This window comes from Sarcophilus harrisii, chromosome 5 (genome assembly GCF_902635505.1).
Source record: "Sarcophilus harrisii chromosome 5, mSarHar1.11, whole genome shotgun sequence".
In the NCBI taxonomy this organism is placed as follows: Eukaryota; Metazoa; Chordata; class Mammalia; order Dasyuromorphia; family Dasyuridae; genus Sarcophilus; species Sarcophilus harrisii.
This window is the reverse complement of record NC_045430.1, coordinates 87,344,101-87,488,279: the sequence shown is the minus strand read 5'-3', so window position 1 is coordinate 87,488,279 and position 144,179 is coordinate 87,344,101. Positions and strand designations below refer to the sequence as shown.

The 144,179-nt window shown below is 38.6% G+C and overlaps 2 protein-coding genes across 12 annotated transcripts; one reads left to right on the top strand and one right to left on the bottom strand.

The window, feature by feature from the left end:
- Positions 1–20,303: 20,303 nt before the first annotated feature.
- Positions 20,304–38,425, bottom strand: GTSF1 (gametocyte specific factor 1). Of its 9 annotated transcripts, none has more exons than XM_012551561.3 (9): positions 38,344–38,425; positions 34,778–34,900; positions 31,099–31,199; positions 28,906–29,032; positions 28,339–28,422; positions 27,818–27,881; positions 26,650–26,744; positions 25,105–25,142; positions 20,304–23,551 (listed from the first exon to the last, which is right to left on the bottom strand). In XM_012551561.3, exons 2-8 carry the CDS (start codon positions 34,791–34,793, stop codon positions 25,126–25,128), a joined length of 504 nt encoding a protein of 167 aa, XP_012407015.1. In that variant the 5' UTR covers positions 34,794–34,900; positions 38,344–38,425; the 3' UTR covers positions 20,304–23,551; positions 25,105–25,125. The 9 variants fall into 9 exon arrangements, with proteins under 9 accessions (XP_012407015.1, XP_031793579.1, XP_031793578.1 ...); XM_031937719.1 differs by having other exon boundaries at positions 34,778–34,880; positions 38,344–38,362; XM_031937718.1 differs by lacking the exon at positions 38,344–38,425 and adding an exon at positions 37,063–37,153.
- Positions 38,426–78,423: 39,998 nt separating this feature from the next.
- Positions 78,424–138,392, top strand: NCKAP1L (NCK associated protein 1 like). 3 transcript variants are annotated; one of them, XM_023505389.2, is made up of 33 exons: positions 78,424–78,441; positions 80,038–80,112; positions 84,330–84,567; positions 85,645–85,755; positions 91,245–91,337; positions 93,894–93,950; positions 94,772–94,914; positions 97,976–98,066; positions 98,163–98,300; positions 99,548–99,596; positions 99,707–99,863; positions 101,137–101,193; positions 101,782–101,878; positions 102,211–102,320; positions 102,870–103,002; positions 103,612–103,693; positions 103,863–103,921; positions 105,713–105,858; positions 108,263–108,395; positions 108,831–108,950; positions 113,297–113,442; positions 115,144–115,275; positions 116,118–116,336; positions 118,037–118,167; positions 122,002–122,099; positions 122,252–122,345; positions 122,597–122,679; positions 123,347–123,427; positions 127,321–127,414; positions 128,247–128,363; positions 128,654–128,763; positions 131,665–131,754; positions 136,456–138,392. In XM_023505389.2, exons 3-33 carry the CDS (start codon positions 84,466–84,468, stop codon positions 136,585–136,587), a joined length of 3,405 nt encoding a protein of 1,134 aa, XP_023361157.1. In that variant the 5' UTR covers positions 78,424–78,441; positions 80,038–80,112; positions 84,330–84,465; the 3' UTR covers positions 136,588–138,392. The 3 variants fall into 3 exon arrangements, with proteins under 3 accessions (XP_023361157.1, XP_003772372.1, XP_023361156.1); XM_003772324.4 differs by lacking the exon at positions 78,424–78,441 and adding an exon at positions 79,701–79,814 and having other exon boundaries at positions 84,346–84,567; XM_023505388.2 differs by lacking the exon at positions 78,424–78,441 and adding an exon at positions 79,701–79,814.
- Positions 138,393–144,179: the final 5,787 nt, after the last annotated feature.

Below are 144,179 nucleotides of genomic sequence, written 5' to 3'. Positions count from 1 at the left end.
TGGAACTACTGGATCTGAGTATAGGTAAAGCAATAGAGTCCTTCCTCAGTGCTACTAAAGAAACCTTCTTGTGACCAGCTGCTGGACCTCCCTACTTTCTGTGAGCTGAGATGTCTGGAAGCTGCCATCCCCATCACTGCTGCTGCTACTGTTGCCACCACTGCAGATTCAGTGATTCCCAAGGTCTGCACCTGGTTTGCTGATTTCCCAAGATCCTCTCACCCTAGTGAGACAAACCTTTCCTGCCAATCTTTCCAGTTGATCGCCGCCAATGCTGTGGCTGATTCAGAAGCACCAAGGTCTGCTCTTGATTTGCTGAGGTTGCTGGGACTGTGTTGCTTTCCCACTTTGGTGCAACAGATCTTTCCTGCTGACCTTCTAAATTGTCTTCACCTGGAAAATTATTTCACTTTCTTTTTGTGGGTTCTGACTCTCTAAAATTTGTTTAGAGTCATTATTTAAAGGTATTTGGAGGGGTTTAGGAGAAGAACTTGGGAAAGTCCCTGCCTTTACGTGGTCATCTTGGCTCCATGATAATCTCTTAATAAATGATGTATTTATCTATCTGTTATTGGTCCTATCCATCTATATATCCTCTCTCTGCCTCTTTTTATCACTCTCTGTCTCACTTTTTCTGTCTCTATCTCTGTCTGTGTCTCTCTGTCTTTTTCTTTCTCCCTTCCCTCCCAAATCTATCTATCTGAGGGTAATAAGATTTTGAGATAGAAAGTGTCTTAGTCATAGAGATGATCAAATCCAACTCCATCTTCTTAAAGATATCCTAAAGGGGAAATGTCTCACCCAGTTACAAAACTGTGAAGTTGCATATCAGAATTCAGATCTTCCCGACTCCAAGTCAGTTTTTCTTTGCTTTAGCTTAATTCACTGAGCATTGATGGTATATTACATTTTCTCTTTTGGTACCTAATTCCCTACTAGAATGCAAACTCTGTGAGTATGGAGATTGCATTTTATTTACATTTTCCTATATATGGATAAATACTTAATAAATAATTGTAGCATGAAAAAATGGTTAAAGGAAAATGGAGTTTTCACAAAAATCTTTTGGTTTAAGGACTTTCCTTCCAACAATTAAGTGGAGTAGATCGAAAATGTAGAACCCATTTTGCTGATAAAGAAAAAGAGTAGTTGCTTGACCCAAGATAAAACTACCAGTGCTTCAGTAGAGATACTCTAATGCTCAAAAGCAGGATGTTCCCCTAACTAGTTGAAAGAATCAGGGAACTCTTTCCAGCATGAACCTTTTGCTTCTCTAAGCAGGCTAGTTAGTAGTAAATTGAATCCATGGAATACAAATCTAAAGTTCTCCCCTTTCTTCTCTCCCCACTCTCCTCCTTACCCCCCTGAAGTGCTCCACACATAGTAAGGATTTCATAAACATTTGTCGAATTGAATGTTGGGTTTGGAGTCAGATGACCTGAGTTTTAATTCCTGTTATGCTACATTGGGCAGATTAAAGTTTCTGTACCTCAGTTTCCTCAACTGTAAAAGTAGTAGATTGGACTAAATGGTCTCTAAAGTTTCTTTTCTAAATGATCCTATGAATTAAATTAAAGATTCAGTTCAGATCCTTCCTATCTTATCCAAGAAGCCTTTTCAGTGGTTGCCCTCACAGTCTCGAACTTAATCACATACTATTTATATTTCATTGATGTCATTTTATGGTTATTCATCTCACCTCCCTTAGTAAATTGATGAAGTCCTTGAGGATAGGGATCATATTTTCTTCTGGGGGTCCATGAACCTCTTTGTTGGTTAACTGAAATTAGGTGTTCTTATTTATTTTTTAATTCACTGAGAAGGCTCTGAATTTCCCTCTCTTTGATTGAAAGGCCCTCTCTTGGCCTTTCTAAAATATCTGCAAAAAGGGAAAGTTGCAGAAGATCATAGTGATACTCTATCAGGGATACCACTTATAGCAATGGGAGAAATAATGGCAAAAGAGGAAAATCTGTTCCCTATATTTCTAGAGGAGGACTTAAGCCTCAAGTGGAATTAAGGCTGAAGTGGGGAGCAAGGGACAGTCTTATGTCTTAAGTAAACTGAGATCTCTGTCCCTTTTTCTTTCGATAGTATGGTTTAATGGAATTAATCCTAGACTTAGAGTCAAAGACTGGAATTTAAATCCAGAATCTCTCCCCACTCGGTTATGTAATCATTATCTTGGAATTTCTTTCTTAAGGACCATGCCTTAAACCCAAATCACCTGACATTCTCATTGATTGGCCAATAATACATACCAGACCAAGACTCATTTGGTCATTGTTTGGGACCAGACTGACTCAGAGTGACTGTAAATAGCAATGGTTTCTGTTTTGGCCAGAAACCCAGAGTCTTCCTTTCCCAGATTGACCTATCTGTCTAGCTGTCTATCTATCTATCTGTCTCTGTCAATCCATCTATTTGACTAGGGGAGAGAGGCCATTCTTTGCCTCAATTGTTACCCAGCCTTAGGCACTGAATAGATGTGACCTCAGTCAAACTGAGAACTGCTGAAAACCTTAGCTTAACAAGGCCGAGGTCTCCCATTTCATCCAGGGCCATTTCCAGTTCTCTATATCTGTCCACTGGACCCAGATGGCTCTGAGGGGCAAGTAAGGCAGGTGACCTTGCAAAGCCCTCCTTCACTTAAATGCAATTTCCTTGCATAGCAAGGTATCCCTTGCCTAACTTCAGGGTGCCCTTAGGAGAATGAAGGACAAACAACATGTAATTGTGTAAGTCACAAGCTTGAAGAGCCTCTGCTAAGTGGTATAATGAATGGATAGGTCACAGGACTGGGAATCAGGAAGAATTATCTTCCTGACTTCAAATCTGCTTCTAGACCCCCAGAGGATCACTTCTTCCTGTTAACCTCAGTTTTCTCATCTGCAAAATGAGCTATAAAAGGCAATGATAAAGCAGTGCTAAGAAAACTCCAGATAGGATCGAAAAGAGTCAGACTGGAATAGGATTCACATTTGTACTGGTTTCCAATTCAAAATTTTGCTAAAGGGCCTGCCCTCAAGGAGTTTATAATCAAAGAGGTTGGACACAGGTGACTAAGCAGGGCAGGGGATGATGAGGGAGGAGGAGGGCTCCAATCAAAGTGCTTTAAGAAATTTGGGGTGGGGAAAGACCGAGGGAGATTTCAGAGAAGTTGAACCCAATGAGGCTCTGAAAAAAGGGAGACTTCCAGTGGTGTAAATGTTGAATTTTTAAGAGGAGGATGGGAGAGCAATAGGGTTAACAAGGAAAGTGGTTTTAACAATTAACAATGGAAAACTCAAGTTTCTTAGTGCAGCTCACAATTAACCAGGAGAAAGGGAATGTACTACGAGGTGTGAGTATGCCATTTACTGGCAAGCTAAATTCATAGAGGAGTTTAGCACCCTAAGAGTTAGTTAGGTATAAGGAGAGGCATAGGGGGAGGGGAGAAAGAGACCAGGAAGCCCCCAAAAGGGGTTCAGCAAAAATGGACAGATTTATAGGGGAAAATTAATCTCAGGGATTTGACATCACAATTTGTCTTTCAATTGGGCACATCGAGGTGAGGCTACCCACACCTCCACAGAGGGAGGGACTATAAGGTTAAAGTGATTCCCATCAGTGTCCTTCCCTCCTTGCCTCAGGGAGGAATTTTATCAGTACTTTAGGCTTTTTCTGCCAATTCCAGTGACCCAGGACCTCATCAATTTCTTTCTTTTTTCTTTTCTTCTTCTTCTTCTTTTTTTTTTTTTAAATTATAGCTTTTTATTGATAAAATATATGCGTGGGTAATTTTTTCAACATTGACCCTTGCAATCACTTCTGTCCCAATTTTTCCCTTCCTTCCCTCCACCCCCTCCCCTAGATGGTAGGCAATTTCATATATGTTAAATATGTTAAAGTATGTGTTAAATACAATATATGTGTACATATTTATACAGTTCTCTTGTTGCACAAGAAAAATTGGATTTAGAAAAGTAAAAATAACCTGGGAAGAAAAACAAAAATGCAAACAAACAACAACAAAAAGAGTGCAAATGCTATATTGTGGTCCGCACTCATTTCCCAGAGTTCTTTCTCTGGGTGTAGCTGGTTCTGTTCATCATTGATCAATTGGAATTGAATTGGATCCTCTCATTGTCAAAGATAGCCACTTTCATCAGAATTGATAATTATATAGTCTTGTTGTTGCTGTGTATAATGATCTCCTGGTTCTGCTCATTTCACTCAGCATCAGTTCATATAAGTCTCTCCATGACTCTCTGTATTCATCCTGATGGTCATTTCTTATAGAACAATAATATTCCATAACATTCATATACCACAATTTACCCAACCATTCTTCAATTGATGGACATTCATTCATTTTCCAGTTTCTAGCCACTATGAAAAGGGCTGCCACAAACATTTTTGCACATGTGGGTCCCTTTCCCTTCTTTAAGATCCCTTCGGGATATAAGCCCAGTAGTAACACTGCAGGATCAAATGATATACACAGTTTGATAACTTTTTGAGCATAGTTCCAAATTGCTCTCCAGAATGATTGGATCCATTCACAGCTCCACCAACAATGCATCAGTGTCCCAGTTTTCCCACATCCCGTGCAACATTCCGCATTATGTTTTCCTGTCTCAGAGTTGTCTTAATTTGCATTTCTCTGATCAATGATGATTTGGAACACCTTTTCATATGAGTAGAAATACTTTCAATTTCTTTATCGTGAAATTTGTCTGTTCATATCCTTTGACCATTTATCAATTGGAGAATGGTTTGATTTCTTATAAATTAGAGTCAATTCTCTATTTATTTTGGAAATGAGGCCTTTATCAGAACCTTTAATTGTAAAAATGTTTTTCCAGTTTATTGCTTCCCTTCTAATGACCTCATCAATTTCTATCACCAAACTTGAAGTCCCCTTCTCATACTGTGGGTTTCTTCCCGTGTACCACAGAATCTTACTTGGGCAAAGCAAAGCTTCTTAAATTTTGGGTCACTACCCCATATCGGGTCATGTAACTGAATGGGGGGGCATGAAATCATAATTTATCATCAGTAAATGTATATAAAAAGTCTAAACATACTCAGGATGGCATAAAAATTTCTCAGGTGAAAAAAGGTTGCAAGTAGAAAAACTTTAAGAAACCCTGAGCTAGAAGATGTGAAATAAATTTGGAATGGAAAATATTAGGAACCTTGAGGGAAGGGCTGGAATGCCATCCTTCAGAGGAGAAAGTTAAGATCAATCAATAAACATTAAGGGTCTAGTATCTGCCAGTCAGTCACTGTACTAAGAATTGGGGCGATGAAAAAAGAGTCAAAAGACAATTCCTTATTATTTTTCTATAAGAAACAATCAACAGAAAAGAAAAAAAAAGACATTTTAAAAAAATGTTAAAAAAAGAAACAATCAGCAGAATGATTTTAGAAAGGCCTGGAGAGACTTACATGAACTTATGCTAAGTGAAATGAGCAAAACCAGGAGATCATTATACACTTCAACAACGATACTGTATGAGGATCAATTCTGATGGACGAGGTCCTCTTCAACAATGAGATGATAGAGGCCTGTTCCAATGATCTTGTGATGAAAAGAGCCATCTACACCCAGAGAGAGTTGTGGGAATTGAGTGTGGACCATAACATAACATTTTCACTCTTTTTGTTGTTGTTTGCTTGCATTTTATTTTCTTTCTCATTTTTTCACTTTTTGATCTAATTTTTCTTGTACAGCAAGATAATTTTATAAATAGGTATGCATATATTGGATTTAACATATATTTTAACATGTTTAACATATATTGGATTACTTGCCATCTAAAGGAAGGGGTGGGGAAAGAAGGGGAAAATTTGGAACACAAGGCTTTGCAAGGGTCAACATTGAAAAATTATCCATGCCTATGTTTTGAAAATAAAAAGCTTTAATTGAAAAAAAAAAAAGACAATTCCTGCCCTCAAGGAGTTTACAATCTAACAGATATAGAATACACCAGCGAATGCCACCCTTTTGGACACAGCTTTTCTAGCCTCCTTAACATCTAGGACTCATAGAGTAGGACCTTTTTGTTTTGTTTCTATGGTGGCTATCTCATTGAATATGCAGGATGTGGTTGGCCCAGTGGTAGGATGGAGGAAATGGGGGTAGTGCCTGGGAATTCAGGACTTTGACATCTTCCACAATCTCTGCCTCCACCCCTAGTCCATGACTCCTCTGTCCCTGTGGAGGTGGGAGAAGAAGGGGCCTCGGCCCCCAAAACTATGACACAATGGAAGACTTGAGTCACATGGTGGGTGTCAGCAGCAGCAGCACTTTTATAGTTTTTTAGTGGCCTCCAACTGTGCCCAATCTCCTCCTGTGTTACCACCTCTAGCAATCTTGGGACGAAGTACATCCTCTTCATTCTTTGGGTTTCTCAGGAAAGTGTCAGGAGCTAGGCTGACACAGTTCCTCTCTTGCAAGGGAAGAAAGCCGTTACCTTTGTTTCATTTTACAAAATAAGGAAACTGGGGGCCCAAGCTAATTGTTCATCTTGGGAAAGATCACTTGGGCAGGCAGTATAGCCATACTTAAGCCAAAGTCTGCTGATTCTAAGTTGCTCACTTTTTCATATTGCCAACACTCATTCATCCTTGATTGCTTCTCTCCTTGCTTCATTTTCCCCTCTTGTTTCCAGGGAAAACTAATTCCATTTCCCCACAGATTAGGGAGAGCTGTCAGAGGTTTTGGGCTCCATCCAGCTCACAGTGGGAAAAGCTATTGGGCATGGTGCCAAAGGATGCCCTCTAGCTTGGCATTCTGACCGCACCTAAGGCTGGTGGTCTTGGCACAATACCCACTGCCAGGCAGGATGCCTGCCCATTACTTGGAGGCTTGATGCCCAAAGATGCCAGACAGCTGACTGTGGAAAATGGTTCTGCATGTCTTGGATGCCTCAGCACCTGCTGCTCCTGCTTTGGGTTAAATTCAGGGTTGGGAAAGAGTCAGGGATAGATAGGGTGTGTGTGACCCAATTTGGAGTCTTCCATGGAACTGAGATGTTAGTATTTCCATGTTGGGAGTAGGACTCCATGCCAGCTGGCAAACATCCCGATGGCATAGGGTTCTTGGAATTTGGTCCTAGGAAGGAATACTTTTCCTCACCCTTTTCAAGTGTGTTTCTTTTTGATACCAGTGGGAAATGGGGAGCAAATGCTGGATTTGCACTCAGAGAATCTGGAACTAAATCTCAACTCTGCTGCTTATCGAGTGACTGTGGGCTAGTCACTTCCCCTCTGTAGGACTTTTGTTCTTACATCTGCATAGTGGGATTGGACTACATCTTTTTAAAGTCCTTCTTTTTTTTCAGCTCTAAGTCCCAGGACTGGCTCACTAGTCTGAGCCCCGGTTTCCAGGTAAAACCTGATAACTGGGAGGAGTACCTGCATGTCTAAGGCTCATGTTAAAGTTTTGTATGTAAAAGAAGAGGATAATAACCTCAACCACAAGAAAGACCAACTGTTTACTCTCCAACATGTTTTTTGGACCTCTCAGAGCCCCTTACCCAGTACAGAGCTGCCTTGGATGCTCACTGCTTGCTGGATGCAAGTTCTCCTTGCACCCAGTGAGGTACCAGTGCTGTCTTGAGATTTCATTGCCATCTGCTGGACACTGTGGGGATCTACAACATTTCTCCAGCTTTTCTGTGAGAATTACTAACATAATCAAGTCCCCGTAGAAGGACTGTCTGCTCTCATCCTGATTTGTACTTGCACCTGGAGAAAACTTGAATTTCACCCTTTGGGGGGCTAGACTCTGAAATTTAACTTGGGATGCTAGAGAGCTGGGTTATATACCCTTTTTCTCCTGCAAGATTTCTTTAAAAATATTTTTGACATAATTTGTTTTTATATAATAGCTAATAGTAATAATGGTTTATATAGTGTTTACTATATCCCAGACAATTTGCTAAGTGCTCTACAATGAAGTAGATACTATTATCATTTCCATTTTACAGATGAGGAAATAGAGGTTAAGTGGCTTGCCCAGGATGACACAGATGAGACTGGATTTGAAGTTAGGTCTTTCTGACTCCAGGCTCTATATCTACTCAATGCACTGCATCATCCAGCTTTTCCCTTCATATCACTTCCACTTCTCAATAGATCTCTCCTTCTGCCCTTCTTAGAGAGCTAGGAGGAAGAAAAAATTTCAGCAAAACTAACTCCACATCAATCACTTCTGACTCTATAGGATGTGTTCCACACCTATAATTATCAATCTTTACAAAAAAGGGAGGAACATAGTCATAATTTCACAGCATCTAGTTTGGGTTTTTGTTCTTCTACATACATTGTTGTATATGGAGCATATTGTTTTTCTGGTTTCTGATTGGTTTATTTCTTATAAATTTCTAGTCCTCTTTGTACTTTTCTTTGAGTACAATACTCCATTACATTCTCCTAACACAATTAGTATAATCATTCAATAACTGGCAAGTAACTATCTTATTTCCAGTTCATTGATATTAGAAGAGCTGCTCTAAACATTTTGATGTATATGGTACCTTTGCATTTATCATTATATCCTTGCAGTATGTATCTATTGGTGGGGAACCTCTGGATTGAAGGCTAAACCATTAAATGTCTTAGTATGTTAGCTAGCTTTTAAAAAATGCTTCATTAATGTTTAATTTTTATCTTCACAACAACCCTGGGAGGTAAATATTATTATTATTATTACATTTCAGATTAGGAAACCGAGGCAGAGTTGAAATGACTTGTTTGGGGTCATTTTGCTATTAAGTGTCTGAGGCGGCATTTGAACTCCTGTCTTTCTGACTCTAGGGCCAGCACACTATCTACTGTATCACTGCAGCCTTTCATCAGTAATAGAGCTGGACAGAAACCTTAGTGATTATCTAGTCCTATCCCTTATTTAAAATGCAACTAGGGCTCAGAGAAGTTAAATAATTAAAGCCCACATTTCTTTCCTTCAGTTTCCTCACCAGCAGGATAGAAGAAGCCAACCTCCTTGTCTACCCGGCTTACTGGGAAACAGCAGAAGGAACAAAAACAGCAACAATAAACTGATGTTAGTCATGAGAGGGCAGACAAATGGGCTTACACTTAGGGCCTAGTTCAAAGGGGTTCTGAGTTTCTCAACTATTGAGCAGTGGCTGAAGTGGCTGATTATCAAATTGTTAACACTTTACAGTGTCCCTGAGGGTCTAAGTATAAGATAGAGAGTTGAGGTTGTCCCTAATCTCATGTCCACTTAATGTTCTTTGATAACCAATTTTTCACTCTTTCCATCTATCCCATCATCACTGAAGATGCTACAGGAGGTGCTGCTCCCTACTAATGGATATCTGGAGCCTATTAATTTCAGACTCAGACCAGGAATTGTTTTTTTTTTCTTCTTTTTTTTTTAACCATATTTTTTTTTTCTTTCTTTCTTTCTTTTTTTTTTTTTTTTAAATTTAATAGCCTTTTATTTACAGGTTATATGCATGGGTAACTTTACAGCATTAACAATTGCCAAACCTCTTGTTCCAATTTTTCACCTCTTACCCCCCACCCCCTCCCCTAGATGGCAGGATACCAGTAGATGTTAAATACATTAAAATATAAATTAGATACACAATAAGTATACATGACCAAAACGTTATTTTGCTGTACAAAAAGAATCAGACTCTGAAATATTGTACAATTAGCTTGTGAAGGAATCCAAAATGCATGTGGCATAAATATAGGGATTAGAATTCAATGTAATGGTTTTAGTCATCTCAGAGTTCTTTCTCTGGGCATAGCTGGTTCAGTTCATTACTGCTCCATTGGAAATGATTTGGTTGATCTCGTTGCTGAGGATGGCCAGGTCCATCAGAACTGGTCGTCATACAGGAAAAAATAATGATGATTGTTGGAGGGGATGTGGGAAAACTGGGACATTGATTCATTGTTGGTGGAGTTGTGAACGAATCCAACCATTTTGGAGAGTAGTTTGGAACTATGCTCAAAAAGTTATCAAACTGTGCATACCCTTTGATCCAGCAGTGTTACTACTGGGATTATATCCCAAAGAGATTATAAAGAAGGGAAAGGGACCTGTATGTGCACGAATGTTTGTGGCAGCCCTTTTTGTAGTGGCTAGAAACTGGAAACTGAATGGATGTCCATCAGTTGGAGAATGGCTGAATAAATTGTGGTATATGAAAATTATGGAATATTACTGTTCTGTAAGAAATGACCAACAGGATGATTTCAGAAAGGCCTGGAGAGACTTACACGAACTGATGCTGAGTGAAATGAGCAGGACCAGGAGATCATTATATACTTCAACAACAATACTAGATGATGACCAGTTCTGATGGATCAGGCCATCCTCAGCAACGAGATCAACCAAATCATTTCTAATGGAGCAGTAATGAACTGAACTAGCTATACCCAGAAAAAGAACTCTGGGAGATGACTAAAAACCATTACATTGAATTCCCAATCCCTATATTTATGCACATCTGCATTTTTGATTTCCTTCACAAGCTAATTGTACAATAATTCAGAGTCTGATTCTTTTTGTACAGCAAAATAACAATTTGGTCATGTATACTTATTGTGTATCTAAGTTATATTTTAATATATTTAACATCTACTGGTCATCCTGCCATTTAGGAGGGGGGGGTAAGAGGTGAAAAATTGGAACAAGAGATTTGGCAATTGTTAATGCTGTAAAGTTACCCATGTATATATCTTGTAAATAAAAGGCTATTAAAAATATATGTTAAATCTAATATGCATAAACATCTTTATACAAAAAAAAAAAAAAGAACTGGTCGTCATATAGTATTGTTGTTGAAATATATAATGATCTCCTGGTCCTGCTCATTTCACTCAGCATCAGTTCGTTTAAGTCTCTCCAGGCCTTTCTGAAATCATCCTGTTGGTCATTTCTTACAGAACAGTAATATTCTATAATATTCATATACCACAATTTATTCAGCCATTCTCCAACTGATGGACATCCGTTCAGTTCAGGAATTATTTCTTGGAGAAATGGGGATAGAGTGTATTTAAAAATCAAAACTCTAAAACCAACCTGTTTATATATTATTACCAACCTGATTGAGATATATATCACCAGAAAAACAAATAACCTTGCAAAGTCAGAAGCCTTTTTTCCTTCAGTCCATATAATAATCCAAGCTGAGTAAATAGAGATTATATCTTTCTTTTTGATCTCTGTACTTCCTCAAGGACCCCCTTAAAAAAGAAAGATCGCTATTGAGAATGCTCCATGAAAAATTCTATAAAAAATGGAAACTAGACTTCAAATATATATACATACATATGTAAATGTGTTATGAGGAACAGCAACAGGTAAAATAACTTGCCAAAGGTCATGAAGGTAATCAGTGACAGCCTGAACTGAAATGCTCCTTCTAACACATCAAGCTGCTCATCCTCTGTTGCTGTGTGTGACCTCTGTGTTTTATGTTCCTATTTTATATCTCTGCTAGTGAGCACCTGGGTCATATATAACAAGCGTTGTAAACTCGATACCTTGTAAACTCCCAAACCTATTGTTTTTTTTTTTCAATTACCAAAAATTACCTTTCTTTCTCTTTCTCTCTCTCTCACACACACACCCACCTTTTGTTTTCAATTGGGAACAAAAGGAAAACAAAAGCTTGTTCCTGATATGTTTGGTCAAGCAAAACAAAATTTCATATTGGCCATTTCCAAATTACTTATTTAATCTTATTTTACATTTATAAGTCTTTCACTTTTCAGGAGATAAATAACATGTTTTATCATTAGTCCTCTGGAATTGTGGTTGGTCTTTGTAATGATCAGAGTCCTAAATTCTTTCAAAGTTGTTTAACTTAAAGTATTATTGTCTTTGTAAAAATTGTTCTCATTATGTTTAATTCACTGTGTATCAGTTCATAGAAGTCTTCCAAAGTTCTTCTGAAACCATCCCTTTCATCGAAATGATGAAAGCACAATAGTATTCTATTATATTCATATACCATAATTTTTCAGCCATTCCCCAATTTATGAGAACCCACTCAGATTCCTATTCTTTGCCATTGCAAAAAGACCTATAAGTGTTTTTGTATATTCTCAATCTGATTTGCTTAGGATTAACTCCTTGATTTATCTGCCTTTTAATGAGATCCTTCTTATCCCTTCTCTTTTTTCTTCCTATTTCCCTGATAAGTAAAATGTATTATTCTACCCAACTCCGTATATGTATATTTTTTTCTCCTCTGACAAATTCAGATGACAATAAGGTTCAAATGTTAATAGTTTTCCCCACCTCTTCCTTATTTGTATAAATTTCTACTTGTGCATCATAGTTAATTTTACTACCTCTCCCCGCTCTTTACCTCCTCAACGTATCTCTTTTTTCACTTTTCTTTTAAGATAATTATAGAACCACCCCCCAGCTTTCTGTCCAAAAGGACTCCCTCGATGATGACAGGATTCAGAGAGGACATGTGTATCATCTCCTCATATAGGGATGTTAGCAGTTTATCATAATGATTATTCGTTCATATTTATCTTTTCATGTTTATCTGGACACATGTTTGCATTTCAAAGTTTCTCTATGGTTCTAGTCTTTTCTTTAGGACTGCTTAGGAGGCCTCTATTTTATTAAAGATCCACTTTCCCCCCTGTAGGATTATCTGTAGTTTTGCTAGATAAATTATTCTTCATTATAAACTTTTATCCTTTAGGTAGCTTGGTAGATAGGTGGTACAATGCATAGGGCTCAGACCTGGCCTCAAACACTGTCTGATCCTGGGCAAATCACTTAGTCTTTGCTTCAGTTTTCTCAGTTGTAAAATGGGGCTAACAATAGCATCTATTTCTCAATGTTGTTGTGAGGACAAAAAGAGAGATTTGTAAAGTACTAAGCACAATTCCTGGCACATGATAATGGTATTTTAAATGCCTGTTAATAAATGCTTGTTTCCTTCCTTTTTTTGCCTTCTGAAATATTATATTCTAAGATTTTTGCGCTTTTATAGTGGTTGCTGCTAAATTATGTGTGTTTTTTTACTGTAGAGTTTCGGTACTTGCATTTTTTTTCTTTCAAGATGCTTCCAATATCTTTTTCTTTGGCCTGGAAACTCTGGATTTTGTCTTTAATGTTTTAGGATAACGTTTTAGGATTTCTTTCAGGAGGTGACTATTGGATTCTTTCTGTTTCAGTTTTGCCCTTTGATTCTAAGAAGTCAAGGCAGTTTTTTGATTTCTTGAAATACCCTAAGTCCTTCCTTTTTTTTTTTTTTTTTTTGGTTATGGCTTTCTGGTAGTTCACTGATTCTTAAATTTTCTCTCTTTAATTTGCTTTTTAAGTCAGTTGTTTTGCTATAAGATACTTGGTATTTTTTTTTTTTTTTTTAGTCTTTTAACTATATATTTCCTACTTTCTCATGAAGTCATTAGCTTCTACTTGGTCCATTCTAATTTTTAGGAAATTTGTTTTGGCAGGTCTTTGTGTTCTTCTTATTTCAAGTTACTAATTCTCTTTTCAATTCTTTTGATAAGCTTTCATTTCTTTTCCATTTTCTCTTTGGCACTTTCATCTCGCTTAGAAAAACATTTAAAATTTATTTCTAAAATTGTTTCAACTCTTTTCAGGAATTTTAATTGAGCTCATTCACAAACTGTGCTTTTCTCTTGAGGTGTTGCTCATAAATGTTTTGGAGTCATTTTCTTCTGGCTTTGTGTCTTGAGCATTCTTGTCACAGCTCTTTATAGTGGGATTCTTTTTTGTTTGCTTATTCTTCCAAATTATTTTCTGATTTTGACTTTATGTTAGGCTCAGGCTCTGTGTATTTCTGAAGGGAATGTCTGAGATAGTTATATTGCCACTCTTGGGGACATTATTATGTGGGGACCTGCAAGTGCATTTCAATGCCAAAATGGTCTGATCCAGGGCAAGTATGATTTCTGATTCCCTGTCTTTGCTCTGCAAATTCCTGACTTGAGTTTGAGCCTGAGCAATAAGACTGTGGGTTCTTCACATATGAATTTCAGGCAGCTGGAAAGCTCATTTCATTCAGTGACAGCTGAAGGCTTTCCTTTGGTCTGGGATTCCTACCCTGGTTGTTCTACTGCAAGCTTCAAACTGGATTGGAGACTCCACTGAACTATATAACTGCTGCTTGCTTTTCAATTTGATGTTCCTCAACCTAGAGGAGTTCATGACCACTCCTTATCCAGGGATACTATCTTTGGGCTCAGGTCTCCTCCTCAGATTGCCCTAAATATTGGTCAGTGACTTAAGAATTGAGTATTGATCAACAGTTTTCATTTGGAACCTGTTTCTGTACAAGATGGCAGAAATCAGTATGGGTCAGAAATCTTTTTCCTTAGTCACATTCTCAGTTTTCTTTCAGCCACTGGGCCCTAGACTTACTTGTTCCTAGCTAGAACCTGTTTCTGGTGTCCACAGACTTCTCTGTCTTCCTATGTTGACCTTAGAAGGAAAAATGGATCACCATGATTTCCTTAAATCTCCTGATCAGGATTTTGGTGTCTTCTAGATATTTTGAGAGTTATTTTTGGGGTGGAAGAGGGGAGCTTCCTGTACTTCCTACTACGTTGAAATTTGGCTTCTATTTGTAATATGGCTTCTAATGCTTCCACTTGACAGAAATTGCTCTAAGACTCCAAAGTTATCTATGATCCTCTTAATTGCTATATCTGATGGCCCTTCTTAACCTTGTTGATCACTTTCTTCCTCCTGGATACCTTCTTTGTTGGCTTTGATGACACTATTTTATTTTTCAAAATACATGCAAAGATAGTTTTTAACATTCATCTTGGCAAAACCTTGTCTTCCAAATTTTTCTCCCTCCCTCTCCCTTCCCCTTCCCAGACAGTAAGCAATTCAATATAGGTTAAACATGTGCAATTCTTCTAAATATATTTCCCCATTTATCATGCTACACAAGAAAAAAAAAAGCAAAAAAGGTGAAAATACTATTTAGTCTCCATAGTTCTCTATCTGAATGGCTCTTTCCATCACAAGTCTATTGGAATTGCCTCAAATCACTTCATTGTTGAAAAGAGCCAAGTTCATCATAGTTGATCATCACATAATCTTGTTGTTGTGTAGAGTGTTCTCTTGGTTCTAAACTTAGCATCAGTTCATATAAGTCTTTCCAGGCTTTTCTGAAATCAGCTTGTTCAGCATTTATTATAGAATAGTAATAATCCATTACATTCATATACCATAACTTATTCAGCCATTCCCCAACTGATGGGCATCTTAGTAAGTTTCTAGTTCCTTGTTAAACAAAAAGAGGCTACTTCAAACATTTTTGCACAAATCATATGTTTCTAACAGGATTTGTTTCCCAAGGCTGTTCTGGACCCTTTTTTGTCTTCTTACCTCCCAGGGGTCATCTCTCTGCATATACTTATATCCAGCCCTAATTTCTTTCCTGAACTCCAGTACTCAAATCAGCTGTTTGCTAAACACTCATAGGTGTATCAAAGTGAATATTAAAAGAACTTTTGTCCCAAACATTCCTTTTCCCAAACTTCCCTATTTCTGTTGAAATTATCTTTTCAATCATCCCTCATTCCCCATGTCAAATCTTGTCACTTGCTTACTGTTTGTCATAGTTTCTTGATCTTAGCTTTCCACATTCTACTTGTGCTCCTTTGCATAGGCTATCTGAAATGTATAGGATGAGCTTCTCCCTTTTGCCTCTTAGAATCCTTAGCTTGAACTCAGGTCTTTCTGACTTCAGGCCTGGTGCTTTATTTTGCCATCTAGCTGCCCCAATCCTTAGATTCTTTAACACTCAAGTACTACCTCTTATAGTAATCCTTTCTGGATACCTCTGGTTGTTAGTGCTGTCTCCATTCTCAAATTATCTTGTACTTAATTTATATATGGAAGTGTTATATCCAGTAGAATATAAGTTCATTAGGGAAAGGGGCTTTTTTTGTCTTTGTGTTCCCAGTACCCTTGCAATACTACATGCTTAATAAATTTTTGTGGAATTGATTTTATTTCCAATTGATATTGAGAAGATTGACTTTGAATGTATGGGACATTGTGACAGTGTCAAATATTTTTGGGAAATATATCCCTGTCTTACGACTGACTTGATGTTTGTAATCATGCATAGGATGCATATCAGTTGTCGGAGAGCAGCTTTTCAGGGTTTTGCTGTCAAGTCAAATGTTTTTTAAATTGACAAGCATGCAGTGGAAATCTATGGTCTCTGTCTTTCAGCTGCATATAATGGCAAATTTGATGAGCTGTGGAATATCCCATACAGAAGCTTGCCTGGCTTTTAAAACCCTTTAGAACTTGGCTCTTTCCTACCTTTCCAGTCTTCTTACACCTTACTCTATCCACATACTCTGAATTCCTCTGATATGACTAGCCTTGCTGTTCCTTACCCAAGATAATCTAATTCCCAACTCCAAGCATTTTTACTGATTGTTCTTCATGCCTAAAACACTCATCTCTTTGTCCTGGTTTCTTTTCAATCTCAAGTCTCAACTTCTGCAAGAAGCCTTTACCAGTCTTACTGCCTTCACTCTGGAACTACCTCCAATTTATCCAATTTATATCGTTTGTATATAGTTTGCATGCTGTCTGCCTCATTAGGTGATGAGCTCTGAGGGTGGGGACAGTTTCTCTGCTTTTTCTGTCAAGAGAGTTTAACCATCCCTTTAGCTTCATTACTTAGCAGTGCCCCAAAGTTTAGCAAATGCTAATTGATCGTTCCCTTCTAATTTCATCAAGAATGCCCTCAACGAATAGCCTCACAAAATTTCTGTACATATGGTAAAGTAGGCAAAGGAATAGTTGATATTTTCCGTGACCTTTTTCTGTTAATAAAGTCTGGGTTCATTTCTCCTCTCCATGACTTTGATGTTCTCTTTCATGCTCCTTGAGGTCCTTCATATGTTCCCATTTGGAGATAATATTGGGCTAATGAGAGTTTCTTTCTAGCCATTAAGTTGTTTGGATTTACAAAGCCACTTAATATTATCCATAATCATTTAAGAGTTTGACCTAATTCTTCACAGAGGAAAAGCCAACTGGATGAAGACTGTCTTTTGTTCAGAGTTATGCAAAAGGATAGACAAGCCATCATGCTCATCAATAGTATATTTTGGATGGACATGCCAAATAAAAAGAAACCAAAATTGAACAGAATGATGAAAAGCAGGCTAGACAGCTTCAGGAAGATTTCACAATTAATTTAACAATCCTAAAAATATCAATACCACAATTCTTCCAGTGATGACATAATCAGCTGATCATGGGAATATATCATCTTCAAAGGATATGGTACCCACCTAAAGGGCAATGAAGTGTGGTATATGGTGAGCATGAGTAAATGAATTAGAAGTGGAGTAAATGATATCAAGACAGGAAAATAAAGTAGGATTTTGCATGGCCAAGTTGAAGGCAATTTATAGACAGCTCACATATTCCATTGATATCCATACAATATATCAAGTAAATTGTCTCCAGCAAATTGGGTGGATTCACTGTGGAAGACATGATTAAGATTTTGTAACCTGCAACATTGGGATAAATACTCACTTTTGTGAGATCAGAGATTCACTAGCAAGGACTTCGTTAGTTTTAGATTGTACAAAGCATGTTATACACATGTAGACATTTAAGGAACTTATGGATTAAAAAGAAGTTGTAGTGGAAAAAATACCCTCCATATCCCAGTGTAAAAATGTTCTATGTATATTGTTTATCTGAAAATCCTTGGCTGAGACAGCTTCAATCTCACCTCAACCCAACAGGCTCAGAGAGGCAGCCCCAGAACTGACCTTGCAGTGAGGAGGCTTTTAAAGGAGGCTGTTAAATGGTTTTCTTGCCAACCAGAAACACCTCTGTGTGAAGACTCAGCAAGATATACAGTTTGACACATAGACCCTGGTGATTCTACAGTCTACTCTGGGAAGAGGAAGACGACAAGGATTTTCCTTTGCCTCTTGAAGTTCACAATATTGGCAGGAGGGTGGGAGGAAGAGGCAGACAGAGATAAGGGAAGAGGCAAAAGACAAATTTGTAAAGAGGGTTTAAATATGAAAAAGAACATTAACTGGGAAGATATGTGGAGCCTGAAGCCCAACTAAATTCTTTAGAGGCAATACCAGTGGCTTGATGTCTGTAATTCATAGAGGAGGGAAATTTAAAACAAAACCAAGACATTAAAAAAAAAAAACCCTAACTGGCAAAACAATCTCTGAATAATTGGAAATGGAATACTGAAAAGCAGTTTTCACTGAAACAAGAGAATGGATGAGCAATTGGGAGAAAAAAAAATTAAGCCAAAAACATAATGAGTCTTCAAAATAACCCAAAAGAGACTATGTAGGAACCCTTTAATCCCTGATTTAGCTAACACAACCAAAAACTCCCTTTAAATATATCTTCTGTAAATAACCAGGTCTTTGAGTTCCAGAGGAACCCTTTCAGCCCTCAGAATTAGTGAAGAGTCTTTGAACTTTTTCCTTTCTAGTGATAAAGCAGAAACTATGTCTCTGGGAAATGAGGGAATTCACAGGGGCTGTTCTAAACATTTCAAAAACTGAATTTGATTCTCCCTAGGGAGGGAAAAATCCTCAATTTGCTAGGATATTCTCTCCTACTGTCTGCTTCTCTCACCTCACCTGGAAAGTCTCAAAGAATATTTTAAAGCCAAGCACAATAATAGTGAAACTATAGCATGATCAAGAGAAAACAGCAGGTTTGAAATATGGGCTCACAAATGCTATCTTCAACAGAATAATCACTCTCCACTTTTGAAAAAGGCAATTGACCTCAATCTGCTTATAAAAAGAAACAACTGAAAATGCTATCTTCTAAAACCAGTCAATGTTTTGGACACAAATTTTTTTTTAAATATTTTTTTTATTTATAAAACATGCAGTTAATTTTTTCAACACTGACCCTTACAAAACCTTGTTCCAAAATTTCCCCTCATTCCCTCTACTTCCTCCTCTAGATGGCAGGTAGTTGGACACAAATTTTATAATTAGATTATCCAGGTCCAAGGTTTCTCATCTACATTTACAGATATCAGACAAGATATTTGAAATGACTATAGGTCATCTGAGGCATGTTTGTATTGTCTTCCAACTTTCCATCACCATACTTAAAAAATTAATTCCCTAATATGGAAGATGATGCCTTGAGATCATGTGACTGAACTAGATAGCACCTCAGATGAAATGTTTTCAGTGCCTCTTAAATTTTCCTAAAAGATAAACTGGTCTAAATTAGAATTCATTACCTTCTCTCTCCCCTCCCCCCAAGATACACCATTCTCATCTCTTCCTAACATTCCTAATTAGGACACCACAATTGTTCCAGTCACCCAGATTTATATCATTTGCATCCTCGGACCATCACTTTGTTCACAACTAATGGATTGTCAAGTTTTGTCAAATGCACTTATAAATCTCACGGTCACATCCTCTTTTCTCTATTTTGCAACCATCATCGTTGTTCAAGTCTTTAGCACTTGGACTGTTCCAATAGCTTTAAATTAGCTTACCAGCCTCCATTTTAATCCTTTAAAATCCATCCTTCAGAGCTGTTAAATTGACATGCCTTTACCAAGAAACTCTAAAGGCTGAATCTGAAAATCCTGAAACCAGAATAAAATACAAATTTTCCTGATATCTGGCTCCAGCTTACTTTTCTAGGTTTATTGCCTTTCATCTAACCCTTGCATGCCCAATATTCTGGCCAAATTGGCCTACCCACTGTCCTGACATTATCTTGCTATACCTTTGCATAAATTGCCTTGTTTAGAATGCTTCTACATCTGTACATCACAAAAGTTCTAGTGCCACATTCTGACTTTACTTTTGATGTTCCCTCTTGTTACTTTGTTCTTTGCAAACATACTTTTCCCCCTTAGAATACCTTGAACGCAGGAGCTATTTTTTCTCAAGACAAATTCTTATTGTAAGCAGTTGGGGGAAATTTCTCCCTGGAGCTTTCAACAGGATCTCCAGAATGTACCTTTCCCCTAAAGTTCTATTCTAGTGAGCTAACATCATAGCTCCCCTTTCTCCTCTTTATTCCCTCATTTGGAATTTTCTTGATAAAGAGACTGAAGCGATTTTTGTCATTTCATTCTGCATTAGAGCTGTTTTACCAAGCAATCAGAGGTTAAATGACTTGCCTAGGGATACAGAGCTAGGAAGTATATCTGAGGCTGGCCAATGCTCTACCAACTGAACTACTGGCTTGCCTTCCCCTTTTCTACCTGCCCCCTCTCTCCATGATAAACCTCAAATCCAAGTGAGAGCAAACAACTGAAACAGATTGAAAGGTACTTTATTTCAATGCAAGTACACAAAAATTAAGATTCATGGTCTGAGTTCAAATAAGTGTTTTTCATGCATATTGAGCTTTAGTTTTTCCACGGAAAACGTGGGAACTCAACAATTCAAGTCTTTCCTTCCAGGTCTTCCCCAAACTCTTCACATTGTTTTAGATTCATAGAAAGCAGTTCAACAAGGTAAACACAAATGCAAATCTGCTGACCATATGGCTGCTTTCCTGGGTTACAGCTTGGCTTAAGGTGTTTCTTCCTAGATGCAAACAAGTCTCAGATTTCACAGTTGAGTCTCACCCAGACATGAAGTTGTAAGAGTCAGTAAGCTGGACCAAGCTGTAGGCCTGGACTGAGGGGACAGTTTTTAATTCTGAGGTCTTCATTCACCTGGTCTAGGACAAGCCAGCTCATGTCTGTTAAGATGAAGCTGATGATTAAAGTCCCTTGAACTATTAATTTGCTTCTGAAGGTGTCAAGATTGACATATACTATGGGTATATTCTGAAACACTGAAGCACCATGAAGACAGGACTCAAAAGAATGAAACAGTATCTTTCTCAGTATTTAAACCTGTTTTTTATCTTCCTCTATTATCTGAACAATACACACAATAAATTTCCTTCCCCCGAATTTGCCAATATATTAAAGATATGTTAGAATGTTATACAAAATGCCTTGCATTCTTCAAGCTGCCCCTTTACAGATAAATGCCTTGAATTCTTTAAGCTGCCCCTTTACAGATAGCCATCATAAGCACAATTTTATCTAATTGTTTTTTTGTTCAACTTGGAACTTGAATTTTGAAAAGTGCAACTCAAATGTTCCAATAATGCCAACAGACACATACATATATGCTTTTTTTTTTTTTTTTTTTTTTTACATCGAGACTAACACAAGCAGCTACTGTACTCCTGCATCACTGAAATGGTGCTGCAGTACATTATTTTAAATTAAATCCAAACAAATGCTCTCCTTGTTTTATTCAGGCAGAGCTACCCGGAGAACTAAGCAGCACTTATCACCTACATTTGTTTATTCCTAGTGAGAACATTTGCAAATCACCATGGTACTTCCAGCACCCCTGCAGGGAGAGGCAATCTTACCAAAAAACAAAATCCTCTTCAGAGCCTAAGCCCAGAATAAAGCTAGAATATAGGGCTCAGGCTTCTCTGGGCTATGAACATTTGAACCATGTTTATAGCCCAAAGTTTAATGGAGCCCTTAACTAGCAGCATGAACTAGAATGGGAAACAAGTATTTATCTTTCATTCGTATTCCAAGGACAATGCTCTCAATAAAGGAACTCCAATAGCTATGTTCACAGTGGTTTTTCCTTCAAATTCCTGATTGATGAAGTCTAGTAAGTCAAGTAATGCAACTTTTTTTTTTTTTAACCCTTTCTTGGGAATCTTCAAACTTATTTGCAACAAATTTGATACTGGTCACTAAATCTCTGAAACATCCCACAACCTTATGTAAGCTCCTGAACTAGCCCAACAGGCTATTTTAACAGTTTATTGAAGAAACTAGACTTTAGATAGCCTATTCCTCAGTGCTAACAATCAACACTGGCAGGTAATCTGGTGAGTGCTATTCACACTCCTAAGGGTCAAGCTACTGGTAATTAGTCTCAAGAGGGGAAGCATGAAACAAAAGGTATTCTGGGAGTGAGGTGGGCAAATACATCCTCTCAAAAACAAAGAGTTTTTTCATTTGTCCTTTTTGAATAATAGATACTAGAGTGAGAACTTGCCCTGGGAATGCCTAAAGATCCAAAGTAGTTGTTTCCCACCCTCTGTATAAGGAGATGAATTACATGTAGTGAAACTATCACCTGCTTTCCCCAACTTGAGCAGCAGTTATGGGTATAACAGTATGCTGTCAAACACCAATTTATAGCATTAAATTCCTATTCAGCCCCCCTTCTCACTCCCACGGCACCAGAACCAAATTAAGCTGTTATGTAGTGCTGATTGACCCTAAAATAGGAGAAGGAAGGAAGAGGGTAAGGGAGAAGGGAATAATGGGAGCATGATTTTCTTCCCAATGAAATGTTGTCCTCCCCAGAAATAACTATTTCCCCACTCAACCAATAGAATTGAAAATGAAAACGCTCTGTCTTCAAGACTGATTCTGGATTATGTTGTTAGACCAATAACCTTGTCTCATTGTTGTAGCTGGTTCCACAATACCTGCCCTCCCAGCAGCCCAACTTCTTAGCTGTTATTGACAAAGATGGTTAGAAGCAGATAATTTTCAGTTTCATTTGTTATAGAATGCTCAGGGTTCTTATCGATGTAGATTCCCAAAGTCTCTTTGCTAGACAATGCTTGGATAAGGTTATCAAAGAAAAACTCAGCCTTGGAGATTATGAAGTCTCCACATTAAGTTTGAACTGCCAACAAGGTGCTGGGTTTGTTATTCTCAGACTGGGACATTAAGTACTGAGATATACCCTTAGGGAAGTCAACAAGAACCTTCATACATTTAAGCTTTGGAGGGTTTTGAAATTAAGTCAATTTCACATAGAGACGGTAAGCCCATCTCCCCCAATACTTCCCCTCCATCCACCTCAATATTCACTTGCTAATACATACCTTGTCTGACAGCTAGTACAATTTCCCTTATCAACTGGGGAGAAGTAGAAGCAGCAGAAAAAAAAAAAAAAAAAACATATACTTTGGGAACAGTAAGATATCCTAAGGGAGAGCTACCAAAAAAAACCCCACTCAAAGAAAATGGAAGCGTTTTTCTAGATGAGTCCTATCCATATTTCAAGGATTTTATGGATTGGTGGACCATAACTGGCCAATTATATGAGTTGCTGAAAACATACTGAGTCTGTACTAGATTAAGCTTTAAGTGGCACTACTGTTTCTATAGTCCAAGTTTTCTGCCCACTAGGATTAGTTTAGGTAAATAGCTTCAAATTATTGTACCCTACCATCAGTAAAAAAAGAGGGTTTTTGCTTTTAGGGCTGCTGACACACTGTTTTCAGGGCAGCTACTGGGCCAGCCTTAATACATCTGTAGTTTATTTGGAAAAGCTCTTCTGAGGAGGCACTGCAGAAAGGGCTCAAGTTAGGGAAGGGGAGAAGAGGAGAAAAAAAGGGGACTGGTCAATCAGAGCCACAGACAGTTTATCTTTCCAAAATAAGATTAGGAAGAGAAATGAAGAACCCACTGGTAGTAAGTAGCAGGAGGCAAAAGTGTCTTCTTGGGTCTGTCATCTGCAATTAAACAGAAAATGAAGAGCTCTTAGTTCTTATCAATGATAACATTGCCAGTTATTATCCTACAAAGGGCTTATGAAGCTAGGGAAATTAAGACTGACCCTTGTCAACTAAGGTAGCTGCTTTCTGTTATTTAGCCATTCTGACCCTCAGTTCCTTCAGGGCCAGTATAATGCTAGCATACTAGAGCACCCTCTGAAAATATTAGCATTTACTCTGTCTTATCTCCCAGATATGCTAGGAGACAGAAAAGAAACCCTCCTGAAATTCTTTGAGTCAACTTTTTTTTTTCTTCTAATTAACTGCAACCCACTCACTATTAGGACCCCTTCATTCTGTTAGATGAAGGAAATTTGTGGCTGCTTCTGATAAGAACCCTTTCCCTAGACAAATACTTCCTTTGTCTATCTTAAGAATAACACAGAACAGTGATTTTTCAGTTGGGGAAGAATGAATTTCTCAAGGAGAGAAGCATTAGTCTTTAAGTACTGAAGCTTTTCCTCGTTTCTCTCAGAGTCACTTTGACCAACATGTTGCCACGTGCATAGTCACTACATATCCTGTGAAATATGTCAATGTGTGAAACTCCAGGTCAACAATTCAACCAGCCTCCTCAATTTGTGCTTTCCTGACACTCGCCAGGGATATTGTGTACCATTCTCTCCTTTTAGAGTCAAAAAGCATTTCAAGATTTCCATTTTCTCTATTTTAGATATACTGGGTAATGTGGAGTCAGACCCCATCAAATCATCAAACAGGACAGCAACAAATTGAGAAGTGTGAATTCTCACATTTAAGGGGTTTTAAGCTTTAAAAAGATTATATAGTTTCTGGAGTACAAGATCTAAAAAGCTAATAAACTTTGGCACAAAATGATTATCTTCTTGGATCCATCATTTTCCAGAGAGAGATTAGCAGAAGTTTAGATTTAAGCCAACTTCATTTCCCTGGAATATTGTTGGCTGGGCATATAAGTTTCAAGGTAAGGCTGAAAGCATTCAAATTGGTTCTATTGTGGGGTGATCTTGAGAGAAGTCTTCATTCATGAAAAGGTCAATATTTTGAATTCTTTCTAGGAGTTTTGAGGTCCTGTTAAATCAAATGCTCAGACAACAGCAACAGTATGAGGGATTTGGAGACCAATAACATCTAAGACTTATTTTTTAAAGTATGAGTTTTTTTCCTTTTTTTTGATGAGCATTAAACTGAAAGAATTGTAGGATCATGAGATACAGTTGTCTGATTAATGTCAGTCCATTAGAGAGACGTGATATGTCTAAAATGCAACTTTGATAAAAATGAAAAAACAGGCAATGTGTACTAATGTTAAGGAAAACAACTTGGTATGTTAACAGAATTCCAATTTAACCAGTAAATGCCTATTCATTAGCGTGTAAAGTCATAACTGAGGCTATATACTTAGAAACACACACACACAGTGCCTTAATTTGGCACTATCATCAGAGAGAAAATTGGACCTAAATTGCTTTATGTCCAGTTAAATCCTGCTATCATCTGATGAGATAGTGAAATAAAATTGAAACACTTACTTGATGAGATAAGATTTTCAGTTACTGTGCATTTCCATCTATGAAGTAGAAATATTTCAAAATAAATACATCAATCCAATGAAAACATAATCCCCTCTCCCCAACAAAGTATGAACCTCTACTGTGATATGTGAATTCTTACTGCATTAAAAGACTGAAAATCAGTGAGAAAATGACCAAAAAAAAATCCTCAATTCAAGTCTCAAAGGCAATTAATCTGGCAACCTCATGTTCAATGATCACAGGTCTCTGACCAAATGAAAATTTAAGAGACAGCTAAATACTCCAAAATTAGTTGAACTACTAGGCAAAGATAGTTGATACCAAAGACATTTGAATTCAGAAGTTCTCTAGGTTCTAATGTAGACATTAAAATAGAAATCAAAGGCTTACGGTATCCTGGGAATTTGATATATTAGCCATAGTTCTGGAGTTAAGAATAAATAAGAATAATTAAGAGTGAGAGTGTGTGTATTTCAACATGAATTGATAGGGCAAATTAGGAAAAAAAGCCAATGAGTTTAAGAATTGTAAGATCTATTTTTGAATCCTAAACTCTTATTTATTTACAACTTTTTTTAATGCTTTGGCCAAATCAATAAATTTCTCTGGCTCTTGTTTTTTCATGTAATATGTGAGCACTGGACAGCTAGTCATGTCACTTTTCTGATTAACCATTAACCTTCAGTAATTTGCTATTTATGTCAAATTAAGTTTAAATTCTTTAGTGTGGAACAAGATCTTTTCATATATAATTTGATCCCAAATCAATTTCTAGTTCTAGGTCTATTCCCTCCTAAACTATTTTCTCTCCATTTCAACATTCTTGATACTGTAACTAAGATAGAGGGCTCTCTCTTAATAGGTTCCATCATCTAGCCTTTGCACAAATCATTCCCTATGCCTGGATCTTTCTCCCACATTCCACTTCTAATTTTTATCTTCTGAAATCCTACCTCTATCCTTCAAGACTCAGTAGTTCCATGAAACCACCTCTGACTTCCCCCAGAAAATGATTTCTCCCTCTTCTGGATTTTTATATTATCTCTGCATCTTATACGATAACTTACCATATTCTACCTAGTATAAGTTATTTTCACATCAAGTCCTAATTTTCAAACTGCCTCATTTGCCAATGTATTAGGAACATTTCTATTACATCCATCTTACATGCCTCATGACCTATAGCTAGTCATCAATGTCTTCCAAATTACATTAGGTGAAATTATTCTAATTAGAATCAATTTTAGCCACAGCATTGCTCCAATTCTTTTATCATCTCGATCTCAACTGTGTACCCTCCCTCTGGGAGGTTTCTCCAGTCTTAAACTTTAGTTGTAGACCCTAGAACTGGGTTATTTACTTCAAAATGTGTCTGATTAGAAATTAGCATAATGAATAGATAATCAAAGCATTCCTCCAATGCACAGAATTCACAGAAGGAAATCTGGGTAACAAACAGCAGAATCAATCCCTGAATAATCAAGGCTGACTCTATGCACACCATGGAGTGTGACATACTCTGTTTAGCTCTATCCCACTTACTGCTTTTCCATGGTAGTACATATGGCAGAGACTTGGGAACCCGCATGCCTGAAGCCAGGTTACTCTTATGTTCCACAACTACATTGTTCGCAGGGCTGCAAAAAGAAAAAGGACCTTGATTGTCTTGGTACACTGGGGTCACATGAGCACTAACTTTCAGTTTTACAAACATGAGAACATACAGGCCAATCAGAATGTGCTTCTAAAACCTAAGGGGAAAACAACAACCCACACAGATTTGAAACATGAAAATATTTCCATCAAACAGGCCGCCTTGCAGTCAGAATCCTTTCTCTGAATGGGGCTCTGTGTTCTGTACTAGCATTCAGGAAGATCTAGTTGTTTTCACTATCCAATATGTTAACTGAAATTGAGATAAACAGGGATGCCATCTAATGTTTGAATTTATGACAGGTCCATCAAAATCACTAACCATAAAAGACAAAAGAAAAAAGGCCAAAATGACTAAGTCCAAGGTAATGAACCTCATAAAATTAAAATGGAATAAAAGCTGTCCTAATGGAATTTTTTATTTTAAGTCTATATGATTTTTACCTTCATGAACTTACAAAACAGTGTATATAAGATATAGTTACTATTGACTTTGGAGGCTAGGATTCAGAAATCCCAAAATAGATCATTTGGAAAAAGAGAAAAGCATAAAATAGGAAATTTAACATTCAGAGGACACTATCCACTCATTTTCCAATCCCAGGTTATTCCTTGGATTTGCTACATTATGAATTGCAAGAACAGAATTAAAATATATCTTACTGCTTTTAAGTGAGAAATAAAACTAGTGAATAGATGCATTTTCTTCTCTTCCCTTTAGGAATTTTAAAATCTCCCTTCCTTGAAAGCCTACTATTTAAAAAAACAAGATTTTAATCTGTCACTGAAGAAAAAAACTATCAAACTAGAAAACTGTACTTTAAAAACACATCTATAACATATATTAAGAAAGACTAAAGCCAATAGAACCATGTGGCACCCCATGTTACATAATAGTACATAAGTCCAGACATTAAGAACAGGCCAGGCTGCAATTTAAAGTATGGAAGTCACCAAGGCATATTCCAGAAACAGCCTGATACTGAAAAAGTGACTTGTAAACAACAGAACATTCAGCATGAAGGAGGAACATCAAGAGTCACGCCATTTTCATTACCTGTTATTGCCACTGCAGTTAGCAGTACCCCAGACGAAGGTAGTGCTGGACTGTTCCCACAAATCTGCCAAAGGAAGCAAAACACAGCTTGACACACTTATTTAGGAAAGGCACCAGTGTAAGCCAGCATGCAGAAGCTGTGAAATGAGGAATCAAGTGCCTGAGTTTAAAGAAGGGAGTAAAATTGATCAAATGTCCTGACTAAGTGACAGTGTGGTAGGAATTTAATTGAAAGATATAAACGCACACAGCATAAATAATAATAAATGTGTCTATTTACAACTAAACACAGATGGCACAACACAATTTATGGAAAAAACAGATGTGTTCTTTTCCACTAAGAGATGGGTTGCTCCACGTGTCTACCACGTAATACAACAGCACTCATTTTGAGGCCCAATAAAAATTATCAGGAGTCTTAAACAATATGGCATGTTCTTAAAAGAGGAAAATCTTCATTCTTTCTTCATCAGTCTGACTATGGAGGCTATGAACAGAAAAAAAGAGTAGAGGTATCTCACCTTTATCCCAGTCTTCATCACAAGGAGGGCACTGCCATGTGTTCACAGTCAGAGCCTCGCATCTGTAGTTCCTGGACTGGCTGACTGAAATACAAATTCCCACATGAGCATAGGGCACTGCCAAATTATATTGCTTCAAGGAATTAGCAGGCAGGGCAGCCAAATGCTTCTTTGTTTTTGAAAGAAGGAAAAGTCTAAAATCTAAACAAAGGGACCTTTATCTCTTCCCTGATACTGTGACACGGTTGAGCTAGGGTGGGGATGGGTGGCTATGGAGGGAGCAAAAACAAAAGTATAGTATAATATTTATGGCATTTTTATTTTTAAGATAAATTGTTAGGGAAAATAGATTGTTCAGAAGAGAAAGGAGCCTGACAAATACAGCATGACAGACTATTTCTGCTAGAAGATAAAGTCCTATAAACAAAAAGTAATGACCTTTTGGAATACAGATTGACCAAAAAAAAAAAAAAAAAAAAAAAAAAAAAATCACACTAATAATGCCATATATCTGTTTTCTAGGTGCTAAGTTCTCAATCTCAAAGCACCTTTGCTGTAGATCCTTACCAACATCCTGTTCAATGCAGCTTTTGTCATCGCAACTTGAGATGTGGTGACTGATTTCAGCCCGGGGAACTTGGTGGCGAGCATTGAAAGGACATGTAGCCAATTTGTTTGCAACATCAGGGTGGTTCTACAGAAGCAAAGTCAAGAAACCCATCAGTTCCTATGTCTTCTAAGGAGGATTTGACTTAGCTTTGTTCTATAGATGTTTTATAAATTTTTTTCTTAGTCAGTGGCTTTAAATAGGGTAAAATTCTTTAGTAGAAAACCACAACAGCAATTACTTACCACTCATAGACATTATGGATTTTATCTAATTAATCCTCCTAACAACACCCCCTTTCCCCAATTTGTTTAATTATACTCACTGTAGACAGAGCTTCAGCTCTCTAAAAAGGAGGGTGAAGTGGCTTACCAACAAAAAGATAAGTCAACACAGAACTGAGTATTTAAATGGAATTCCCAATCCTATGTTTAATTCTCAAAGTCATATACTTTCCAAGGGAGGGGGATTTAATCTGAAATAGAATACAAATCTCTGAATATTTGACTGCCGATCTGTAAGATCAACAGCTAGTAAAAACAAAACAAAACAAAAACAAATACAAATACTCACAGCCTAGGCTTCAGTAAAGGTAGACAGGGGAACGCTAGAAAAGCAGCCCAGAAGGAGCTCCTCTAGGTACAGCAAAGGTCATTTAGGTTTAACACAATAAAGCCTTCATTTAAAAAGTCATGAGTCCTGGGATGAAGGTCTGAATAATCTGACCCTTACTGCAGCTCTTTCACTTAGGAAGATTTATCAAAAGATAACTGGTGACCTGTTCTTGAAATAAAGTGTAGAGATGGAGTCATTCTGCCCAAATCCTATCATCAAAGACAAATGGGGAGCAAAGAAATTCACTTTGCAAACACAGGCTTCAAAGAGCAAGAAATGGGAAGAGGAAAGCATTAAGGAGGGGTTGTGGGGAAAAGGGAAGGGGAAACAAAGGCAGAGGATGAAATTATAGACATGGGAATCCTCAATCTAAAAGAGCTACTTCTAGGTGGTCAAGACTTTTGATGGAGAGGCAAGCATGACTGTGGCTTTTGGATATCATCTATTATCTTCCCACTATCAAAAGTGTCTGAAAGGGTGAGGAAAGCTGCCATTTGAAGACAAACAATTCATGGAACAACCTAGAGATCCTGTTCTAGAGACTAAGAGGGAAGAAGACATTCATTAATTAATCACATGTATGCTTTCAGAGAGGGTGCAATGCTCTAAGCAAAGCAGAATTAAATTAACCCAAAGGAAAACTCAAGATGTGCAAAATTAGAGAAGCCACCCCAAATATTCAAATGTCAGAGTTGTAGCAAAGCATTTTGAGCTGGTTATCTGTCTGATCAGCCAGTCAGACACACTAACTCAATTCTAACACAGTGATATCATTTTGCTCCCCCTTTGAGAAAGAAAGACATCAATCAACCAACAAAATTATTAAGTATCTATTATGAACTTAGTGAAACTGGGTTTTTGCTTTCCGAAAGTCAGGGTTGTTTTTATTAAACTTACTGCTGAGTAACCTGGATTAACATGAACATTATTTCCAAAGCATATCTTCAAGCCAAAGCTATACCTTTTGCCTCAGATACTTGCATTTCAGCAACAATGATAGTGTCTTTGGTAATATACCAATAGTGACGTTAATCCTAGCTATGTTTATATAAGAAAGCAAGCTTGATAAATTCTGAAGATGCTTACTACTTAAGTTTAGTGAAGCAGTTATTTTTAGAGTATTTTCCTGAGGCTGACCTGTAAGGAAATTTCAGAATTTTGATATCTAAAACTGAAATAAAGTTGTAAATCTTTCAAGAAAAAAAATATGAAAATATTCTAATAGCATTTGATTCTTACATTCCAAACTATGAATAAATCAAATTCATAAAGCAGGAAAGGTTTTTTTTTCTATTGCTTGAAAAGACTGGTCTTCTGCCTACAAAATGTTAGAAACACTACTTCTCTAGACTTGCTCTAAACAAACAAAACCCATCTGATATACCAAAAGGGAAACAAAGTCCCACTACAAATGTTGTGACAAGGTAAAGAGCAAGATTCATTGAGCAATTCAGGCTGAGATAATGTGACATTTACTTTTTTAAAATGGGGTAGGTTATGAGAACATTAGAGAACAAATGATAAAAACAATAACCTACCTTTCTGCATTTGATCAGATGATAAGGGAACCTGCAAGCCCTGATCTGATGGTTTTTATCATATGGGCATTGTATCAGCTTCTCTGGATCCAAAGAATCAACTATAAAAGAGAAAAACATAAACACAAATGCAATACGTGTGTGTGTGTGTGTGTGTCAACTGTAGCCCACTGAAGCAGATTACATTTTCAAAGGATCAGTAAGTTTTAATAATTGCAAGAAATTTCTATTTTTCATAATTTGTGATATAAAACTATCTAATAAGACAATTAAGGTAACAAAAACTAACTATATTTGAAATTTGAATTACAGCTCAAAGTAGACAGAAAGAACTGTCATAGAATCTTAATGAACCTAGCAGAAATATATACACTCTGGATTATTAATTTGTCTTTGATTTTGTGCACAACTGCAGATGCTATTAGTTTGTAGGCTATAAAAGCAAACAATTAAATGAAACCTTTTTTCTTTTTTTGATAAATATGAATGCTGGGTTCATTCCTATAGCACTTACGCTAGCAACATACATGTGCTTAATAAAAATTAGTATGAAGATATTTCTTTAGGTCTGTTTTTCTATAGGTTATTCTCATACAGAGTTCCTAATAATTAGCTACTTAAGTTTGTTCATTCAAAAAAAAAATTAAGTGGATAATTTATTTTGTGGAAGGCACAAAGATGAATGCAACTTATTCCCTGCTGCTCTTAAGGCATTCAGAACTCAGTAATCGTATAATCTAATTTTAACTTAAGTTAAAACAGAACCTAAATCAGAAAGACATCTTCATTTTTTAATGTTTTAGAATATATCTAAGATGAAAATTACTTAATCTGTCTTAACACAGAGGGACTGTATTAATTTTTCAAGATTCAAAGAATCAAACTAAAATCAGCTTAATAAAAGATAGTGAAAGATACAAAATCTTAACTTCAAGTTATAAGTGATATGAGGGATTAGACTTATTTTGTTGGCTCCCAGAGGACAGAACCAGGAGTAATCAGTAGAAGTTGCCAAGAAGAAAATTTAGGATTGCTGTCAAAAAGAAATTTCCTAACAATTCTAAAGTAGAATGTGCTGCCTCGAGGGCTAGTGGGTCCCCAATATATAAGTTAAAGAGTTTGGGATCTGAAAGGTATGAGTTGGATTTGATGAACTCTGAGGTCCCAGTCTAATTCTCAAATTCTGTGACACTCTGAAGATATCCAGATTGTGTCCCACACTTGGAAAACAAGTTAAAAGGTTAAATTTATTCTTAGTGAATAATGACCTAACATAGCATGTCCTTACCACTACTGAAAAGTCTGTTAACAGTGAAATAAGATAAACCATTCAGAATGAAAGGAAATTTTATAAGCTTAGGGGACAGCTATGAAAATCAGGAGTCAGTAGAGAATTGAAGCCGACAGTTTCACTGGAAGAGTGGTAAACATGGAATAAATTGCTAACCATGATCATGATGTAAATGAGCCAGAGAGGATATTTGAAGGACAGAGAAAGCAGAAAGAAATGAAAGTCTTAGAGGACAGGTTTATTATGCCTACCAACCTTTTCTTGATCAGCAGTCTCCTTATAGTCTAATGTTCCAGGACATCAAGGGACAGTTTACAAATGTAAATTTTGATTAGCTTCCCTTCATTTGCTCTGTTCCATAAGTAGCAAATGTTAGACCATATCACTAGATGACAGAATGGATGTTATTTTGTGATTCATATCCATAGAGCTGCATACGTCAGAGCTGACAGAATGACGGTTTTCTACTACTATGTTTTGCTTCTCGTAGCTTAAGTCATCTCCAGTTTGCTCTGCCTGGCCCTTTGGGCAAAAGACTAAATTTGGACATCCTAGCAAAGTAACCTCTGCTGTGAAACTTTGCTCAGACACACTGGCTTTGATGTTTCTCAGATTTGGGCAATGTGCCAAAGTGAATGGTGAAGAAATAGAACATGAAGGAGACTTCAAAGACAAATAGGTTATTAGTCATGTAACCCCCAAACATACCTGTGAGATTAAGGAATTTAATTCTGTCATTTGCTAAAATGTCCATCTCTCACAACACTATCTCCCATTTCTTTTGTTCAGACTATGTCCCCTATAAAATAGGGGGACATTGCAATAATGCAATTCTTTCTCACACCCCCTCAAAAGAATCCCCCATGTCCTTCAAAGCTTAGCTAAAATATCACCTTTTATGTGAAACTTTTCTTAATCCCTCTCTCTCTTTTAATGCCTCCTACCCATTATCTCATCTTTTTGTACTTATTTTGTACATAGTACATAGGAGTAAAAACTCCCTAGAAGGCAAGGATTTTTTTTTGGTCTTTGCATCGCAAAGCCTAGGGCAGTGCTCATCACTTAGCAAAAATTCAATAAATGTTTACTGATTGAAAATGGGAAAAATACATATCCTCTGAAGCATCATTACACTAGAAAATAACCAGTAGTTGGCCGCTAAGAAAAAGTAATAAAGACAGTGCCTAGAAGAGCTCATAGTTAAGATTGCTTTAAAAAAAAACAAAACCCAAAATAACAAAAAAACAACCCAGAAGAAACAAGAATGAACAGAAATCTCTTTTTGAAATGTAAATAAACGTTTAAAAAGGTGTTTGTGGATCCTTAAGAACAACTATTTTAGACAATAAGATCAATTTCTATTTCATTTTTAACTTTATTAACTTAACATCTCTGTTCCTTATTTTAATATGTAACTTTTACTGCTACATCTGGAGGCAGAAAAACTGGAACTGCCTTCATTAAGAGTAATTCATCAATTAGATGGGGATTCTGAGTAAGTATGTACAATTCACTTCTCTAACTTGAGTGACATTAAAACACAATATGTTTAAACAGTAAAAAAAAGATTCTAGTTAACTACTGTGCAACTAGGTCAGTAGTCGAGTAGTCGCTCAAACAAATGATTACCTGCCAGCTGCAAATGAACTTAGGAATCTACAAATTAACATTATTTATTAAGTATTCTATTTTTGTTTTGCTAAAAATTTTCCAATTACATTTTAATGTGTGTTTAACACTTCCAGAACTAGCCAATCTTTATGGTTCTTACAAGTTCTAAAATGCTTTCATTCTAGAAACCAGATTCCCCTTGGTTTCCTAGAGGCTCCAGGACCACTGAATTATAAGAATTCTATTCAAAAATTCTATAATCTCAAAGGGTCATTGTACTTCAGCCTCAGTTAACTATATATATATATATATATATATATATATATATATATATATATATATATGTGTGTGTGTGTGTGTGTGTGTATATATATATATATATATGTGTGTGTGTGTGTGTGTGTGTATGTGTATGTGTATATATATATATATATATATATATATATATATATATATGTAAATAGAAGGGGACAGAATTTATTTTACTCATGTCCTCACTGGGAAAACAAAATTCTTCTGTTTCTTGGAAATTCTTTTGACTTCAACTATCCCTTGTGGGTCAATTCCAAAACGTTTTATTTCAAATGTGAATACTTTTAAAAATCAGTGTCATTAATAGAAATTTTACTCAACCTCTCTTGTGAAATACCACCTCAACCCAAGCACGTCTGAGAAACATCAGAAATAAACTGAAGTTTTGGTTGGTCAGAAAGAATAAATTATAAGGTCTTTGCTTTCTATGAGCATGCAAAAATCTATTTATCAGTAAGAACATACCATAATTGTCTTCCATGTCTGCAGTGAAAAGGAGGCAGACCCAAGTGCTCTCTCAAAGTTGTGATTCAGGGAACCAGAAATGGCATCCACCAAAAGGCTCCAACTCAAAGAAACGGAGTCAAACTGGAATTAAAATCAGAGTAAACTTGGGCACAAGCAAAACTACAAAAACCCCTCATCAAATTCCTTGATTTTTTTGTTAAACAAAGAACTTAAATAACCCTCCTGATTCACATTCACTGTAATAAGCAGATTCTCAGACCTTCCAACACTTAAGGAAAATGGAAGATGACAACCAATTCAAATTGTATTCAGGTGATAAACTGGCAGGCTTATTTTAACTTATTACAACTACCTGTCACTCTTTATACCATCTCTTCAAGTTTTGAAATGCTGTTAAATGTTACAGAAGCAATAGGAAAAAAAAAAGTATGTTATTTAACATCTGATTATAAAACATAGGAATAGAAAAACCTTTTTTAAACTTCCTGCTCAACTTCACAAAAAGGGAGAAGGGGGGGGGGTGAGGAAAGAAAAAAAGTGCTCCTTTCTAGCAGTTGAGACCAAAGACACCGGTGCCCAGTAGCCGATTCTCAGTCAGCCCCCGACTCCATCCAGAGGGAGAATGTCTTCCTTAAATATGGCAGGGGCAGTCCGCAAGCTGAGTACTTTCAGCAAACTGCCCTTTCACCCACACTCTAAGAGAGCTACCCGCCACCCTCCATACGCCCCTCCCCACCCAGCAAAATGCAGAGCTTAACGGTGGTGATTTAAGATCCTCCAGGTTAACAATCATTCTCTTTTTGCTCAACAGGAATACTTCTGGGCAAGATGACTCGAGAGGGTTGTCCATTTCCTAGATGATATCACCAGATGTGAGACGGTTTGTAACAGATACCTCAGAGGGGCAGAAATTGAAGTATGATTGGTGCCTGAATCCTCTTCCATCTGAAGAGATCTCTCATTAGTGGGTATTGTGATGAAATGAACTTATTGTTATGGGGGGAGGGGGAAGAGAATGACTTCTAAGTCTTAAACCAGCACTCCTACCCAAGTGCTGGCTTAGATTAACAGCTCTTGTTCTCTAGGGAACTGTCTCCCCAGGGCCCCCCTCCCCCCATTCTATGACATAACAGTCTTGGAACACCAGGTTGGAAAACACAAATGACCCACTGGAACTCTAGAAGCATAACCGTTCTAGAGCTGATTGGTTAATTACGCTCATGCCCCTCCAACTAAGAAATTCGGGTCTTTCCCCAGGAGGGGGCCTTTATTCACGTGGAGCTAACTTTAAACCATTCTTTTAAAACTCAGTTAAAGGATGGCGGGAGGGCTCCTCAAAGTGGGTGAGGGTTTGGGGACGCACATAATAAAAAAAAGCCAAAAAAGGAGTAGGAGGACTCTTTGGTGCCCGCATTTTGATTGAGAAAAAACTGAAAGAAGGAAAAAATAAGTCCAACGACTAATACAGTGTCTCCTACGTCCACCCTACCCCCATCCCGGGGTCGCCCGCGGCCAACCTGACTTTAGAAAAGTTAGCTGTAAAAGAGCGAATGTAATAAAAAAAATAAATAAAATTAATTTTAAAAAATTACCTCCCAATTCCAAACCTTCCTTTGGCAACAGGGTGAATAACCTTTCTTTCCCCTCCCCCAGTTTTTAAGCGCCGGTCCTCCCCCTCCTCCCCCCACCCCCCACCTTTTCTTCGTCCCTTAACCACCCTCTTCCGCAAGGGGGAGCTGATATAGCTGGTAGAGAGGTCAAGACTATGGGGAAAAACGGGAGAAAGGCCGAAGCTGCCCGGCAGGAGGCGGCGGACTAGCGCCACACGAGCCCAAGGCCCGGCAGCCGCGGAGCCCCATGGGACTTCTTCCCTTTAAAGAAAAAAAGGCCCGGGAAGAGTGGTGTGCCCGTTGGGGACGGGAGGACCGAGGGAGGATGCCGAGGAGGCTGGGAGAGCCGAGACGGGCGAGGGCAGCGGCGGGAGGACAGCCCGGGCTGAGCGCGCAGCCGCCGTCGCCTCCACTGGTAGTGGAGATGTCGAGAAAAGGGCGGGAGAGATGGATAGAGAGGAGCGCCAGAACGAGCCACATGGAGGGAGGGTTTGGAAAAGGGAACCGGGGCTGGGCGGGGCCAGGGCCACTCGAGAGGAGCGCCCCCGTGAGCGGAGATGGGGAGTTCCTGTCAAGGGAAAGGGAGCTGAACGGGAGCCCGCTCCTGGCGCATGTCCGGACCCTACCTCAGAGCCCAGCCGCACTGCCAGCTCCCAGTTGTGGTAGCCGTACCTCAGCTCCCAGGCAACGCCCACTTCCTGCCCTTGGCGTTAGGGCGTAGCCCACTTCCGGTGGCGAGCTGGCTTTTTTCCCCGCCCCCCCCTTTCCCTGCAACTAAGTGAGGGTGAGAGCGAGGCTCTTCGCCCCCTCCCCCACTCCTCCACGCCCAGCCCGAGAACCCGAACGAGGCTCCATTGTTAGCGTTCTCATTTGTGCTGGAACGCTTTAGTGAAGTGGGGGGAGGGGCCGTTGCCAACAGGTGAGAAGAAGGGAGGGAAGAAAAAAGGAGAAAAAGGAAATGAGGCGAGAAAGGGGAAGAGGAAAAAGGAGAGGAATGAAGAGAAGAAAAGGAAGGGAAAGGGAGAAAAAAGAGACAAGGGGCAAAAGGAAAGGAAAGGAAAAACAGAAAAGAGAAGAGATTGGAAAGGAAGAGGAAAAAAGAGGAAGATAAACCAGAGGAGGAAAAGAAAGACTATTAGAGGAAGACAAAGGTGGCAGGAAGGGGAGACGAAGGCTATTCGCCGGGAGTAGTAGTCAGCGTCCCTACCCTCCCTTGGGTGTCAGGGCTTGCAGGGAGTCTTCTTGGGATGGTGCAGAGCAAGGGGAGGGGGCTGGAAGGCGAAGGAGGGGGCTCGGAGCTGCTGCTGGTGGTGGTTGTTTCTCCAGGGCCCCGAGAACCAGACGGGACCTTCCTTCCGTGTGGCTTTGAGGACCAGAGTTAAGGGGGCTTCTTTTGTTACGTGTTTTGAACACTAGTGATATTTAATAAAGCCAAAGATTGCTATGTTGGGGGGGGGTGAGGTTTTTGTTTTTGTTTTTCAGCTATAACATTCAGAATCCTGAAAGCTGGCAAAAGACCTCGGAGATTATCTAGTTTAACCTAAATGACATTATTTAATAATAAAAAAAAAAGTAACCCTAGCATTTACCTGAAGACCAAAAGTGAATGAATGCATTACTTCCTGAGGCATTTCCTAAAATTTCTGGACAATTTTGATTTTTAGGATTTTTTTTTAACTTCACTTTTTCCTCTGGGCTATTTTGAACAGTCAACAGTAGAGAAGTCTCTGCCATTGCTTTGATATAAATAGTAGTTTCAATTTATTTCAGTTAAGCCTTTATTAAGCGGCTATGTGTTGTTTAGAGCACTATGCTAAATTATGAAGGATTTAACAGTTTAGGGAAGGCAAAGTTCCTTAAATTTTACAACCTGGTAGGGGAATTTATATATAAATATATCTGCAAACTACATTCTGTGTAAAGGGCTTCCAAAAATCCCCTGCAAACACTTACGATCTTCAGCCTCTTCTTCCTAATCTTTCTTGTTCTGTTGGGTCTGATGTTGTGTCCTAGATCCTGTCCGGCTATCAATAAACATTAAGGGCCAATTATGTGCTAGGCACTACCACACAAAGACAAAGAGACTAAAGTTTTCACCCTCAAATGGGGGTGGGAGTAGGGGTGAGTAAAGGGATAATAATGAGTACAGGCCAGAAAAAAAAAAAAAAAAAGGATTAAAAGAGATGAGATGGGGGCAGCATTAATACTTGGGGAAATTAAGAAAAAATTCTTAGTGCTGGGGTTTGAGCTGGTTCTTAAAGGGAACTAAAGGTTTTTCTGTTTTTGGAAGTCTTTGTTGTTATCTAAAATTCCCCAGGTCTTTTCTTTTCTTCTTTTTAATCCAAACCCTTGTTTAGCTAGTTCATTTCTCTTGTCCTATATTTTGCCCTGTGCAGCTGATGTTTTCAACTTCTTTGCCAGACTTGTCCTTTTAAAATTTCATCCTATTAGTTTCTTTGCTCTAGTGCCTCAAAATATTTTAAAATCCTTATATTTTGTCATCTCATCTTAACAGAATTGATGTATTCAATCTTTGTGTCCATCCAAATCATTGATAAAATATTGACATTGAATAATGATTGAATAGAGGTCACTTTGCATGAGGGGGGCTTACATAGTACCCACTTGACTTTGGGCTCTATTTTTCACTCTCTGGACTTCACCTCCTCAACAGCCTTGATTTTTTTTTTTTCTACTTTTCAAAGTCTCCCCTTTAATGTCTTACTCAGTTATATTAGAATACAGCTATAAAAATATGTAGATTTTTTTTAAAGTTCATGAACTAAGGCCTTGTTCATTATGGGCCTTTTAATATTTCACAAATATCAAGGCAGGATTTAAATTCTCTTATTTCTTATCCCTGGCTCTTGATTCAAGATAGGCCTACTGCTTTTTTCTGACCACATTCCTCCTTGATGACGTTTTTATGTTACTTCTAGTGAATGAGTGACAGTTGGTAATATGTTATAGCTCAGTAGTATCAAATTCAAATAAGAAAATGGGGAGGGGGGGCCTACTAACATAAGGAAGGACTTCTGTATCTGCTTGTTGACTTAGTTTAAGAATATAATCTATTTTGTATTTTTATTTATTTTGTTAAATAATTCCTAATCACATTATTTGGGAAATTTGGAAGAACTTGACCTCTGTTTTGGGTTGTTACATAACTTATTTATACCTGCCATACATTTCTTTCCATTATCTTTTAGGTCACTTGAAATTTTAAGCCTTCTGTGATTATTCTTTCATGATTCAGAGCCACAGAGCATCAGTGGGAGAATATTAGAGTTAAAAAGATGGAAATTTATGTCAGGGAACTTCCTGATATTGAAAGTGCAGGCCAATTTACTCCTGTTTAGTTCTGGGCTAAGCTCACTGGTTGTTTTGGTACTATTTGTTCATGATGTTTGCTGCTAATGCACTAATTAATGGATTCCCTGCTTATCTGCATGTTATAGCCTGAGTGACAGGCATTCTTTATCTTTCACTAACTGTATTCTACATATATTTATTCATTATTTACTTATGTATGAACATATTGTCTCCAGTAAAATGTAAGCTTGTCAACAGCAGGGATTATTTCATTTTTTTGTCTTTTAATTTCTGCCTCTAGCACATAGTAAGCACTTTATTTCTCCTTCCTCCCTCCCTCCCTCCCTTCCTTCCTCCCTTTTTTTTTTTTTTTTTTGGCTGAGGTAAAGGGGGTTAAGTGACTTGCTCGGGGACACACAGCTAGGAAGTGTTAAGTGTCTGAGATTAGATTTGAACTCAGGTCCTCCTGACTTTAGGGCTGGTGCTCTATCCACTGAGTTACCTATCCATTTTATGACCTAAAATGCACAGTATGCATTTTATAAATGCATATTGACCGATTTATTGATGCAAATGATTTTTCATGTGTAGGCTGTTAGAATAATTTCTTTTGAGTAGCTACAGACCTCTCTGGCTAGGCCTTATGGTATTCTGAGGCTTGGTGAAATCCATGCAATTTCATCTAAAATGGGAACATCTGGAGAACACCAAATGGAAGGAATGTTTCTTCTTTTTAGGTTCCATGTGAGAAACTTACAAAGGCTATGGACACCTGTCAAGAATCCCATTTGATATTAATAATTAGAAACGGAGTATTGTCAATGTGGTTGAATGACGAGCATTTTAAACCACTCCAAAATAACAGAATATGGTACAGTGACTCAGAATGGGATATCATCTGAAAGGCCCTGACTCCATGTGGGCAGATCTTTTTTATGCCCTTGTATTAGAAAGCCTATATTAGTAGGACTTGAAGATACCAGGGAGCTATTTTAACACAGGCTTGAGCCTTAGCCCCCTGGACTAATCAAGTCTTAGGAAAAGCTTCTGTCCTCTTTAGTGAGGGGAGAAGATAGATGAGTATTTATAGCATTTGTTGATCCTATCACATTATTCTTATGTATGTGAAAAATACATATGTATATGTATATGTTTATATGTGTATTTTCTTTCCTTCCACATTGCCACAGTTTTTGAGTTAACATAAGAAAGAAAAAAGCATTTTTGATCCTCTTTTGAAAGAGCGATGCAAAGCTATTCTTCCATTATTCGACAATTTGAAGCACAATTGCCTAGGAAAAATCTGTGTTCAAATCAATTGACAACCATTTTAAATACCTATGTATCTTCAGTTGCATATAGCTTTCACCTTCGAAATTAGCTGAAGAAGTTTCCCTAATTATAACTTCGTCTCATACTTACATCACACTCAACAAATTATTCTCAAAGATCTCAAAATATATGATTACAAACACAGGCAATACATCACAGATTTTCATCCCTACCAATTATAAACCTTGAACTCTTCCCTATGTTTCTAACATATCAGAAATGGTATTCTTTCATCCACATGGGAAGCTTTTTGGAAGAGCTCCCAACCTGGATATCCTTTTCATATTTCCATTTATTTATAAAAAATATCCTTTAATCTCTTGGACATGTGTCTGGTGAGGATTTTTCTTTTTTCCTCTTCCAGGGTGGACATTTGTTGACCACATTTGAGGAGATTTTTGTCACCAAATGTGGGAATTTTAATGAGGAAGAAGAACCAATCATTTCCTCATCTTAAAACTCTTCAAACTAACACAAATAGCCCTCATTCCAATAGTTGTCTCAATTTAATAATTGGTAAGGAAATGAGATTAGCCTGACCAGACTTCTTATCAATGAATTTGTATACTTCATTGTTATTATCCCCTCTCATTTACAATTATTCCTTTTAAATAATTTTCTAGCTTTTTTGGGGGGAGGGCGAGAAATGGGATATCAGGCTTATTTATAATTTAAATAATTCACTTCCCTTTTAAAAATAGGGATGTTTCTCTGTTTCTAGTCATTTGTTACTATTTCCCCACATTTCCTTAATGATTGATGACAGTAGTTAATCATTATACTACGAATTTCTTTTAGTATTTTGAGATTATGTTCCTGTGGGCCTGGAGAATTGAGCTCATTGAGGATAGCTAGACCTCATAATATTTTTACTTAGAGTTTCAATTCCTGTATGAATTGCAGGTGTGCCAAGAAGAGTAGACTGACCAATAGATACTTATTTCTTTCTACTTCCTTTCCATTCTGGAAAGTAGTTGAGCTGAAAATTCCTAGGCCTTGCCTACCTCCTCCCATGGAAGCAGGTTCAAGATACGTCCTTCCATTTGCTCTCCTACTCGCCTATATATCCTTATCTATCTCACCTCACTGGAGATTTAATCAGACAGCAGATCTTTTGTTATTTTTTGGAATTTATATTAGTTGAAAAATTAACAAAATAATTCCTCAGAGCCCAAAGTTAAGAAAATTCCTAACACTGTGTCAGAGATTTAGTTCATTGCCCTCGCTTAAATTTTATCTCTTTCCAGTTAGCTGATGGCCTTCTCCATTCTTTTTTGGCCATAGATTAAATTAGTGTATAGACATTTAGTAAAAAACTTTGTGACCAATTATGGTTTGCTTTTTTGTTTTTAATATGAAGCAAAAATTAAGATAAAGAGAACAGCTTAAAAAGAAACAAGAAATGAGCATATAATAGTACCTATTATTAGACAAGCACAGGAAAGGAAAAGTTAACAAAGAATATACCATTTGGGTACTTCCTTCAGTTCTTAAAAGATATAATTACAACTGGCAGCGGTCAGTATTGGTTCATTGTTTCAAGATTCCTATGAGGTTCTGATGTTTCACTGTCATTTTCCCCCTCTTAGCTCTTCTCTCAGCCTCTTTCTCTGAGATTGCCCATGACCCCTCATCACTGTTTCTCTCCAGCTCAGCTGATTAATTCCCTGGTGTTGGTGGGGAGCTGGGAACACCTTTCCATTTGTTCTTGCTGCTCAGTTTGTACAATTCCTAGGCATGTCTTAAGCTTGAATTCCAACATTGTGTTAGTCTAAGTCTCACTCAGGGCTGGCAGGAAATTCTTAGCACTACAGATTTCAGAATGCCAGTCAATTGCCAGTGCAATTCCTATTGTACCTTGTTAATGACTCCCCCTCCCATCATTCCCCCTCAAAACTTAATTTTCCTTAGTAGAAAAAACAGAAACAAAATTGTTCAGAAGTCCTATATTCTGTCTACACTCTGTTGTCACTCCACCCTCTCTTAAGTGTGCTTTTCTTTTCCTTGATTCTTGTCATTTAAAATAAAATTTGGTATAATTTATTTTAATAAATTCAGCTCCCTATCTTCAACCCTTCCCCATTGGGAAGGAGAGTAATATAACAATAATGTTAAGTCATTCAAAACACATTTCCATATTATAACGTGGTATAATGTATTATCTTGTTTCTAACATAACATAGGTACTGACATTAGCAGAAACAACAAAATCTTTGTTTATTTGGCATTTTTGGGGTAAATTTTGCCTTATTCTAGATTTTTAGCTTTCCTGATATTGTCACATAGGTTCATGCCATACTTGGCACTTATTCTCAGTTACCCATTCCTACTTTTGTATTTTAAAATATTTCCCCTCCTCATCTGAGTTGGAAAACATCCCTATGCAGTATCCCACATTTTTTGAAATTGAAATAATTTGTGTTTACATGATCATAATTTTGCTCTTGATATATTTCCATCATTCTTCTTGAATTCCTCTTTTTAGAATCCTTAGGAGGCCATTCAGCATACCAGAAGTTAATCCAAGACACTCGAAATCTCCATTAGAGACAAGAAAAAAAGTTAGGTGCTACATCAGCTTTTATCTCTTATTGTTATTCTAAAATATTCTAGAAGTTATTTATTTATATCTGTTCAGTCTTCTGGAGGTATAATCACTGTTGTTTTAATTCTCTTTCCCTTTAGACAGTTTTAGTTTACTCCATAGGATCATACTGGGGCCTCTTTTGCTAATTTCTTCAATCTTTGTTTTTCTGCAAAGTTTTTCCTATGAAAAACCTTCCTTTCCTCTTTTTTCTTTCCTTTCTTTCCTGACTCATTAAGTCATCCTGCCAAAAGCTCCTTTTTCTCCTATTTTCTTTCACCTGCTGAATTCTTAACCACTGTTTAAATTAAAACTGAATTCAAATTCCACTTCCTTCATAAAGCCATTTTCCTGTTTGGTGATGACTTTACTCCTTAGGCCTTCTCTGGAAATTTTGTTCTGAAGCTTAATTAATGTACTTAAATGTCTGATGCTGTCTATTTTTTGACAAGAGCATCCTCATGACCTTTTGAACTCACACAGTCGTGAGATTTCAGTTATTTTATCTAGAACAGAAAAAGAACAAAGGAAAAAGTCAGAGACTTAAGCCAATTCCTTGGGGGCCATATGGGCAGAGGACAAGAAAACTTTCATGATCTCTTCCTGGGAACTGTGGGGGAGGGAGGAGTAAGAGAGAGAAAGTAGTCAAATTTTATGGGTCCTCTCAAAGACCTTGATAATGATGACTCTATAACCAATCAAAAAATGGTCCTTCCAATTATGTGCTTAGTTAAACTGAATCAAATACAGAATATCCACATATCTTCCACAGTCTCTCCAAAGAACTTTCTTCAAATATCATAATTCTCAGAGCAATAAACTTCCCAGGTTCTCCCTGTGGGGAAATTGCATCTGCCGAACAAGCTGGAAGGGTCTGCTCATGCAACAAATACTTATTACATATTATTTCTTTTTTTTTCTCTTTACTAATACATATAATTTATTTAAATAAGCTTCCATTTTTAAATTTAAAATTTGTATTAACTTTTTCTAGGAATTACATATTATTTCTTTTTGATTCTTGTTCCCCTACTAGAGTAAACTCCAAGGGGCTAGGAACTGTCTATATGAAAACTTTCTTTCCTAGGCACTAATACCATGCTTTATACTAACGCAATACGTTTTTCTTAAATTATACTGAAATACCGGAGGGCATCTAAATATCTTACTTTACACTTTCTAAACATCTACTCTAAACATCCCAAATTCCTTTAGTTAAATGACATTATTTCTAGCCCTGTCATCCTCTTGGGTTGCCTTCAAAATATTCCAGGTTATCACTGTCCTTCCTAAAACATGATGTTCAGAACTGTCTATAATATTCCAGCTGGTCTGGTGAGAGCTGAGTACAGTAGGATCCAGAAGGACATCTCTCATTTTAGGCACCGGGCTTCTATTAATGTATACTTAGGTCACATTTTTTTTTTGGCTCTTATGTCATACTGTTGACTCATAGAAAACTTGCAGCCTACTGGAAAATCTCCCTAGGTATTTTTCACATAAACTTTTGTCTAGCCATACTTGCTCCAGAGAGAATTTGGATTGGATAACCTTTTTGATCTCTTCTAATTCTAAGATTCTATAATAATGATGAGGCTAGACCAGATGATCACTAACGTTATTTCTGACTCTAAAATTCCATGAATCTCTCTGTAAGTCTTTGTAAACTATTCTGAATATGAGACGTATAAGAAGACGTATAAGAGACTTATAAGATAAGGAAAAAATGAATGGATATTTTAAAGAAAAAAAATCACATGACCTGAATTGGGGAAAAAAATAGAAAGAAAAAAATCACAAGCTTATCTTTCTTACCGTAGCACTATTCAGCACTATTTTATTTTATTTATTTTTGCTGAGACAGCGGGGGATAAGTGACTTGCCTAGGGTCACATAGCTTCAGCACTATTTTAGCCAAACTACTCACTTTAGGTATTTCCTCTACCTAGGATATTCTCCTTTAATTTCTGTACTTATCAGTCCAAACTATATCCATTCTTCAAAAATGTTAGCTTTCACCATGTTAGCATCTAACATGATCATGGAGTTTCCAAGTTAGAAGGGTATTTACAGGTCATAGAGTCTCAACCATATCTGAGTAAGAATTCTTTTCAACATAGTAAGTGGCCTTTGCTTAAAGATGTTCAGTATACAGATAATAGGGGCTCAATATGTGGTCGAGTGGATTAATGAAAAAATAAATTAATAGAAATTTGTATAATGCAAAGGGAAGAAGATGATTAGGACTTTGGGTTAATATAAACACATCTCAGCAGATTTCACACAGGAAATTCCCTAAGCCCGGCCAAGCCAATTTAACAGGGTAGGGCCTGGATAAAGGTTAAATGAAAAAGATGTATATTCCTGTAGTTAAGGTGCTACACAAAGGAACCAAGCAATACAAAGTTGACTATATGTCAACACTATCTAGTATTTTAAGTGAGAGATGCTTTAGGTTTGCAACCAAGTTTTTCAGTTAACAGATCATATTTAGGTATGTCAAATTACTTTAATATTAACTTCAAATAAAAACTTAAATGCTTGACTTTTGGGGGAGGAAAAAAGGAGCCTATGAGTCCTAAGTATTATATGTATATGACCATCTTTATCAGTATAAATAACAAACTTTGGTTTTGATCCCATAGTTCAACTGTAATATTGAAGAGTACCTCTGAGACACTGAAATGGAGGTCTGAATGTTGTATCAATGGCAGAAACCCAAATGATGCCTTATAAAAATGCTATTTCCTAAACTTGTATAGCTTAGCATGGGTAGGCTGGTGTCTGTTGTCAGAGAAGAGGCTTTTAACATGTTTCTTGGAAGATAATTGCTAAAATTGAAAATTCCATGATAGCTTTATATTGTTTTGTTGATTAGTTGTGTCTGATTCTTTGTGTTCCCATTTGGATTATTCTTGATAGAAATACTACAGTTTGACTGTAGTTTGATATTTTCTTCTCCAATTCATTTTATAGATGAGGAAACTGGGGCAAATAGGGTTAAGTGACTTGCCCAGGGTCACATAGCTAGTAAATGTTTGAAGTCAGATTTGAATTCAGGTCCTTCAAACTCAAGGGCCAGGATTCTATCCATTGTACCACTGTACCACTGCCCTCATAGTAGTTTTAAGCCAAACCATTAAAAAAATTATAGCTGTATCTTTTTTCTTTTTTTTTCCTTTTAAAATATTTTTAGGAGATATTTTAAAACAATTGTTTTTCCAAAATCCCCTCCCCCCAAAACTAAAACCAATTCTTATGAAACCCTAAGCTGCTTAGTTTATCACTGCTTCAACTGTGCAGAATTGTTAGGGCCAGTATGATTTGTCCCCAGATGCTGAAGATTTTTCAGGCTTTAAATTGCAGTAATCTTTGTGAAATTGTTGATGCTGTTACTTTGTGACCCATAAGTACTATTCATTCAGATTCCTGCAGTTTGAAATTTTTGAAGAAAGAATAGCTAAGGAAAAAAAGGAAAACAATGCAGCCAGGCTTGACTGAATTCAGTAATGTCTCATCAGGGTGACAGAATCCTCAGCTGATAAAGCAGTTCCATTTAGCCCCAGTGAACATCATGCCATACCAGCTTTTAGAGAAAAAAATGGGCCTGTCTTTCAGCGGAGATTTTTAAATAACAGTTCTCAAAGTATCTATTCTTATATTCTTTTTTTTTTTCATTCCTTTTCCAACCCAGAAAGTTCAATACTTGGTTTATTTGAGATTCCTGCTGTGCTGACTTTCAGTAGATATTCTAACTAGGCTGAATATATTTTAAAAGGGAGGAGGAAAAAGAATGGTCAGATATGTTATACAAAGATCCTTCTTAGAGTCAGCTAAATTAGTGGGACTATCACCTTAAATCTAAACCTGAATATGATTCATGTTGGTTACTTTTTTGGACAATATGAGAATTTATGGCCATCTCCAAAAGTGGACTCTCTACCTGCTAGTATACTTCACTGATTATTTCATGCAATTTCTGTATGTCAGTGGATCTAATGCTTTCAGTGAGCCACAAAATCCTGTTTTGGGTTTTCTAAAAAGCCCCAGATTTGGCAGGCTTTCCAGGGTTTAATTTATGACTTGAACTGGTATAGAGAGCTGTTTGGAATCTATAGATGCCAGCTTGTGTTTGATTCTGTGTTGTCACTTGCACATTCAAATTTTTGTTTTTAAACCTCTTTTGTCTTTTTCTTTTTTAGTCTTACCATATGCTTTCACTCCAAAGAGGTTCAAATAGACCTTCCAGATGAAAGACAGCTGAAGGTAGTCCAGGCCTGCCAAGATCAGAAATCCCTGCTCCAGAGATGCTGGGGGACTAGAGATAAAGAGAAGGGCAGATAGGGCAAGGAAAGAAAATCTTGCCGTTTAAACACACAAACCAAAGAACCCCTGGTGTGATAAGCAGTCTACATCTATGACATCTGTATTCAATTCACAGTTAGTATTTCACCTCCAAGCAAGAGGAGACAGACAGGCTATAACTTAAAGCATGTCTGGGCTGACATGCAAATGAAGCTAGCGTCAGGACCATGTTCCTGACATTAGAGAAGCCTTTATGACATTTGTTTTACCATAATGAAAATTTTTGTGTTCTAAATTTTTGTGTGTTCTGTATCTTAGGTATGATATGATAATGACTCACAGGAGGGAAAAAAATGTTTTTTACTCAGTCTACTCAGTCTAGTCATTCCCTGCAGGACAATGAGAAAGATGGGAAAAGTAGAGTTAGGTATTCAGGTCAGGAGGAAAACTGGAAAGAGCCAAGGGGAGAGTTTAAAGTAGAGGAGTGTTTCATTGTTTAAAAAAGATGAGGATTTGGTAAGGGAATCTCTTGGGGCATGAGATACAGAAAAATCTATTCCTAAAGTTAGATTTTAAAGTTATTGTGTGGGCTTTTGTGGCCTTTTTTGAACATAGTCAATCCTTTATTCTCCTTACTGCCTATCATAGTTACAGATAGACTCAAGACTTGACAGAATGTGTTTTTCTGCATCAATGTGTCATGTCACTGTGAATAAAATCGAACTATGATCCCAAGACCAAAGCTGACAATGAGTCTTCACTCTCCCTCTCTGATGATCGAATCAATGGCACAAATTATCAGCCATAAGTTGTTTGGCTGGGCTATTTCCACCAACCTGTCATAATACCTGAAATCATACTAGCACATGCTTTTGATCTTACATGTCTCCCTTTTATATTAACAATAATACTTCACAAGCCCACACTGTTACATGTCTTTTATCAGCCAATAGGAGAACATTTTAATTCAAAGCAAAGGACATTTAAACAGAATATGTGAGCAAAAAGATTTCTTCTGTATATAGAGAAGCATACTGTCTTATAAATAATCCTACTATCAGTATGGGGTAGAGGGAGCAGAAGGAATATACATTGTCAACCAAACAGAACCGACTTCTAATCTATGGATGTCTAGAACTGAACAGAGCAAACTAAAGACAGTTTAATTTCAAAGTGAGGGAAATGGCTTGAAAGCAAAGATACATGTGCTAGGGCCCCCCCTGTAGTTGGGGGACTCACTTTAATGTGACCAAATCTCAGTACTATGCCAATGAGCTGTAACCCTGACAATGAGGGATAACAGCAACAGTATGACGTTTGATTCATCGCTGGGCTTCATGACCAGAACAAGGATAAGGCAGCTCAGAGAACACCTGGTCAAAGGAATATTTATGTGATTTTTTTTGCCAGAGGGTGAGTGCAGAGGATTATGGGTATGCCAAGTTCAGGGCACATCCTGCTTCCAGGTTCTTTGCCCTGGAAAACAGGCTATCTCCTGCCATCTTGATATCTCCCCCTTTTGGCCAAAGGGAGGGAATCTGAAAGAACCCTTATCCTTTTGGCCAATAAAAGAGAGACAGGTATAAGACAAGATGTCCTGGAAGTGAGTTGGATCAGGATGAAATGTTGCCTGGGGGTCAGTTCCTTCAGGGGACCTACTGGAGAAGTGTGATCCAGATATCTTTGCTAACCATTGCTTGCTTACAAGCAGAAAAGAGAGAAGGACAAGAAGATAGAGAGAGAAAATGTTGCCACATACTTGAATCAAAGCCTTGGTGTTTGGGCACCTAAAAAGGAAGAGGAAAAAACATTGGAACAGTATACTCAGCCCTCTTCTGAAAGCTTGGGATAGCTGTCTTATCTGGATGTTAGCTGCTTCTGGGGCCATACCAGATGAACCTCGAGGTTGCTGGAGGATCCCACGGCTCTTTTCAGATCATCCAGGAATTTATACCCACAAGTTTTGGCAGCTGTGGGGATAGTTAGAAGGATCTGATAGGGAACTTTAAAAGATATATAGATTGACAATTGCAAGAAAATTCCTATATCAGTCTTTGGATTTGAGTTTCTGGTCAGTGTAACATAATAGGTCCTTGGTAAAAATCTCTAAAGAGTGCATAGAAATAGCCCCGTTCCCCAGAAATAGGTAGAGCTGGGTTCAAACAATGCCATAAAGTTTTTCTCTCAATTCCCATAATTGCATAAGCCAGGTACAACTCAAACTATTTAGAGGGCTCACAATGGATGAATTTTGAGAAAGGAGATTTACATGTTACCAAGATAACTAAGAAAACTTAGATATAGACATTTTGAAACAAAAAACAGTATACTTATTCTCAGGACAGCTCTAAAAGGGACGGTTTCTCTGGATTCAGATCTAGAGGTTCCTAGATAAGTCTGCTAATAATATTTAAATTTGGTTTTCAATTTTGAAACTTCAGAGAATTTCAATTCATATACCATTTGTTGTTTCTCTTATTACCTAAATCCTCTACTTGATATAAGAATTAAAAAAAAAATTTAGGAGAGTCCAACTTCAAGATGAACTCTTCTGCTTTTTTAAATTATCAGAGAGATACTTTTAATATATTTCACTGTGTTTACCATAATCAAAGCAACTTATGTGTAAAATCAAATTTTGAGAACTTGTTACCAAAACATGCTCAATTTGAATTTCCATGATAGAAAAATTTTAGAAACCAATCATAGACATCTGTGCACAGTTCTTAGAGAAAATAGTTAATTTGGTTGCTTTTCTCAAACTTTACCATTCCATTTAATTAGAAAACTTTCACATTATATCTTTGTCTTATTACTTTAATTAGTTCTCCCATGAGAGGATATCATCTCTATATTATAATTTGTCCACAGATATAGGTAAAAATTCTGAGAAGTTAATACTTGCATCCTATTATAGTAACTCATAGATGTTTCAGTATCAGTTATTTGATAGAATTAGTATTTTACTTATAAAACTTGATTATAGAAATTTGCTATAAAAGGAAAAAGAGGAACATAGTTATAATAATGTCATGTATCATAACAAAGAGAAAAATTTTCTTAGCTTTTTTTGATTTACAGGTATGATTCATATCTGACAGCCAAATCATAAAGTCATAGAATGTTAAAAGAAAGGCTCAGCATTAACCAAGTGGGAATCTTCCTTTTTTATAAAGGAAACAATGGGAAAATAGAGTCAGGAGGATCCTGCCTAAGCCATGCAAAGGTTATCCCCAAAACTTTTCCCAGGTGCAGCAGATTTTCTACTACTGGCTTCATGACAATTCACACAACTATATCAAAGCTCAAAACAGTAACAGTCCCAAGAATTTTTTTTACCTTAAATAGTAAACTTTCACTAGCCACAACTTAGGGCTTGAATATCTTTCATGATGTTTTCCTAACAGTTAATATTTCATTTATCCTTTATTTAAAAATTAAAACTACCCAAATCTGGGGCTTCAGATATACATCAAATATGTGATAGTTGATGTATCATTGATATATTGAAACTACATCTTTAAACCACACAATGCATTTTCATAATAGCCAAGATTTTCAAATGAAAATTTTCTATAATAAAATTATTATCTTCACAGTTATCTGCTTTATAACAAAATATGTCATTAAATATTTAAGTTTTCATATATTTATTTTTTATTGCATCCTTAAGCCCATATGTAACAGTATCTAGATTAAATAGTTATTTTATCTAACAGCATTTCCATTATAATGGTCTCTCAAATCTCACGATCTAAGAAAATTTACAAATATATTAATAGCATAAACATTATTATTTAAAACATGAAACAAAATTTCAAATGACATAAATTCCATTTCCAAATTATCACATATAATCTTATTAATTTTGGCATTTTAAATATATTTTGAAGTTATCTGGTATGGAACAGTTACATTCAATTAAAGAAATATTAATAATATAGTACTTAGCATATGCCAGTCATTGTGATAAGCATTTTGAAATTACATTATTTTGATCCTCACAACAATCCTGGGAGTGGGTACCCTTATTATTTTTTTCTTTACTAATCAGGAAACTAGAACAGAGATAAGAAACTTACACAGCTAATAAATTTCTGTAGTTAGAATGTAATTCAAATTTTTCTACATTTTTCCATCATTCTTTTCCACATTGTATTTGGGAATCTGATCAGAGATTAGAAGGATGAACAGAATAACAGCGAGAGGTCTGAACTGGGGTGGTCACAGTAAATCTTTGGTTTGAACAAACTTTTCCCTTTTCATAATTAAAAAAGGGTTAACGAGGTGGCTATAAGATAAAAAATTTTTGTACCCTGGAATTACTTCCGAACTAGCTGCTTTCCTTCATTACAGGGGTCCTCAAACTACGGCCCATGGCCAGATGGTCACCCAGGGCTATGAAGTTTATTTAAAAGCCCACAAAACAAAGTGTTTTTACTATAGTCCAGCCCTTCAACAGTCTGAGGGACAGTGAACTGGCCCTCTATTTAAAAAGTTTGAGGACCCCTGCAAATGAGTTTACTAATCTTGCCATTTACTTTTAATCCTTATTTTCCCTTAAAACACATTTTACAGAATGGCATTTCCAAAATTATTAAGATATTTTGGAAGGGAGTTCCTAGAATTACCCCAAAATCTCAGGAGTTCTCTGAAATCTTAAAATTATTAATCTTCAAACTCCTTTGATTATCTGACTTTATTTCTGTTATTCCAACATAGCCAAAGCTGAAATGACAGGAAAAAAATGTGTCTTGCAGATTTTTTTTCTTCTTTTTCTTTTTCCTTATGACCTTATCTGTTGAGGAAAGCCTAAAGTGAGAGTCAGTTGTACCTGCTGGGACAATTGCTTCAAGTATGAAAGTTCATTTAATCTTCCCTAGTGTTCTAAACTCTTTGGCTACAGCTCTAGAAGTTTTTTCTGGTTGGCTGCATTTTAAATCTTTCAAGGTAACAATCTAGCTTACAATACAAACATTTTACAAAGTTAGAAGCATAGTCACACACAATGAATTCTAATGAAGTGCACAATTACAATATAGGTTTTTAACAGAGGTACATATTTACTAAATCATGTAATTTCAACTTTACAGAGGCATGCAATTTAAAACATTTTTATGTGTTTTTTTTTGAACTTTAAAACTCGAGTTCCAGATTCTCTTCACACATACCCCTTGTGAAATTACGCAAAACATTTACATAAAAGTCATATTGTGAAAGAAAACATAGATTTCCCACCCCCCTCCCCTCCAAAATTAGTTTTTTAAAAGTATACTTCAATCTGTATTCAGACATAATTCTTTCTCTGGGTATGAGTAAAATTTTTTAGCATAAGTCCTTTAGAGTAGTTATAGATCATTGTATTGCTGAGAATTATCAAAGCCATTCACAGCTAATCATTTCACAACTTTGTATTATTTTGTATTCAATACATTTCACTTTGAATGAGCTCATGGAGGACTTTCCAGGTTTTTCTGAGAGCATCCTACTTATCATTTCTTATAGAACAATAGTATTTCATCATAATCATATACCACAATTTATTCAGCCATTCATCAATTGATAGTCATCCCCTCAATTTTCAGTTCTTTGCCCTGAGAAAAGAGTTGCTATAAATAATTTTGTACAGATAGGTCCTTTTCTTTTTTTAAAAAAAATCTCTTGTGATTCATGACTGATAGTGATATATGTTAGGTCAAAGGGTATACATGCTTTTTATAGCTCTTTGGGCATGGATCATATCTTCTGATCACTTATCAATTGGGACATGGCTCTTTTTTTTTTTTTTTTTTTTTTTTTTTATAAATTTGATTCAGTTCCCTATACATTTGAGAAATGAGGTCTTCATCAGCAAAACTTGCTTTAAAATTCTTTTCACAACTACTATTGCTAACTATTTTTTTTTCTGTTTATTATATTTTCTTTCTCCTTTCACCCTGTCCCTCCTCAAAAGAGTTTTGCTTCTGACCACCCCTTTCCCCAATATGCCCTCTCTTCTATCACCCTCCCCTCCCCTTCCCTCCCCTCTTCTCTTCTCTTCTCTTCTCTTCTCTTCTCTTCTCTTCTCTTCTCTTCTCTTCTCTTCTCTTCTCTTCTCTTCTCTTCTCTTCTCTTCTCTTCTTTCTTTTCTATTTCCCTGCAGGGTAACATAGATCTCTATACCCATAATGAGTGTGTATGTTAGTTCCTCTTTGAGACAATTCTGATGAGGGTAAGGTTTTCTCATTTCCCCTCCCTTCCCACTTGTCCCCTCCTCTGTAAAAGCTTTTTCTTGCCTCTTTTATGGCAAATAATTTATGCTGTTCCACCTCTCTCTTTCCTTTTCTCCTAGTACATTTCTCTCACCCTTTAATTTAATTTTTTGATATTATCCCTTTATATTCAATTCACACCTGTGCTCTATCTATATATATTACTTCTAATTAGCCAAATAATGAGAAAGTTCTTTGTAGTTATGAAGAGGGGACCCAAAAACTCTAAAAATCCTTAAAGGAGAAAATCTTCAACTCTGTCTCAGTGAGGGACCCTGCCCCAAGGGACAAACAGTTTCATCCTTGTTATCTAGGTGGGGTCGGCTCAGTCCTGAATTCAATTCAAATTCCAGCTCAATCTGAAACCCAATGATGAACCAATTTGGGACTCCACCCACGAGTTCCCTTCAGTTAAAGCTCCCATTATAAAAGAGCCAAACTAAAACCCTCTCTTTGCAGAGGTTCCAAACATGCCAGCTATGCCATGCTTGGGGTGCCAAGGAGCCTCTGTCCATTGGAATATTCTTTCCAGTGTCATCCTCTCTTTATTCTCACCTATTTCCCTAACTAGACTTTATGCCTCTGTCAGGATTTCTAATCTTACTTCCAATACCCATAATAAACCCTTTTATCAATCTAGGTTTTCGGGTCTGTAAATTCCTTTACAGAGAATCTCTCTACGCCACCAGATGGGAGTCCCCAAAACTCCCTACCTTGTGCTGAATCCCAAAAGGTTGCAGGGAGCCAAACCTCTCCATTTGGTTCCCTGAACCCTGAACCTGCCACTAGACTTCATCATTTAACTCCCTGACCACCAAAAACCCTAATCTCATTTTGGTTCCCTAACCAGTTACAAGTATTATCCTCCCAAGTAGGAATAAAAACAGATTAACCTTATTAAGTCCCTTATGATTTCCCTTATTACCCTCTTATGCTTCTCCTGAGTCTGATTTTGAAAGTCAAATTTTCTATTCAGCTCTGGCCTTTTCATCACAAATACAATCAAGTTCTTTATTTCATTAAAATTTCACTTTTCTGCCTGAAAGATTATATTCAGTTTTTTTGGATAGGTGGTTCTTGGTTGTAGTCTTACCTCTACTGGTCTCCAGAATATCCTATTCCAAGCCCTCCAATCCTTAAATTTCTGTAGAAGCTGCTAAATCTTCTGTAATCCTGACTGTGGCTCCACTTTGTTTCTTTTTTTATGCTTATGATATATTTTCCTTCATCTGGGAGTTCTGAAATTTAGCTATAATATTTCTGGGAATTTTCATTTTGGGATCTTTTTTAGAAGGTGATTGGTGGATTCTATTTTACTCTCTGGTTCTAGAATATGAGGACAGTTTTTCTTGATAATTTCTTGAAAGGGGATGTGCAGAGTTTTTTTGATCATGATTTTCATTCGGGCCAATACTTTAAAATTTTTTCTCTCCTGGAACGATTTTCCAGGTAAGTTGTTTGTGAGATATTTCACATTGTTTTCCAATTTTTTTGTGTGGTTTTGTTTTATTGTTTTTCAATTTCTCATAAAGTTATTTTCCATTTGGTCAAATCTAATTTTTAAGGAATACTTTTCTTTTTAAAAAGCTTTTAAAAATTGAACCACATACAAAATAAAACAAAATAAAAAAAGAAGACAGAAAAGGAAAATTCAAAACAAAACAAGACATTGTCATGAACCCAGCAGAACATCAGGGAAGATTCAAAATATAAAACAATAAATTTCCATTCCAAGAAAGCATAATAGAGAGAAATTATATTCATAAGTGTCCATCTTTCCTTTGCTTCCTTGTAAGTTATTTTGTTCTCTGCTATGCACTTTTTACTTCATTTTTCCCCTTCCTCCCCATCCCCTCAAGCAGGCTACAGTTAAGCACAGATATATTTATCTATCTATACACACACACACACACACACACACACTCACTCATATATTCACCCATAGCTACGTACACACTTATATACATGTGTGAGGGATGTAGAAGACCCTTATCCAAAATGACTACTCAGAGATCACTCAGTAGAAGGCAGAAAAGTTGTTTATTGAAAACCTCCTGAGGATGAGCCATCCCATCACGAGATAAGAAAGAGAAAGCTCGGTAGGAGGGCTAAAGAAGTAGTAAAGATACATGGCTTTTATACAAGAAATTACATCACAAATAAGAGAGCATTGAGAAGGGGAGGGAGAGGCATCTAATTGGTTGTTGCTATTTAGGGAGGTTGGAATAGAAGGTTTCTGTTTCCCAGAAATCTCCTGATTTCAGGGAAACAGAAAGTCAGGCCTTCAGGCTTAATCAACAGATAGTGGTCCAGCTAATAGACTAAATATTGATAAATGTCGAATACCAATAAATGTCATCAGCTCAGGTTAAGTAAATATGTTTCTAACTGGCCAAGGCTCAAGTAAACATGAGCCTGCACATATTATACAGGTCATAGGGGAAACAAGGAATCTGTTATCAGGACTCAGCCAGAGAAAAGAATTCTCAAGGTAAAGCAAGGATTGGTGCTTACCTCTTTTCTGGTTACTAAAGAAAAGACTTTTGAATGAAATATCTAAGTAGATTTTAGGAAATTTCACAAACTAAAGTACTGGTTAATTTTAAAATAACTTTAAATTGGTGTCTGTGTGTTAAGAAAATTTAGGATTGGAAATAAGAAACTGCAGATATTGGAAGGGAGGAATAAAAATAAAGTAAGAGAGGTAAATAGTTGAATATAGGAGCGTTCTGACCTGTTGGACCTGTGGAAAAACTAGGCATACTTCTAAAAAGAAAATTTTCTAGAAGAAAGAAAAATCATTATTAGTAAGTAGTAACGCTCCTGTGTTCAACTATTTACCTCTCTTACTTTATTTTTATTCCTCCCTTCCAATATCTGCAGTTTCTTATTTCCAATCCTAAATTTTCCAATCTTAACACACAGACACCAATTTAAAGTTATTTTAAAATTAACCAGTACTTTAGTTTGTGAAATTTCCTAAAATCTACTTAGATATTTCATTCAAAAGTCTTTTCTTTAGTAACCAGAAAAGAGGTAAGCACCAAATCCTTGCTTTACCATGAGAATTCTTTTCTCTGGCTGAGTCCTGATAACAGACTCCTTGTTTACAGGAGTGATAGCCACTGTTCTTCTATTTTCTCAAAACTTTCCAAACTTTCAATCTATGTTTTTATTTTTTCCTCTTCTTTCCCCCTTCCTGCAAAGCCACTGCCAGAGACAGAGGAGAGAAAGAGAAAAAAAAAGATTTGCTTTTCTTGAGAAGCCCAAAACTAGTTCCCAAATTTTAAGACCAATACATTCTGAGCCACTCTGGAAGAATTATTACTCTGAATGATTTCCAGCTCCTAACAATTCAGTCTGATATTTTTCTAAGCCTGTAACACAGAGGCTGAATTCTTATCTCTTACGAGCTTTCTAACTTTTAACACAGAACAAAGGCAATGCAAAGCAGACATATACACAGACATTCACAAAACTCCATTTTCACCTTTTACATACAGATTTAAGTCTGATATACCCAAATAGTCCTGGGATATACATCCTCCCAGTTTTCTTCCCTTTTATATCTGGGAAGTTCATTCCAGTCTTGAATTCCCTAGCTAACGTCCTGATACAAATTTTTGGACTGCTTCTATACCACCCTGGACCTGATCCAGGTGTTGGCGCAGGCCCTATGTTACCCTCACGCCCCCACAGCCACCCGAGAGCTTCCTTAGGAAAAGTCCTTTATCGTTGGGGTCAACAGCAGTCCACACCAAAAATAAAGAGGGCTAATCCCTCAGGGTCTTCCTTGACCCAACCAATAAACCCCCAGACTTCCCAAGAGCTTTACCTCAAAAACATATGCTTTTCAGGCTGCAAATGCTGGCCATCAGGACTCTACTTCCTTCAATCTTCAATTCTGCGTTCCACTGAGTATCCCTGCCTCGGGTTGTTGTCTAAGAGGGGAGGGAGGCTGCCCATCCAGAGCCAGAGACATGGAGAAAACTACTCCGTGGGCGCCTGTCCCTGTTTGGGGTGCACATAGCCGTCTCCCCCAAAGACCCCATCCCGGACGAGCCCCCAACTGTGAGGGATGTAGAAGACCCTTACCCAAAATGACTACTCAGAGATCACTCAGTAGAAGGCAGATGAGTGATCTCTGAGTAGTCATTTTGGGTAAGGGTCTTCTACATCCCTCACACATGTATCTACATATTCATATACATTATATACCCACATATACTCAGACACACATGTATATACACATCTATATATAAATATGCATCTAAAACTATTAATATGGCTGACATGTGTAGATTTCTATCTTGATTGAATCTTAAAGTTTGACTTTGTCTAAGATCAATGATTACTAGCCCTACTAATTTTTTTCTAATAAATTCTACTCCTGATCCTTGTTGTGGTCTTTGTGTATGTCTCTTATTTCCTATTGAAGCAGGAGGAAAACTGTTCCCTTTACTGAAGCTTTGTTCCCTTTAAGATTATCACTCTGAGATTGTATCCTCTTTTCTGATCTCAGAGAACAGGATCTCCCAGGCTCCAAGGAGTTTAGAGACAGAGCCCATCCTCCTAGATGAAAGAAGTAACACTATTCAGGGGCAAATCAACTCCTATAGAAATTCTAAATTCTCATCCAATTGAGAATTCCTTGTCTGATCAGCTCAGGCTGTCCCAGCCCCAACCAAGATGCCTATATAACAGTTTCCTTCAGTTAAGCTCCTGGCAGATGGCCCAAGCAATTTGCTAGGACCCTGCTGGCTGAGCTCAGCACCAAAACTCCATTTCCTAATAAGACTCTGCCACTATAGAAGTCAGTCTTTTAGCAAACTGATTTCTATCCAATAATAAACTTTCATTTTGCAACTAATAATTCGGGAATAAATGCATTCTTTCACTTTTAAACCTGTAGAGATTAAAGGGGATTTTAACAATTCTCTTATTGCTATTAACCTCATTACCACCAGGAATTGAGGGGATTCAAACCTCATCACTATCTCTGCTAACTCTTCTATGTTAATTCTGCCCCTTAACTTGTCTTGCTATTATTTAACCTCTCCCCATCTGTGGATCCCTTCCTTATCTTCTGCACCTATCCTTTTCTTCCCTCTCCGTTCCATTCCTATTAATCTATCCTTCCCTCCTCCTTATTTCTTTATAAGTTTTAGAATATGCCTTGATGGCATATATGTAGTATTGCCCTATTTAATCCATTCCTGATCTAAGTTTTCAGAACTATGAGCTCTCTTCCGCCCTGTAATGCCTCTGTGTCTTTCTTCTTCTGTACCTCATTTGTATAATATAATTACTATTTTTACCTTTTCCTGACAGTTTTGCTTTTTAGAGTCAGATCATAATCAACTCTGCCTCAACCTTTCTTTTGAGATACCCAATGACTGATGTCAGTCTTAAACATATAATGTACATTTCCATATAAAAAATATAAGTGATTTCTCCATGTTAAGTTTCTTGAAATTAATTTTTGGTATTGGCTCTTATATGTGTTAAATTTTCTATTAAGTTTGGGTTTGGTTGAGACAGAGTCTTGAAATCTGCAAGTTCATTGAATGCCCATTTTTTTTCACTCAGCATTATGGATAATTTTGCTGGATATGGTATTTTTAGTCACACATGTAGTTCTTTTGATTGCCTGTGGTCTTTTACTATACAATTCTAATTGTAGCTCCAGCATATTAGAATTTTTTTCTTTTTTCTTGCAAAGATTTCTCTTTGATTTTTGATGGCTTCAGAATTTGGCAATAATATTTCTATGTGTTTTCCAGAAAGGAGCTCTTTGTAATGGTGATTAGTAGATTTTTTTTTCTGTTTCTACTTTCCTCTCATGTTTTACCACTCCAGAACAATTTTGGGGAGATTATTTTTTTTTATTATTGTGTCAAGATTCTTGTTTTTTTGGTCACAGCTTTCAGGTAGTCCAATTATTCTTATATTTTCTCTTCTTGGTCTGATATCTAGATCTGTTATTTTTCTTATGTTTCACATTCTGTTTTATTTTTTCATTTTTTATATTTTGTTATTTCTTGGTCTCTTACAGCTTCCCTGTCACTACCTTGCCCAATACTAATTTTCAAAGAATTATTTTATTTTTTAAAACTCTATCTTCTTTTCTAGTTGATTACCTTTTTTCATAATTTTCTTTTTTTCTTCCTTCCTTCCTTCCTTCCTTTTTTTGTCTTTCCTCAATCTCTCTCACTTGATTTTTAAAGTTTTTTTTCCCTTCTATAAATTCTATCTGAGCATAAAACCACTTAATGTTACTTGTTGAGATAGAAAAGGCTTTTTTTTATTTGACTTTCTTCACTGAAGATGAATCCCAGTCTTCCCTATTCCTATGATAAATTTCTATGGGAAAGTTTGCCAATAAATATTTTTTTTTTCAAATAAGAGCTATTAGTATAAGCACCACTAATCCTGGGTTGGAGAGGATGGTGCTGTTAGTTTCACTTTAGTTTTCCCCTCTGACCTGGAACCCCAAACCAAAAGCTTCCCCCTCCTGCAAGGGCCAGAAACCAGCAGCATTCCTGCCCCACTGCTTCTACACTCACTGGATGTGCTGATGCTTTTACCAGGACTGGGTCCCCACAGCACACCTGGCCCTGGTGTTCCTAATCAGCCGAGGTTCCCTTAGTCTTTCCAGGGCTCAGACCTGGCCACCTAACTGATCTGGAGGTAAGAGTTCCTGTGGTTTGAGCTGAGACTCCAACCAAACCCAGCTAACCCTAGGTTCTATTTTCAGAGTTAGCCTAGAGGTAGTTGTACTTTACCCTGGTTAATTCTCATCCTGAGATGAGTTTTCCATTTTCCCGCATTGTCTCTGGAGAACCCTTATTCTTCCCCAAGTCTTTTTTGTTTTTCACCAATCTTTATTAACTCTGAGATCCAAATTTGTTCTGTTTGTGGGGGAAATTTGGAGAGCTTGAAATTTTCTGACCTACTTTTACCATCTTTCTAAAATCCTCCTCAAGTTATTCTTCTCAGTGAGCTTTTGTATCTCTCTTCCTATTTGGCCAATTTTGCTTTTTTTAAAGGCATTCTTCTTATTAGGTTTTTAAATTTTCTTTCTAATTACTTCCATTTCTCTTCCCACTTTTTTTTTCTACTTTTCTTGATTCCATGGTCTGAGATCAATTCTTATTTTTCTTGGAGGGTTTGGATGTGGGAGCTTTGACTTTGTTATCGTCTTCTGAATGTGTATTTTGATACTAACTTATCCTTATCATCATCCTAACTCTCTATGATTAGAATCTTTCTATTGCTTGCTTATTTTCACAGCCTATTAATTAGCTTTTAAATACTTCGTTGAAGTAGGATTCTGTTTCCAAGGTGGAGGGTAAGCTTCAAGGGTTTTGTGCAGCTGTTTTTAGAGATATCTAGGGACCTGTATTATGAGCTAGCACTGCAATCCATATCTGATTACAGACAAACCCTCAGTGTTAGCAAAGAGACCCCTTTAATCTCCTTCCAACTCGCTGTTTGGCCCCCTTACCTATGGTCTGAGACCCCTGGAAACCATATTGTTGCCACTGGTGCTGCTGTAGATTGTGGGGCCATGCTTTGTGACTGCACTTCAGTCCTAGCCTGGTGCACTAGACCTTCTAAACTCTCTTCTGCTGGAAAATTGTTACACTACATCCTTTTTGTGAGTTCTGATGCTCTAAAATTTGTTTAGAGTCATTATTTAAAGGTATTTGGAACGATTTGGGGGAGAACTCAAGTGAGTTCCTGCCTTTACTCTATTATCTTGTTTCTGCTTCTGGCATGTAGTTTAAAAAAATAACACAGGTATGCAGAAGGACAAGAGGCACATAGTTAGACTTTTATAGAAGTATGCAGTTAAAAAGCCCCCAACAAAACAAAACAGCTGAGGCATGGAGAGAGACCAATTAACAGAAGTGTACAGTTGAAGAAAGGCTATCCCTTGCCCATCAACTGGGAAACGGTTGAATAAGTTGTGGAATATGAATGTAATGGAATTATTACTGTTCTATAAAAAATGATGAGCAGGCTGATTTCAGAAAAAATTGGAAAGACTTAACGTGAATTGATGCTGCGTGAAGTAAGCAGAACCAGGAGAAAATGTACCCAGTAATACAAGATTATGTGATGATCAATTGTGATAGACTTAGCTTTTCTCAGCAATGTGGTGATCCAAAACAATTCCAACAGACTTTGGCTGGAAAATGCTATCCACATCCAGAGGAAGAATTATCGAGACTGAATGCAGATCAAGGTATACTATTTTCATCTTTTTTTTTGTTGTTTGTTTGCTTTTTCTTTCTCGTGGGTTTTTCCCTTTTGATCTGATTTTTCTTTTACAATATGAAAAATATGAAAATATTTTAAAAATTATTGCACATATATGAACTATATCAGATTGCTTGCTCTCTTGGGGAGTGGGAGAGAGGGAGAAAGGGAGAACAAATTTGGAACTCAAAATCTTATAATATTGAAAAGTATCTGTACATTTAATTGGAAAAATGATATAAAAGAGAGAAAAAAAAGAAAGATATCCTTACCAGAGTGTTCCAAGATGAACTGGGTAACCAGAGGGGACCTAGAATTTTCCTCACAAAGAATATTAGACTCAATCATGATGGGAGCTTGGAAGGATTGGAGCAAAAAGAAGGATTTACTAGATGAGGGGAGTGAGTGGGGGAGGGAGAGTTGGACTCTCAGTTGTGCCTAGTTCATTCCTGCTGGCATTGGAGAGTCTAATGACTTGGTTCTATGTCCAGTCCCACTTCTAACACCAATTAATGTCAACTGCCTCTAACATGTGGATGGCTGGAGCCAAGCAAAGCACACTAGAGACAGAAGAATCAAACAAATTTAATATTAAAGTGAGGGAAATGGCTCACCAGCAAGGATGTGTGTGTGTGTGTGTGTATGTGTGTGTGTGTGTGTGTGTGTGTGTGTGTGTCTGTCTGTCTGTCTGTTTTAGTGTGGCCAAATCTCAGGACTGCACAGTGACTGCATGGTGAGCTGTAGCCCTGACAATGAGGGATAACAGTAACAATATGACAAGTTTGATTCATCACAGGCCTTAATGACTAGAACAGGGATATGACAGGTGCTTGTCTGAGCTCAGAGAACACCTGTGTGCTGGTCAAAACAAAACAGTAATTATGTGATTTTGCCAGAGGTAAGACCATCCAGAGGGTGAGTGCAAAGGATTATTGTTATGCCAAGCTTGGGGCATAGCCTGCTTACCAAGTCTTGCTCTGGAGGACAAGGTATCTTTTAATATCTTAACAAAATGCAAGAAACATGTATGTATGTATGGCAAGGAATACATGAAGAGACCCATGTGGCTAGGGGCAACTCATGCCTTTGGTGATATCATTAGGTAAGTCATTTCTTCCTTAGAAATCCTATTCTGATCTCTTTGCCCCAGCTGCTTACTGCTAAGTACCTATGTGAACTCTTTCCCAGGAGGAAAGTCTGCCATTCTCTCAATTCCTTTAAGTCTGACCTATAATTCCATTTTTTTTACTGGGTATCTGTTCCTCCCATGAAAGGCTACTACTTGTGCATCTATAACCCTTTTCCTATTCTATACTAAGGTGGAAATTGCAAGGGGAACACTGATCTCAGATCACTTATCTCCCTATCCGTGCGTTTTTTATCAAATAGAAGCATACCATATTTATAGATCTCCTTTAGAAAGCATTAATGGACAGTAGTAAGCAGCTTGGTGGATAGAATGCTGGGCCTGGAGTCAGGAAGACTCATCTTCCTGAATTCAAATCTGGCCTTAGACATTTATTAACTGTGTGATCTTGGACAAATCCCTTAACCCTGTTTGTTTCTTCATCTGTGAAATAAGCTGAAGAAAGAAATGGCAAACTACTCCACTATTTCTACTAAGGAAACCTCAAATGGGATTAGGACACAATTAAAAATGACTTAAACAATACCAACCACAAATAGACAATGATAGCAATTCCCATTCTGATGGTGCTTTAAGATTAATAAAGGTCTTTCTTCACAATAACCTTGTAAGGTAGGTAATGTACATAGCATTATCCATGTTTTATAGATCAGAGAATAGGAACTGTCCATGATCACAGATTTTAAGTGAAAGGTTTAGAATTCAAATCTCCTGACTCTAGTCTAGGGCTCTAGCCCTGGAAATACTGTAGATGTCTCTTTGGAAAGTGGGAAGAAGTATAGGAAAAGAAGGACATTTCAGGAATACAGAAAGCATCACAGAAAGGGAAGACAAAATAAATATGTTGAAGACAAATTTCACCTATTTCATAATATGGAAGACAACATGGATAGTATATTATAGAAGTCTTTTGGTATGATCCTGGGAGGTGTGTATCAGCCATTTGGAAGATGTAAACAAGAAGTTGAATCCAATTGTGGGGCTTGTCTCTATCTACCAACAATGTATCAGTCCCCGTTTTCCCAAATGTCCTCCAACATTTATCATTATCTTTTGCTGTCATTTTAGCTAATCTGAGAAGTGTGTGATGGTACCTCAGAGTTGCCTCAGTTTTCATTTCTCTGATTAATAGTGATCCTAGAGCATTTTTTTTTCACATGACTAGAAATGGTTTTAATTTCTTCATTTGAGAATTGTTCATATCCTTTGACCATTTATCAACTGGAGGATGGCTTGAATTCTTATAAATTCTAGATAATTCTCCAAATATTTTAGAAATGAGGCCTTTATCAGAACCCTTAAATGTAAAAAAAATTTCCAGTTTATTGCTTCCCTTCCAATCTTGTCTGCATTGTACAAGAACTTTTTGACTTAATATAATCAGAATTATCCATTTTGTATTACATAATATACTCTAGTTCTTATTTGGCCACAAATTCCTTTCTTCTCTACAGATCTGAGAAATAAATTATCCTTTGTTCTTCTTATTTGTTTATAAGTAATACTCTTTCTGTCTAAATCATTAACTCATTTCGACCTTAACTTGGTATAGTGTGTTAGATGTGGGTCAATATCTAGTTTTCAAATTTTCCCAACAATTTTTGTGAAATAGTGAGTTCTTATCTCAGAAGCTGAGGTCTTTGGGTTTGCCAAATACTAGATTACTATAATCATTGACTACTGGGTCTTGTGAACCTAACCTATTCTACTGATCAATTACTCTGTTTCTTAGCTAGTGCCAAATGGTTTTGATGGCCACTGCTTTATAATATAGTTTTAGGTCTGGTATAGCTAGACCACCTTCATTTGCATTTTAAAAATTATTTCCATTGAAATTCTTGATCTTTTTCTTCTTCCAGATGAATTTTGTTATATTTTTTACACACACACACACACACACACACACACACACACATACACATATATATATATTTATATATTATAGATAATAATATATATATTTATAATATATATTATATATATTATCATATATAATATATTATATACATTATATATTAATATATTATATTAATATTATTTATAATTTAATTTATATAAATAAAATAAATATTAATATATATTATATAATTATTATATATATATATATATATAAAACACTTTAGCTCTGTAAAGTAATTTCTTGGCAGTTTGATTGGTATGACACTGAATAAGTAGATTAATTTAGGTAAAATTGTCATTTTTATTATATTAGCTTGGCCTACCCATGAGCACTTGATATTCTTCCATTTTTAGATTGACATTATTAGTGTGGAAAGTGTTTTGTAAATTGTATTTATATAGTTTCTGATTTTGTCTTGGCAGGTAGACTCCCAAATATTTTATATTATCTACAGTAATTTTAAATGGAATTTCTATAAGAGATACAAAGGTATCTCTTACTGCTGGACTTTTTTGGTGACATATAGAAATACCAATGAATTATGTGGATTTATTTTGTATCCTTCAACTTTGCTAAAGTTGCTAATTGTTTCTAGTATTTTTTTCAGTTGATTCTCTAGGATTTTTAAAGTATATCACCATATCATCTGCAAAGAGTGATAATTTGGTTTCCTCATTACATACCCTAATTAGGAGTCTATTCTTAAAGTGAAATGAACACTAACCTGAAGCCAAGAGAGACCTGATTTTGAATGCTGTTTCTGACACTTACTAGCTATTTAAGTACAGAAAATCACTTAATGTGAATCTCTGACAGTTTCCACATCATCTTAAATCTTATGGGTATCTTAATACCTGTAGTACCTACTTCAATGGATGGTTGTATGGATCTAATAAAATAATGTGTGTAAAGGGCTTTTATTTTATGTAAGTGCCAACCATCATCATTATTTTTTTTTCTTTGTTCTGAGGTTGACCTGACAGCTGTTTTAAAATTCCATTTCTCCCTTTCCATTGTTTTGTCCTTTTAAAAACTTTTATGATCACTTCCTCCAGAGGCTCAGGTATATTTTCTCATGAGCTTCAGCAAATGCAAAACCCATCATTAAGTGTTCTGTAAAATTATACATAGAAAGAAGAAACCAAATCATTTCAACCCTTGCCTTTCCCTGTTTGATACAGTACAGCTGCCTCTACAACCTATACAAAAGGCCTAGAGACAGAGCCAACTGCTACATGGGTAATGACATGGAACCAATGGATTAAGCTCTGGTATGTGTCTAGGACATAAATAATGATTGTCTCCACTCCCTATCCCTTAACAATTTTCTACACAGTTTACACTATGAATAGAGGGATGGAAATCTCAAAGTCCTTTTGTTTTAGGAAAATATGATGATTGGAAATTGTCTCACGGCTACTTGATAATCGAGATTTTCCAGTTAATTACTTTTTGCTTTTTTCCATGTTTTCTGTTTGGGAAGAGGATATTGATAACCAAGAATTTTAAAAGATGAATGGATATATCTTATAAGGTAATGAGAGTAACTGACTTAATTTGCTATCTGTCAGACTCCAATATTATGCATGTAAAATATAGTGTTATTTTTTAAAGGAAGAATCTTTTGACCAAATACAACCAAATTTCTGTTATGTGATTATCTTTACATACCATTTTTCCTTTGTCTACTTAATACTATATTTTGGTAGCAGGTAGGTAGCAGGCAAGAGCATTGGGCCTTGTGAATCAGGATTGCATGAGTCTGAATTGGACTTTAGGTGTTGTCTCTTGGTTCCTTCAGCCTCATTTTCTCATCTGTAAAATGGGTTAAGAAAAGTAACTAAGTCACAGGAGTGTTGTGAGCATCAAATGAGATAACATAAGCACAGAGCCTCGAAAACCTTAAAGCACTAGAAATGTTAGCAATTATTAAGATTGCTCCCACTTTTTTTTGGACTTCATTATTTGCTAAGTGCTTTATATTCATTATCTAAGTTGATATATTCAACAACTCTTTGATCTAGCTGTTAATTATGAAATTTCCCAGTTGAGGAAGTCTATACTCAGGGATGATATGACTTACCTAGAGTTAAATGGCTAGTAAATAGCTGAGCAGATTTTCCTAGCTTCAAGTACAGAACTCTATCCAGAGTTGGTAGGGACCTCTAGAACCAAATAGGCCAACCCTTTCCTAAAAAAGAATGCTCTCTATGATACAATCCACAAGTGATCAATCAATTAATAACCATTTATTAAGCTCCTACTGTGTGTCATTGCTAAATGCAGTGCTTGAAGACCTGGAAATAAAATTGAGCCTGGAAGCTAAAGAAAGAATTCAGTATATTTACTGCCCCTTGTTTGAAAAATTTTTAAAAGATTGATATCTTTTGTCTTTATATCATCTTCATTTGATAATATCTCTCTCATTTTCCCTCCTTCACCAGCTGTTCCTTGGGCAAAAAATACAAAGAAATCTGAAAAAGGCAATTTAGCAACATTTGACCAGATTATCAGCTGAATCTGATATCCCCTCTCTCTCCCCTTTAAACACAGACCCAGGATTCTTCCCTGGGTCTGGTGACCTTGAATTGTAAGGAGCTTCAGGAGCCCCTTATTCAACTCCTCATTTCAAAGATGCCCATGGCTACACAAGGACAAACATCTGAATCAGGACTGAAATCTAGAGCCAGTGTTCTTTCTACTGTGTTGTGAAAGAAAAAAAAAATTACATTCTGCATTTTAGCCCAAATCTGTCAAGTTCAACAACAAAGTAAAACAAAATTGCAGTATTTAAATTTATAGTTTTTGATTTAACAAACATGTTAATGTTAGAGCAGCCTTGGGAAAGATATCTTCTTGAAATCAGTTCCATCCTCTCTAAGGATTTTTCTTTCATTTTGGTCAAAAGTAAGAAAAGAGACTTGACCTGTGATTCACCAGAATACCCAATTCTAAGGAGGAAGAAATTCGGTCTACTTATGTAAGCTAGCACCTTCTCTGCACCTTTATAGTTTAGAGACTTCCCTGGGTAAGTGCCTTTCCCAGGATCACACAGCTAGTAAGTTTCACAGAGAAACTTGGAACCTATGTCTTCCTGGTTCCTGTTTCCCACATGCTATTCATTGTCTCTCAAATGGAGAAATTTTTCTCTTAATTGGACTAAACAAAAAAATAGCTCTATTCTTAGTTTAGTCACCATAAACAAAACAAACTCCTTCTAATGATGTGAGTCATTGGGAAATTGTCTTTTATTCGAGAAAAATCAGGAAACTGTCACTATTATTTCTTAATATTGTATTTTTCTTAATAGTATTTAACAGTGTTTAATCAACTGATGCTCAGTGCTATATGCTTCCATTGGCTAAGCTGCCTCTAAGGTTGACTTTTTTTTTTTTTTTTTTTTAAAAGCAAGTAACAGAACTGGTAAAAAGCCAAGCTTCTAAGCTAATGTTATTCTCACCTTTTTGCCACCCAGATACTTAAGACATAGTAGTGACTCACCTCCTGACCTAGAGGTATTAAAATGCAAATACAGACTTTTTTTGGACACAGCTAATGTAGGAATTTAATTTTGTTGCACTTTACAGCTTTAAACTCTCCTTCCCCCCCCCTTTTTTTTTTTGGCTTAATGGGGGTGAGGATAACGGGAGAAATGGATTAATTTCTTAAAAAGATATTTATGCTATGATCATCACATTTATTTCAGGATAATTTATTGCTATCCAGAGTATTGCTCTGAATTAAAATTCAGGCATTGACCCACACTGCCAGAGAAGAATGGTAAATGCATCATCTTGCTATATTAAGAAAAAAAAAGTATTTTAGTGTCCTGCCTTAGTAGGACTATTATTGGTATGTTTGTTATTAGGAATGAACAGGAAGTATTTATTGAAATAAATGTGGACTTAAAGTAAACAGCATTTATATTTTTAAATGACTATTGCTGAGACACTTTTTTTTTTTAAAGAGAAAGCTTTATTATCTTGTTGCCTATTCTAATTCTTTTCATTTCTTTTTTTTTCCTTTCTTTTTCTTTTTTCTTTTTTTGTGGTGAGGCAATTGGGATTGAGTGATTTACCCAGGATCACACAGCTAGTAAGTGTTAATTGATTGATAGTGGATTTGAATTCAAATCCTCCTGACTTCAGGGCTGCTACTCTATCCACTGCACCATCTAGTTGCCCCAAGACATTTTTTAATGAAATAAAAAAAAATAAAATGTAAGTGGCAAAACATTTTGATTTTGAAGATGAATATTAGGATGACTATACAAAGAGCAGAACTAAAACAGAAACTCTGGTTCCTCAAATGAAACCTCTACTTTTCTAGAAATTCAAAACATTCCATTTTAACCTGCCATTCATGTTGACTTCATACTAGTGATCTTTCTATATTCACTTTATTCTTTTACTTGTTAGTTACCTGTTGTACAGTAAGAGCTTAAAAAATGCTTGTTAACTGACTGGTCTCATCAGCTCCCATGAGTTGAATTATCTCTGCTAATAATTCCCAAATTTATAATCCTAACCCTGGTCTTTTTCTGTAGTCACAGTCCTGTATCAATAGCTCTCTGCTGGACATTTCAAATGGATGTGGAAATCCCATATGCATCTCAAAACTCAATTGATACAAAGCAAAATTCATCATCTTCCCCCCCCCAAACTGATTTCTTTTAACCTTCTTTAATATCTACAGGATACTTCCAATCACCCAGATTTACAATTTTGGTGTCATCTTTACCCCCTGACTCTCATTCATTCCAAATATCCAGTCAGTTGCCAGATCTTGTCACTTCTGCCCTTACATCTCTTCCCTATTTCCCCTTCTTGTATACCTCTCCTGTTGGAAGGCACCCAACAATTTCTGTAGTTTAGGCCTTTATTACCTCTCTCCTAGACCCCCGGCTGATCTTTGTTGTCTAAGTTTTCCCCAGTATAACATTCTCTGCATAGTTACCAAAGTGATTTTTTAAAGCATAGGTTTGACCATGTCACTACCTTAGTCAATAAATTTCAGTGGCTCCCTATTTCCTCTACAATCAAAATATGAACTATCTTTTACACATGATATTTTATCTACTTTAGGTGGGTACCTTTGTAATTGCTGTGTACTATGTTTAGAATACTTTCCCCTACTCACCCTCCACATTTTAGACTCCTTGGTTTCCTTCAAAATTCATTTCAAATGTTCCCTTCTACATGAATCCTTTTTATTTATTTATTTTATTATAGCTTTTTATTTACAAGTTATATGCATGGATAATTTTTCAGCATTGACAATTGCAAAACCTTTTGTTACAATTTTCCCCTCCTTCCCCCCACCTCCTCCTCCAGATGGCAGGTTGTCCAATACATGTTATATATGTTAAAGTATATGTTAAATACAAGTATACATGTCCATACAGTTATTTTTCTGCACAAGAAGAATCGGACTTTGAAATAGTGTACAATTAACCTGTGAAGGAAATCCAAAATGCAGGCAGACAAAAATAGAGGGATTGGGAATTCTATGTAGTGGTTCATAGTCATCTCTCAGAGTTCTTTCACTGGGGGTAGCTGGTTCAATTGATTAATGCTCTATTGGAACTGATTTGGTTCATCTCATTGTTGAAGAGGGCTGCATCCATCAGAATTGATCATCATATAGTATTGTTATTGAAGTATATAATGATCTCCTGGTCCTGCTCATTTCACTCAGCATCAGTTTGTGTAAGTCTCTCCAAGCCTTTTTGAAATCATCCTGCTGGTCATTTCTTACAGAACAATAATATTCCATAACATTCACAGACCACAATTTACTCAGCCATTCTCCAACTGATGGACATCTATTCAGTTTCAAGTTTTTGGCCATTACAAAGAGGGCTGCCACAAACATTTTGGTACATAAAGGTCCCTTTCCCTTCTTTAATATCTCTTTGGGGTATAAGCCCATTAGCAACACTGCTGGATCAAAGGATATGCACAGTTTGATAATTTTTTGAACATAGCATGAATCCTTTTTTAGTCTAGTTGTTAACACCCCCACATATAATTTATTAGTGCTTTCCCTTCTAGGCTTACTTTCACCTACTCTGGATGTATCTTTTATGTATCTGTTCACATTGATGCTATCTTCTGCTTTGGAATACATATATATATATATATATACATACACACAGTGATATATTTCTGTTAATTCCCTATGTATAGTGAATAACAGACAAACTTTACTGGAGGTATTCGCTGCAAAATTTTTTTTTAATTAGCCATCTTCTAATTCCAATTGCATTGATTTTGCTCATGCAAAAAAACTTCCTGATAATTTACATAATTGAATAAGAATTTTCCCAAACCATTTTGGCCACCATATACTTTTTAGGCTTGAAAAATATTGATGAAATCATTACATGTAGTAATGTTATGTGACCTGAAGCTGTGGAATACCCTTTGTAATGGGGAAAAATTCTGGAGCAAAATAGAAGAAACAGCTTATTTTCATTCTAAGAAGTTTAATTACTTTAGAAATAGAATCTGAACCTATGATGTCATCCATATAGGGAACTCCCACTTGAGGAAATAGTTCCTGCCAATGCAGGTAGAAGACACTTCTGCAATAACTTAAAGAGCTGTCTGGAGAAGTGAAATAAATTGTCTGAGGGAAAATATGAACACAAGTGTGCTGCCTTTCATTCTGCCTCTGTGTAATTACAATATAGCTATGAATTATATAGCAGATTTTTAACTGGCTAAATGATTAAGCCTGGGGCATTAAAGAAGACATCAGCATCAAAGTAGGGTGATGTCTAATGCTATTGTTCAGTCTTCAGCCCCTGTTGTGTTAAGAATAAGAGATATCTAGAGCAATAAGGAGTTTTATATGCCATCAAATTAGGAGTCTTTTCAAAATTTTAGTTAATAGAAAGATGGATAAACTGGACTAAATCTAACAAAAGAAACAATATAGATAAATTTCCAGTTTGGTTAAAAAAAAGAAATTATACAAGACAGAGCTATGCAAGGAATAACAATAATCTGTGTTAATAGCAACGTATGTGAAAAAGATGCATGGATTTTTGTTTACATCATGACATGGCCACCAAAAAAAAAAAAAAAAAACAAACAAGTATGATCTCACAAGCTACATTTACAGGTAGATAACCAAGGTAACAGGGTGATGTACAAAAAAAAATACTACAATTTACATCTAGGAAACTAGATTTGGATACTAGTAACTTTTGGCAGGTAATGGAGAAGGCAGCTGATCTCCATAGAGGTGGAATACGGAAAAAAATCATATTGAATATCCATTGGATTATAGAGCGATAGATAAAAGCATATCACACAGTTTGAGGTTTACTACTCTAGTGGTAAAGGTCAAAGTTGAAATGACTGAGGAAAACAAAAGTTTAATCCGAACATATTGATTTATTGAGCAATATATGTCAATTGTCCATCAAACTAAGACTAGACCACCTCAATTTAGGCTTTGACCCAGAATACAGAGGAAAACAGACTTTTATACATTGAAAACAATCAAATAAGGCCAATTAATTAAATGGACATTTGGTTGTCTGATTTCTAATTGGATGAAAGATTAGGGACTTTACAAGTTGGGAGGGGGAGAGTGAATAGGTACAATTTCCTGAAATCAGAAAAGGAGGCGTCCACTCTCTAGTGTTTATAAACCAAAGGACCATGGAAACGATAACTGATCAATGTGGGGCCAATTTTCAGATAAGACATGTGAGATATACAGTTGTGAGAAAACTCCTCACATAAATCTTTGGATCTGAGTTTCTGGTCAGCATAACCTTGATTCTTAGTTGAGGGTCTCTAAACAGTAGGCAAAAGTGGACCCAGTTTCCCAGCAATGCAGAGCTAAGTTCAAACAATGCAATAAGATTTTTTACCAGTTCCCTCAACTGAATAAATTTTTCACAAGACAAGATTTGGATTAGGCTTATAATTAAATAGAAAGGGAACTCAGCCAGCTTAATTCACATAATTTACCACTTGCTGTCCAATTCCCTTAATTTTCCCCCTTTTGATTTATGGGGAGTGGGCAGCCTCCATCATAGACCACTTATCTATGAGCCAAATCTATAAGGTTTTTCATATATATACATATATATAAATCAGAATTACATGTCAAGTTGCATATCAAACTATTTAGAGACTCACAAATGGAATAATTTTGAGAAGGGAGATTTACTCATCACCAAGGTAACCAAGAAAACAAATTTAAATATAAATAACATGAAATAAAAGCCAGAGCAATGTAGTAATGTACATCTAGTCTCTTCGTATTCTATTAACTACCAATGTCCATTTATTTCATCAGTACATTTTGAGTTCCAGATGTCTCTCAAGTAAGTTGTCTGATCCCTGGATGCCATTTGTCCTTCCTTCTTTAAGAAGACTAATAACATCAGGAAGGTGATGTGACTTGCAAATGAATTAGATCTAAGTGAGGTAAAATTGTGCAAAGTCGTCAGAGTCCAGTGGCAAGACATGGGTCAGCACAACTGGTGATGGCCCCTGCCATCCCAGAATGTCATCTTTTATACTTTTTGGGGATGGTCTTCATTCTCAGAGCAACCCTAAAGAAGACCGTTTCTCTGGTTTCAAATCATTTTGTAGAAGTTCTCCAATCTTGAAACTTGCATTTAAAAATTAAAACTAACCCCATTCCAGGGTTTCAGATGTATATATAGCAAATTCCTCATGTTTGACTCATATTAAACTAAGCCACAGTAGTCAGACCATATCAAGAGGTATGCTGCTAAAGGAGGTGATCTATATGGAAAGGGACTCGGAACCACATGCTATGGTTTTCACTGGAAGGAAAAAAGGATACTGAGCTTAGGAAAGGTGGGTAGGGGCTTTAGATGTCAGCTTCTTAAACTATGGGTTACAACTCCATATGGGGTCTTGTTAACTGAATGTGGGGGTTGCAAAATTATGATTATCAGCAAATGTTTGCTTTATATACCTTTTTATTCCTGTGTACCGAGTCATAAAATTGTTTCTGGTGAAAAGGGATTGAGACTGGAAAAAAATTTAAGAAGCCTTGCTCAGAGTTGGAATAATTACATAGATTATATTTACTTTATCACTCGAGTTGTAAACAAGCACCGGTATTTAAGAATTATTTTTAATTATTAGAACTATTATATTTGTTATTATACATAAGAATTATTATATTTAAGAAATTAGAAGACAGTAGATCTCAGTTTAACCCAAGAAGAGAGATGTTTGGTTGTAAGAGGTAGAATTAGCTACTACATTTAAATTTTGAGGGTTTCTGGAACTTTGGATTGGGAAGGAAGGCTTTTTAAAGAGGCACAATTTGGACTCTATAATCTCAGAATTTGAGTTAAGATTTAGATGGGAAAAAGTAAATAAAAGGTTGAGACTAATAAAATCTTAGACAGGATATGCCCAGAAATATCATTTTGTTTTTTGTTAAAACCCAGGAACTTGGCTTAGTATCTTGCAGATAGAATAATATAGTATTAGTAATAGCAAACATAAAGCACTGGAAAAGTTGTAGCAGATGGTCAGTGATTCAGAAAGTAACAGCCAAATTTGGCTTGTAAAGTTACTTAACTCTGCTTAGTTTGTTCTCTGCTTAGAATTTGGATACTTGGTTACTCAAAGAATCTTCTCTAAAAAAAAAAAAACAAAAAGTATGTGGAAGCTAGGTGGCACAGTGAATAGGAGAACCAACCCTAGAATCAGTAGGACTGGAGTTCAAACCTACTAGCTGTGTGACCCTGGGCAATTTATTATCACTACCTCCAAAAAAAAAAAAAAAAAAAAACCCAAAACAAAACAAAAACTAAACAAAAAACAAACCCAAAAAGTCCTCCTCATAGGTTGGTTGAGCCAAAGACAGTTAATCACAATTTCTTACAATAATCTTAAAGAAGACTAGTCTTCTGTCTCTTTACCAGGCCTTAAAATAAGTCACACAATCAGACATTGAACTTGCAGATAAAATGGGATCTTGAAGATTTAGGGTCATAAGAATGCTTGTGAAAAGAAGGTTAATTTGATGGCAGGATATAATACACAGGACTTATTGTTGACAGTGAGGTATATAAAAACATTTATTAAGTGTTTAAAAACAGTTTACAGTGTCAGTGACAATTTAAAAAAATAGTTAATCACTTAAAACTTGGCAATCTAGAGTTTAAAAGCCAATGTTAAAAATTTAAGCCTTCTATTGATTCTTCATCTGGCAGCTTTTCCCTATAGGTAGAGAGAAATGAAAATATCAGGTGCATACTTCTCAAATCAACCAACTATGTATAGCTACTGTTAAACTCTAGATTTCTCACCATGAATTATACCTTCACACATACCAAAAAGCAGATTCTTATTGAAGATCTGGATAGGCATTTTGTCATTTTGAATAATCCCAACCTGACCTAATAATCAACATTTAAAATTGAAGATTTGATCTTCAGAACAGGAAGAAATCTTCAGAATGGCAGAAGATAAGGTTGTTTTATTTTTTTTTTTTAATAACAAAAGCTTATTGTCTTGTTTTTATAATTCCATTGATGTCTTAGTTTATTGCTTTCTTCCTGCCCAAGTGACTCTTTGCTGGCAGAAGAGATAGAGAAAAAAAATCAAATGGGGAGCTTTTCCCCAAAGACAACCTTTGGGACTTTGTTCTAACAAATCTTATAACCTAATAAATAGAATAGGGATAAACTACTGTGTGTTCATATGTGAAACACCTAAAACCTTCTCTCAGATACTGCGTACATGATATTGAGCTTCATTAACTTTATATAATCCTGGAACAGAGACGACTTCTGGAATTCTATACATGCTTCCATTAAAAATTGATTCAATTAGTCATATTTAAGATAACTGTCAAAGATTCATTTTGACCTAAAGCCATGCTTTCACAATGTTACTGTACTTTTGGGATTGAAGACAAACCTTTTAAAGATTGTTGGGTTTTTTTAGAGGCTTATGGTTGCACTCTTGGTTCTTCAGTTCTCCATTTATCACTGGATAATGAGATGGAAAATATTTTTAAAACTAGAAACTGAAAATAGTTTCAGTATGATTTACTATTTAGGTTGGGACTTGTTGGGTAGAAGGAGAATAGAGGGAAGGGTACGAAAGAAGTAACAATGCTTTATCTTTGGATCTTAAATGCCAGAGTCCCAACAGGTTTTCTTTGGGAAAAGCTCCCCATTTGGTTTCTTATATATCTGTTGCCAGGGAAGACTCATTTGGGCAGGAGGAAAGTGATAGAATAAAATGAATGGGATTATAAAAACAAAAGACAAAACCTCTATATTAAATTAGAGAGTGAGCCAATCTGATCTCACTGTTTTAGGCCATCATTTTTTATAGTTCTTAATTTATAATTAAGTTCTTATAGTTTACATAATTCTTCAAAGGGAAAGGAGCCCAACACTGGATAAAACTCAGAATGCTTTCTTGAGATATAACCCTACGATATTTCCAAAGAAATTTCACCTCAGGCATTTGTGATTAGATCTAAATCTAAAAAAAGAATACATTTAGGGCTGGTGATTTTTTTCTCTCAAATTATTTAAGAGAGTTTCAGATACTAGTTTCATCATAAGATTCTAAATTAAGGGCTAATAAAGGACTTAAGAGGTACTCTAGTATCCATTTTCTGGATTAAAAACAAGCAAAACCCACGAAAGCTTGTATAGGTAGCCATTATTTGAAAAAATTCTGTTATCATCATATGACAATTATGCTGCTATTAAGCCATAGAGGCAGGATTTCATCTGCAGATTTATTTCCTAGCTCTGGATGAGATTTGATAGGGGAAGTGTTTAAATTGACCAGAGAATGACTCAGATGGTTTGAGTTCTTCCCTGACAAAGCCAGTTGAACTTGCTACAGGCAAACACCACATATGATTTTTTTTCTGATCAACTTATTTTCCTCCCATGTAAATCCCCTTAAATTTAAAACAAGAATCAGGGGTTAGAATCATACCTTGAACTAATCTCAGCCAGCTTTTCTTTGCTTACCTGTGGCCCACTTTGACCTTTATAAATTTGTGTTTGAGCTGCTTGCAGGTCCATTCTAATCAAAATCTGAAGGAAGAAATTTCAAAGCATTAGGAGGATTTGAAAATTAAGATAGACTAGACACCACTTAGAAGGGTTAAGTTTCCTTCCTTTAATGTATCATTTTTAAGTTAGACTTTTTTTTTTAATTTAAGAATTTGAATTAAAGGGAAATTGTGGTTCTCAGTGCTCAATTTAACTTTGAGCTTTGTGTTAGGAAAGCTAATGAATTTTTTTTGTTCCCCCTCCCCCCCCCCAACCCAAAGGTCCTTTTATCTGTAATCACATGAAATGCCATGAAGATACTATAACATCATGCTTACCCATTTTGTTTTGACAGGTAGCCTCATGTTTTTGGAGTTTTTCACGTGGGACCACATGACGAGCATTATATTTACAGCTAGCCATTTCTTTTGCCTTCTTTGGGTTTTTCTGAAGAAAAGAAAGCCCTATTGTTAAAGGGGGCATTACAGAAGTTCTTACTATCCCTTTTCCTATGCAAACTGTCCTCTCCCCCTTTTCTTTTACCTTCCTAGTCCTCATATTTTAGGATTTAAGGAGATAGAGTAGAAATACTCACTAGTTTGCATTGTGCAAGATGATACTGCATCCGATGTTCTGATATGAAATGGCTTGGGTCATAAGGGCACTGTACTTTGCCGTCTGGATCCATGATACCTGGGCAGCAGGAACCATACATTAGCAAAACACAGAAGAAAAAGCCAACACATAAGACTAACAATCTCGACAATGTCTTTTTTTCCTCAAAATAGAAGTGGATAAGACAGGTTTCCTCCTAATTCTATTTCTAGGAAAGGCTTTAAACGCCTGAAGTCACTACTTTAAGAATCCCTGGGGAAAGGGATTCTGTCTCTGAAGCTTAAAGACACAAGCTTCTACTCAGTAAGTCTTCCTACAAGTTAGACTTGTGTTTATAGGTTTCTGGGAACTAATAAGATTTGGTCTCTTAGAGTGAAGTACTGGGCATCTTATCTGAAGGTAAGGTGTATCCCGTCTCATCCTCTCTCACCGCAAGAAGAACTAATAACATTTGATAAATAACTAATAAATGCCAACATTTAGTAAGTATCCAATGTGTGTTAGCATGGAGAAGAGAAAAAAATAAATACCTAAACTCAAGGAGTTTACATTCCACTGGAATAAGAGACCTCTGCTATGTCCTGTTTAAGATGGGGCAAGCCAGGACTGAGAAACTCAAGTTTCTCCATTGCCCTATCAATTAACAAGCATTTCTGAAGTATCTTCTTTGTACCAGAAATTGTGCCAAGCTCTGGGGTTACAAAAAAAAAAATTTCAAGGAGCTTCTAATATAATGGAGAAAAGAATGCTTTACAGCTTTACTGCCTCCTTCCACTCCTACAAGAGATGCTCACTGAAACAAAAAACAAACAAATAACAGGACTGCTTTAAAGATGTTCTAAAAGAGCAACTTCCCATTCAAATCCACTGCCTGGGTAGACTAGTCTCAAAAGTGTGGCACACTGGTAGAATCCTGGGCATTTGTTAACAACTGGGTCTAGAAAAGGAGGTAGGTTCTTAGCTGAACTAAGCCCTGGGAGGTTAGCTGGCCCTCTAACCTTCCCCCCCCCTGCCCCCCCAGTTCTGCTTCAGAGAAGCCTTCCGACCTTAGATCTGTTAGTTAGGAGAGGAAATTGTTCCTCAGAGCAGCCACTTGGAGAGTAGAAGCACGTGCTGTCTGGGGAGCCCAAATGTTAGCTGCCACTCTTACTTCAAGGACTCCCAAGTTACCCAGGCAACAGCTGCAGGCCTGGCTTGTTGAAAATACAGATCAAGAAAACTAGGCATGAATAGTGGGAAGGGAGGAGGTCGAGTTTATTCCGGATCTGCTCTCTATCATGCCTGGGGCACTGGCAGAGGGCATAGAGATAGGTTGTCAAATGCCTGAAGGCACATCTGCCACCTAAGTGATTAAGTCCAGGGATTTAGGCACAGGTGCCTCTTAGGAAGCACTGTCACAAATCAGTGCCCCTGTTCAAAAGCTTCCTTCGAATTTTAATGATCAGATTAGAGCCAGGAACTGTGTGCTTCACATAAAGATAGTTGGACCTCTGAAAAAACAGTGAGACAGGTTTACTAAGTATTCTAGAACACTATTAAATCTTGTTATCAGTTATAGGAACCTGTGCTAACTCCAGTTAGTTGTCAGACTATAACAACATAGTGTTATTTTATAGGGGGAAGAAAAAGAGGCCTAGAGAAAGATGACAACCAGGCTATGGACATAAAGGCAAGAGGTAGAATTTCAATCTATTAACTCCCTCTACAAATCCAATTTTCACTAAAGAAGCAAACTCCCTCCAAGACTTGAAGACAATTTGAGAATCATAGCAAATGTGCTTTGGGGAAAAGGGTAGTTTTTCTTAAAAAAGAAAAAAAAAAGTTGCTAAAAGTGAGGGGGGGGGAAGAAATCTGTTCATCCTTGAAACAAGTTTTAGTGATCAAGGAATTTTTTTTTAGGTCTGAGAGCAGTTCTAGACTCAGAATAATTCGCTAACTGGATCTTGGGTTTGCTTACTTGAGGACTCCTTAAAGGTGAGTAACCTTGTAAACAAATGATTTAATACACTGAAAGTGCTTTCCAAGTCTTTAGAAATGCTAGTTATTGCTATTACATCTTTCTGCCAGCCATATCCACTCCCACTAATTAAGAGACTCACCAAATTCTTGAAGTAGTCTGCCTTGATTGTCAAGAATTCAAGAGGAGGGGTCACTCATATATTAAAATCCTTCTGCAAGACAGTAGGAGATAGGCAGATTATGGAACAATGAGGAAATCTAACTGCCTTTCAGTGGAATGAAAAATAGCCTTGACCTCAATTCTACCTCAACTGCTCCAACTTGATCACAGAATCCACGATTTATCACTTGGCAATCAGAGATTTGACTTTACAAGTCTCACAAGAAAGGCTTTTCTAGCTTGTCTCAGTTAAGTTTAATTTTGTGACACTAAACCCTTTTCCAGTCTAACACAGTCTATGGAAATCTATTACTCAGAATCATATAAACATATAAGATACATAAGATTAAAAAGGAAATCAATTACATTGAAATAAAAGTTAACATACTTCAGATTAAGAACCCCTGAGAGTTAAGGTTTCTTTTTTAAAGCATTCAGAAGACAAACATCATTAAAACCCCCAATATGTATTTGATGCTGTGTGGGAAGGAGGAGAGATCCCCCCTGCTCAGAGACGCAGGTCCAAATGCAAAAAAATTCCTGAACCCCAAAGTCTGACAAAAAAGGAAGTTTTATTTTTAGTTAAGAAGCTCTCTTAGCCGAGGAGATTTGCAAAGAACGAGTTAACAGAAAGCTATTTTATGAGCAGATCTTGGTGGGTGGGCAGTTTAGCTGATTATCGGACCAAGATCTCCCAGTTGAATGAAAATCACTTTGAAGAGTTTTTTTCCCCAGAATTTAGAGTTTCCTGAATGGAAATCTGGCTACGCAAAGATCAATGGGGTGCGATTTGCCTGAGATTTCCAATTGAATGATGCTGCTTATTTTAGGAAAAGGTTTGTCTGGAAAATATGCCTTCTCCCCAATCTCCCTTCTTTTCCAGATCAAAGGGGACACAATTTCAAGGTCATTATTTTACAGATTAAAGGGGACGCAATTTCAGAGTTCACCCATATCATATTCAGCACATTGCACAGGAACCAGGAGTATAAAGAGTCCCTTCCCTCAAGAGGGTTAACTTCTAATTAGAGATGAAACACAGGAAGGAAACATGATAAATTACCTGTGAAACTAGATGTTATAGACTAAGTCATAGGATGTATATATAGGGAGCCAGGAAAGATGGCTTTTTGGAAGAAGCAGGACTATTCTGGGTCTTGACAATATAGTAAAGTGAAAAGACTGAGGGGGAGAGGAAGCAAGACAGAAAGGGGCCAGGATAAGGAGACTATTCAGAGTAGAAACTAAGTCTAGAGAAAGCTGGGCCAAGGAAGAGCTTGAAAAAGAATATAGTAGAAGGCATTCTAAAGTCTTCTAGAAAGTCCCCACTCACCTTAAATAAAAGAGGCTAATATCCGTGTTGCTATTCACTTCATAATTTAAGAGCACCTTGGCCCTCCTTTTATCCTGGCCCTTATTCTGGAGAAAACCAATGAAATAGCTCCAATCCTATTCAGGATTGCTCTCTCTTAGTTTCTCCCCAGGCTTGCCTGAGATAGCAGGTGATTCCATTTTTTCTGATGGTATGCTCTCCACCTGATCCCCTGATTTTCCCAATCCCATAGCCTCCTAAGATCACCACAGTAAACTTATGAAAAAGTCACCAAGACTCTTTCCTTACCTCCTTATCCCCTCCTCCTTTTCCAACTAAAGAAAGACTATCCTTCATTGCTACCTGATTTTTTTCCATTAGTAATTCATTCAATCCATTGCTCTTTCCAGACTTCTCTTTTAAAGACCGAATGCTCTTGGGAGGGAAACATTAAATTCCTAACAGCCTGGTGTGAATGAGTCCTCTCTCCTTACTCTCCCAAAGAGAATTAATCCCCTGAGCCTAGGGAAGGTAAAATTGAAAACAAATCTGGTCTATTTCTTAATTTTACCTAAGCCTTATTTCTTTCTTCCCCTTTCAGAACAACCGCCACCAAATAAAACTTCTTAGGAAAATCAGGGAATGAAATAAATATTTCTTTGTTTAAGTATCTCAAGAAAATCCATCTGCTTCACACATAGTTGCCAGTTCAGTCCTGTCGGACTCTTCATGATGCCATTTGGAATTTTCTTGGCAAAGATATTTAAATGGTCTGCCATTTCCTTCTCTAGCTCATTTAAAAAATAGGCAAACTGAGGCAATCAGGGTTCAGTGACTTGCCCAAGGTCACACAGTAAGTATCTGAGGCCAGATTTGAACTTGGAAAGATGAATCTAACTGACCCCAGGTTCTCATCCACTGCACTACCTATCTGCCCACATATATAGTACCTTCTCTTTAAAGAAAGAAAGAAAGCGAAAGAAAGAAATGTAGAAAGAAAGAAAGAAGGAAGAAAAAAGGGCAAAACTAGCTAATGGCTATGAGAGACAATACATGTAACTTCCTTTTGCACATAATTTGTCATTTTTTAACAGAAATGAGCAAACACTTATTAAGTACTTACTATGTATCAAGTAATGTCTGAAAATATAAAGAAATGCAAAAACATGGCCCTAGTCCTCAAGGGAAGGAAGTCAGATTTTAATGGGGTAGATAGAAGGAAAGGTAGAGGAAAGACCTCCTTTTAAAGATAGGATTTGAGCTTCCTTCTTGGAAGAAGCTAGGGAGTTTAAGAAATGGGGTGAGGAGGAAAAAAGTTCATTGATTCTGGGGGATAGAGTACAATAGTACCATATGGTAGTTGGAGGGTCTTGGACAGCAAGTTGGCAAGTCTAGATGGATTGTAAAGGGCATGGAAGGGTTTAATGTGTAAGAAAACTTAAAAAAAAAATCAGGTTGTGAAGAGCCTTTAAAACCAAACAGATTTTCTATTTGATCCTAGAGGTAATAGGGAGCTATTGGAGTTTATTGAATGGCATAGCCAGATGCATGATTCAGGAAAATTATTTTGACAGCTATGTGGAGAATGGATTGGAATAGGATGAGACTTGAACCCATTTAGAAAGCTATGACAATAATTCAATTGAGAGGTAATAAATTAAGGTAGTTGCTATATGAGTGGCGAGAGTAGGGGACAGATGTCTCTGAAGAAGAAAGGATAGGCTGGCTAGATGGTACAGTGGTTAGAGTACCACCCTGGAGTCAGATGGACCTGAATTCAAATATGACCTCAGGCACTTAAGAGCAGTATGACCTTGGGCATGTGACTTAAACCCAATTGCCTCCAAAGGAAAAAAGAAGGAAGAATGGAAAAGATGGCAACTGATTGATATATTGTCTTAAATGAGAATGAGAAGGATGTTGAAATTGGGAAACTGGGTGACAGGGAGGAGGTTGGAACCCTTGTTGTAACAGGAAATTTGGAAGAAGGGAGAGTTTGGGAGAGAGTGGATGATGAGATCAATTTTGGATATGAGTTTAGAAGATATCTAAAAGACATCCAGTTGGAAATATTCAGTAGACAGCTGGGAATGCAGGACTGGAGCTCAGGAGAGAACTGAGGATTGGATATGGCCATCTGGGAATCATCTGTACAGAGATAATAATCTAATCCATGAAAGCTGATAAGATTATCAAGTGAAATAATATAGAAGGAAGAAAGCCTTGGGAAGACAATTCTCATTTAGTGGATATAACCTGGATTAAGCTCCAGCTAAGTAACCTGAGAAGGTATAGTCTGATAAATAAGTGGAAAACCAGAAGAGAGTAATAAGAGATAAGCAAAAATGTTGGGACTACTTAGAGGAAGCTGGATTAGTTTGTTTGATGCAGGCCTAGGAGAACGGGTATCTTTCAGATGGGTAGAGAGAACTCTGTGTGTTTAGGGGTGGGAGGCCACAGAGGGAGGACATTTTAGTTGAAAGACCTGGTTAAGTGGGAGTGTGGTAGAAATAGTAAATATGTCAGGAATAGACAATATCTGTAGGGTAGTAGTGGCAGTTATAGCTGGTGAGGCAGACTGGGACAAGACTTGGAATGACAGGCAAGAGTTTTGTATTTTGTTTTATGTGAGTTTTCTCCCCACCCCAAGCAAATGCAGAGAGGCCCAAAAGGGGAAGTCTGGGGCGGGGGCAGGGGGAAGAGATTGAATTTATAAAAAGGAAGCAGGAGAAAGCTCTCAGACTTTGTGAACTATGACAGCTTTTTACCCCTGGAGCCAATCACAGGGCAGCCGGAAGAGATTTACCAAACAGGCCACTTCTCCCCGCTCTGAGCCTTTGGGTGCCTCTACTGATTCGGGTTTACATTGAGAGATTCCCTTCTACCTCAAGTCATAATGTCGATGGCCTCCTGCTACCAGCATAAGTTGACTGAGAAGCTCACTATTCTGAATGACCGAGGGCGTGGGGTTCTTATTCGCATTTATAACATCAAGAAGGTAAGTGGGACCTGTTGGTCTCAGCTCACATAGGACTGTCGGGAAGTCTGTTTTTCTGAGGCCTTGAGTTTAGTGCTTAGTGCTTATTCTCCTCAACCCTTGCTTTTTGCTCATTTTCCTTGTCTCTAGCCACATTTAAAGGACTGAAGGAGATCAGATCCTCTAGCATTATTGAGGTGGGGAGGCAGATGGGTGGGCTCCTTCTCTACTTCCCTCTTTCCTTGTTCTCAGTCTCATCACTTTTCGTTGGGAGAAGTACCGTGGTACAGTTCCCTATTAACTCTGGAGTCAGATGGTCCATGTTAATCCCATCTCAATTACTACCCAGTGACCTTGGGAAAAGTCACTTAATTTCCATGAAGTCGTGTGTGTGTGTGTGTGTGTGTGTGTGTGTGTGTGTGTGTATATGTGTAGGGGGGATTCCTCACCAGAAGAAGGAGAGCTTGGACTAGATGGCCCCGGCCTTAAGATTTATAATTTTATGATTGAATTTAAATAGATACTAAGTAAAACAAAAGGGGGTGGAAGATGGTGCATTGAAGAGAGAGGGGCAGCAGGTAGGAGAGCACTACAAGAGAAAAAGAGAATGGGGATAATGGAGTATGGGGTTAGAAGGAGAAAGGCAGGGAAGAGTTTTATGCATTTTGCTCTTATTATACTATAATTGTCCATAAATTGGTTTCTGACCCATGTCTCCCACAGTGTCCCTTGTGGAGGAGCTGGCCTTATGGAAGTTGTATTACTGAATCTTCCCCCAAATCCATTTTAGATGTAGGTTTCCCAAGTAGGCCAACTGCCTTACTTGCTCTTTCCGGCCTTGGTTATGGGTGTTATTTGGCTTAGCTTCCTCTTTGTGCTGGGCCAAGTAAAGAGAAGCCCTTAACTCTGGGTTCCTCCTATTTCCTGATGTTTCTGTGGCCAGCTGACTTAGCCAGCCCTCTGATGCCAGTCAGAAAGAAGTAATTCTCAGAATTTTCCTTCCTAAAGTGGGACAAGAGGGATCAATGAGACAGGTAGAATGATGCTTCCAGCTGGTCAGAGGGCACATATCAACCCTCTCTGTTTTCTTCTACCCAGACTTGTTCAGACCCTAAATCCAAGCCACCTTTTCTACTGGAAAAGTCTATGGAATCATCTGTCAAGTATATCAGCAAGAAATTTCCCAACATAGATGTCCGAAGCAGCACGGTGAGAAGCCTGCCTCTGCCTTTCCTCTTTAATTTTAAATTACATTTTTTTCAGTTAATAAGCACTTAACTTCTCTCCCTGGATAATTTATTTATCACCCTCCACCCTGGAAAAAGAAAGAAAAGAAAAAATTATAACAAACATGCATAGTACAAACAAAGTGAACCCCCCACACTGACCATGAGAATATTTTAACACTTTTAACTCCAGTCCCACCCCAGGATAAACTAGACTCTCCTTCTCCAACTAACCTTCCCTAAACTAGGGGGTGGGAAACTGAAAATTATAACAGTAGCTAGCATTTATATAAACATATTTCTCATTTTTGCTTCACAGCAACACTGTGAGCTAGGGGATTATTGTTGACCATCACCCCATGAATCATCTAATTGTTTTCTTTGATTTGATTTGTCTTATGGTTATGACTTTATAAGTTCTGAATATTCATTCTGAGAATGTAAGGCTGGAAACCTCAACTGGCCAAGCAGTCCCTTCCCTATGCAGGGTTAGTGAAAATACTTTCTTAGAGCTTGAGTTCCTGACCATTGTTGTGTACCTGGAGCCTTTGGGTACTCAGGTGAAACTTATGGACCCCGCCTGAGAACTGTTTTTAAATGAATAACATAAAATTCATAAATTATAAAAGAAATCAAATATACTGAAATATAGTTATTAGAAAAAAATGTATTTTTTTTTTTATGTTTACAGACCCAAGTTAAGAAGAAAACTAGATCAGCCTAACAGATTTTTATTTGATTACTGTAACTTCCTAGGTTCATCTTCTCATTTACTTCTTACTTAGGCTTACTTCTAACTTTGTTGAGCTCCTTTTCATTAATCCCTCTTTTTTTCCAGCTTGAGATAATAAAAGTATACCTTGGGTAGAATCCCTACACTGACTTTGACTAGCAATATGACTATGGACAAGAGACTTTTTTTCTTTTTCTTTTTTAAATTATATTTTGCTTCCCCCCAATTACATGTAAAAACAATTTTAACACTTGTTTAAAAACTTTTTTAGTTCCACATTATGTCCTTTCCCCCTCATTGAGAAGGCAATTTGATATTTGATATAGATTATATATATGCAATTTTTTTTCCTAGAGGTATATTGCATTTTTAAAATCATAAAACCTTCAGAATTGTTTTGGATCATTGTATTGCTAAAAATAACTAAATCATTCACAGTTGATCACCCAATAATATTGCTGTTTCTGTGTACAACGTAGCCCTGGTTCTGTTTATTTCACTTTGCATCACTTTGGGTAATCTTTATAGGTTATTTTCTGAGGGTATTCTGTTTTTCATTTTATGTAGCACAATAGTATTCATCACAATAATATACAACTTGTTTAATCATTCCCCAAATGATGAACATCCCCTCAATTTCCAATTCTTTGCCATCACTAAAAAAAACTACTATAAATGTTGGTACATATAGGTCCTTTTCCTTTTTGTTTTTTATCTCTTTGGGACATGGACCTAATAATAATATTTCTTAGTCAAAGGGTATGAATAATTTTATAGCTCATTGTGCATAGTTCTAAACTGATCTCTAAAATGGTTGAATCAATATAGTGCTTCACCAACAATGCATTAATTTCTTATTTTCCCCTCATTCCTTCCAACATCTGTCATTTTCCTTTCCTGTCATATTAGTCAATCGGATAAGTGTGGAATGATATCTCAGAGTTGTTTTAATTTGCATTTCTTTAGTCAATAGGGATGTGTAGAGCATTTTTCCATATGATTATAGATAGCTTTGATGACTTCAAAGGAAAACTGCCTGTTCATATGCTTTGAGCATTTATTAATTGAGGAATGGCTCCAGTTGTAATTTTTTTTTTTCAGTTATGATTACTATGTGTTTTCCTCCATCTTATTTTCCCAGTTTATCCTACTCTCTTTCCTTTTGCCCTGTCCATTTTTTAAAGTATCTTGCTTCTGACTTTTACTTTCCCTAGTCCACCTTTCTTTCTGAAATCCCATCCTTACCCCTTTCTTTTATCTTTCCCTGCCTTTTCTTATTCCTTCCCTCTTCTGACTTCCTACATTGCAAGATAGATTTCTTTACCCAACTGAGTGTGTGTGTTATCCCCTCTTTGAACCAATTCCAATAAAGATACATGTGTTTCTCCTTCCATTTCTTCCTGTATTCCTCTCCACTGCAAAAGCTCTTTCATGTCAGATAATTTTTCTGACATGTCTCTTTTATGTCAGATAATTTGCTTAGTTTTAACTCTCTCCTGTTCTCCCAGTGTATTCCTTTTTTTCATCATTTAATTTTGTTTTTCTAGATAATTATTCTATAACATTCAATTCACACCTGCATCCCACCCACCCCCTTCTCTCTTTCTCTCTCTCTCTTCTTTTGAATTGTTCTAATAATGAGAAAATTTTTAGGAGTTAACAATTATTATTTTCTTACATAGAAATATGAAACAGTTTAATCTTATTCAGTCCTTTATTTCTCTTTTCTGCTTTTATGTTTCTCTTGAATCTTGTTTTTGAAAGTAAAATTTTTTATTCAACTCTAATCTTTTCATCAAGAATGCTTGAAAGTACTTTATTTCATTGAATAGCCACTTTCCCCTGGGAGGATTATATTCAGTTTTGCTGGGAAGGTGATTCTTGGTTGTAATCTTAGCTCTTTTGTCCTCTGGAATATCATTTTTTAAACCTTCTGATCCTTTAATGTGGAATCTGTTCAATTTTGTGTTATCCTGACAATAGCTCCCTGATATTTGAATTGTTTCTTTTTTGGCTTGCTCACAATACTTTTTCTTCTTGACCTGAGTGCTTTGAAATTTGACTATAATATTCCTGGAAGTTTTCCTTTTGGGATCTTTTCCAGGAGGTGAGCAGTGGATCCTTTCCATTTCTGTTGTACTCATTATAGTTCTCCTTGATGATTTCTTGAATGATGATTAGGCTCTTTTTTTGATCATGATTTTCAGGTAGTCCAATAATTCTTAAAATTATTTCTTTTGTATTTTCCCGGTAAGTTATTTTTCCAGTGAAATATTTCATATTTTCCTCTTATGTTTTCCTTCTTTTTGATTTTGTTTGATTATTTTTTGATGTCTCATAAAGTTATTGATTCTCACTTGTCCAATTCTAATTTTTAAGGAATTATTTTCTTCAGTGAATTTTTGGATAATTTTTTTTTTCATTTGGCTAGTTCTGCTTTTCAAGGCATTTTCTTCTTCATTGGATTTTTGTGCCTCTTTAGCCATTTGACCTATTCTGTTTTTTAAAATGCTATTTTTCTTCAGTATTTTTTGTGTGTTTGTTTTATCAAGTTGTTGATTCTTTTTTCATGATTTTCTTCTATTGCTCCCAATTCTCTTCCCGTGTTTCTTTCTACCTCTCTTACTTGCTTTAAAACAAACAAACAAACAAACAAAAAAAACCCAAAACTTTTTGAATTCTCCCAGGACCTGAGACCGATTTAGATTTTTCTGTGATGCTTTTGATGTAGAAATTTTGATTTTGTTGTATTCTTCTGAGTTCATGTTTGGATCTTCCCTGTCACCATAGCATCTTTCTTTATTCAGAATATTTTTCTGTTGCTTGCTCATTTTTTCAGCCTATTTCTTGACTTTTTACTCTATGCTAAAGAGGACCTCTGCTTCCAAAGTAGAGGGAGCACCACCCTAAGCTTCAGGTCTTTTGTGCAGCTGTTTTCAGAGGTAATTCTGGAAACCTGTACATCTTCAGTTCTTCAAACATTTGATGTTTGAACTTCATTTTTGAAGACAACCATGACAACAGAGAGCTGATACCATGACATATAAGTGAATTGGATTTGAGGGAAGGAAGATTATATAAGGACCCCAGCTTCAATTTCTCTTCTAGACCCATCTGGGTTCAGTAGCCACATATAGTAAGACAATTGGAGATTGTCCTGGATGCAGTGAAAGATCTTGGTCTTTTACAGGTCCAGTAAAACTGGGCATCTGTCTATCCATTAGTTGACTGAAGCAACCGTCTATCCATTCAGTGATTAAGGCTGGGTAAGAAAGAAATGAGTCAAAGAATAGCCTTTCTTTCTTTCCTTTTTCTTTTTAAATCTAGTCAAAAATTACAAAAAATAAAAAGGAAATCAATCTGAGAAGGGGAGACCCAAAGGGTTTCTGGCCAAAACAATAGCTATTTTCATTTGTTCTGAAGCAATCAGGACCAAAACAAAGACCAAATGGACTTGTCCTGGGACTTCTGTTGGCCAAGGTGGTGGTGTGAGCTGCAGAGAGGTATGCTTATCATTACCCTTCTGGGCTGTGTTCTGGTCTGTGAGTAACCACAAACACTCTTTTCCACCCTAGAACTATGACTAAGGTCCTAGTTCCCCTGCAGCTGCAAACCTCTGGTGTGCCCCTCCTTATGCTGGGACTGAGACCAGGAACTGGGACTCAGATTTAGATATGGGTAAAGCAAAATGTACTGCCCCTGGTGACAACAGAGGGACTCCTGTAATCTCCTTTTGACTCTTTGTCTGAATTGCTTTCTGTCTGTTGACTGAAAGGTCTGGCATTGATTGTCTTGCTGTTTTGCTGAGATAGGGCCTGTGTTCCACTCTTAACTCTAGTATAACAGACCTTTCCTGCTGACTTTCTAAGTTGTCTTGGGTTGGACTATTATTTTACCCTGCCCTTATATGGGTTCTGCGGCTTCAGAATTTATTTTGAGAGATTATTTAAAGTTGTTTAAAGGGGTTTGGGGAAAACTCAAGAGAATTCCTGCCTTTTTTCACCAGCTTGGTTCTGCCCTTTGCAAGTGGCTTTAATTTGAGTCTCAGTTTCCTCATCTATAGAATGGATATATGAATATTTACACAGGGTTGTTGATGATGATAATGATAACAAATATGACTTAGTGCCTATTAAGCTAAGCACTTAGCAAACATTATCTCATTTGATTCTCACAACAATCTTGGGAGGTAGGGCCCTACTTTTTTTTATAGTCAAAGAAACTGGAGGCAAACAGAAATTAAATTATTTGATTAAGGTCATATAGCAAGTAAATGTCTGAGGCTTCATTTGAATTCAAGTCTTCTTGACTTCAGATCCAGAGCTTTATACATTGTGTTATCTGTTCACAAAAAACACTTTGTTTAAAAAAAAATTCTATATACATGTAAGTTGCTATTTATCTCTTCTTTCTGCAAAACCAAGACTTGGAAAGGGCCCATCTTTCCTCTTTTCCCATCCAGTGAATCTTTTTCCATATAGTGTGGCCATAGAATCATTGATTTATGCAGTAGGAAAGATAATAGTGTCATTAAAAGAATAAGTCATTTCATGTAGCCTTTTGAGTCTAGGCAGGACACTGAGACTTTTTTAGACTATTTCCCCTGTGCAAGATTGTCCAAAAAGGAACACATTTCCCTTAGTCATATTTTAACATCTGTTAGGAAGTTCTTTATATCCAATCCTTCTTGCTGTTGATTGAATACAAGTCTTTTTTTGTTCTATTGTTGTTCGTCTCAGCAACATTTAGGACCTGTTCATCGGGACAAAACAGAGATTGTCAGATTTCTCACCAGCTATTACCAATCATTTGTGGACGTCATGGAATTTCGGGTGAATAGCCTTTAATTTTTTCCTATCCTTGAGTTACTGGGTAAGGACTCTGGTATCATTTTCTCTTCCAGAAGGTTGTTAATCTAAAGTGTCTAAAGTGTTTGAGATTAAATCCATCCTCATTTTAACAATCAAAACCTTTGGTACTAGAATTAGGTTTATCTAAAAGACAACATAGTTAGGGACTATGACCTCTGTTGTCTTCCCTAGGAACTTAAACTGGAAAATCCTAGAGGATTTTTTCCCACAAGGGAAGTGGAATGATAAGTTTAGTAAAGGAGATAAATTAACACTGGAAAAGGGACTGGTGTTACTGTATTGAAAACTTAAATTGAGAGCATTTACTGGGTAGAAGGGAGCCACAAGCCTCAGCAACTGCTCCACAATAACTCCAAAGCACATTGTTGAAGCATTCTATCAATCATATCAAATATATGATTTTGCTAATTCACTTTAATTTCATCTGTATGGCTTCATCTTGGCCAAGTACCTTGACCACTATGGACCTTGGTTTCCCATATATCCCCATAGTTCATATTTTTTAAAATGAAGGGATTGGATCAGTTAACCAATCAATAAACATGAGCCAGACACTGTGCTAAACATGGGGATACAGAAAGAAGTAAAAGACAGTCCCTACCCTCAAAGAGATTATAATCTAATGGGGGGAGACAACACAGAAATATATACAAAGCAAGTTATAATACAGAATAACCAAGAAATAATTAACAGAGGGAAAGCACTGGAATAAAGAGGAATTCAGGAAAGATGAGAAGAATACTATTGTCCCTTTTTAAAGCTAAACTTCTTTGATTCTATGCTTGAGGCCCGTAATAGTGCCTAAAAAAGGAATTTACTTTAGGGAAGTAAATGGCTTGGTTCAAGGATTGGACTTTCTTTAAAGACAATATGACATTTCCTTAATGGCATGTGGGCCAATAGGCATAATTTGGGAGGAGGGAGCAGAGGATCATAGATGAGTGTGGTCAGTTCTTTAGTAGTAACCCATTATACAGAAAATTTCTACTGTTCTGTCATTATAGAAATTGACTTGAATGCCTTGGGTAGTCTTTCCCAATATAATGGTTATTTATCAAACACATATTTATTATGTATAGACCACTCCAAGGCACTGGAGAAATAAAAAGCTTAGAAAAGACCCAGTTCCTTCCCTCATGAAGCTTCCAGTCTATTAGTATAAATTGCTATAAAATAAAATACTACATGATAAATTCATTAGAGAGTTATAGGAACTTTAATCAAAACATAATTTTTAAATTTCACTTTAATTTTACTTGAAATAAGGGAGCAATGTCTAGCTAGCACCAAAATATGTTCTGGTCACATTTTGGAAAAGCTAATGTTAGAATATGAAGTAGTTAGTCCTTTTATAGGCCACATTTTCATCCAGGTGAGGATGGAATATTTATAATATAGGCACTAGGAGTGATAAATATGAAACAGATTCAAGAGAGCAATAAAATTGTAATAAGAATATTATATAAAATAGCATAATGGAAATTCAATTTGAGACATAAAAAAGTTATGTTATAGGCATTCATCACAAGTATAAAGGAGTATTATTTATTATGTGAATTAACACACAGGAGTTAGGAAGGAAAGATATTTTAAAAAATAATCAACAAGATAAAAGACAAATTCTCTAAAGGAACTTAATTAATTAGGAAGAAGATGCTATTAAAGGGAATATGCCATGATGTGGGAATGTATCATTGACTGGTAGGCTAAATTCATAAAGGAGTTAGGATCCCAAAAGAGGGTTATCAAAGGAAAGGGATTATACCATTGTTTGATGGACTAACTCTATAAGGGATTTAGTACCCTAAAAGAATTAACCATACCAAGGAGAAAAACCTCATGAGGGATGTTGGGGAGATTGAGAGGATAGATTCTGTGTCATGGAGGTAGGGTGAGGAGAAAGACAGCACAAGGCAGAGTGTCAGCAAAGATGGTGTGAGCCATGGAAAAATTTATAGGGGAAATTTAACCTCAGGGATTTGACACAATTAGGATTTCCAACCAGATATAGCAAACTGAGGCCCCCTCAGAGGTGGGACTTCCACAGAGGATGGGGCCACGAAGCTAAACTGATCTCTATTAGTGTCCTTACCTGCTTGCCCCAGGGAGCAATTCCATCAGTGCTCCAGTCCCCCTCTGCCAACCAGTTACTGAGGGTCTCGTCAAATGTAGATCAAAGTATGCTAATTTTATCCTTTTTTGTTTTTTTCTTTCTTGTGATTTTCTTCTTTTGTTCTGATTTTTCTTTCACATGACTAATGACTAATGATTTTCATATGACTAATATGGAAATATGTTTTAAATGATTGTACACATATAACCTATATCAGATTGCTTGGTGTCTTGGGGAGGGAGGAGGCAAGAGAAGGAGGGAAGAAAGTTTGGAACTCAAAGTCTTACAAAAATGAATCTTGAAAACTAACTTTACGTGTAATTTGAAAATAAATTGCTATAAGATATTTCCTCTTTCACACTTTCCCATTTTACATCTGTTTCTGTCTTGACTTCTCTCCTCAGGATCACGTATATGAGCTTCTCAACACCATTGATGCCTGCCAGTGCCATTTTGACATCGTAAGGCCCCTGTGTCCTCCTCTCCTTTAGATCTATGGGACTAGTCATTTGAAAGAACACCCATCATGAGAGTTGAGGGGAAACAAAGTTTGAGGAAAGGGTACTGGGAATCAAATGAAACCAATCAATGGATATTTAGGGAGATAAAATGGTATGGGGGTAGGGGGAAGGAATCATTTCCTTAGGAGACAGAGGACCTGAGTTCAAATTGTATCTTTGATATTTTCTGTGTGACTTTGGGTAAACCATTGAATCTCCCTGAGCCTCAGCTGCCTCATTTGTAAGAGGAGAAAGTTGGACTAAAAGTCTTGGGAGATTCCTTCCATTTCTAATTCTAGGATCTTATGGATATTTAGAGTCTACTTTGGGGAATGTAATGGGATTAGGGGAAAGTCTTATCTTCATTTCTATTTTCCTGAGACTATAATTCTGTTACCTAAAGGACTCAAGATAATGACCATTTAACATATATTTACAAGTTAAGCATGCTTTTGATGGAATTTATTTAAACAAGTACAGAAATCTCCCTTGTTCTTTTTGAATGTTTTCTTATTGTTTTGCTTTTTTTCTATCTCATGCTTTCTTTTTGCTCCATGGTCCCTCTCCTTACTTCTATCTATATCCTTTCCTATTCATCACAATCTCTGCTTTCTTTATTATGCTTTTACATTCTCCTGATCAATAAGGGTTGATCCCACATAGAAAAGCTCACTAGTTAGATCCATCAACTCGAGTAGTATTTGCTGGGAGTAGGGAAGTGGAAAGATTCAAATTAATGGCTTGTCTGATTTGCGACCCTCCCCCACTTTCTTCCTTTGTAGAACCTCAACTTTGACTTTACTAGGAGCTACCTTGATCTGATTGTGACTTACACCTCAGTTATTTTGCTGCTGTCCCGGATTGAGGACCGGAAGGTACTCATTGGCATGTATAATTGTGCTTTTGAGATGACACAAGGACACAGGTGAGATGATTCTAGGAAAACAATTGTTCCAAGAGCCTTATATTTGGGGCTTTGGGGTAGGAGTTGGCTACAGAGAGGATAAAAGAGGTGCTTTTTGACTCTGGAAATATATGATTCCAGATCCCAGATCAGGGAACCAAATGATGCAGTTAGTGGCAGTGCAGAGTTGAGGTGTGAGAGTCCCCTTCTGGTCAGTATAGGTCCTTTGTGAAAGAATTCATGAATCCAAAAAGGGAAGTTTTATTGGCACCGAGAAGTAGTCCTGGCAGAGAAATAAAGGTGCTGGCAGAGAAATAAAGGTCCTGGCAGAGAAATCCTGGTAGACATAAACAGATGTTAACACTGAGAAGAGAATGTCTTCACATCAGGCAGGGGTCCTGACAGGTAGCTGTGCCAAGGAGAGAGAGATTCCTTGATAAGACATGGACCTACTTTGGGCCTCTACAAAGAAATGAGCCCCAAATTGCCCTTTAATATGAAATCTGAGAGACTGACGTTTCAATTGAATGAAATTACTTCAATGTTGTCCCTGCCCCCAGGCCTAGATTTCCAGTTGAATAAGATCATTTAAGTTCGAGCTAGTAGGAATGATCCTGGGATAATTTTCAGCTCAATAGAGGATGCAGCTATTCAAAAGAAATATCAGGTCCAGCTCTTCAGCTAAATGAGATCATTTAGGTTCGAGGTAAATAGGGAATCGTCCTGGGCCAATCTTAATGAAACCACTTAACTGCCCTGAAGGGTCCCTGTCAGGAGAGTTTCAGGCTCACCCCAAAAGTCAAGGACAGTTTCAGAGTTCACCCTCGTCACAGATGGAGAGATATAATTGCTAGAAATGAAAACAACTTAAATTTCGTATGAGCCAGGTGTACTCATCTCAATTTTTTCATTAGCATTATTACATGTGGAGTTTTTAATACTGGTCTGGCTTCTGTGTCTCTCTCCTCTTCCCCAGTCACCCGGGTCCCACTGTAGGGAATTGCAAAGAGAATGCAATCTGAATTTGCTTAATATTAGTGGAAAGAAAATCAAAAAAATAATGCTGTGGGAAATGACATTTTCTATAATGCATTCCAAGCAAAACCTGAATGATTTGTGTGTTAGGTGCAGCCTTTTCAGCTCCATTTGTACATATATTTAGACCTGACAATCTGAATACAACTTGAATACTTGAGGGCTGAAGGATTTTTGGATCATAGGTTTAGAACTGGAAAAGACTTTAAAGGTCATTTAGTCTAGTGCTGTCAAATTCAAATAGAAATGGGGACCACTAAACTATACATAGGTTCCCTTGGGATTGCATATTGATTTAGAAAGCCATATGTTAATATTATCTGAATTTTATTGTATTTCTATTTATTTTGTTAAATATTCCCCAATTACACTTTAATCTAGGGGCATCAATGAATAGAGTGCTAGGCCTGCTGTCAGGAAGACTTCCTGAATTCAAATCAAAGCTTACTAGCTATGTGACCCTCTTTGCCTCAGTTTCTTCATCTGTAAAATGAGTTGGAGAAGGAAGTAGGAAACCTTTTCTTTGCAAGAAAAACTCTGAACAGCACTTGAATCTGGTTTGGGCTACCCTTGCAGTGTTGTGGGCCTCACAAGGCCAGCAAGCCATGTGTTCAATACCTCTTCTCTCTCTCTTTTCTTTTTTTTGCTGAGGCAATTGGGGTTAAGTGACTTGCCCAGGGTCACACAGCTGGGAAGTGTTAAGTGTCTGAGGCCAGATTTGAACTCAGGTCCTCCTGACTTCAGGGCTGCCCCCTCAAACACCTCTTCTCTAGACTAACTTCCCTGTTCTATGGCCAAGAAAACTAAGGTTCAGCCTGCTCAAAGGCACATTGGTTAGCCAGTGGTGTAGTGAAGCTGCAAATCTGGTACTTTGGCACTAAATGCTGTTCTCTTTCTACTGCACCTTGGGGAAATAATCAAAGCTCTCATGCATGTGTATGCTAACGTGTTGCCATATAAATACATATTTGTAAGTTTGGCCCAGTGGACGTATACATATGCCCCTTAGGACACTGATGTGTATCCATTGTGCATCCATGGGGACCACGTCCATTGCTTCACTTTTGATTCTATTGGCTGAGTTCCTAATCTCTGAAAGGGTTCCAGCAGAAGCGAAGAGACCATTTGTCATGAATGCTCTAGAAGGAATTCATGTGTTAAGTAGACCTTGTCTTAAGCTCCCTTCCAACTTGAATCTAAGAGGGTCCCCTCTGTTCCCAGCACTGGGAACACAATTAAGGGAGGAAAGTTCATGGGTTTCCACATTTGTGGGGTTTTTCTGTTTTCTTTGTATAGAGGATAGCATACATGACCTGGGGAGGGGACAAAGTAGAACTCATAAACATGTATTTTATTTTGTGTGTACATATGAGGGGTTTAGCCATAGAAACAATTTAATATTTGATGTCAAGTAATCTGGGTTCAAATCCCAGCTCTGATATTCACTCCCTGTGTAATCTTGAACAAGTCATTTAACCCCTATTGATCTCAGTTTCCTTATCTGTATAATGGGGGAGACTTTGATTAGAAGTTCTCTGAGGTTTCTTCTAGCTCTTGAACTATGATTCTTTTTTTTTTTTTTCCTTTGCTGTCATTTGAACTATGATTCTAAAGTGATTAAGGAAGTGAGTGGAGAGAATTCTGGATTGGGCATCAGAGACCTTGGATAAAAATGCTGCGTCTGCTACTTACGTCCTATGTTCCTTACTTCCTTGGACAAATGACTTCTTCATCTGTGAAAGGATGGGGTTGAGCTCAGTGATATTGGAGGTTCATCCCTTCTGGCCATAGATCTACAATCCTATGATCCTCTCTATCTCTAAATTCTTATCCATTTCTTTTCTTGTACCTTGTCATATCTGATATGCAGTCTGACTCATCTGTTTTAACATACATTTCAAAAAATGCCATAACTATTAAAATACCTTGTTTTCTAGAGAGATTCTAGCCAAATTACAAAAAAGAAAGTCTCAGAGACTAAGGGACTGCTTGGACAGGAGCAGGTGGGTAAAGAAAGCCCTGTGATATTCTCTAACTCTTTTCCCAGTGACCCCAGCTTTGCTCGTCTGGGCCAGATGGTTTTGGAATATGATCATCCCTTGAAAAAGCTGACGGAGGAGTTTGGCCCCCACACAAAGGCAAGCTTCTGGGGCAGGGAAAAAATAATCAGGATTCAGTTTACTCACCTTTTTATGGTACCTTAATTCTGGGGTTCTGTTTGTCTCTCTTCACAGGCTGTGAGTGGGGCCCTCCTCTCCCTGCACTTCCTCTTTACTCGAAGGAACCACGGGGCTGAACAGTGGCGGAGTGCCCAGCTTCTGAGCCTCATTAGTGCTCCTCCAACCATGATCAACCCTGCCAATTCAGACACGGTCAGCGTCCTCCCTTGGCAGGTTGCAGTGATAGTTAATTCTGGGGAAGGGTGGTTCTGTTAGGCCCAGGATGAGCTGGAGCATAGGAGAATTGAGCATGGTCTCTGAATTACTTGAAAAAGGACAAGTCAGAATTTCTTTCCTGGTGGGTATTTGGAGATTGGTTTGGAGACTGGAGTAGGTGCAGGAATTTGTGTTTGTTTTTTATGTAGACATTCATTACTATTTATTGAATGAATAAATAGAGGGAAAACTGAGGCACTAGCAGTGTATCTAGTCAAGGCCTCCAATTAACCAGCAGATATTTTTTTAGTATCTACTTGGCAGCATAAGGCACTGTCCTTGAAGATTCTTTTGATTTTAGACTGTCCCTGAAGCACTTTTCCTTTCTCTTAATAATTTCTCCCTTCTCCATCTATATTCCCACAGTGCCAGTTATCTACTTTATGAATAACTTCAAACCTATAGATCTGGTTCTTACTAAAACAATAGCTTCTTTATTCAGTTTCTCTCTTTTTCAATCAATCTATATGTTGCTGTGAGAGAAAAGGTTCCTAAGACATGATTCTGATCCTGCTACTCCCCTACTCAGACATCTTCAATAGCTCCCCATAACCCACAGAATAAAGTCTAAATTCCTAAGCACATAATTAATTCTATGAATAGTGAATGTCAGGAGGTTGAGTGGGGAGGGAGAAGAGAAACAAAGATGAAATAGAAATTTCTTGCCTCAGAGAGTGACAGCCTAGTTAGTTTTGTACATGATGTACCAAAAAAAGCTCATAATATAAGGCAGCATAAAATAAGCACTTGATGAATGCTGTGGACACTGAACAGAAAAGGAGATTGGAAGATGGAGAGATCACTGAGGCCTGGGTTGATCAAGGAAAACGCCAGAGTTCTACCTCCAAGTGTTCAACTCCTGTTTCTAATAATACCTGAGATACTGATGTAGCTTACAGAAAGTATATCTTTTATCCATCTTCCTTCTGTTTCTTTTCTTTTTTCAATTTGTGCCCCTTCCTCCAATTTTCCCAACCCCTGTTATGCTTGCTTTCAGCCACCTAGGTCCCACAGTGTCCTGGTTTGCTCAGTTAAATGGTAAATTTAATTCAATCTTAGTTCATCTGGCCTCATCTGTGACTCTTAGGGAGTCCTTCAGCCATCTTCTTTTTCTCCAGACTGCCCTTCTCCTCTGAGGGACAGGTAAGTCGACTGTCTGACCCCTGTCCCTCTCTTTCTCTCAGATGGCCTGTGAGTATCTCTCCTTGGAGGTGATGGAACGTTGGATTGTTAGTAAGTGTTTTGGGAGTGGGGCAGAAAGGGATTTGATGACAAACATCAATAACAAACCCAAGGACTTTAACCTTTAAAACTTCCTTCTCTGCAATCTTCCCCATTTTCAGTAGGGTTCCTTTTGTGCCATGGATGCCTTAATGCCAATCCCCAGTGCCAGAAGCTGTGGAAGCTGGGTCTGCAGGGCTCCTTGTACATCACCCTCATCCGGGAAGAAGTGCTTCAGGTGCACAAGGTCACCGAAGACCTGTTTGGCAGTTTGAAAGGGTAAGGTTTCCAAGAGCTGGTCAAGCAGCCTTTGGGGTCTCTCCCTTCTTTTCTCATTCTGAATCAGTCAGCAGATTTGTGTCAATGCCAAGAAACACAGAGCAATGTTCCAGGGGCTTGGAATGAGTCTCAAAGAACAAACATATGAAGGACAAACCATAGCTTTGCTTTCATGGAATTTGTGGTCTAAAAGGAAAGGTACTAAGTGTAATTGAAATTTGAGAGGACAAAAAAAACCTAGATGTTTGTCCTGGCTCTACTAGAAATTAGCTGTATGATTTCAGCCAAGTCAGTGGCTTTAATTTTTCTCTCCATCTGTAGAATGATAAGAATTGAACTAGATAATTTTTAAAAATTTCATTTTGTGTTTTGTTTTTGCTTTATAAATATTTGTAGTTTACCCCAGTTCCAATTATAAGATTCTTTCATGCTAAGATACGTGTATGTGTGTGTGTGTGTGTGTGTGTGTGTGTGTGTGTATGTGTGTGTGTGTGTGTGTGTGTGTGTGTGTGTGTGTGTAAAGAAAGAAGTATTTTTTAGGAATCAGAAAATCTCAATAATGAAAAATATTGAGGGGGAAGTGTGGATCAAGGATGGTGTTACTGGGTTGGAGGATGGACAGTGTTAATATGGAAGGTCTTCTTGGAGAAGGAAGCCAAGCAGGTGTTTTCTTTAGAATATTTGAGTATCTAGAAGTATTTAGAGTACTTAAGTATTTAGGGTATTAGAGTATTTAGAAATATTTGATGGGAGGCTGTTGGAGTGAGTGGAAGAACAGGATGACTTTGAAGGATCCAGTTTTCAACAGCATTTTGGAATGGTTTCATGGCAAAAAAATCTGCTGTATCTTAGTAACAGGCCCTACTTCTAGACCCAGAAAACAAGAAGAATTCAGTTAATTGTCACTATAGATGTCTAGTTTCTAATTTTAACATTTGTTACATGACTAACCTAGACTCCCTTTCTCAGGTTCTCTGTATAAGGGAAAAACTAATCTAGATTAGTTGGGAACTAGGCACTAGGAACATAAGTGTTCATAAAGGAGCCCGGGCTGAGAACTCCATAAGGAAGCCAGACCCAGGAAAGAAACCTGGGGGCTGGGAAGGGAAGGTTCCGCTGGGAGGGGGCACATGCTCTCTCCCAAGCTGGCATGTGCTGCTGCAGTGGGTGAGGAAGAGGATGAGATCTTCTAGTGGATTATTCACATTGAGTTGATACAGAAAAATGGACTCTAGTGATTTGCCATCTCTGTTGTGCTTATGTTAATATCCAGGTACGGCAAACGAGTGACAGATATAAAAGAAAGCAAGGAGTATGTGGTGAATAACAGGTAGGAAGTTTCCCCATGGGGTATGAAGTGTCCCCATGCTCTCCTGTGCTCCCTTTTGTTGTTCCTCAGGCTCCTCCATTGCTTTTTTCTCACACTTGTTGATCAATTAAACTTAATCTTAATCTTTGTTGCTACCTTTCACTACCACAAGTTCTCCTCTTTCTCTGAAAGTCTTTGTGGTGTCCTGGAAAACAGTAGATTTAAAATTCAGAAAATTTAGGTTCAAGTTTTGATTGTCATTTACAATTGTAGGCAAATTTTGTAACTTTTATTTTTCTCATTTATAAAACAGAGAAAACAATATCTCCTCTGTTTACCTTATAAGATCATTATTATTATTAATACCCAATATGATAAAGTGCTTTAGGATTTTGCAAGATGTTTTCTCTGTATGTCATGACATTTAATTGTTAATTTCAAGTGAGATAATGTAAATAAAAGGACTTTACAACCTATAACCCAAGGGATTATTATAATTCTCACCTCTAGTTTACTCCTCCTTCCCCCAAACTTTTGTCCTTCATCTCTCCCAAATTTTGCCTGGGTAGAGGCACAAGTCCCTCCCCTTATTCCTTTTCTTCTTCACAGTGGCCAGTTTCATTGCCAGCGCCGAGAGTTTTTGAGGATTGCAGTGAAGGAGCTGGAGATTGTGTTAATGGATGAACCAGGACTACTGGGTCCTAAGGCAAGCTGCAGAACTATCAGGGAGGGTCAGAGATAAGGTAGAATGGTTGACTAGGTAACTCTTATGGTACTTTAAATCTATAATTCTATGAACCTGATGGTGAGGCCCAATTTATGAATTTATACTTGCCATAAACATATTTATTATAAGTTGGAGTATGATATTTAAGTTATAAAAGCTTAAAATTTCATTAAAAGTTTCTGAACACTCTTGTCCTAGTCAAGTTTGGTGGTAAGAAGTTGTCCTTGTCCATGCCATGGTGAGGATTACATGTATGCTTCAGGAATGACTGTGTAGTTCAAAAACTTAAATTTCCTCTGCCCTCTTGCCAGGCACTTTTGGCCTTCTTGGCTCTGTCCTTTATTCGGGATGAAGTCAATTGGTTGGTTCGTCATGCAGAAAATGTCACCAAGACAAAGACTCCGGAGGACTATGCTGACCTGTGAGTTCCTGACAGGGGAAAAGGAGAACCTGGGCCAACTGTTTCCCTTCAAATTGCTTAGCTGGAGCTCAACTATTAGGGCTGGACAGGGGGCAGAGAGGATGGAGCCAGTGATTGTAGAGTTGGAGCTGGGAGGATCCCAGAATTATAGATTTAGAGCTGGAAGGGATCTTCCAGATCTTTTCAATCCCATACTTTATGGAAGAAAAGGCAAGGACAGAGGTAGTGACTTATTCTAGATAATACATTAATGGGAGATTTCTTGAACCAGATCCCTCCAGAGTCAATGCCCTTTCCATAGCCCAAGGTCTTCATTTTACAACAAGACTCCAATGACTTTGGAAAGTTTAAATTCTCCTCTGCCTTTCTAAAGTCTGTCCCTGTGTTTGTTTCTGCCGTCTCTCTCTGTGTTTCTCTGCCTCTGTCTCTGTGTTTGTTTCGATCTCTCTCTTTCTGTCTCTGTTTCTTTCTGTTTCTCTCTTTTTTGGTGTCTATCTCTCCCTTCCTCTCCTCTCCTCTGTTGCTTCTCCACCCTATATCTATCTTTAGGCATATTGCAGAACTGCTTTTCTTGCTGGTGGAGGTGAGAGGTCTGATCCAAAAGCACATCAAAGTCATCCAGCGCTATCACCTTCAGTACCTTGCTAGGTTCGATTCTCTTGTGCTCAGTGACATCATCCAGGTATGTCCTGTTAATCCTGGGGGGAAATGCCTGTTTGGAATCATTCTGTGGGAGGCAGTTTAGAAGACAAAGGGCCTTTTCCTCATGTATAAACCTGCCAAACCTGAAATCAGGAAGGCTCATCTTCTGAGTTCAAATCCAGCCTCAGACACTAACTGTGTGACCCTGGGCAAGTCACTTCACCCTGTTTGCAGTATTCTCATCTGTTAAATGAGCTGGAGAAGGAAATGGCAGTATCTCTTCCAAGAAAACCTCAAAAAGAGTCACAAAGAGTCCTAAATGACTGAAAAAAATGACTCAATAACAAAAAAGAGATGAGAGTCACCGGATTTTGTTGTTTTTTCCTTTGGGTTCTACAAATAAGACTGGCAGTACACCAGACAGGAAGTAGATGTCTAGAGGCAGTCTGCTAGGGCATCCAAGAAGGTTCCTCCTCTGAACTTTATAGAGCCATTCCTCTTTTATCCCTATTTCTGAAACTCTTTCTGTGGCCCCTGTGAGAAATTCTTCCTGTTGTAACAGTATTAGCTGAGCTTTGTGAACCTTCCCTTGTCTAGTGGGGCCTCTGTGCCCATCTGGCTCTTGTCTTCTCTGCCCTTACTCTTCCAGAACCTGTCAGTATGTCCAGAAGAGGAATCCATCATCATGTCTTCTTTTGTCAGCACTCTCTCCTCACTTAACCTCAAACAAGGTGACTGAAGGGAGATGAGGGTAGGGAATCCCCTGATGTGGGGGAAGAAGGAGCAGAATCTCCTTTGCTGGAGATCTTAATTTCATTTATTGAGTTAGGGGATATAAGGACAGAAAACTTAGTGTTATCAGGATGCTGTTTAAACTTCCTTATCTTTATTTCTTCACAGTTGATACTGGAGAAAAGTTTGATTTTTCTGGATTGAGGTTGGACTGGTTCCGACTACAGGTAATGTGAATATACCTCCCCTAGGATATATATATATATATAGTGAATATATTCTCCTAGTGAATATTTTAGATCTCTAGAAGGATTTCTTCCCCTTCTCGTCTACCCAATCCCCTCACTATAGTTTCTTCCCATTTTCCTAACTCTTATTAGGATCATCCCAATCTTATAAATGAATGAATCAATAAATATCAATTAATGTGCTAGACCCTAAAGATACAAGTAGAAAGGATGAAACAATCACCACCTCGGAGAAACTTTCCTTCTAGTGGGGAGGAAAAGTATGTCTATAAATATAAATGGCATAGGTATAAAAATCTATATATCTGTGTATACATATACATATACATCATATATATGTGTCCCTTTATATGTATTTAAAAACATATTTTAATACAAGGCATTTTGGGAGTTGGGGGGATCAAGAAAGGCTTCCCAGTAGAAGGTGGTGCTTGAGCTGGGTTTCAGAGGAAGAGAAGAGGGCCATTTTGAATGATTCTGAGGTTAGAAAATAGTGCATTCCAGGCTAGTGCGATGGGCCAGAGAAAGACAAGGAGGTAGGTGTTGGACATAATGTTCGTAGAGGAGGCTGATTTGACCTTTTATAGAATGTGATAGAACGTGGGGTAATAGCCAATGAGGTTAACAAGATAGCTTGAGGCTAGGCTCTGTAGGGCTCTCAAAGCTAAACAAATGAGCATTTTTATGCTAGAGGCAATAGGAAGCTGTTGGAGTAGATTGAGTGGGGGAGTCACATGGTCAGATCTGTGCTTAAAGAAAATTGTTTTGGCAGCTGTGTGGACCAGAGTGATGAGAGAGACCTGAGGCAGGAAGATCAATTAGGATGCTTTTGCAATTATCTGGGCAAGAGGCGAAGACAGCCTCAGCTAAGGGGGTAGCCATGTGAGTGGAGAGAAGTGTGGTGAAGGCAGAAACAGTAGGATTTGGCAAGTGATTGGATATGTGGGGAAGAAGATTAAGTAGTCCAGGATAAGGCTAAGGATGAACCTGCACACACATGTATATATGATATATTTATATTTATATCATAATGTTAAGGTTGGGAAGGGGGACCCCAAAAGTTCCAGACCTGCTTCACAAGATGTTTCAAAAGAACTTGCAGGCTTGAACCCATCTCCTAGTTGAAGGGCAAAGTTTTGTTGTAATAGTAATGTCTATTACAAAGCAGGCTGAATTGTAAAGGAATTCCGCAAAGAAACAGAAGCAAGGAAATGGATTTATACAGCTTTCAATCAATTGGTGTGAAAGAGTAGTCTCAGAAGGTGTGGGTCTTGCCTAACCAGATTATTATTGACAAGATTACCAGTCAGCAGTGAGTTGAGGAGTGGTCTTACTCATTATTGCCTCGGGAGTTTGATCTGGGGGAGTTTCCTGAGGCCAGAAGCTATCTGACTAAGGAGTGGTCAGAATCAGACAGATTGGGCTGGGGAGTTTCCTGAGGCAGATTCTAAAGCTAGAAGATTTAGGACTACTGATTTATTGTTAGAACAGAAGCCCCCCAAGGTCAGGGGACCCCCAAATCATATTACAACCATATAGTGTCCCAACAATTTAGTACAGTTTTAAGCTTTACTAGCTTAAATTTTATATGTGTAATGTGAGGCATTATGTAATCAGCATGCAAATGTTAGTTAAACCTGTGGGAGCTGTTGAGGTCCCCTAGAGAATGTAGAGGAAATAAAAAGGGCTTAAGGTACTCTAGGTGTATCTCGCCTTGGTCATCCTGAGGACCATCTCTGCTGTTTTCTCTTTTCTCTCTCTCCATGATAGGCATATACCAGTGTGAACAAGGCTCCCTTGCACTTATATGAGAATCCTGACTTGGCCAAGGTGATGAACCTCATAGTCTTTCACTCTCGAATGCTGGACTCAGTGGAGGAGATACTGGTAGAGACCTCTGATCTCTCCATCTTTTGGTATGTTCAGGACCAGAATGTTAACTCCAGCCCTTAAGCTCTTCCTCCCTCCCTGCCTCCTTCCCTTCCTTCCTTCCTCCCTCCCTCACTTCCTCCCTCCCAACCTCCCTTCCTCCCTCCCAACCTCCCTTCCTCCCTCCCAACCTCCCTTCCTCCCTTCCTTCCTTCCTTCCTTCCTTCCTTCCTTCCTTCCTTCCTTCCTTCCTTCCTTCCTTCCTTCCATCCATCCCTTCTTCTCTCCCTTCCATCCTTCCTTCCCTTCCTCCCTCCCAACCTTCCTCCCTCCCTCCTACTCCTTTGGAGTAGCAAAAGGAGCTCTTGTACTTTAAGTCAAGAGATAACTGGTTTTAAATTCCACCCCCAATGTTTATTTCCTCTGTGACTAAGTCACATTACCTTCCTCACCTATAAAATGGAGGTAATAATAACTAGTTTAGAGGCTTTTTGTAAGGCTCAATGACAAACTATAAGGAAAGTGCTTCCCAAATATCAAATCCCAAGTTAAGGTGAATTGTTAATTATTATAATTATGTTATTGCCCATTGGGGTCATACAACCAGTGAATATTTGAGGTGGGATTTAACTCCAGGTATGATAATATGTATTATTATCATTAGGCTTCATGGAACCATTATTCTAGCTCTCTTTTTTGCATCAGGAAGCCTCTTCATTATTTACACAGTGGGCTTTTGGTTGCTCTACCCACATTCTTATATAACCATTGATTACCTAATTTTCTTTCCAAACAAGGGAAAAACAAAGAAATTCAGTGTTCTCATAACCTAAAAAATGAGTTATTTAATCTAACACATACTCTCCCTTCTTGGTTCACAAATGATAACCTTTTCTTTTAGGATGTCTTAAGATCAAGATGCATTAACCTTTCTTGCTGACCTGTTTCAGAAGCTGTCAGTATCTCTGTTGGTCCCGATACCCTTATTTAAATTTCTGCGACTTGTTCTTTTCTCAGTGGAAATGTGGAACTGTTGATCACCACTTACTATAGGACAGATCTTTGGGCACTTTTGAATCCATTCATTAATCAAATATTTTTACAGCACTGTTTCTATGCAGATCATAGTGCTAGATGCTGGAAAAAACATAATATTTAGCTGAGGCACACTAATCTTACAGATTAGTAGGGAGTAAAATATAGATGACTGTTTTACACAAGATTGCAATAAAAATATATCAGAGAGCATAAGACAAAGGATTCTTTGGGATTTTAGGGGGAAATTTATTCCCCAAGGATAGGGTCATTGAGGGAGGGTACAAGGAGACAGGGAAAGTTTCTCAGGGATAATTCATCCTTCTATTCTCTCCTTTTAAAATCATCTTTTTCACTGTCTTCTGCACATCTTCCAGGTTCTTTCCACTTTGGGAGGTCTTACTTTTTTCTAAAAAAATGACATGAATATTTTCCAGGCAATTTAAAAGAAATCAATGGGAATGACTGAGGGGATTAGAGATTTGAATGTCAGGTGGATATGGAGCTGGGCTAGCCCTCTCTGGGACACAGGCAGTATTTAGTCAGTTAACATTTTAAGGCACTTACTGTGTGCTAACACTGTTATGTAGAGAGGACTGCACATCAGTAAGGTCTGTAGAAGATTGAGAAGATGTCTGCCTGGGGGACATTTACATTGTGATGGGAGTAAAAAAGACTGAGGAACATCTCCTGTGACCTGGAGGTAACTTCAGGTGTTTGAAGGACCAAGACTATAATAAATATGTCAGTACAAAGGGAATAGGAAGCAAAGAAGCAGAGTCCTAGAGTCTAGAGGGGTTTTGGAAAGTCATAAGGATATAAACTCCCAAATTATGGACTTTTCAGCTTGGGAGAATGTTTTCTACAAGAGTCCAGACATAGGAAAGGGAAAGCTGTGCAAGGGGAAGAAAATGAACATTTTATAAACAAATCACTGGCAATAGGGACAACTGTCTCCAGAGCACAGTACTCACAGGTATGGAAGGATAAAAAAATGTAAAGAAGACATAATCACAGCCTTTTAGGAACTTACAAGTTAGTAAGAGGAAAGAGAGCAACAAGTTAATTCTTATACCCAATAATAAAAACAGAAGTGCATCAAAGATACATTATGTTGTGTTATTGTGTATCTGTAGTTTGGAAAATAAATTTATGCTCATTTGATCTATGCAACAGTCCTGTGAGGCAAGCAATCTAGGCATTATTATCCCTATTATGTAGATAAGGAAATGAAGGTATCTGACAAGTGATGGAATTTGACCAGGCTGGTACAGGTGGCAAGTAGATCAGGGTTTCAAACCCCTGGTCCTTGGCCCTAAATCCACAAATAAGGAGAGTCAGTCTTCCTGGGTTCTCATTCTCAGCTTGAGGACACTGGCTAATGCCAAGGCGAAACTCCTTATGTTTCCCTTACAGTTTTCATCTCCGTACCTTTGAGAAGATGTTTGCTTTGACCCTGGAGGAGCCCACCATGCTGCGCTATGCCATTGCCTTCCCCCAGATTTGTGCCCACTTTGCCCACTGCAGCCATGAGATGTGTCCAGAAGAGGTATGCTAGCTCTTGGTACAATAGGCAGGACCCTGGATTTGCAGTCAGAGAACATGGGTTTGACTTCTGTTTCTACCACTTAAACAATGTGGCTCTGAGCAAGTCATTTAACTCCTTTGGGCCTTGATCCCCTCCTGTGATTCTATAACCCCTTGCCTCAAATCCCTGACCCAGAAAGCTGGTTTCCTGGAGCTAAGAAGATTCCAAGTAAGTGACTGGGTCTGGACACTTCTGTCTTGAATTGACTTATTTTAGTAATATGATATGTGTGTAATATGTAAATATTTGGAGGCATCTTTTTTCCCTTGTACCTCATAAAGGGAAAAGTGGCTCACATTAAGCTCAAAGGTGGATGTTGTGATACTGTGGGAGTCTGGGTAAGCCTCTGGGGAGCTTTTCTTGGTGATAACCTCCTCTCTCCATCCCTCTCTTCAGTATCTCCACTTGAAGAACCACGCTCTTCATTACTGCAATTCCTTCCTGGAAGATCTGGCTAAGCAAACGAGTACCTGTATCCTAGATATCTGCGCTGAGCAGCGAAATCTGAGTGAGCAGGTAAGTGTGTGAGCCACTGCCCAACTCCCACCATCAACTAAGCATTTCCCTCTCCCTTAAATGCCTCATCTCTTTCCAATTTTCCCCCCTTGGATAAAGCTATGGCTTGAACATTCCATTGTTTATAGCAGAATTTTATAATAAGCTTGTAATAAGCCTTGGTCCCTAAATTGGACTTTGTATTTTAGGTTTTCAGAATCAGATATTTAGAACACTAGAAAATTCACCCAGGCCAGCCCCATTATTTTACAGATGGGGAAACTGAGGCACAGATTTCATGGCTTGCTCAACATCAAATGCAAGTTACTAGTGGATCTTAGTATTCCAGACTCCTAGGCTAGGGCTCCTTTCCCATCTGGGCTTTTTCTTATTATCTGCCATTCATTTTTCCTTGTCTCTTGGGCCATTTGCACACTGATACTACCTTATCTTTTCATTCTCCAAGTCTTCCCTTTTGCACTATTTTTGTCTCCTTATCTTTGTGCCAGGGCTGCCCTTTTCCTCTTTATTGATTTCTTTCACCCTTTTCTTTTCCTCCCTCCCTTTCACTCTTGACTGACTCATGATGCACTGGTCATGGGCAGCTGAACAGGACTTGAAGAAGTTTTTAGAATTAAGGAACCCGCTTTGCTGCTGACCTGTGGTCTTCTGCATGCTTCTTGAGTCAAATTTGTTGCTCCCTTAGCTTTGTGGCTGCTCTGATAATGTTGGCACAATCTCTGAAGAGTCATGTGTATGTTTGTGTATTCACAGACAGATTCATAGTGTATGAATGCTTACTAGGAGCTGAGCCCTTTGCTGGGCATTAGAAAGAGACGCAGAGGAAGGAATAATAATAACTCATGTAATGGAGTTGAATCCTGGCTGTGGGCATGAGACATATATTAATGGTATATGTCTGTATAACATGCATGGGTCAGGCAATATAGGAGGACCACGTTTCAGTGGAAGACCAGGTAACAGAGCCCCGGCGGACTTAACTGTGACAGATGGTGCTGGGCTACAGGGACCCAGGACAGCCCACATGCAAGAATATATTTAGATAGATAAGATCTAGAATGACCCACTCCATATCTCCAAGGGAGACTGCAGTTTTCACCCTTGGGTGGAGTAGGAGGAGGGCTGTGGTTGGGCATTCACTCCTCCACTTCCCTATCTCCAAGAAGGGAATTGGGTTTTGTACATCAAATATTTGTAGGCTTGGGATACAATACCCTTTCAGAGGTTCATGACAAAAAACACTTTCTCTCAGGTGGGAATTATTCCCACTCCCCCACTGGGAGTGGGGGCGGGATAGCTAGTTCGCTCTTGGACAGTTTGGCTCCCTCCCACCAAACACTTGTTACATAAAAGATAATAGATATCAAGCAAATGCATTTATCAAAACAAAACAGAACAAAAAACCAAAACCTCAAAACTCCATAAATCAGAAAGTGGGGTAGATCTACAGTTGAGGGTAAATGATGGAATATACAAGAGAAAATAGGCTTTTAACTCAAGTGAGATAAAATCTCAGATCACCCTAGGAAAGACTATACTCACCAGAAAAGTCCACTCTTAAGTCTCTAGAGGTGAAAGTACTGGGATTAAGGGACAAATTGGTGGAGCCAGCTTTCCCCCCCTACCTATGACTACAGGCACTCCTAGAAGCCATTCAAATGTTCTCTCCTGCTCAATCTCTCTAAAATTCTTCTCTATTTCCCTCTTGTCTCTCTGGCTTTATTTCTGTTAACTTTTTCTCCTTTCCTCTTCTATTCCTTCTCTGTCTTTCCCTTCCTTTTTCTTATTCTATCTCCCCCTACATACATTGTCATAGGTTCAGAAGTCTTCTCTAAGGCAATCAAAACTCAAGGGTACCTCCACAGGGAGAGTCACAGAGCCGTCTTTTAAGTAACTGTCTCAAGTCCTCCTGGGTAGGGGGTAGGTACCCCACTTATACAATGCATTAAGGTTTCTCTCCTTACAAAAACTCTATGAGGGAAGGCAATAAGAATATTCTAACCAGCCTTTTATAGATTAAAGAGATGAAATTCAGAGAGATATAGTGATTTGACTGGGGTCACACAGCTAGTAAACATTAGACCTGGGACCCAAACTCATTCTAGTGCCCTTACTATCATACAAGAAAGAGAATAGTCCCTATTGTTGGGAAGCTGCTAATAGGAAAAATAGTACACACTACAGAAAATCTAAGTAATCTGCTTAAGGAAGGGATGACAAAGTCATATGTATATTTTATTAAGAGCTTGTTCACTTATCATTTAACAAATATTTCTTGATTACATAGGTGCTTGATGGTATGGGAGCTAAGGTGCTAATGCAATGTAACAGATTTAACAAATATATCGTATCTTATCCGCACAGATGTGCGTTTTTACCTTTAAAGTTGTCCTTTTGGTATCCTGTACACTTTACTCCAACCAATAGTGCCTTGGCTCAGAATACATACAGCCCATATCTATAGACCCTGTAGTGCATTCCTTGATTGTCTTTATTAGTGACAAATGCTGTACTTGAAGGATAAATTTGATTTTATGAAATAGACAAAAGTTGCTTTGAATGAGCAATTCCCAAGGCAATTCCTCTGAAGGACAAAACAGATTTTGAACTATTAAATTATATTGTCACATTTGGGGAGGGGCATTAGTTTCCTTGTGCCTAATAGTGTCTGACTATGGAGCTTCTAGTAAAAAATGAAGATAGATGTAAGAGTCAAAACAAAGGATTTAGAAGAGAAGGTGTTCAGGTTTTGGATAGTGATTTCTATGTAAAAGATTCCAAGTCTTTTTTTGATAACCAGTTACATATCACTTTCATGGTACTATATGAAGGGATAAAATTTTATATACACACACACATATACATCTATATGTGTATGTATATATAAAATATATGGAGAGAGAGAGAGAGAGAAAAAAAAATAAAGTGAGTTGGTATCTAGATAATGGCAAGAACTTTGTACCTGTCAGGATTAGAAATCCTGGAATGGGCCAATTGCAAAGCTTCTGTGTGTTGAGCTCTCACTTTCTTGATGAATATGTCTTCAGTCTTCTGTCTAGTAGATTGTCTTACTTATTATCTTATTTATTGTCTCCACTTAACTTATTGTTTCCCCTGTACCTGGTTCCACAGACTTCACTATTCCATAGCTAATTTGATCCTATTGAACTTAGAGAAATGGAGCCTGTGAAATCTCAGTCTTTCTAATCATGATAGAACCTTGTAGAACTTGCCCAGAATGCCTTGTACTACTTGGAAATGGGGCTGTTGTCAAATTTATTCTCAAAAGGCAATGTTAATCTGAGAGTTCTGATTCTGTGAATAGAAGGGTAAACAGGATAGAAAAATATAATGTTTTTCTTCTTGGCCACCTTTTGCTGTAGTATTTTTAAAACTTGACTGGTATATCTGGGCAAGTTGGATTTTGGACTCTCTCGCTGATGTCCTGTGACATTCAGTTTGTAATCTAGCCCTCTTTTTATTTTTATTTTTTTAATTTCTTTTTTTTATTAGAGCTTTTTATTTACAAGATATATGCATGGGTAATTTTACAGCATTGACAAGTGCAAAACCTTTTGTTCCAATTTTTCCCCTCCTTCCCTCCACCTTCTCCCCCAGATGACAGGTTGACCAATACATGTTAGATATGTTAAAGTACAAATTAAATACAATATATGTATACATGTCCATGCAGTTATTTTGTTGTACAAAAAGAATCGGACTTTGAAATATTGTACAATTAACCTGTGAAGGAAATAAAAAATGCAGATGGACAAAAATAGAGGGATTGGGAATTCTATGTAGTGGTTCGTCATCTCCCAGAGTTCTTTCGCTGGATGTAGCTGGTTCAATTCATTATTGCTCTATTGGAACTGATTTGGTTCATCTCATTGCTGGAGATGGCCAGGTCCATCAGAATTGATCATTATTGTTGTTGAAGTATATAATGATCTCCTGGTCCTGCTCATTTCACTCAGCATCAGTTCATGTAAATCTCTCCAGGCCTTTCTGAAATCCTCCTGCTGGTCATTTCTTACAGAACAATAATATTCCATAGTATTCATATACCACAATTTATTCAGCCATTCTCCAATTGATGGGCATCCATTCAGTTTCTAGTTTCTGGCCACTACAAAAAGTAACTGTCTTTTGTGGGGAATTTTCTTGTGGGATTTTCTGAAATGTAGTAGTGCTATTATGACAAATGAGGAAACAAGCTAGTAAGCATCTGAGACTGATTTTGAATGTAATAAGCCTTCCTGATCAATGAATGTCAAATTTTTTTTAGTTGCATAGTTGTGTCCCCCTAATTTTCTCTGTTTTTTTTTACCTATTTGTGTTGAAAGCTGCTTCCTAAGCACTGTGCCACCACCATCAGCAAAGCCAAGAACAAGAAGACCATGAAACATAAACAGACCTCTAAAAAGGGGGAACCTGAGAGGGACAAACCAGGGGCTGAAAGTCATCGAAAGAACCGTAGTGTTGTTACAAAGTAAGAACCGTCTGGGATGGGGGTCCAGCTGGAAAGGGGCATGGGATGGAGAGAGGGAAATTGATATGATCCAGAAGGAAGGGGGTAGGGTAGGGGTGAGGTAGGGAGGCAGGTGTTGGGAAAGCATCCATCAATCAACAGCATTTATTGAACTCCAACTTTGTGCCAGACTTGATGCTGAATGCAAGGGATACAAAGCAAAACAGTTCCTACTCTCAAGGAGCTAATGCCCCAGTGGGGTGTGTGCGTGTGTACATATACAGGTACAAGCAAAGATACATTCAGAGATAAGATACCTTTGAGGGGGAGGCATTGACAACTTCAGGTATCGGGAAAAGCCTCCTATTTGAGCTGGGTCTTGAAGGAACCCAATGAATCTAAAAGTGGAGCTAAAGAAGAAAACATTCCAGCCATGAGGGGACAGACATGGAGATGGGGAGGATTTCGTGTGAAGGTTAGCAAGGCTATACTGTAGAATATATGGAGAGGAGTAATGTGTAAGAACTAGAAAAATAGAAATGTTTTATTAAAAATATTTTTATTTCATTAAATATTTCCTAATTACATTTAAAAATGTATCACTCGTTTAAAAAAATTGAGATGCAAATTCTCTCCTTCCTATCCCTCCCCTCTCTTTAAGAAGGCAAGCAATGTGGTATTGGTTATACATGTGAAGTTATGCAAAACATTTCCATATTTGCTATGTTACAAAAGGAACTGTTTCTCTCCCCCAAAAATTAGCGTGAAAAAAGTGTGCTTCAATTTGCATTTGGAGTTCATCAGGTCTCTCTCTGGAAGTGAAGGGCATTTTTCATTATAGATCCCCTTCTCTCCTTCTCCTCCCCCCCAGCAATGTATTGGATCATTGTCTTGAATGGAATAGCTAATTCGTTGTTCCAATATTGCTATTACTATAGCAACCTTCTCCTGGTTCTGCGCACTTCACTTTGCCTCAGTTCCTATAAGACTTATGAAGAGCTTTAAGTGCCAAAAAGAATACTTTATCCTGATAGTAATTGGGAGCTCTTGGAGTTCATTGATTAGGGAGATGACACGGTGAAACCTGTGCTACTTTGGCAGCTTTGTAGAGAATGGAAGAAACTTAGGGCAGAGGGGTCGATTAAAAAGCTACTTCAATAGTCCAGGTGAGAAGTGAACTAGAGTGGAGATTATATAACTGTAAAGTAGGGAACATAGCCGAGAATTGTAGAGGAAAATATTGCAGAATTTAGTAATTGATTGCCTGTGAGGGAGGGATTAAGAGTAAGAAGTCAACGATAAAACCTAGGTTGGTTATGACCCCAAAGTTGATTGATTAAAAGGACCTAAACCTGTCTTTTGCCTTTTATGCATTTCTACTAGCATTGCATGGATCTGTTCATAGGATCAGGAAGCCATGGGGTTTTAGAGCTGCTGAGGTCTTTTAGAAGTCTTCTAATTCAACCTCTTTGTGCCATGTATCAGCACATGTAGAGCCATGGAATTTCATAGTGGACCATGTGGAGAGGATGATAGCATACCCTTGGTTGAAAATCCCTAGAGGATGTGAAGTTGAAGAGTCCCTTTAATCTCCCTGAGCTGGGAGGAGCTGATTTTGTGGGGGGAATATGGGTGGGTCAGATAGAGGAGAAAGTTCAATCTGAAGCTTCAGGTTCCTGATCTGGTCCAACTTGATCCTTACTCTTAATCAATTTCTCTCAGCATGGACAAGTTGCACTTGACCTTGACGGAGTTGGCTCTGACCATGAACCATGTGCATAGTCTCTCTGTGTTTGAGCACACTATCTTCCCTTCCGAGTATCTCAGCAGCCATCTGGAAGAACGGCTCAACAGGTATTGTGCTCTCCTCATCCCCAGAAAACAGAGAGGACCCTTATTTTTAGAATGGAGTATACATTCGTTAGATCTCCATGCTGAGGGAGAGAAGCATTCTAGTATAAATAGCCTGAATAATCCAAAATAATAATCCCCAGATCATCTCTGTTTGATTTAGGGATATATTTCATACATATTTATTTTGTGGTGATGATAGTGGATGTCATAGCTTTTATCTTCCTAATTATGTTGTAAAGAAGCTATGACAAACAATATATTTTCCCTGGCGCCTTGGAAAGAAGGTTGCTCATGGTCAGGAAGAAGGCAGTTTGGTAATAAAGATTTGTTTTGGGAAATTCTATGTGTAATTAAAGGCTAATTGCTTTTCCCAGTGCCAATATCTATGTGAGTGACTTAATAAATTCCCTGAAGGATTTTCTGATCTCCTTCCTACCCCAAGCCTAGCCCCCACGAACTCTGGTATGGATGGATTCTGTCTATAGATTTGGCCATAGGAGAAACCAAAGTATATAAAATTGTCTTTAAGATCTTTCCTTTTCTCGGCTTCTCCCCACCCCAATTTCCTGGATTCCCAATTTTAGTCATTTCCCATCCCAACTCTGAAGGAACTAAGGCCTGATGTTCTCTACTTCATGTCCTCAAAAACCTGCTTTTAGGAAGCAATGCTCCCACTCCGAGATCATGCGGATCTCACCGCATGAAACCCCAGCATTTCTGGGGGGGGGTGACTAGTTCTTCCTTTGAGACTAAGGAAAGCACAAGAAGGGAAGGCCACGGTGGGGGCCTGGGCTGGAAAACGGGGCTCCCAGAGCTCTTGTCCCTCGGCCGTTTTCCCACAGAGCCGTTGTGTGGCTGGCTGGTTACAATGCCACCACCCAGGAGATTGCCAGGCCCTCCGAAGTGCTGGCGGGGGTCAAGGCTTACATCGGCTTCATTCAGTCACTGACCCAGTTGTTGGGTGTGGACGTTTCTCGGGTCATCCGGAACGCTCTCCTGCAGCAGACGCAGCCGCTGGACTCCTCGGGGGAGCAGACCATCACCACTCTCTATACCAACTGGTAAGCTCTCCTTTGGCTCTTTCCTCCTTAATCCTTCTCACTCTGGCTCGGTTGGGGAAGCCCCGCTCTGACTTGGGGCCTGGTTTAATTGGAAGAGACCTCAGAACTCACCTGACTCAACCCCTCCTTCTGCTGGTGAGGAAACGGGAGCTAAGAAAGCCGGAGAGCTTGAGGGGTTTAAACAAAACCTTAAACAAAAGAGGTGGCTGTTCTTCCAGCCCGTGAACGAGCAAGAAGGTGAATCCATGTCTTTGGACTCCAAGTCCGACTCTCTCCCCCCTGTGCCCGATCCATTCCATCCTTTCCCTTTGGGGTTACCGTCGCCTCCCTCCAAACAAGCGGCCCCCATTTCCCGGGCCTCATCACGAGCTCCTTGAAGGTTATTCCCACTCCAGGGGAGGTTCTCTCAGAGAGAAGGACTCTTCCCAAAGGACAATTCCCCTTACCCCAGAGTTTTGGAGGAACTTGCACAGGTGAGGCCACTGGGTGGCGCTCTTGATCAAGAATCAGCTGAGACAGACACCTTTCAGGAGCCCCCATCATGGCATGGCCGTGGGTGCATACAGGTGTGTGTGGGGGCAGAATGTGGGGACAGAGACTGGGGTGAATGCGGGATTCAGATCCCAGCCATAGGGTACGGAGATAGGGCCTGCAGGGGAGCCGGTGAGAAAGGCTGCCTCCGTGACTTAGATTCCTCTCCATTTCATCAGAAGCAAAGGGAGGAGTGTCACAGGGTCTGGAAATGGAAGGGGCAGGAAAGAGCCTGCAGCCCGGTACATTACAGACGAAGAACCTGCGGCCAAAGAAGGGAAGAATCTCCCGAGATCAGATACTAAGTGGCAGAGGCAGGCTTTGAACTGGGGCTCTTTCCATTCTTCCTAGTTGTCTCCTGTGAGGAGCGGGGGATTTGGAGCCCGGATGTAGCGTTCCTGGGGCTTTTTTCTGGGCCTGGATATGAAGTTTGTATAGCTGGGCATCCTGTGCGCCTTGGCAGCTAACAGGAGCATCGTACAGACTCTTAGTCCTTGAGTTATGAAAACCTGAGTTCAAATGGAGCCGAAGACACTTACCTGTGTGAATCTGGACAGATCCCTTAGCCTCCATTAGTCTCATTTCTTTCAGCTGTAAACCAAGGCCAACAGCAGCACCTACCTCCCACAGCTGTTGAAAGGATCAACTGAGATATTATAGTAGTTATAACATAATTATATTATGGATAATATAATAGTAGGTACCCAATAAATGCCTGTTCCCTTACTTCCTAGAGTCTGAAGTTAGTATTCTAATTGATGCCATTCAGTCTGAGAAAGGAGTCCCTCCTACTCAGTTCTCTCAACTCAGATGAATCCACAAAGCCTGACAGAGCAAGTTTGGGGAGGGGAGAGGGGGGTTACTGGGACAAAAAGGAAAGAGCTAGGAAAGTCCTTGCATTTTGACACAAAATGATTGTCATACAAGAGAGAAGCAAAGTGGCTTGCAAATTAGAGACAATTATTTTTTGAGTTGGCAGCTTGAGTTGTTAATTAGAAGGCTGTACAATCTATTCTGGTTTTGTGGAATCCTGACCTCTTCCTTCCCCCATCTCAGCCAAGTTTCCCCCCAGGAGCAGTGTGTACAGGCTGATTGGTTTGAGGTGGACGCAGAGCACCTTCCTCTACCTCCTCTCAGTCCCCTCTTCGCTGTCTTGGCTGCACTTACAGGTACCTGGAGAGCCTTCTGAGACAAGCCAGCAGTGGGACTATCATTCTCTCTCCAGCCATGCAGGCCTTCATCAGCATCCCCAGGGAAGGGGAGCAGAGCTTCAGTGCTGAAGAATTCTCTGATATTTCAGGTGAGCTTCAGTACCTGGGAGGTTGGGCCCGACTTGTGAGAATCTCATCCCAGACTGTACTGTCAAAGTTGGAAGGAATTAGAAGTCAAGTAGTCGAACGCCCTCATTTTAGAGACGAGGCATCCGTGGTTCAGAGAAAGGAAGAGACTTGCTCATATACAGATGGTGAGGAAGAGCTGGGATTGTAATTCAGATCCTCTGATTCCAGTACTGGTGCTCCTGCTCCTGTACCATGATGTTCTTTCCTCTTTGGGTCTCATTCTAGATATTCCTTCCCATTCTAGTTACTTTTCCTGTCTTCATTCTACACATTCTTTATTCCCGGGGAATCATTTTAGAACAACTCTACCTCTTTCCATTCCCTCTCTTTCCAATCTCAGAAGGATGAGGGAAATTGTGAATAGGAGCTCCAAAATGAGTGCAGCTTAGAGACAGCTGGCTTGGGGGATAATAAGACAAGATAATAAGGAAAAAAGCGAAAAGAGTAGCAGCATTCTAGTCTCTGGATAGCTTTATTCCACAAGACAAATGACTTTATTTAAATGGAGAGCAGAACATGAGGGAATGGGCTGAAAGTCAAGCAGAATTTTTGTAGCTCAAAGAAGGACATTCTCTTATTATTAGTGATTGAGACTCAATAGCTATAATTAATAAATAAGACCTTGCCTCAGTCAGGAAAGGTCCAGGTTCAAGTTCTACTTCTGTTTTTTCACAGTTCAAGATAATTATCTGAGAAGTTAAGTTATAAAAAGTGTTGTGATCTGCCTGGGGAGAGGGAGTTTCTCACCCCAAGCTTCCTACAGTGATGAAGTCACAATATATATTACAATATATAATATATATAATAAGAATTTAAGAAAATTAACAAAATTACTTAATTTTATTAACTTTCTTAAATTCTTAAAGTAATATAATAATCACATTTATATTATCCTTTCAGATATACCAGGTGCTTTCTTACAATAAGCCTGGGATCCAGGTCTCTTTAAGTGTTACAACCCCTATCTTTTAGATAGGAAAAAAGAAGCTGAGAATTTGTGACTGGTCCCATGGTCACACAGCTAGTGGCAGAATTGGGAAGTGGACTTGGGTTACCTTCTGATTCCAAATGCATTGCTTATTCTGATAAGCCTTGTTAAAGGCTGGGGGACTAGGGACTGAGTGCGGGGGGTGGGAGTTTGTTAGAGAGATTTTAGGGCCTTAACCAGGGACCTAGTGTGTGTTTGGGGAGGCAGAGAAAGGGAGATGAGAGAAAGAGGTAGGGGGAGAAGGGAGGAAATTGATAGAAAGAGAAGGAAAAGGTAGAGACACAGAGAGGGAGAAAGAAGGTAAGGGGAAGGAGGGAAGAATGCCATTCTCCCTTATGAAAGTTCTGAGGCCATTATGATAGCTAAAAGGACAGGTGCCAGCTGATAAGCAATCTAACTTTTATTTTTCTTCGCCTGAAATGACACATAAACAATCTGCTTTCTTTCAAGTTTTAACCCTAAGCAACCTTGCTTGGAGGTAGGGGGCAGGAGTGGGATGATGATGTGACCTTTCCCCTTTTCTGTCTCCATGTAGGTTCCTCTTTCCCACTTCCTGAGGGGTCTCAAAAAAGTCTGGATGTGTACTTCTGCCTCCTTACTGTCTCTGCTTATCAGTGTGGTTTCTTTATCACTCTCCCACATGGCAGGACCTTGCTTCTCTCCAGCCTGCATTAGTGCATTGATGGCTGGTCTTGGAATACCGAAGTCCTGGGTTCAAGTGCTGCCTCTAGTACTTACTGGCTGTGGGACTCTGGACAAATAACTTAAATTCTCTGTGTTTCTATTTTTCCATCTATGTTTTTACTGAATAAAAGCAATTCTATAAGTTGAAGAGCAGGTGCTGATCTGTACTGGTACAGGGAGGTTTATCCACCAATGAAATTACAGGTCCAGGTTTAAGGAAAAAAAAAACATGATTCCTTCATTGTGGGGAGCCCCCATTGAGTGAGAGATTTTCTCTACTTATTCCTGTCAGCACCTTCTCTATAATTTATTGTGTTATCTTACTTAAAATAATGACTTTTTTTTGTAAAAGAAAACAAAAACCACTTCTTGATAGCTCTTGATAGTGAGAACTGAGGATGCCCAGGACCTGTACGTTTCCTTGAATCAGCTTTCCTTGAAGTGCTTGGATGAAAAGAATGAGTGATTTCAGGACCAAAAAGGGATTCCGACTATGTATAAGTAGCAAGGATTGGGCTTATGTGGAACTCGCTTAGAAAAAGGCAGGTCAGGGGCAAGCAGCAAAAGGAGAGATGGTAGATAGGTGTGAGCTGTGACAGAAAAGGGAAGTATCGAGGAGGGCAATTGAACTGAGAAATCTCTTTCAGTAGGCAATTTGGGCTGATGCTACCAGTTGTGTCCACCTACTCAAGGACTAAGGGAGTTTCAGTAAAAGATCTATTCTTTCCTCCTACTTCTTCTCCCCTGCCTGTCTTCCTTCCTTCCTTCCTTCTTTCCTTCCTTCCTTCCTTCCTTCCTTCCTTCCTTCCTTCCTTCCTTCCTTCCTTCCTTCCTTCCTTCCTTCCTTCCAAAGCATATGCATGGGTAATTTTTCCAACATTGATCCTTGCATAACTTTTTGTTACAAATGTTCCCCTCCTTATCCCCACCTCATCCCCTAACTGGAAGGTACCTCCACATATCCTGTAACAGGATCTGCCTCTTGTTACCCAAACATTCCAATTTCTTGAATCTTGCCTCAACTACAATGATAAGCAGGGGATAACTAGAGATGGATATAAAAAACTAGGCAGGGAAGTTAGTTAGGTAATCAAACCCCTGCCTAAATGTTAGAATTTTCCTGACTAGGGGCTTTGAGTAATAGTACTTATAACTTTTTGTCTAAAACAAACTTCCTAAAGCAAAAGAGAAAGATCCATGTAGATCTTAGGCACCTTTATATTAAAACAAATTTAATTGTTAACAGACTATTAAAAAAGAAACTTTATGAAAGTTGCCTGGGCACACTGAGAATTTAAATAACTAGCCCAGAGTCACATAGTTAATATATATCAAGGGAAACTTCTTCCAGGTCTTCTTCTAGCTTTGTATACAGTGTCTATTAACATCTGTATATATTAACATATGTAAAGTGTTCTACAAAGTGATACACGAAGTCAGCTATTATCATTTTTATTGCTCTACATTGCTTTTTGAATTTAAGCATATACAAAATCTTATTGGCTATATAGTCATTACTTAAAGAAAGGATTGGGATATTCCCAATACTCCTAGCACAGTGACAGGCACACAGTAGGTACTTCTCAAGTGCTTTTAGATTGATTCATATACTTTAAAGCAAAATTTCCAGATTACAGTTTAACAATTACTCCCAAGTGCTGCCTAAACTAGATTATAATGTAATTGGGAAGTATTTAATAAAATAAAAACAAAATTTAGTAGAACATAGATAATTTCAGTATGTGGTTTTCTAGATTGATTTGTTGCCATCAGGATCTTTATGTACAGTTTAGTGAATAGTTTCCGTTTCAGTTTGACACTACTGTTTGGAAGCCATCCAAAAATCCTTAAGAGGCTATTCCTCTAGAAAGAATGCTCTCTTTAGCCTGTCTTAAAAACCCAGCTATTTCTTGGTTGGGCTTGGAAAAACTTATGAGTGAATTCGGCTTTACCCTAAACCTCATTCATCCCTCTCTATACCTTGAAATCCATGTCTGGGGTAATAAAGTCCTTTTGGGCACAGAGTGAATTCCCCTATAGGCTTTTGGACCAGAACTTGCCCCACTTGTACTTGCATTTGCGCCCCACTTGGAGGTGTCCTAACTGACTTCTCTTTGCCCAGAGATGCGGGCTTTGGCTGAGCTCCTAGGACCCTATGGAATGAAGTTTCTAAGTGAGAACCTGATGTGGCACGTGACGTCCCAGATTGTGGAACTGAAGGTATTACTAGTGGGTGGGTGTCCCCAGGAGGGAGATAGTCCAGATGCCTGGAGGAGAAACAGGATTCCTGGCTGGGTAGGAGAACCTGGACGGTAAGCTTCTCTTCCTCTCTGAGTTCTGAATCCACGGGTGTCTTGCTCCTGGAATTGTAGAAGCTGGTAGTAGAAAACATGGATGTGCTGGTACAGATTAGATCCAACTTCAGCAAGCCAGAGCTCATGGCCTCTCTGCTGCCCCAGCTGACAGGTAAGTTTCCTCCCCTTTCCTTAAGTGGTCCAGCATCCTTGTTTGTCTCCTTTCTTACCACTGGGGTCGGGAGGTCAGTTAGGAACGCTTTATGTGGGGTTATACTACGAGGCAATGAGCTGCTGCCCACTTCTTTAGCAATGTGAAAGGTGGGTTCCCTGAGGGAGTGGGATTGGGGCTGGAAAGTTTAGCGTGATTCCTGTGCCCCTGACAGGCAGAGTTCCTTCTCCTAATTTTCCTTTCCTTCCTAGGAGCTGAGAATGTGTTGAAACGAATGACTATAATTGGGGTCATCCTCAGCTTTAGGGCCATGGCTCAAGAGGGCCTCCGAGAGGTGAGCTTTGGGGTGGGCCCAGAGGTGAGAGGTAAAGGGAAAGGGAGGTCAGCTAGCACATCACAGAGAACTCGGAGGAAAGGAACACAGGATCTTGAGAGAAAGCCCTAGGAACAGGGGAAATATGGAGCTGGGGACATCTCTCATATTGTGACATTAGTCCAGTGCTTCAGGAATCTGTTGTGTCATCCCAGAGGACAGCTCTAACCCTTTTGAGGTGTCAGAAGCTGTTTCATGAGTTGAAATAGCCAAAAATTTGCCCCTTGGTGGCCAGCTTTTGGGTGGCTGAACCTCTGAACTGAGCTGGTCTGGTCCTTAGAAGAGGGCTGCTAACTCTACAGTGTGCATCAGAGAAAGGCAGAAGTGCAGAACTCTGCACTAAATGAATAATGTTTTCATGATTATAATAATAATTTTATACTGATACCAACATCAAAGAAAACTTGTATATAATGTGTATATATACATATAATTGTGTTTTTTTTTTTTTAGCCAGTGCATATAGGAGGATTGCCCCTGGATTAATAAATATCCCCACTGAGCAAGCTTTTCTCACAGCCCTTAATGATGGGGTCTTCTGGCTTGATTCAAGACCTCCTTTACCCTTCTGTAGCCACTGGCCAGCCCATTAAGACCTCTGTGATCTTTTTTCTCTCTCTTCCTCCAGGTTTTCTCTTCCCACTGCCCATTCCTCATGGGCCCTATTGAGTGCTTGAAGGATTTTGTCACTCCAGATACAGATATAAAGGTATGGTAGTGACTTTTGACCTGTGCATGATTTTTTTTCCAGGCTGCAAACCAGAACATTCCTGGGTTCCGAGGAGAATAATGCTTTGAATGACACTTTAAGGAGAGAGTAGGGACTATGAGAACATTGTAGGGAGCAGAGGCTAGAGTTATCTTATGTCTTTCCATCTGAAATGAACAGAATGCAAATGATATATTGAACAAATACAAATGAGTCCCTACTACTTTTGAATCAAGGGCTTGGGCACTTTTTCAATGAGACAGAATTTTCTATTTCTGTTACATCCCTTCAGCCCTTAGAAGTTCCCTAGTTCTCTGGCTCCTCCCTAATCTTTTTCTAAGACTTTTACAAGCTTCCCTTACCAGCTTCTGACTCTCTCTCATGCAGTACCAGGAGGGAGAAAATGTCATGCAGCCAACCTCTCTAAAAAACTGTTTGTAATGAAACAACAAACTCTTGAACTATGCTGGGGCTTTTTTCCTGTTCCCTTCATCCCACCTTCCCTCCAATTAACTTCCCCCAGTGAATCCTGGTGAGAAGAATCTTTCTCTCTTTTACTGCTAATGATAGGAAATAGATTAAATAATCATTTATGCTCTAAACCCAACCCACAACCCTATGCTTACTTAGTTCTTTCCTTAACTTATGTGTCATGCTTGTGGTCAGGTCTCAACTGAGGTCCTCTTCTAAGTACCTTGGAGTAGGTTAGTGTGCTTGGGGTAGGGAGCATAGGGAGTGGGTGGGTCTTCTGGAAGCAAGAACCATACATACTGGAGCAGCAGAGCCTATCACCCTCCCTGGGGGGCAGTTGACTCAACAAGGGGAAGTTTGAGATTCCTTGACTACTTTTTTCTTGATAATCGTTAGAATATTTAGAGAAGTATAGTATGATGGCAAAGGGAAGAGTTTTCTCCAAGAAGTAGTGGGATTATATGGCAGGAGAAATAACTGAAACTACATGTTAGAAGAATTTTTTGACTAAGAGTGTTGAAGCAAGAATGGGGATTTCATTTTCTTAGATTTCAGTTTTCTCCTTCCTAAAAAAGTGTTGGACCAGACCAGAGGTCAACAACCAGAAGATGGCACACATCTGAAGTTCTGTACTTATAATTAGTTTGTCTGAGACCTAGAGATCTTATTTTTACTGGCGTACTTTATTTGAATAACCCTTCCTTCATCATTTGCCTTGTTAATGTATCCGTGCTGCCATGTCTCTTTTCTCCTTCTATTCACTCTATCCCTGTTCTAAACTCCATCCCCCCAAGAACATGTATTTACTATTTTATGTTAGCAATTAGCTAGTATGATTAACTTATTTTACTGATGTATTAATGTGAGAAGGATTTAGGAGCTCTTCAAGGTCCCTACCGGTTCCTGACCTATAGAGGAGTCCTGTAGCAATGGTCTTTTAGGGACAATCAGTAATTTATCATCTATTTCTTTTAGTGTGTTATATTATCTTGTAGTTTTAAAATAAAGTGTTATGATTATATATATGGAACAATAGTTAAATGGCTTGGTAGATAGAGCACTGAGGCCTGTAGTAAAGAAAACCTGAATTCAAATCTAGCCTCATATACTTACTAGCTGTGGGACTCTGAGCAAGTCACTTAATTTATGCCTTAATCCACTGGAGAAGGAGATGACAAACCATTTCAGTATCTTTGCCAAAAAACCTCATGGACAGTACAATCTACAGGATCCCAAAGAGTTGGACATATCTCCACAATTGAAAAACAACAATATGCACATAGGTATATACATATGGTTATATATAATCATGGGTATATAATGTGTATATATTATATGTGTATACACATACATACATATGGATGTATACATATATATATGTACAAATATATCCAATAGAAATGAAATTGGTGCAAAGTCTCTCTGATATTCATTGAAAAAATTTTTTCAAAGAGGATAAAAATTCTAAGAATATGCACTCGGATAGTCTTTCCTGCCCCCTCCTCTCCAAGATTGCTAGCTCCTTGACTAGATGAGCTTTCCTCAAGAAAAATGTAATTGGGCTTATGAAATATTCTCTTGAAGGTATTTGAGAAAAAGAAACTTGTTTTCTACCGAGGAGGATATAGGCTATTTGGAAGTGGGGAGTTGGATGAGAAGCCCTCCCCAAGGCCCTCTCATCCCAATTGCTGTCTGGTTTTGTAGTGAAGGGCAGCTTCTTATCAGGGGAGCCTTCATTTTTTGGCAGCTGCTGATGGCCAGGTTGGGCTGCACCAGTCTGTCAGGAATTTGACAAGCTGATCTCTCCCAGGCAGCACTGAGCTCTGAGCAAAGCTTCCCATGGAAATGAGTAGATGAAGCTTGGAGAAGAGATGGATGCTTATGTTAGAGGCTCTGGCTATTACTTTTGGAGGGCTGGGGTAACAGGGGACTATTGCTTTGGGAAAGGTAGGAAGATGATTTCTTTAGAAAAAACCCCTTTCATATTGGAAATATTTCAAAATGTGTCTCTAGCCCTATATAGAGATATTGGGGATAGAGGGACTCTCTGGAATCAACTTATTCACTGTTCTTTTTCATGATTCTTCTTCTGCCCTTTGGAGAAAAAGGAAGATTTGGGTTAAATATTTGCAAGAGCATTCTAACAATTAAACCTGTCCAACAGAAGACTGGGCTGCATTGAAAAGTAGTGAGCTCTTGTAATGTTCATGTAAAGGCTGTATGACTATCGGAATCAGAGAAATATAAGGAACTAACATATTAAGTGGGAATTTAGACTATGTAAGATCATAGAGTTGAAGTTCTTTGAATTAGGAAATTGAGGCACAGAGAAGTTAAGTGATTTGCTGGAGATCACACAGGCAGAAATGGCAGTCTGGATTCGAAATCAGGTACTTTAACTCCAGACATAGCATTCCACTATACCATACTATCTCTACAACCTTTAAGGTTGCTTCCATTTCTAAAATCCAATGATTCTATAAGTATTAAGTGCATACTATAAGCCTGTAGCATCTCTAAATTTTTATTTAAGATCTGAAATTATACTGAGTTTTGGGGTAATTGCAGCTCATCACTGTTTTAGGAATTGGAGATAAAACAAAGAAGTATATGATCTAGTTGGGAAAAGGAAGAAAGAAAAAGGGACAAATACTTATTAAGTGCCTACTATGAGCTGGCACTTTGCTCTTTATATACCTCATTTGACTCTCAACACAATCTTGGGAGGAAGGTGCTATTATTATTTTCATTTTGGAGTTGGGGAAACTGAGGCAGACTGAGTGACTTGATCAGCATCACACAGTTAGTAAATATCTGAGGCTGGATTTGAACTCAGGGCTTCCTGATTTTAGGCCCAATGCTTTGTTCACCATATCTACCTAGCTGCCTTTAGGACAAGGAGACAAGACTAATGCCTGACAAAGCAAAATAAAGTATATAATAAGTTCCATATGAATAGTGGAGAGAGTAAACATTATAGGAATTTGGTGGTGGGAGAGAAGGTTGGAAAGGGGTAGTTAAGGATGTTTTACCCAAGGTGGAAGATGGAAATAATTGAGATTGATGCCAATGAAGGGCATTTGGGGTAGGGATTCTGAACAAAGGGGCAAGAACAGGGGAAGCAATGTCCAGGACAGAGCGGGGGCTAGATAGTAAAATGATAATCATTCTGACCAGAAAGAAGAGGTCATAGTAAGAAATGTAGGAGGTCTTAAATACCAGATTAAGGAACTTGCCTTTTAATTTCTCTGGTGCTTGGGAATCGTGATGAGAAGACAATCAAGACAAAGCTTCAGTGAAAAATGATGCATGAGAAATCAGAGGTTATAGAAAATGAGTCTTGGGAGCTTTTGCTAAGCATACATCCTATCCTCTCCCTGAGCACCCCTTCCAGGACACTCATTTCATTTCCTTTCTTCTAGGTGACCATGAGTGTCTTTGAGCTGGCCTCTGCTGCAGGTGTGTGCTGTGACATCGACCCTGCCCTGGTGGCTGCCATTGCCAACCTGAAAGCAGGTAAAAATATGGTCTGTACCTTGGTGGGGATAGAGGAGAACGATTTCTTCTTTGCCTGGATAAGGGCAGACTCTACCCTCAACAAGGGGGATACAAATAACTTCTCTAGGTCAGTTATTCCACAATTTTCAATTATGGCATACAACTTGGAACCTTCCCTCCAGAACATTACAGTCTAGTTGAGGAGGCAAGATTAGTATATAAAATACGATAGAATAGCACAAGTTTGTATATAATGAAGTGCTAAATTGTTTTGCAGACTCCTAGCATTCTTGTATTTTTTCCATGGTGAGCCTGGGCCTCCCAATGCCTGCTTACTCAGACACATTCACTTAAGTAATGGCTCTCCCACCCACCCACCCACAGACTGAACTATAGTGCTTTTACTCTACTTTATTCCTATATTTCTTCATGAATTTTCTATATTTAGCACAATCTGTGAAAACACACATACCCAGAAGGGACTTGAACCTCAGACCCACCCACTTTCCTCAGTGTTGTCAACCCTTCCCTTTCCCTCGAACTGTCCATAACCAGTTCTCTGCCTTTGTACCCATAACCCTATCCCTCAACCCAGCTCTTCCCTCTAACCTTATGAAGTAGGGACCATGAGAATATTGTCTCTCTTTCACAGAGGAGGAAACTAAGTCTCCACTGGTCTGAGTCTCATTTTTCATTAGCAGATCTCTTGAAGTGAAGTGACATAGCTCAGGCCACAAAGGCAGTGAGGAGCAGAACTGAGATCTGAAGCCTTATCTTTCAGTTCCAGAGCCAGTGGTCTGTCCACTAGGCCACAGACTTTTCCTCCCCCCCACCCTGATGTTTCTCTTAGACACCTCATCTCCTGAGGAGGAGTACAAAGTAGCCTGCCTGCTCCTGATCTTCCTTGCAGTCTCCATCCCTCTCCTAGCCACAGACTCCTCTTCTTTCTACAGCATAGAGAAGGATGGTAAGAAAGAAGAGGATCACGGGGGTTTTAGAAAGGCTGGTCATGGAGATGACTGGGGGAGAAAGCTCTGTTCTAATCCAACTAAAGAAGGGAAGCTTGTGAAATTCAGGGCATGTTTAAAACTCAGAAAATTAACCCTTCTCTCATCCCCACAGGCTCTGGGCTGGGATGAGCGCTTGGGGTCAGGGACGCTGGGGGAGAGGGGCCTGCTCAGAAGTCATTGGATGGGCCCTGTGTGAATTGTCTGACTGTCCAGTGGCCCTTTCATTTCTCCCTTCCCAACTCCTCAGGCTACAACAACAACATTCACTGCCTGACCAAAGCCATCATTCAGGTGTCTGCTGCCCTGTTTACTATTCATAACAAGAACATCGAGACTCACCTCAAGGAGTTTCTGGTGGTGAGTAGTGGGAAGGGAAAAGAAGCTTAGCCCCCCTCCCCAGGCTTCCTGCCCTACTATACTGTTTTTATTCAGCTCCTCTGGGGGGGAACAGAATAATATCTGGGGTACAATAATAGATAATAACTCATATTTTTTTAGTGTTGTTGTTGTTGTTGTTTTACAACAAAAGGAAGCACTTTAAGTATTATCAAACCCATTTTTCAGATGAGGAAATGGGTACAAAGAGAGAAACTCATTTGTCCTAGGGTAACCTAGCTAGTAAATGTCAGACTCTATGCCTGATGTTTTTCTCTCTTACTTCATACTGCCCCTGGAACTGGTTTCATGAACTATTAAGATTCTGAAAGGACCTTAAGAGTCTAATTTTCCTGTAGGAAATTCCTCCATGCAATATTTCTCATCCAGTTTCTGCTCAAATACTTCTAGTGGTGGGCAACTTATTACCTCACAAAGCAGCCCATTGAATTAAAAAACAACAACAACTTTAATTGCTAGCATGTTCTTCCTTAAATGGAACTGCATGATGCCCCCTTGTAACTCATCTTTCAGGCCTAGTTTTGCTTTTGATATAACACAGAACAGGTCTGTTTATAGTCTACATTGAATTCACAGCATCTGAGAGTTATAAGTGACCTCTGGGGTTATCTCATTCCACATTCTTTCCTAGACAGGAATCCCTTTTACAGCATGTCTTAGAGACGATTGTCCATCTTTTGCCTGGATCCTGTGATGCTCGGTTCTTTGAGAGGTAGCCTTCTGGACTGGAGAGCTTAGAGGGTCTGAGGCCTTTTTACATTGTGGCGGGGAAATCCTTAGGAATCATGCTACTCTTCTAGAGCAAGGGAATATTCCCTGTAAAAGATGTCAGGGTTAGATGTCAGGGACTGGATCCTTCCATGCAATAGTGATTCATAAAATACTAATTCATTGCCTACTGTGTGTAAGCATTTTGCTAGGGATCAAGATAAAAAGATGTAAAATTATGGGGTCCTTACTCTACCTAGAATATATGAAGCAGAAATAACTCTCATGGTTATGCACATTAATAAATAGAGGGGTCAGCGCTTGGAGTTGAGAAGATCTGACCTCTGGACCTGCTTCATCCACTTAGTAGCTATAGGACCCCGAGTAAGTAACTTAATCTCTGTCAGTCTCAGTTTCCTCATCTATAAAATGGGGATAATAATAGCGCCTATCTCACTGGCTTGTTGGGAGGATCAAATGAGGTAATATATGTAAAAAACTGTAAACTTTAAGGTGTTTATTATTATAAATTGCTTTAAAGTTGCAACAATTCTGGAACAGAGGTTCTGAAAACATTCTTTTTCCCATTTGACAGATAAGGAAAGTAAGGCAAACAAAGGTTAAGTGACATCTAGAAATATCTTTCTAAATAACCTCAGAGTAGTGGTGGTGGTAGTGGAGATTGCCATGAATTCCTAGGGATTTGAGATAGGTCCTCCCTGGATAGGGCAGGAGATTTTTAATCTCAAATCTGACACCAACCATGATCATTTAGTTTTAAGTCAGTAACCATTTATTAAGTCATGGGCAAATCCCTTAATCTCAACAGTTTCCTCATTCGTAAAATGGACATAATAAGAGTGGATCACAACATAGCGTTTTTACTTTTTGTTATTGTTCTCTTGCATGTTGTTTTCTTACTCATTTTTTCCTTTTTTATCTAATTTTTCTTGTCCAGCAAGACAATTGTATGAATATGTTTACATACATTGGATTTGACATATTTTAACACGGATAACATATATTGGATTACTTGCCATGCAGGGGAGGGGGATGGAGGGAAGGAGGGGAAACACAAGATTTTGCAAGGATATTGAAAAATTATCCATGTAGATGTTTTGAAAGTAAAAAGTTTTAATAAAAAAATGGAGATAATAATATTTGTTGATGCCTGCCTTAGAGAGTTGTTGTAAGTAAAGGAATTGGAAAACATTTAGGATGCTATAAAATGAGCTGTTATCATTCTTTACATTGCTGTTTTCCTTGGGGTGCTCTCCTTTACTTGTTTTACTTCATTCCTTAATTAGGTAAATACAAACCCAAAACCCTTAGCTTAGGATTCAGTCCATCATGTGTCTCTCCATCATCTTGTTTGTCCTTCATTCACAACACCAGGGAGGTAGTGCCACAACATGCAAGTGAATTGGATTTCAGTGAGGGAGGGCTGTGCAAGGTCACCTGCCCCATTTTCCCCTTCAGAGCCATCGGGATCCAGTGGCCAGATATAGTTCAGGATCCCTGGAGATGGCCCTCCCTCTCCATCATCTGCAGTCTAGATGTTAGCAGGAAAAGCAACTATTAAAAAGATGACAGAAGGGGAATAACAAGATTACATGGATTAGGTCCACGTCTCTATCTCCTCAGTGCTGGCTTTGCAGCAACTGTGTCTAGAAGCTTGAGCAATAGAAGGCACTATGGGACAGTTAGCCACTAATCCTTAAGTTTTCGTTCTTATCAGTTCCTTTCTCAGTCTCTAGATCTTTTAAGGGGGCACTTACATTGGTAACTGAAGTTAAAGTGGCCAGAAAGACCCAGATTCTTTCAATGGAGTGATCCTGATTCTTTGATCTTGAGGGCGCCTAGCCTCCATCATGAGTTTTCAGGAAGTTTCCAGACCTAATTCCATCTGGGATGCCTGTCCCTGTCCTCTCTCCCTCAAAATACTTTTAATTTACATATCTTATAAAGTTCTTTACATTTGTGTTCTTAAATCCTCACAACAGATCTGTGAGGTAGGCAATATAATACAAGATGTATTTTTGTTCCTTGCTCCAGGTCACCCAGGATTTGAACTCTGGTTCTGGATTTCCCCTATTCTTTCTGCTGCCTCTGAATATTCTTCCTCTCCTGTCTCCCCATTCTCTGCCCACACAGGTGGCCTCTGTCAGTCTTCTCCAGCTGGGACAGGAGGTGGATAAACTGAAGTCTAAGAACCGAGAGTCTATTTCTTTGCTCATGCGCTTGGTGAGTGGTCAGTTGACTTGGGTTGGTGGGTCTGCAGGGATGGGTGTGGTGTCCATAATCTATCATTTTTAAGTTGTAAAGACCTTAGAGCCAGGCTAGTCCAACTCTTCCTTTGTTTTACAGATAGTAAACACAGACTTGGAGGGAGAGAGGTTTGATATGTAGTCCAAATCACACAGATAGTAAATAATCTGATCTCAGCTGAAGGACCTTTTGATCCTTGTTATATATACCCTCCCTGAATTTACCATTGACTTAGACAAACATTATTTGTTTGTTTTATTTTTTGACTAGGCTATTCAAAGGAAATTCTGTAGACCCATTTCTGCCCTTTAGGAATTTAAAGTCCAACATTTAGGCAGTGATCAACTAGAGAAGTTTGGGGAAACTTTCCTGTAGAAGAGGGATGGGAGGTCCTTCTGGTCTCCTTCCTAGCTGGATCCTCTTGTTTCACTGTGTGGCTCACCCTGTCCTAATCAAGGATACTTTTGCTGTTTTTTTTTTTTTTTTTTTTTTTAATCTATTAGCTCTACTAGTAAAATGAAGACAGATAGATGGCAAAGTAGATAGAGTTCAGGGCTTGGTGTCTGGAAGACCTGAGGTCAAACTCACCTCAGATACCAGCTCCCCCATGCAAGTCACTTAACCAGTTTTTTGCCTCAGTTTCCTCATCTATAAAAAAAGCTTGAGAAGAAAATGGCAAACCATTCTGGCATCCTGGCCAAGAAACCCTAAATGAGGTGATAGAGAATAAGGCACAACCGTGACCAACTCAACAACCAAACTACTGCTAGAGGAAACGTTTTTATGTTCTCTCCCTTAGTTTTCTTTCTTGTGGAAAGTTCTTAAATATTAGAACCATATCTTTCTAACTATTGTGTGCTTCCTCCCAATTATGGGGATATTACAAGTTTGTTAGGTTGGTCTGGTCAGGGGTTACCAAGATCCTCTCCCCATCTCTACTTCACCCATGACCCTAACGAGTTAGAAGGTGGCAGGCAGAGAGAGGAAGCTTTAGTTTCTTGGCAGAGACATTTAGGTCTTGTTCTTCACACTGCTGTTCTACAAAGATGTATGTTCATGTATATACTTCACTAGTCTGATTCCTGATAGCTTTCTCTGCAACCTAGTTATCCCAGGAAGCCCCCAGCAGTCTTATTACCAGTGCCCATTGAGCTCATGACTCAGGCCACTGAGCAAGGTTTGACCAAGAGCCCCCAAAGAAGTAAATGTTTGTTGATTGGATTGATTGTAGATGGGAGGTTGAGTGTTGGAGATAAAAGGAGAAATTTAGTTGTATTTGAAATTGGTATGGGGTCAAGAAATCCCATAAAATTGCTCATTCTTTTAGAAATTTGGTTTCTACTTCTGTGAAGACTGGAGATAGCAGAAGGTCTTTTCTTTGTCATCCCCTTCACAAGCACCACTGTGATTTTCCTATTTGGGAAAGTAAGGAAAACCAGGTTTCTCTGGACGGAGACAGAGAGACCAGTCCTGTAATGAGAGGAGTCTGGACTTCTGATTTGGTAAAGATGGTGGTGGTGGAGGGGTGAGCTTAAGCAAATCAATTGAAATGCAATATCTCAACGCTAAAGTTGTAAATAACTAGAGAAGCAGGAGGCTGAATTCTTGACTTTGGAAAACATCTCAAGTTGCCTCAAACTTTGGACTATTTCCCTATTCCCCTTGGACTCTGTCTCAGATGTGGAATCTGGGCACTTCTCCTGACCCCTGCTGTCCTGCTTGATCCAGGAATAGATCTCAGATGGAATGCAATGGTCTAGAAGGATAAGGCAGAGGTCTAGCTCTTTTCTCTCTGCCTGGAGCCCTTGAGGGGTCAATATTTAATTGGGGATAATATTTTTTATTACTACATCAAAATGAATGATAGGTTTTGAGCCCAGAAATCATTCAGTCCAACTTCCTCATGAGAAACTGAGGCCAGGAAAAATCAAGGGGTCATATAGGTAGCAAGTGACAGAGCCAGGGTTGGGACTTTGGTCATACATTAAGAACTTTTTCATTAGTGCCTGGGTGAGGCAGGGGATAGGACACCACCCCTGGAGCCATGAGGACCCAAGTTCAAATCCAGCCTCAGACACTTACTAGTTCTATGACCTTGTGATCCTGGATGAATCGCTTAACCCCTATTGCCTCCCCTCAAAATTAAACAGAATGAGCTGTTATAGTAATGAGCAGAAATAATAAGGGAGGTCAAAGTATGAAGAATGGCAGGACCTCTAGAGATTCTTTGTGCCTCCAGGAAGGTCAGTTCTCTCCTTTTATCCCACGAAGGTTTCCTAGGAAAACGCTGAACTAGCTTCCCTCCTTGTCTTTAGTTACTGCCAATTGAGAAACTCTCCTTGCAATCCAAACCCTTATTGGTTCAATTTTACAGCCCATTTTTCTCCTACCTGCCCCTGCTTAGGGGAATAGAAGGGTGTTTGTGTAAGAAACAAGGAACATTAGAGAAGTGCCATATACATGCTAGAATAGGCATCGTGAAGTTTCTCTCTCTTGCTGTTTCTTAAATAGGAAAGATGATCCTCTTCTCTCACCATTATCTTCCCAGCTCCAAAACGAGAGTTGTAGTACCATGTGGTAGCTAGAACTCAAAGGCAAGATAGTCCCTGACTAATGGAAAGAGAGGAATCTTTTCTTTCAAAACCCCTCCTAGGGTACACATTGGCCTAGGCTCAGTTGGATGATATAATGGATAGAGTCCTGGACCCGGAGTCAGGAGAACCTGAATTCAAATATAGCCTTAGCCCTTATTAGCTATCTGATCTTAGACAAGTAACCTCCATTTGTCTCATTTTCCTTAATTGTAAAATGGGGATAATAAAAACATCTAAGACATTGATCATATAGGGGAGGCTGACAGAGATGGGATTCTCTCCTATAACCCAGAGTGAATCAAGACAGTCTCTCTCGAGCAGAGATTTTAAACCTGGGATCCCAGCCCCCCAAGGAATCCATGGGTAGATTTCAGGGTATCTGTAAATAGGTTGGAGAAAAATTAAAATTTTAATTTCACCAATCTCTTGTTGAAATTTAGTGTTTCCTTTACTTATGAATTTTAAAAAAGATTATTTGGAGAAGGGATCTTTAGGTTTCATCAGACTGCCAATGTGGTCTATTATACATGAAACCCCTGGTTTCTTAAGAGAGGAGAGTCTGTCTCTGGATCAGCACAGGCAATTCTATTCCTTCCTACCAGTCTGGCTTTACCCATATCCACCCAAGCCTTCTTGGGCGTCTTGATCTATGGTGCTACTCAACTTAACTATGGGGCCTATCTCAGCATGCCAGATTTTAATTAGACTAATTAATCATGTCCCTTTCTTCCCTGCAATATCCTCATAGCTCCCCAAACTCCACATTGAAAAAGGGAGGAGATTGGGCCCAGTAGGGAGGGCCTGAGGTATCTTGAGGATTGGTTCTACTCTATTTCTTCCTTTTCTCTCCTTTTTCTCTCTCTTCTTACTCTCTCTGTTTCTTTGATTCATCCCCCCTTCCTCCTTTCTTTTTGTTTCTCTCTTTCATTCTCCTTCTGCTCCTCTTTCTTTTTCTCCTCCTTTTCCTTTCTCTCTCTGTTTCCCTCTCTGAGTTCCCCGTCCTCTCTTGGTCTCTGTCTCATTTCCCTCCCCACTCTTCACCCACAGGTACTGATTCCTCACTTTCTTAAAGCATTATATTTCCTGTGTCCACCCTTCCCACTAGTCCAGCTCCCACTGGAAGTTAGAAGCTTTTGGAGCTTGTGGACTGAAAACCTGCAGTATTGTTTAGGTTACTTGGGCCCTTTTCCTTCTTTTGGCCTCCATTTATCTAGCCCAGATGGAGGAGGGCAGAAAATTTCTTAGGGAGAATGGAGAGAGACCACCTTACCTAGTCACCTCTGAACTTAGAACTAGGACATAATTCCTGTCTCTGTCTTCAATTTTATCAGACAAATATTTAAGTTTCTGTTAAGCACCCTGTTCAGCAATGGGAAAAGTGCACAAAGAGTGCCTGCCCTCATGAAACTCATACTTGATTTGGGTGGGAGAAGGGGAAGAAGGGTTATCAGACTTGTAGAAGTAAAGCACTTTGGGCCTATGGTTTCATTGGCCCACATAAGGTAACTTATTTTGCCAATGCAGGGTGACACTTTCTCTGCAATTTAGGAAAATTCAGGGTCTGTTGGAGACAGGATTTGAACTCAGACCCTCCTGGCTTTGAGGCTAGCTCTCTATCCACTCTATCCCTGGGGGTAGGCAAGTTTGTGCAAAGTCAGGGAGTTAGGAGATAGACTGCTAAGTAGGGAACAGGAGGTCTGCTTCTTTAGAAAACTGAGTCATGATTCATGCATGGGACCAGTCTGGAAAGATGGAAGGTGAGACAAAGGATTTGGAATTTTATCCTAGAGGCAGTAGGGAGCTATAGAAGGTTCTGGAGTGGGCAGGAGGGATAGTGTCAGTGGTGTAGTCTGCCCTGCTCAGACTGCAGTGAGGGGTTCTGTGAACCCCGCTTTATGCGTCACCTCAGTAAGATGGAGCTTGTCCAGAGGAAGCTGACTGCTGGGTGAGGCTGGTGACTTCAAGCCACAGGAGAATCAGTTGAGGAAGCTACATGTGGTGCATGTGTTGGGGGGGGGGAGGGGCAAAGGGCCCGGGGCAATGCCTTCTGGCCTCAGGCTCTCTCTTCCCCGGCCTCTTTCAGGTGGTGGAGGAGTCCTCCTTCCTTACCCTGGACATGCTGGAGTCCTGCTTTCCCTACGTCCTGCTCCGAAACGCCTACCGAGAGGTTTCCCGAGCCTTCTACCTGAGCCGAGTGCAGGCCAATGCCCACTGAGGGCCCCCTGGGCTCCCGCCCGGGGCGTGGAAACGGGCCCTGCCTGAGGGGGTTGACGGGGTCGCTGCGGGACAAAGGCTGTGTCCACACCGGGCCAGTCTGCAGACACACGGGAGGGGCTGCTGGGAGAGAAGGGAACCAGGCAGAGGGAGGGTCAGTGTGGGTGGTGGGCAAGAATTTCTGGAAACGGGTGATCTTGGAACAAAAGGGGAGTCCCAGGGAAACCTGGGGCCGAGGGGCTCCCTGATGTGAAATCTACACTGGTGATATGCAGATGAGATGCAAATCATAGGCAAATGAGCTCTTGGAGAAGCTTGGGCCTTGGCTGTTATCTGCTCTGTCCACTCCTCATTGCTACTGTTTATCGCTATTCCAGGATGATGCTCTCCCGACAGAAGTGATCAATCATCATATAAACCATAATGATTTTGTAATCCTTCCTCTGGAGCTTCCATTGTCTCCTGCACATTCATTTAGGGCAAATCTCCTCCCTTCCTCTCAGAGATCTGTTCAGCAAACAGCCTGCTCCCACGAGGGGCTAACTGGAGAGCAGGAGCCTCCTCCCTGGGGACCCTGAGAGGTCGGAGTCACACCCCCAGCCTCTGTGGAACCCCGGGGGGGGCAGCTAGAGGGGACCTGGGCCCTTAATTTTCAGTTAAACCCCAGGATCTTAGATCAGAGCTGATAGAAGGAACCTTAGGGATGATTTAATCCATTTTACAGATGAGGAAAATGGGAGCCACAGAGAAACACTCTGGGAAGGTCACAGTGGCAGGGCCTTAGGCAAAGAGGGTCTCTCCTCTGCCAAGTCTCCCATAGAAAGTTCTGCTTTCCATGTTTCCTTAAATTCTTCTTGACTTTGTTAAATTCCCAGCAGCTTGGAGAGCAACTGCATTGCCCCTAATCACCCCGTACCTCAAAGGCTCCTCAGGACTGCGACCCCCAGGTGTCCATGCTGCCCTCGGGCAAAGCTCAGTCTTTTTGGGCTGTTTCACAATTCAGTCTCCTCCCTGGGGTGGGGAGGGCCTTGGGCTGGGATTTCCCTTTCAGTGTTTCCGTTCTCATTAGTCTGAGCCCAGCATCCTTCTGGGAGCCAAATTGTTTCAACTTTAGCCTTTTCTGCACTAATTGGAGTTTCAATTGTCAGGGAGCCTGGGGCATCTCAGATAACCCTGGACTTTGTTAGCAAATAACTGCCTCCATCTGTCATTTCCTTGCTCCTGCTAGAGCCCAGGCCATAGATCCTAGATGTTCTGATCTGGAGTGGTGGGCAGAGAGTAATTAATAACTGGATTAATTAGGGTTCTAAATATATTTTTATGATGACTAGGGGAATTGCTTGATGTTTAGAAAACCATTTTGACCTTCATTAGATACCTGTATTTTTGTTCATTCACTTTATTTATTCAACAAATATTAAGGCCTTAACTAAAACGATAGCTAGGTGGTGCAGAAGGTAGAATGAAGATCTGAGTTCAAATATGGCTTATTAATTGTGTGATATTTAATAGGAAAGTTCTGCTTTCAATGTGCCTTAATCTCTTTACTTTGTTAAAAATCATAACAGCTCAGAGGGACTGTATTGCCCCTAACCACCCCACACTTCAAAGGCATAGAAGGACTGAGAACCTGCTCTCCCCTTAACCCTGTTTGCCTCATTTATCTATAAAATGAGCTGAAGAAAGAAATGGCAAACTGCTCCATTATCTTTGCTAAGAAAACCACACATGGCATCATGAAGAGTTGGACATGACTGAGAAAAAAGGCAATAATAGCTTAAGTAAATAAAGCATTTCTTAAAGGTACTGGGAAAGTGCTGGAAATACACAAGCAGGGCAGTCTGCCCTCAAGAAACTTCTATTCCAATAAAGGAGGATGGTACATAAAGGGGAACTGGGAAGGTGAGTGAAGTGCTGTGTATAGACTGGCAAAACAGCTGGAGATGAGAGGAGACCAGCTCAGGAAGGGCAGAGTCTAGGATTTTAAGTGAAAGATGAGGATGCTGGCCTGAGTACAGATGGCAGTGAGGGGAGATGAAACACAAACATAATGAGAATACAGAATGTTACATAAGTGCTTTAGACAACTTTAAAACGAAGCCACAGGGGAGAATTGAGGAACCTCCTTTTGGAGGAGAATCCCTGAAGACTCTAGAGGACGGAAGTGGCCTTTGAGTTTGGCCTTAACAATGGCAACAGTTTGCTAGACAAAAGGGGAGGAAAGGAGGCTTCTAGGTAAAAGAAGATGGGACCATAACTGTGAGTCTAAGTCCAACCTGACTGGAGCCAGTGCATGATAAGTACTAAATTTGTTGACTTCTTAGTTCATGGAGGAAAGCCATATGAGAAGGCGAGAAATGGTAAATTATGAGGGTTTTGAATTCAAGGCAAAAGAGCCTGAATTAGTAGGAAATCAAATGAGAAAATGTTTGGAGTGGTGATGATGGTGATTATAGGAATATTTTAATTGGAGGCCTTCCAGGAATGTTTTTGTATTTCACACAAGGGTACCTGGCTCAGTTAACTCTTCCTCAGCCTGGCACTTCACCATCCTGGGACTTTGTAGAAGCCACAGAGATTCCTCATTTATGAATCGGCTAATAGCTCTTCCAGTTATGGGGTATTAGCTCAAATATGTCTTCTAAATCAGGTTTCAGGACAGTGGGAGAATAGAAGTCTGATAATCAAGCCTACTGGACTGAAACTCAGGGCTATGCAGAAAGGAGGAGATTTTGTCTGGAAAAAAAAAGGCTGAAGGGTTCCAAAAAACTGCCCTCAAGATTCTGCCAAATTGGAGGATGGGAATCTGTTTTCTCTCTGCATTCTTGAAAAATTAAGGGGAGTCTTCTTTGTGGATCAGAGGAGACCACAAGGCAACCTGCACAGAGAAGGTTGGGAACAACAGCTTGTATTTATGTTTTAAGGTTTGTAATTATCCCATTTTATTCTTACCACAATCCTGAGAGGCAAGTGCTTTTATTCTTGTTTTGTAGTCAAGGAAACTGAGGTAAACAGGTCAAGTGACACGCTTAAGGCCAGTGAGCCTGAGGGTGGATTTGAAGTTAATGCTGCATTGTACTGCCTAGCAGCCTCTAAACAAATATTTTTTTGTGTGCATACCCACAGGCACAATTTTGCGTGTATGCCCACAGTTCTTCAAAACATTTTTTACAACCATTGTTGCGTTTGATTTTTACAGTACTCTATAAAGCAGGTGCCGGATATACCTACATGGGCAGGTGAGAAAACTGAAGTCTGGGGAATTTAAGTGAATTGTCGAAGCTGCAGAGAAGTTAATGTCAGGACTTTTGCTAGGACCGAGAGATGACCTGGCATTGTGGATTGGGGAATGGATTTGGAGTTAGCAAAGAGGCCCTTATTTAAGCTCTTTATGCCTCAGTTTCCTTACCTGTAAAGCGAGGGAGTAGCCCTCATTATCATTCCATGTCCCTTCCAGCTCTGTGATCTTGTGATCCCTTGGCTGCCAAACGCTAGGATTTTCCCATTAGATCAAGTTGTTTTTTCCTTCGGAAAGGCTCAGCCATCAGGATTCAAGGAACCCACACCGGGTGTTAGGGGTGGGGGAATCTAGAAAATTAAATGATCACATACCTTCTGAATGAATGGCTATCAGAGACTGAAGGGAGGCAGTGATCTTAAGAGGATTCTCCAATGGTCAAAGCAATTGGCTTTCATGACCACAAGGGTCTGTGACTCCTTAGGATAAGCTCAGGAGACTTTATCTCCTCTCCATCTGTAAACTTCCACCCTCACCTCCCTGAAGGACTGGAAAAGGAGGCAAAGGAGGAGGAGCTCGCTCTTCTGTGGCACAGACAGTGCTGGCAGAATGTCTGCAGCTGGTTTAAGCCTCAGCATTTTCATTATCTTGGCGTTTTCATTAAAATCTCCATTAACTTGTTTGCAGCAATGAGATGGAATCACCTTCCTCCCCCTCCTTTCCCCCAGCCTATGGAGAGGGGCCAGCCAGGGAGCTGGTGCTAGATTAGCTCATATAAACACTGCTTCACTCTCTCATTTTTTTGTCCAACCTGGGGCCCAGTCTGGAGTGATTCAAGTAAACAGGGGGACCTGTGCCTGTGCTTCCATGGGGAAGATAGCCTGCTTTTCAGGATTTCCTCCTGGAAGTGGTGGAAATACATCAGAGGGCTGGGATTCTAAACTTGGAGGTTGTGAATATAACAAAAAAAATGGATATATAACTGATTTCCTTTGTCATTCTGTGTATTTTATTTTCTGTATCTAAAAACAATTCTGGGAAAGGGATCTATAGGCTTCACCAGACTGATTACCCAGGGGGTCCAGGATACACAAGAAAGTTGACAGTCATTACTAAAAAACGTGGTCTTTTGAATTTAGCTTTCTTGGGTGTAGGGAAATTTTCTATGTGGGGATTGGGGAAGGAAAGAAAGAAGGAGGAAAAGGAGAGAAAAAAAGGAAAGGGAGAGAGGGAGGGAAAGAAAAGAGAAAGAGAGAGAGAAAAGAGAGGAGAGAGATCATTTTAACTTATCCAGCTGCTAAATTTGGACTAAATTTGCCATCCTGGTAGAAATCCTGGTTCTGGAGAAAGAACTTTTTAGAGCCTTACCCCTCCTAGGTCAGCTGTGTTGCAGAGATGAATCCTTTTTGGTGCAGAGAAGGAGAGCTGGATTTGGAGCAGAGGCCCCATGTTTGAAGGCTGCCTCTGCCACTGACTACCTTGTAGCAAATTACTCTGGACTTGAGTCCTGTCATCTGTAATGTGAGAAGTTTGAACTAACAGCCTGTCAGGTCCTTTTCAGCTCTAATCTCTACTGTGATCCTTCCTTCCCACCCATTTCACCGCTCCATTTCTGTGTTTATCTGACCTACAGGTTTGTTCTATCATCTCCCAACTTGCCCCTCCCTGCTCCCAGAACTCTTTTTTTTTCTGGATGGATGAGAATGAACTCTTCCTTTTCTTCCCTCAAAAGTTTGACTTTAAGCTCATTGTTCAAACACACTCGAATAGATGAAGGTTTCCCCCCCCCCCACCTTCTTCCATCTCAACCTCCTTCTTTTCTTAAGTACTTGTCATCAAAGGAAATGATCATCCATCCCTCCCTCCCCCCAGATCCTAGCCCCCACACCTTTGGGAGTTGCTATGTACTCTCTCTCCCTCCCACCTGCTCAGGCAACTGGCAGCAGCAGCCCTGCTGGCTTGTAAGTTTGGAGAGCCAAAAGTGAACCTGAGCTCAATTTGCAGCCGAGGAGTGAGTGAAGAGCAGGCTTCTCTCTTCTGTCACTTTGGAAGGAGAGGATGCTGGGGCCGCCCCTTTAAATAGCTTTCCTGTAGGAGGCAGATCACATCCATCAGTCACCTGCTGCCAAAACATCATTTTCAAACTCTATAGAACTAAAGCTTCATGGAGGGAACGTTTGGGGTAGGACTGGGGGTGGAAGGAAGGCAGAGGGTCTCTGGGGAGCAGAAGCTGGATCCAGGATGGAGTAGAGGAAAGCTACTTAGAGAATGGGGACTTGGGGGTTGCAACAAGCAAGAACTTGGGCAGGTAGGAAGGAAGGTGTGTGGGACAGCCTCTCAGTGGGACAGGGACTCTGTTCTCTCTCTACAGAGGGTCATTGAAACAGAAATGGACCAACTGCAGCAGGAGAGAATAAGGTTTGATTCTAGAGGTAGTGAAGATCCAGACTTGGAGTCAGGAAAACCTGAGTTCAAATACCACTCCAGACACTAGCTGTGCGACTCTGGATAAGTTACTTAATCTTGTTTGCTTTGGTTTCCTCATCTATAAAGTGAGCTGAGAAGGGAAAGGCAAATCACTCCAGTATTTTTAAGAAAATCCCAAATGGGGTCACAAAGAGTTAGACATGACTGAACAACAACAATCAGCCTCTCAGTCCCCTGCTCTGGTTTTGAATTTGCTCTCAAAGCTAGGGAGTCCATATTTAAGTTTAGCCTGCTTCAGCTATAGAATCATAGTGCTAATAACTTTAAGGTATTTCAGGTTCTTTAGTCCATTTTACAGATGAGAAAAATGAGCTTACAAAAGTGGAATGTTGTGATCAAAGTTAGAGAGGTAGTAAATAGCCTAGCTGGGTCTTGCACCCTTATCTAGGATTGTTGCAAAAGCAAGTTCCATCGGTGCTCCTGCCCTCCCCTACTTCCCATTCTACTTTGCAGGTTTGGATTAAGCAAGGTTGTAACCAGAGACTTCAACTCAAAGTGCAAAGTGAGGATGATAACATTTGTCAGGCTTTCTTTCACAAGACTCTGGAGTTGGAGGCGATGAGTGTGCTCTAACATTGTCTTTTTGGGAGATCATTTTGCAAATGTTTCTCTTATGACCAAACTTTGACTTAGAACTTTCCTGGAGGCCTGGCCAGTCCATCATCCATTCAGGGACTTGAAGCTAGGTAGGCAGCCTTCTCATATTCCCTTTTCCTCCCTCCACTCTGCTTAACTTCTCCTCCCTCCCTGCCTTCCCTCCTCTTCTATTCTTTGTAACTTCTTGAACTGAAGCTCAAGCCCTGGCTCCTGGACAAGTATGTGTGGACTAGTTTGTCGATATCCACACCTTTACCCTTTTGTTGATACAAAATTTTAGCCAAACCCTGAATCAGCAATGGACTCATAAGATGAATTCCTGGGGCAGAGATGTGAGTTATTGCAGGAGCTGGGGCTCTAATCAGATAAAAGTGATTGCTGAAGATGACCACTGAATCCCTAGGGATGGAGTATTGCCCTTTCACCAGGTCTTGGGTTCAAATCTTGGTCCCCTGACTCATCTCTCTGAGGACAGAACAAGAGTGAAAGAGTACAATATCACTATTGGGGTTGGGGTGAAACATCAGTCAAGCACTCCTGACAGTAAGAAGCTAATTGAATTACAGGATCATAGATTTAGAATGGGAAAGGAACTTTGAGATTATTTAGTTTAATCTCATTGTTACAAACGAAGAAATCAAGACTCAGAAAAGTTAAGTGCCTTCATAATTGTGGAAATATGTATAGAAGAATTGCACATGTTTAACATATTGAATTACTTGCCATCTATAGAAGGGGTGGGGGAAAGGAGGGAAAAAATTTGGAACAAAGGTTTTGCAAGAGTGAAAGTGTTGGTCAACCTGCTATTGGGGGAAGGAGATGGGGAGAAGGAGGGGAAAAATTGGAACAAAAGGTTTGGCAATTGTCAATGCTGTAAAATTACCCATGCATATAACTTCTAAATAAAAAGCTATAATAAAAAAAGAGTGAATGTTGAAAATTATCCATGCATATGCTTTGAAAATAAAAAGTTTTAATAAAAAAAAAAAAAAGAAAAAAAGAAGCCTTAGCCAAGATCACACAAGGATAAGTAGTGAGATACATTTAAAACCGAAGGTCTCTAATCCTAAATTGTGTCTAGATTGGGGTGGGGAATATTCGGCCCATGGACTCACAGAATCATTTAGTCTGGCTCTGCCAAGGCAACCACAGGTGATGATGAGCTGAAAGCTGGGTACAACAATCTCCCACTACTTGAGTTTTTAAGTTGATTCTGTGTGGCCCACGAATGAGGAATGACGCTATAATATCCAAATGGCCCTTGGCTTTAA

Bases quoted from the DNA above. Each gene is read 5' to 3' on its own strand.
- GTSF1 (XM_012551561.3), bottom strand. The intron at 28,423-28,905 runs GTAAGGATCTAC...TTTGTATTTCAG, and splicing joins CTGCATTGAACAGGATGTTG to TCAGCCAGTCCAGGAACTAC. The intron at 26,745-27,817 runs GTAATGAAAATG...TTCTTTTTGCAG, and splicing joins AACTGCAGTGGCAATAACAG to CCCTGCGAACAATGTAGTTG.
- NCKAP1L (XM_023505389.2), top strand. From the start codon at position 84,466: ATGTCGATGGCCTCCTGCTACCAGCATAAGTTGACTGAGAAGCTCACT. The intron at 98,067-98,162 runs GCAAGCTTCTGG...CTCTCTTCACAG, and splicing joins AGTTTGGCCCCCACACAAAG to GCTGTGAGTGGGGCCCTCCT. The intron at 122,680-123,346 runs GTGAGCTTTGGG...CTCTTCCTCCAG, and splicing joins CTCAAGAGGGCCTCCGAGAG to GTTTTCTCTTCCCACTGCCC.